The following is a 124,688-nucleotide window of genomic DNA, read 5'->3' as shown; positions in this document are numbered from 1 at the left end:
GTAGCTACAACACCACAGGGAATTGGCAGTGCCTAGAGAGAAGACTTGGCTCCCACAGAGAGGCCTAGAGCCTAACTAGACCAAGCTGTGCCAGGCACTGTAACATACTCATAGTGCAGCCTCTCCTTTTCTGCTATCCCACCCCATTAAACAGCTACCCCCTGCTTCTTTTTCATTTACTAATAACTATTTAGACTTTTCTTATTCTTCACACCTACAACAGGGATCAATAGGTAGCACACCATTAAATCATATTTCTCAAGAAACTTCCTTGGGCTCTGTAACAGATTCCAGGAGCTGAGGAGGGAGGGCCGTGTTCTGTCATGTCTGATCACACGGGCCCCGTCTCACAAAAAACCTGTGAAAAACGACCAAAACACGAACATAAAATATTTATTTTTAGAACCTCATCACTTTAAAATTTATTTAAAGCAAAAAGTGTGACGTGAATACCACATCTAGCACATAGGCAAAGATATTTTATATGGACACTGTTTGAATGTGTGACTTTATGTACCGTAACAGCATATACCAATGTGGAAAACAAAATAACGTGTAGGTAGAAAACAAATAAAGCATAAAAACGACTTTATTAAAATCAAAGGTGCTTCATAAAATCAAAGGTTATTCAGGTTTATGGTTATGTGATTCTTGTCACAGTAGTCAAACTCATGGCTTTTGAAGAATCAGATGTAAACTCAAGGTCAAATCAAACAAGAAGTTTTATTATCAGAGGCTGATTTCACAAATTGCTTATGACTTAAGTTTCTATTTGTGAATGAGTATGAATTCAAAATCATGTTTACTCTTAAAGCATTAGGTGCATTTTATAATTAATGACTATCACTGCTCTGTCTTTCTCCCTTGTATTAGTCACTACAGGGCATATGAGGGAAAGTAACCTGCAGCTCTCATGTTGCCAGTTTATTAGCATATCATTTAAGCTATCCTACATATTAATTTCTTTCGAAAATGAAAATGAACATAAACTGAATAAACAGATTTAGTTCTGAGTGTTTGCATGTTTAACTCAGACTCTGCTGGATTAGCTGCATAATCTTACAGAGCAGATTAAAAGTAAAAGAAAGCACTTTTGAAAAAAATATATGTTGACAAAGTTTACAATCACTGTTCAAATGGTCATGCATAAACTGACGTGAACACATTGGCAGATGTATAAATATATGCATATCCACAGGAAGAGCGAGCAGGCCTGTAATGCCAAGCTGTGGCCAGTACAGAGGGAAAAAAAGAAGTTAGTCTAATTTTGGAGACGGTGCCTAACCATTACAGCAAGTCAAACATCATCATATCTATACCAGAACATTGCGGTTTTTTAGGAATGTTTTAGTTTAAACTTGTATTTATAAGTGGCTCCGAAACGTTACTGTGTCTTAAACCTTTAAAAGTTTAGCTGGATTTCAAATGCTTGATAGATTTCCGATGTGAAACGTTTTAACCCAGATTATTTTATTTAGTTTTTTTTTTTGCTGTCTTTAAGTATGTCATGTGTTATGGCAGCAACAGATATTTACACTTCCCGTGCCTTGTACAGTGCCCTCTTTCACTGTCTCCCTTTGAAGAGTGTTATATAAACAGGCTTTTCTGGCACGGACCCAACTTGACCCAGCCCTGACCACCCCAGAGGCCAGGGTTCGAAACAGGAAAATGCCTTTATGAATGAAATATTTAAACACAAAACAAGGAAAGATGTAAAAAACAGCAATAAAATAAAACAAAACTGGAAGAACTAGAAATTAAGCCACATTAAATGTGTAATATTTCCAGGGAAGAGCAGGAAGCAGTGAGCGCCATGTCAAGCTTTGCCACCTGGAGGCTCCCAACCGTGCAGTTAAGCAAACACCTGCAATCGAAATGTTGCTCTTCCTTACATCTCAGGTTTCCCGCTTTGTTTTACATGATCTAGTATTTTTCATTCACTTCTGCATGGCTACGTGATGAGGCCCAGCCTGTAATTGTGCCAGTTGTGTTATTTTAGGTTAGAAGCACAAAGTAATTACCAACCCTCTGTTCTACTGTACTGTCAAGACAGAGAAAAGAATGAGACTGGAAAGACGGGACGATGCAAAGAAAATTCCACAAATTCTAAACAGAGGATTTTGTGTCCTCTCTGTTGATCCAGTGACCTTCGATTAAATGGGAAGTTACTCAGCAGCTTAGAGATTCTGCAGGATTTAGCAACAACTTTCCTTCTTGACTTCTGCATCCTGTTGATGAACTCTGGAAACACAATGTGACAGTGACATAGGCTCTTTTAGTACCCAGATATATATAAAGACTGGAAGTGCAACTCTGAACATTAAGTTGATTCAGCATATTGAAAGCATTACACAGTGAAAAAGCTACATTATGCAAATGGCCATATCGTGACAAAGCAAAGCACTCAGTGGCTACAGGAAGGCACATGAATAGAGAACAAGAACAAGTTGTGTAAAATTATTTTTGTCAGTTCAAATAAATCTTGTTTTATCATTGATTAAACAAAATAGCAGTTGAGAAACGCAGGAGGTGCAGTTGCTTTTTTTTTTCATTTGCCTCTTCTTTTTCTGTCACTTTTCAAACACAAAAACATGGTGAACTGAAAATGCAATAAACAAAAGAATAGAAAAAAAGAAACAGAATCAGGTCTTGTTTCTGGTAATCCATGAGACAATTTTTGTCTCATCTTCTGCAAAAAGCTCGTAACAAAACCCATATATGAGTCACGTTTTATTTCAGTTCTTTTTGGTCAGGCTAACAGCAAAAACAAATTGTGTTGCGTGTCACTTGTAAGTGAGTTAACTAAAACAAAAGTATCACATTTCTTTTCAAGGCATCACATAGCTAATAATGTAACACTTGTGTTATGCTAGTTGCATCTCACATATTCTCCAGGTGTTGTTTATGTGTTTCTGTAATGTGAGGCAAGTTCTCTCTCAGTCATTAAACCCCTTTTTTACACAAAGTCACAGAGAAGACCAACTGCTGCTTATGTATGATTCAGCCTAAAATCCATGATATTGGGGAGATCTTATTAAAAATAAAATGAAATTACTACAAACTGGAACTGTTGAAACTGAGGTAATGCTTGACCTTTCCAAGACTCCCAGTCAGTCTGGTGCTGAAAGGTGATGTCATCACGTATTTTAGAGCAGCGCACATCGAAGAAACCTATATGTGTTTTGAGATGCTGATTGATAGTTCATTTAGGATCCACACGCAGCTGCAGCAGTGGTGCCGAGGTTCATGCATTACACAAATTACATCACTAAAACTGTTTTTAATAATAAAATAAAAACAAAATGTAAAAAAAAGACAAGGAAGACAACAAGGCAGAGTACATGTAATTTTAGATGAACACATAATTAACTGCAGTACAATATATTCAGTTTATAACCAGGAACTTACATTGTTTGCAGTTTACTAAACTGAGTTTACAATTGGCATTTAATGCCTTAATTCCTAATTGCTTAATTTCTAGTTCAGTGCTTTCCACTGAACAGCACAGTTCTTTTCTTTACATTAGTTTTTGGTAAAATGCATCTCCCACCTGCTCCACTGTCTCTGAGTGACAGTCGAGGACAATAACAATATATCTGATATACGCTGATAATGTTGTTTTTTCTGTTTGTTTTTTTTTGTTTGTTTTTTGTTTTAACAAATGTGGGGACACACAAGTAAGCACAAAGAGTACATAGTTTTTTGTGGGAAATAATGCATCTATGAGTAAGGTCTCTTTTTGTGTTCACATTGTCCATACTTTTGAAAAAGTGTTTTATGGTATCCGATTTTGTCAAAATCTCATCTCCTCCACTAAAAATAGAAACGAACAATTTCTATTTAAATATTTGCATGTTTGTATAATATTTCTCTTTATCTTAACTTCTATTTTAGTTTTTGTGTAGTTTTCTGTTTTTCTATTAAGATTCAAAATATTGGTTAACATGCTATGACACACCGAGCTGTCATTTATCGGAACCGAAAGAGGAGAGGACGATGTCTGTTGCCTCAAGTCGTCTATATTTTTCACCTCTTCCTTATTCTTAACCTGACTCACATCAAGTCGAAGGGCCAATTAGAGAAGCCCTATTATAACATCGAAACTCAACGATGGTGGCCCTCACTAGCGGAGTTTCGGTGGAAAAATTTTAGAGAAATTCACTCAGCACTTTTCTTGCAGTTCTCACAGAACCAAGTGTGCAGTCACGCTGCCAGATCCAGAACAGGAAAGAAGATGTGTGAACTAATGGAAAGAATGACAAAGTGTTAATGGTGTGACGAAAGAAAGAACAGAGGTCAAGCAGAGCAACAGGAAGGGTTAGCAGACTGGACAGATGATACATAAGCAGTAGAAAAGGAGCAAACTGGATCCAGCTAGTTGCCAGAGTAGGTGTTGTTTTCGTATCAGTTCTTATTTTTGCAAAAAAAATAAATAGATTATCCTCTCTCTTGTACTTTTGTTGGTGGCATAAGCAGTAAATCACTACTCAGATTTTTGCTGATGCAAAATTTGCTGTGTAAAAATAGACGAGCAGGGCATCATATCACATCTGGTTGCACATCAGCCAGAATACCAAAAATAGCAGCCAACTGATGAAAAGAGTGAGGTAATGCAAACTAACTTTGCAGTGGTTTGCAAAATTATTCACAGTTTATCATTTTACACAAGTTGCAGTGTGTTTCATTGGGACTTAATGGCATTGATCAATACAAAACTAGCATTTAACTGTGAAGTAGACAAAAAATACCTGCTCTTAACAGATTGAAACATTAAAAAAAGTGCGAACCGGATGATCATGTATTCACACGCTTTTAAAGAGATAAACGTAAATAAAATCTATCACAACATTGCCGATTGTAACTATATAAGATCTGAAGCACTCCATAGCTTAGGGGGAAAAGTCTGGTGAAAGGTCAACAGTCTACAAATCTGTGACTCTGTACATGGATGACTCCAAAATACAAAACAAAAAAATACATCATGGGATCAAAATCCTTAGCAAACTAAATTCAAGTTCTAAAATATGTTCAAAGCAGTATTAAAATTCTAAAAATGACCCAAAATAGCAATCTGTGACTAAGTCAGTGAGTTCATGTTTGTGTGTAAAAAGATTGTCCTTGTATATTTAAAAACATTAAAAACTCTGAGACAGCTTTCGCATGCAAGGCATCTCTTACAGCAAAAACAAAAAAGTCTACAAGGAAGGCGTTCTTTCAGTTCTCTAAAATAAAAGGGTTCGTATAATGTGTGTGTGCGCGCGGGCGTCTGTGTGTGTGTGTTTGTGTTTGCCTGCATACATAAGTCAGCCTATGAGAAGCTATTAGAATGGGTGTGGGTGAACAAAGATGACTGTGGTTTTGAAGGAATTTCAGACTGTGCTTGGCCGCAAATAAATGTGAATGTAGATATATATCTCCAAGAGGCAGAGACAGATAAAAGGCAGACAGACTGAGAGAAAGACGGAGGGAGATGTGCTGTGATTCACAGTTCCTCCTCTTAAACAAAAGGCCTCGGCCGTTGTTGATGTTGCAAGCCCTCGGTTCCTGCCGTATGAGGATTACAGAGGATGGAAGTGGCACTCGGCTCCAGAGTCCGCCAGACAGACCTGATTCCAAGCTGCGACCTCGTGACTGCAAGCAGAAGTCAAGCAAACAGACAAGTTGTTTTAGGGAACCCTGATCCTCTAAATTGCCAATAATGAGGGGGTCAAAATGCTTTACTAGCAGGCTCCAGGCACGTACGCCTTACAGGCTCCATAACGTCGAGGGCCTCAACTTACTCTCCTGCTCACTTACTGTCATTCACTCTGCTCCTTCCTCGCTGGCTTTTAAATACGTTAATCATGTCAGGACACATGATATGGCCTCCCTGACCTCACAGCTGCAAAACATATAAACACAGATCTACTGTAGCTGCTCTGATGAAAGAGTTCTGAGCAACACACAGTCAAGAAATATATATATGTAGATGTACACAAGTTTGGGTTAGAATAAACTCAGTTTCTTGCTAAACTTTATTTGATTCATCATGACTATATTCGCAGGAAAACAATGGTAAAAGACCCAACTGTATGACATAAAATATATGACACAGCTGACATGGGGCAGTGAACAAATAGATAAATCAAAAATCTTCCCCTTTTAAGTTAAAATGAAAAACAGAGATGGACCATTGTGGATGATTTCCAGCTTGGTGCATCAGGAATGATTAGCAGTTGGTCGGAAATACAAAACTAGGAGTTTTTTTTCTATCAGTGGACAGCAAGAAGACTGAAAGTTAACAATTTTCAGTACCAATGAGGCATTTGAAAACAAAGTCACTACAGGGATGGAAGAAGATTTTCAGAAGGAAAGTGTACTTTGATGTCTGCTGTTCATTCAGGATGAGAGAGAGCAACACATTTAGGAGATAACCTTGTATTGCCTTGTATTAAAGGCAATGCTGTTGGATTTGGAGATGTCAAAATTTTGGGAAATGTTATATTTCAGGTAAGGATCTACATTCTGTGCATCATAAACTTACAATTGCTATTTTTGTAATGCCAGCCATTCTAACTACACAAATTATTAAGATGCTTATGATCACTTAAAATGTTTAAACTTCAAAAAATATTTTGGTTTTGTTTTGAAATATTAGTAACACTCAGATTTACATTTACACATATATGCAGCATGGCATTGCATTACTTTCTCATATATTCAACCCTCACAACAAAAATGCTAGAAAAAAATATTTTGTCATTCCTTGGTGTAGATTCTCAGTCATGCAGAAGATTTTCTTCATTAGTGCTTAAACAGGAAGCAACTGGGCTTCTTCTATGGTTTCTTGAATATTTCACCTGTTCAATAGTTTTTTTTTATTCCTACTATTCATTGGAAGTATCAGACTTTTAAGTTCAAACTTTTCATAAGGTCATATGTGTCAATCGTCAAATAACGACGACTGAAACATCAGACCAAATTGAAAGAAAGGCCAGTTATCCTTATGACATGATTGCTTACCAATCACTTAATTGTGTTATTGATCTGACATCATCTTTCAAGACCTGAAATCTCCAAACCATGCTCCGAACTGAAAAAGACTATTTAGATGACGAATGAACTATAATCAATAAACAAGTCCATCTGGTTTCTATTTAGGCATGTAGGATTCATACTTTGTAGTTATTTAAGAAAAATAAATATGATCATATCAAAGCTTTACAAAAAAGAAATGTGGTTAGAAATGTCCACCAGATCCTAATTGGTCCATCTCTAATGAAATAGTGGTAAAAAAAAATTAATAAATAAAAAAGCAACAATGCTAAACTGAACCAAACATTTGCTTCGTGTGCTCATGTCTCTTAGCATCTACACAGTGAGACAAACAGAGTCTCAAAGTCTCCTCTTTTAATCCTGGCATGTGTCGAGTGGAGCAGAAGTGGAGAGGGTCTTGAGCCAAGTTTCCCAGTGAAGAGCTTTTGAGTTTAAGGAGCATGACAAACAGAAGGGATGCAGACAGGAAATGCATGCAGATGGAGAATGTTAAGTGTGTTTAGAAGAGACAGGGCCCTATGTGGCAATAATAAAGCCAGGGGTCAATGTCCCTAAAGATGAGAGGTCACAGAGGACATCTGGGTTGAGGACAAAAAAAAAAAAGTTAATCCTTGCATCTCAAGGATAGCTGAGGGTGAATTGGTCTAAAGATATTTATTACAACAGATTAACTTTACATCACTGATGTGAGAAGGGCAGCAAGTTTCAAAATGTCAGATATGATGGAGCAATTTGTAATCATGTAATAAATAGGGTGTTGAATCTCAAAGTTTGAAGATGAGAATAAAAACTTTAAGATAAAGTGCTAAATCCTAACCTAGATGATTGTGTTGCTTTAAAATTCAGAGTGAAAATGAGCAGTCACGCCGGGAGCGTGTGTCGTGAGATCAACACACGCCTCAGGAGGCAGCGTGTCTGTGTGTGGGTACACTTGGTCATCTCTGCACTGGCTGCCGTTTAGTCAAACAGAACTAGGCATGAGGACGTCTGTCCGAAACCGAAGCATGACATCAGCCAGTTGGCAGGAGGAGGTGTGGGAGCAGGTGCTATTTGGAAACGAGGGAGGGATGGAGACGTGCAGAGAAAGGTGGAACTGGGGAAGGACGGGGAGAGGATGGAAGGAGGATGGAGGCGTGGGACAGCAGAGCAGAGGGAGGCGCTGGAGAATGGGGCTAGAGCCAAGATCTGAGTCCAAGTGAAGCTATTTTTAGCTCTTTATCATGGACCATTCCAGCAGACCCTGATTGCCACCAATATTATCCTTCTATTTCCCCTTTGCTCATATTCAGCTCATCTCCAGGAGGAGGTAGAGCCACATTTAACTCTGAGTGATTTCATATTTCTATTCTTGGACAGAAGCATTTTACACATCTATTATAATATTTCTATCACATATTATGCTTCACGACAGGATGTCACATTTTTAATATGAATGATTCAGAGATATATTTCAACAATAACCATTCCAACTTAAGTACTTTTCTGAACCACAAAGTCTCTTTTTTTGGACTGGAAACATTCAACTCCAAAAATAAAACTGTTATTATTTTTGCTTTTCATGCCCAGCGCTGTGCTGGATAAATTCCCATTTATCAAAACAAGAAATGAGCTAAACAGATTGACTATACCAAATGAAGCATAGGAGGAGTTCAACAAGGCTCTATCCTGGGAACAATACTATTTAATCTCAAGTCTGGAGACAATCTAGCAACCACATTAAAATCCATTATGTTTCTATTCAGAAAGACATTGCAAGTAGTATATTTAAAATTTTAAAGCCCATAAAAATATCATTGAAGTTCATTTGGTTTCTAAATGAGGTCACTCCATGAATTTCACAGAAAACAACTTTCACATAAAAAACACACAACACAATAAAACAAGAGCATAAATCAGATTTCTGCCAGTGCAGGATCTGGTGTGAGGCGTCATTCTGAGCCTGTTACAATCCTACTGGAAAATTCCTGCTCACATATATCAGGCATGTTGAAATAACAACAAGAAACTTTTTTGATAAGGATTAAAAACTGAAAAGTAATAGCTGAGGGTCTTTTAGAGCAAATACATATTTGGAGGCTCTATGTTGTCCACATAGAGCGCAGCACCTCAACAGCTCCATGACACAGATTCTTGCACTATAGTTAAAATTTGCTTTGCAAATAGACAAAAAATATCTATCCGACTGCTCCTGACTCAGCAGACAAAGTCCAGGGTATACATCATCTCTTAGTGAAAATAAAGCCCCTCTGCCACCCTGCTAAGGTTAAGAGCTGTAATAAAAACTTCTTTTTACCAATTTGAATAATTGAATGGAATTAACTGTACTGATAACTTGGATCAACTGGAATATACGTATGGTTGGACTGAACTGACATTTTTTGTAAAGCGCCCTGACAGCGTGTTATGAATTGGTGCTATAGGCTCTAAAAAACCAAATTGAAAACTTAATAACTATACTATACTGTACCATGTCGTACCATTGTCCTATGGACCTACTACTATAAAGAAGGCCCAAGAATGGTGTGGCATGACTGGGTTGTGTTGGTCGCTTTTACAATGGAATCACAATCCAACCGCACTAAATCATATGGTACTGCTCAGAAAACTTGGGTATTAAAGTGAGAATTTATTTTCTTATAAACTGGCCCTAAATAAATATTACACAAACTGAATTGTCAAAAAATGTTTAACTGCAACATCTCATCTTGTCCTATCAGAAAAAGGTTAAGGAAAGTCTTTTCATGCCATCAAAAATTTGAAAAGCAAAGTTAGTGCAGCTAACCTTCCAATGAGAAGATCAAATTTTAGGGCATGCTGAAACACAATATCAATGTCAACCAGGCAGACAGTAAGAACAAAAAGTTGGCCTCCAATGCAGAGAAATAAATCCATAACTCCCTAAGCATTCTCATAAATCACAAAGTGATTTTGGTAATAGATAAAGAAAATTACTGTAAACGGATCTGTAGCTAAACCGTATCCAGGCCCTTTGCAACAGCAGGCAGTGGAAGAAAGTCACTGTGATAAGGTGTAGTGTCTCTGGGCCACATGTTACAGTACAATAGTGTCTTTGTCTTCCACTTATCTAGCTGCTGCTCGGGCTGCAGAGCAGAGTGTTTCAACAGCTACTGTCTGTCAGACCGTAGGACACAATCTAGCTCTCTGTATAAAGGCTTGTTGTCAACCAGTCTGCGTAGACAAAGTAATCTTCTGAGCCAAGGCAGATAAGGAGGTTTTTACAGACCCACACAGATGCCTTCAGAGGAAATTGTAACTGACAGTCCCTACACATTTTTAACATGAGGACTGGATAATAATAAAAAAAAAAAAACACAATTCAAATATTTGATACAATTAAGATAAATTTAGGAAAATAACACAATATCCAAATCTGTTTAAAAAATTAAATAAAAGCACACAAGTTCCAAACAGGATAATAACTGGAGCTCTAAGGTGTGAGCTGCAACTTAGGAAATGTCCTTGGCTTTTTGGTTGTTTTCACGGTGAATCCCAGAGTCCACCCACACAGGCAAGCCCTGCAGAGACCTTCTGTTCTTCAACACAGGACACAAATGTGCACAGCAAAAACACGCATACACACACACACACACACACACACACACACACGCAAACACACATAATGCAGGCTCAGAGAGACTGTCATGGAGAAAAGGAAAACAACAATAGAGAGTTGAATGATGGTTTCAATCTGCCTGGACTTCTCTCACTTCCACAACAAAGCATTTTTATTTGTCATTTCATGGTTTGCTAAAAGTTTGACATTTATGATGGACTGGCTGTATAAGCAATGTGCAGAGGGAGAACCTCTGGAAAGAGGAGGGACAGCAGAGAATAACAGCTAAAATTAAACACTTTAAATGTGATCTCTTGGTCAAATAATATGGTAAGATACAAATCAAATGCAAAAGGCTGTAATAAGTAATTTAAAGATCTATTTCAAAATGCATTTTCAAACAATATTTATAATTCAACACAAAAGTAAGCAAAACTGGGCAAAATAATGTGAAAAATATAAAAGCTGCATGTTTGAACAACAGTGCAAACCCCTAAAGTAACCCTCTGCTATTTAAAAGTGTGTTTTAAATAATTTTTTGTGTTTATATTGTTTTGGTGAGAGTGTGTTACCATGACACATCTTAACTTGGAAAAATTTGCTATTCCACTTTGCAAAAGTCTTCCAAATCTATCAGATTCTGAAGCCATTTCATGTCCTTGATCCTCTTTATGTGACATTAGAGATTTTCCATCAGGCATAGTTCTGGGCTACAACTACCTGCCATTTCAAAATGTGACTTTTTTTCAGGTTAAGTTGTTCTTTGGTTCTCTTTCAGCCTGTTTAACACCCCATTGACAAGTACTAATTTTATTAATTTGTAAAGTACACATTGACAACAGGACAATCCTTTACATTCATGTGTTTAATGGAGCCAGGGGACAGTGGAGAACATTTGAATAGCTCAAATTATGGCACAGCAAGATATAATGTGTGTTAATAGCCATGAAACCGCATGTCACTGTGGATAAAAGAACAAAACCAAGACCGAGAACAGTCCTGTGATTCACCTTCAGCCTCTCTCCACCCCGGTTTTGCTGTCTGTTTATGTCGTCTTTTGATTTTTTTTATTTTCCTTTCCCCGATTCTTTCCCCATTATTTTCCAGTTCCACTCTGCATCTCTCCTTTGCTCTGTCTTCTACATTTTTCCAGACTTGTGCTTTGACCTGAGGGCTGCTGCCTAAGAAGGAAATTATCCTGCAGCACTGGCCAAGGCAATGCTGTGGTTATTCTTTGAAAGAGCCTATTTCATGCCACTCTTTATCATCAAGTATTGGTTAAACAAATGACAATCCCAGTAGTTTGACTACTGCTCAGATTTTTGACTGTATTATGTATCAAATCAGCTTTGCTTCTGTGAAAAGCCTCTTTAAGTGTGCTAGCATGGCTGTTTAATGGCCTACTTCTTATGTTGCTCCTGCATGTAAGCAGCCTGTAAAGGCACACTCTGGTGCCAGAACAACTTGGCTCAGATTCAGTCAACACTGGTTTGATGTGAATAGCTTCATACTATAACGGCAGTCATTTCTTACCACAAGCTTTCTGTACCCTCAATTCACCCTTTACCTCTGAGCAGCAACAGTGGCAGGCCTGCACATGCTACGCCTTTGTCATTTTAATGTTTTTTTTGATGACAGAGTTTAACATGACTTCTTTTTTTTTATGTTTCATCTTATTGTGGAAGTGGGACGGTGCAGTCCACAGATGCGATGCTGAGAGTGGACATTAAAAGGCAAAATGCAGAAATGAAGGGAGGAAGAAGTACAGAAACAAACGCATCCAAACACACTCTTGACTCACAGACAGTTACCGGTATTGTCTTTTTTGCTGCTGTTGTAGGGTAATAAAGTGATCCAGAGAAACTGCAGGAGGAAATGGCTGGGACATAATCATATGGTCCTTACAGCTGCTGGTCTATTCGGATGCATGATTTTAATGCAGCATCTTTCATTTTGATCTTGTTGGAAATTTGTCAATTAGCTGCTGGAAGAAGGCTTAAGGTGGTCATGTACTACTGTGGGTAAACAGCTGCACTGGCTAAATCCATCCATCAGTAGTTCTTGTCAAAATGTAATGGTGTGGCTTGTCAACCTTGGGTGGGCTAGTGCTTATTCTCCACCTTCTGCTGCTGTGGTTTTACCTCTTTGGAAAACTGTGGCACAAAATGGCTACCAGATGTAAGGAGCTGGCATGGGTGAAAGTGAGCCATGGATGGAAAAAACTCTTTTTTAATAAGCTCAAAAGAAAACTCAATAATGAAATGTTAACTATGGCATGAAACAAGGCTTTGGGACTGCATCAATGCATAACATGCAATCATCCCACACAATTACAAGACTTTTATTAACTTTAATTTTTCTTTAACAAATTTTACATTTAAAATTACAAATGACAGCTAAATTATATGCCTATACCTCTTCATCACATAACTCGTCTTTTACAGCAGTCTGAATCATTCGTGTAATGATATCGTACCAGCAGGGGTGCAAAAAGATCCATAATAAGTCTGTTCTACAATATGCTACCCAGTTACCCAGAACGTAACTTAATTTAGTAAAGTTGGACTCATTTACATATTTCTGAGATTTATTTTCAAATAAGAATAGACAGCAACTAAAAGCTATTTAGTTCCTGTTTTGTTCAGTTACTGCTTGTCTACATCCATGTAGAAAAAACGTTTCTTGTGTCCTTTAACTCATGTGACAACACATGAGTTAAAGGAGAAATAGTGAGTGATCCAAACTAATTTATTAACTCTGCACCATGACTGGTTAGCAGTCATGGTGCAGAGTTAATGATGGTAAAGTTGGGATTTGCTTCATGTCTTCCTTCATCCATTCACCATCTTCCACTCATCTCAAATCAGGTTGCGGATTAAACCCAGAAGGGAAACCTAAACATCCCACTTTCCAACAACACAGCGCAGCTCATTGTTGAGGATGTAAATTCAATGTAGTTTTCAATTGCTCTAGGGTTTCCTTTGACTAGGATGTGTCCAGAACACCTCTAAAGGAAGATCTTTATTCAAGGAAAATTAAACTGCACAAATGCTGATCAAGATTTGAAAATTCATCTTCACAGTTGCTACCCAGTCGGTTCTACTGAGCTTGAGTTTATTCCAAGAGGAATGTGTAAATTGTTGTAATGTGGCAAAACATCAAACGGATATACTTTTGCGTGTCATGATATTTATGCCCTTGAGAACATATAAACACACCCTGTGTCTGTCAAAAAAAGATGCAACTTTACCGTTCATTTAAAAAAGCCTCCAAGAGACCTTTTTCAAAAGCAGGCCCCTCTTGTTTTCTATTAAGGTAAAGTTACCAAATCCCATTCATACAGCCACTGTTTTTTGTTGCCTAGTTACAGCAAGGAATGTCAACAAGACCTTTGGTGTTTCCCCCGAGTGACTCCCCCAATCTGTGCTCACCTCAGTAGCCAATACGCCAATTATCTTTCAACATCCATAAACATTCAATGAGGAGGTATGGACACACTCATATGCAGTAAGCACACACTCACACACGCATTTTCATACACACAAGCACACACACCACTTATCTAGAGATCATCTACAGGGAGAGAGAGAGAAAGATGTTATTATAGGTCCCTCCCAGACATGATGTCAGTCAGCTTATAAGAGGGGTCTTTAAACCTGACACACGCTGAGACTTGTGAAATGCAACTTTTTTATTATACAGTGTACAATGTTGTCCTCTTTCTGACTTTATATGAAGAACTGTTGTGTTTTAATTCAGTCCTGATGTCCACTGGTGTTTGTTAGACAACAATCTGTCTCATGTGATTTTTTTTCTGTTCTGACTAGCAGTTAAGTACATACTCTCCAGAAGCAGAGGCTCCTCAAAAAGAGGCAATGGAGCTGGATAATTATAGGTTGTATTTCACTTTGTGTGTGTGTGCGTGTGCGCGTGTGTGTGTGAAATAGAGAGAGAGAGAAAATAAAGAGGGGGAAAAGAGAGAAGAAGAAGAGAGAGAGTGCACAAGACAGACCAAGAGAGAGATAGTTTTGAGGTTAAAGGGGTGTTGGGGGGGGAAGGAGGGATTAAGAAAAAAGATGTTGTAATTTTTACTGTGAATTCCAGCTTGATAACCAGAACCAGCTGGCTTTTGTCTCTCAGACGCACATGTACAAACAGAATTATCAGTCCTCTGAATAAACATTTACTGGAGAAAATCTGATACTGAGATGTGAATGAAATCCTGCTGACTGCACAGTGAGCACAAAGCAACACGAGTGTTTGTCTGCTCAACTTCACTCCATGGGTGACCAGATATTTACATACATTGTAGCAAAAAGACAACATTTTTGTTCTCACTGTCTGACATAAAATCAGACTAAGCAGTTCCTCCGTCAGGTCAGTTAGGGCTACCAAAGTTATTATTTTTTTAATTTTTTTTAATATTCCAAAATAATGCGAGAGATACAGAATGTATTATTTTCACAAATTCAGAAGTTTACACACACTAAAATTACTTTGCCTTTAAACAATTTGTAGAACTCCAGATGTTGATGTCACAATTTGTAAGCTTCTGATAAGTTAATTCTCAACATTTGAGTTTCAAGGATATACACCTGTGGATGTATTTTATGACAGCACCTTAAGAACACTGCTTCTTTTGTGATATTATGGAAAAAAAACATCAAAAGAAAATAAGCAGGAGAATAGCAAGTCTAAATGTTGGCTTCCACCATTCTGAATTCATCTTTCAGTCCAATTTCCAGATGCCTGAAAGAGTCACAGGTTTTCTGTAAAATTACATCTAATCAGATACATGCATGGGGATGACTAGCAATCAAACTGTTCAGGATAAAAACAGGTTCTGTGAGGCAGAGATTAATATGTTCTGGTGTTAAATGTGTCCATCAAACCCAGAACAAAAACAACGTTCTGGAGATGCTGTGTGAAGATGGAAAACAATATCAATTCCCACTCTGGAATAAGATCTGTACTGGTATGGACAGCATGGCCAATGAGCCGTTACTCCAAATAAACATAGAATGCACCAAACTAAAACGTAAGCTTTGTAAAAAGGTCTTCAATACATTTAGAGGAAAAGGGATGGAATCTGAAAACCTTAGAAGTATGGGGGTGGTAGAATCATGTTGGCTGTGTGTTTTAGTGGAAGGGAGGTTTAATGCCAAGAAGTAAAATAGATTATTTTTATACAGTATGTGTGCAAATATGTTGTTTGCTATGTATGTTTGGTGAAATACAATGAATTTTTAAATATTCTTGCACCAATGTCGGTTTGCAGAAGACAATGCAACAAAGCAATAGTCAAGCCTTCCCTGTAACATTATAAGCCATAATATTTCCTCTTTTGTGTTCAGAATTACTCAAAAAATTCTGAACACAAAAGAATTTTGTGTTCAGATTCTTTTGTGTTCTTTTAACATATGCTTAAAAATGACAACATATTTAAGCATATGTTGTCAGGAAACAACATATGCTTAAATAGAACTTATCAATGAAACTAGAGTGTGAGATAGTGATGAGTGCTCTCTATGCAGATGGAGAATAAATTCATAGGGGTACCTCCCACAATCCTTATCAGTGTTAGATTAGCTTCAAGCCCTATGCACTTCAACCTCCACCAGGCACAGAGACGACTTGGCAGTTGACATCTCTACTAAGCTACATCCTTGACCCCAGCAGCCCTAGGCAACCCCTTGTTGTTGCAGTATTTAAAAAGATGTGAGGTACACAAACTCCCACCAGGATAACTCTGGAAGTGAACACAGATTAAAGTCTGCTCCTCTCAGAACGGGAGCCCTGAAGGCTACACACAGGAGAGCACGCATGCATGAATGTGTACATCTGCGTGTGTGTTTGTGTGCTCTGGCTGCTGTAAGTCGAGTGTCTCTGCAAAGGTGTACGTTTACAAGCATATGTTGCTGCACATTCGCATGTCTGCAACTCCTGCCTCAATCTTGCAAGTTCACCATCTACAGGCCTTAATTTTGAGTAGACACAAGTGCTGTGCAAGGCCATAGAGAGGCAATGAAAAGAGCCATTTCTCTCTACCTACAGATCAATGGGTTCCCATTCAATTAGAAAGTCTGAAACCATTAGCACCAAGCTAATGACTCCATTCTGGGGAGCTGGGAAGCATTGGCCTAAGGGTAGGATGGTGGCGGGTGGGGGAGCCAGATAAAGCAGGGAAACTGGGTAGGAGATTTCCTTAACTGCATATATTATGGATGTACCACACTTTTTAGTGTCTCTCAGAACAAGTGGCACAATTCGCCAAGGGCATAATACAGCAGGGTGTTGACACTTCACCCCTTTTGGCCTTGTTTTAGCAAGTGCTAAACTTAAACCACTTGTGTTTCCTACCTATTTTACTTTTCTTTTTGGATTTAGAGGAACTCCTTGTTTACAACAAGCCCCTAATTAGAGCCAGGTAATCAACACTTTTAAGCAATCTATTCTAATGATATACTTAAGTTAAGGAACATCCTGCTACTGCAGTGATTATGGCAGCAATTCATTAGGGTTTTAAGTTGTGCGTTTTTATGTCGCCTTTGCGTTATTTCATTTTTAGCAGCTTCTGACACCATTGCTCATTAACTCTGTTTTCAATTATATGATGTTGTGAAAAATGAAAAATTATTTTTAGTCTTTTTGTCACATTAAATGTTTCAGATCATGCACCCATTGTTGTGACCTGCTTATGCTTGCAGGGTTGCGGTCATGGGGCAAGAGACGGGGCACAACCTGGACAAGTTGCCAGTTCAACACGCCCAAGCACAATTTAGAGAAACCTAACCTAACAGACATGTTTTTGGACTGTGGAAGCAGGCTGGAGAACTAATGCTTCCAGGGGGAGAACATGAAAACTCCATGAAAAAAAGTCTATGTGCTGGGATTCGAACACAAGACCTGCAAGGCAGCAGTGCTACCAACTGTGCCACTCGAACCCCTCAGAGATCACCAAATCTTATTTCAGTTAAAGACAACAAGAATCTGTTTTTAAAACACGATTTATTTTAATAAGGGGATAAAAATGATTCAAACTCAAAAAGTAATTGCCCCTTAATCCTAATGACTGGTTGTACAACAACTTGTATGAGTGCATTGTGATAAATGGCAATGAGGCTTTTACATCACTGTTGAGGAATGTTGACCCACTCATTTTGAAGAATTGTCCTAAGGAGGTTTTCTGAGCATGAAGAACCTGTTTAAGGTCTTGCTACAGAATTTTAATCTGATTCAAGTTTGGATTTTGATCAGGCCACCCCATAACCCACAGTAAGTTAAACTTTTTTTAAGCCAATCAAAAGTGGACATACTGGTATTCTTTGGATCACTTCTGCCATCAAAATCTGACAGCTGAATATTCTTCTTTGAGGATTGTGGTAGACACCAGAATTTATGGTTCTACGAATGACAGCAAATAATGCATGTCCCAACAGTGCAGCAGCTCCACAACATCACAATACCACAGACATGTTATTTTCAGAATTGCCGTTAGTTTTTCTTAGACAGACGAAACATTATGCACACTAGGGATGTGTGATATGGCATAAAATTCATATGTCAATATCTATTGTTGTAAAGATATACAACACCGATGTTTTTGGTACAAAAAACGTCCATCCATCCATCCTTTTTTTTCCGCTTTATCCGGTGTCGGGTCACGGGGGTAGCAGCTTCAGAAGAGAGGCTCAGACTTCCCTCTCCCCAGCCACTTGTTCCAGCTCCTCTGGGGGAATCCCCAGGCGTTCCCAGGCCAGCTGAGAGACATAGTCCCTCCAGCATGTCCTGGGTCTTCCCCGGGGCCTCCTCCTGGTGGGACGTGCCCAGAACACCTCACCAGGGAGGCGTCCAGGAGGCATCCTGACCAGATGCCTGAGCCACCTCAACTGGCTCCTCTCGACGTGAAGGAGCAGCTCTGAGTCCCTCCCGGATGACTGGATGACTGAGCTTCTCACCCTTTCTCTAAGCGCAAACACCCTACGGTGTTCCTCATCCGTGAACAATGCATACCAGACTCTGACACCCCGTATCAAAGGGCCCGGTACCCCATACTCCCGGAGAACCCCCCACAGGGCTCCCTGAGACACACAGTCGAACGCCTTCTCCAAGTCCACAAAACACATGTAGACTAGTTGGGTGAACTCCCACGCATCCTCCAGAACCCTGCTGAGGGTTTAGAGCTGATCCAGTGTTCCACGACCAGGACAAAAACCATACTGCTCTTCCTGAAAAACATATGAATGAAATGAAGCATAATAATTAAATAAAAAGACACATACTATTTGAGTAAAATGTATACATGCTAGTTTTGGAAAGCAAGGCTTTAGATATTTATCTGATTTCTTTTTTGACTTGTTGATTTTGGTGGACAGGTCATGACTAAAAAGGCTCAACATTTTCTTGATTTGTGGAAAATGACTCACTTTTGTTCACTTGAGTCGCAAACTCAGAATACTTTATGATCCTTTACAGATTAATTTAAATGAATAATGCATTTTATTGCCTGTTAATGAAACTCTTTATGCCTGTGCATGTATTGCTAGAGAGAGAAAGAGAGAAAGAAAGTCAGAAAGAGAGAAGGAAAGAAAGTAAGAAAGAAGGAAGGAAAGGAAGAAAGATGGAAAGAAAGGAGGGGAAAAAAAGAAATGGGTGCATACGTTAAGGTTTTACAGGTAGGAACCATGTGGCTATACAGGCAAAGGTAGGACGCCATGGTCAGAGTCCATATCCTGTGTCTTAATGATGTGTGCTGTGGCCTCGGGGGAATGAGAGCTTTATTGGGGAGGCAGCCTGCCTCTGGTAAACACATGCTGAAGCGCAGTGAAAACACTGCTGGCAAAGAACTGGGTCATTTGGGATAGGCATGAGAGCAGCATAGCCATGACATTATGTTAGCTGCAGGATTTTAATTGTGTCTTATGTAGAAACTCTCATAAATATTTGTTTAACTTGACAGCAGTTTGTCTTAAAAGACTGGTAACTTAAACATATCTACAACAGTTCATTGCACACTAAAGCACTTAAATACGTAGTAAACTACATTTGTACAATGCCCTGCAAAGGAGTTGATGTTTTTCAAATGTCACATTACGCCTGCAAAATTATCTTAAAAACTTTAATTAAGTTGTTAAAAGTTTATGTGACCATAATTTCATCAGTTTTTTCTCTCTTAAGATCCTCTCTTGTCTTCTTTCTCCCAGAAAAAGAATTTCTGAACTTAAGTAAAATCATCTTCTTAGATCAGCTGATCCAGATCAATAACACTATCAAGTTCAGACATTCTTAAACATTCAGTTCTGATTCTTTAAGCACAGAGGTGAAATTGCTCCTCACGCCAATGGAAAAATACTTCAAGGCACTATTAGTAGTTTTACTAACAATCTGAACAATCTTTTTAGCTGTGTACTTCACTGTTTTTCATCTGATGAGTCACCCAGACTTGTGATGTGTCAAAATTGGAAGAAAAAATGGATATGAACTGTGACACTGTGTCATCACAAATCATTTTACCTCCATTAGACAGAAAAAGGACAACTAAATCTAAGACCCCTTGTTGCTTATAGTTCAGATTTAAATATTTTCATCAATGTAATAATATTAAATTTAACAACAGTGACTGTTCACAGCGAATGAGCCATGAGGTAAGAAGTTGGTCAGAGGTTTGAAGTTAAGCTAAAAAGCAGAGCATGTGTCATTACTCTGAAAAAATCATTTCTCATGATTCTGTCCCTTCTGAAAGAGGATCGAGTGTTAACTTGATCACTTCTCCAGACCTCAGATACTCATCCTTCTTGGAAGTAGTGCTTCATAGCGATTCAAGAGAAACGCTAAATTGCTTCTTGTTTGATTGCCCCAGCCTAACACAAGAGGAGCCAGGAAAAGTAATTGTACGCTGTCATAATTGACTATTTGGGACTGCTTTACTTTCGGGACTGGGGACTGCCAAGATGGTGGTGTGGGAGCTCATATGGGACAGTAGGAGAGGTGGGAGGTCGGAGGGGGACATTGGTGTGGGTGCAACAGTGAATGAAGAGGAGGGAGTATGGCTCTCCCTAAGAAGTGCTAACTTGGACAGTGGGAGGAATTTTATGTGGTTTATCCAAGAGCTGCTCCATCTGTATAAACTGACGCCTGCCAAAATTTAGCCTCTCTCGCTCCATGCACACATTGCTTCCAGAATGTCGACTCCCTCTGTCAAAAGAGGAAAAATAAAAAAGCTTAACTCCCTCTGTGCTCAATAAAACTTAAAAAAAATATATAAATCAGCTCAATTTATCTACCATGTTAACAATTTGCATCATCTTCATGCGGGATATAGGTTGAAAGTTTGTCCCAAAAAACACCCAGACACATAAACAGCTCCGTCTCACTCCTGGGCAACATCCACCACATGTTATAAAACCCACAAATGAGAACATGCTGAGCAGGAATGACACACATGAGCACACACTGTCCATTGAGAAGGTGAGTCCTGTGGCCGTCCTGGCTGCAGAGTACTTAAACGAATTGTTTTTGCCCGTTCTGCTGAGCTGCTCTAATGACAGTGGTGTGGAGACAGAGGTTATGTAAGTGTGAGCTGCAATCACACTCCACGCCATTTAGACGTGACTCAGCTGGCCCGAAGCCTGTTGGGGTGCGTGCGTGCGTGCGTGTAAGCAGGACAAGGAAAAAGTAAGACAGTGAGATAGGGAATAGACAGTGTGTGCAAAAGAAAAAAAGTCACTGGACAGGGAGCAGGAAAGAAAGAAAGAAAGAAACCAAGAGAGAGAGATAAAGAAAGAATGAAAGAAAGAAAGAAACAGAGTTCAAACAAGATAGAAAGATAGCTTGACTTCTTTTCTTTATACAGTATATGAGTGTGTATGTGGATAGTATAAACTTTTGTTTTATTTTTTGGTTATTTTTAAATAAAAATAAGCAAATATCCACCAGAAGGAGTTGCGTATTTCAGCATTACACTCTGTCCCCTTGGTTTCCTGGTAGGGTTATTGGTTGACTGGCATATTTCCACAGGATACGACAACTCTGTGATCACCTTTTCAAATTCAAAATTCAGCCCAAGAGGGATAAACACCTGCTCTACAGCACCCCCTTACGTGCCTAAAACTGAGTCTCTTTTTGTAGTTTGCTTGTGTCTCTTTAAAACTTTGCTCTTCCTTTGCCAAGGGGGCAGGCTTTGTACTCTGAGTCACTGGGCCGTCCCTGGCATAGACAGACACATGAACATAAATGCAGGCACACACGCGCACACCCACGCCCACACACACTCGAACCTCTTCATGTTTATGAGTGGAGCTGGCCTTCTGCCCAGCTTTAGGGTTGAATGGCCTCAAAGCTGAGCTCCTTAACCCTTCAGGAGCTCACACAATTTCAGTTTTACCCAAGACAGAGGCTTCTCACTATGTTAACATTTTACTGTTCTGGACCAGCTTCACCCAGCCCATTAAGCAAATCTGAAAAAAAGAAGAAAAAAAACACACACATACTGTAAGCCAGCTATAACTGATGGTCAATATTTCAGGCAAGCAGTTACATTCTCATCAGCTGCAGCTGACTCCTTCCAAAGAGGTGTTACAGAAAACAAAGCTAATAATAGTTTCTGCCTCTTTACTTTCAAAGTAAGTTTTCCAACATTTGCTAGATTATAAATAGTGTGTGTTGCTGTTAATGACAGTGCTGGCTCAAATGGTAGCTTCTGAAAAAGAAAAAGAAACATCGCATTTCTTCAGTGACTGAAGCCAACTTCATTGTGGTACTTGGACAAAGCTTTAGAACGAGTTAACTTAATCAACGTGCTGCATCCAGCCAAATGTTGAAATTTCAGATGTCCAATAAAATGGTGGTATTGAATGGAGCAGAACTACTGCTGCACAAATATGGCCTAACTGTTTTCAGCTTAACATGATCCAGCAGGGAGACTTTAAAGCCATCTCCTCCCTCAAACCTTTAGGCTTGGTTTTGTTATACCCAGATCAACAGACATTTTCACAGTGAGACAACATGAGAAAACATAAACCTAGCTTTTGTTGTTTTGTTTTGTTTTTATTTTTTTGCATTTTTTTGCATTTATTTAAAATGTCAAGTAATATAATATTATAATGCATAATAAAAAACAATATTTTTATGCAGCCACTTGAACTGTGCTCCATATTTGTTTTTGCTGTACTAAGAAGAGAAGGAAATTCTCTATATCAGAAAGTGGCTCTTGTAAAGTGTTTCAGTCATTATGGTCATGTGAATATTGTTTCAGTTGTAAGTATTTGTATACAAGTCATGAGTGGATTATATATATATATATATATATATATATATATATATATATATATATTTTTTTTTTTTTTTTTTTTTTTTTTTTTGAGTTCTTTAAAGGAGATTAATCCTAACTCAGTCCAGTTGTGTAACCTCAAGAAGAAATTCTGAGTTAGGGTTAATTTGTGTAGCTCTACATAAACAGTTGGGTAGATTCAGTATCTTTTTCAACTTCAACAATGGAAGAGACTTAACCAGTTCATTATTGTTTTGGTTTACAAAAAGAATAGCATCAAGGAATATGTTTTGAATATGTTCCATTTTATTCCAAATTGTATCTTCATCTTGACATATCCATGCAAACACTGACCTAAGTAAAGAAGTACTTTTTAAGATTTGCTTTTTCGGATGCTAAAAACAGGTCATGGTCTAACAACTTCATTTCAGCCAGCTGACAGGCAGTGCCTGGAACCAGATGAGAAGGTGACACTGCATTTCTCCAAGCATCATACAGCCTCACGTCTCTCTGGTCCTCTCTATGACATCTCATAGAAAGCTGAATGATGTTAGAGTATGTTTTTAAAACATGAGGTAAAACAACGTATTTCTAGCCTCTGTACTTACCGACACCCATCCACCATCACTCCACACATACCAGGTCTAGCACAGTTGAAAGTAACATAATATTGAATGGATGAACATGGGTGGTAAGGGCACCAAGAGATGGTGTTAAGTGTGTTAAGTATGATGAGTTTAGTGACAGATGATTTGATCTCATGTGCATCAGTCGTTGGATCTCAGTGCGAAAGGCCCCGTCGCCTCGCTGCTCCCTGGAAGACGGATGCCTGCAGTGCTATAGTTTCTCCAATAACCATATGAGCTGAAATGGAAGACTGTTGCCCTCCCACCTTTACCAGAGGATAACCTTCTGAGTAATCCCTGGAGGGTTCATACTAATAATAGGCTCCTATTGAAATTATAGTGCAGCACAGAATTAAATGACAGTCAAATGTATGTTAAACAATAAATGCTTCGGTGCAGTATGACTTGTACGGATGTGACATATTTAGGCCTTGCAGCATTGTTTTAGCTTGAACGTACCAGAACGTTCAAGAACGGAGAGTAAAACAACATACATGGGTTGCATGGTAACACATGCACAAATTAAGTATGGTTACTGTAATTCAAGTGTGGGTTAATGACTCTCTCAGTTGTGCTGGTGAAGACGGTGAAAACTCTGGCTGTGATTTACTGTGGAGCGATGCAAGCTGGGACACGACGCTGCAGCACACCGATGCTCTGCATGCAGAAGCTCAGACATGGCAAGGTAGTATTTAGAAATGAAAGTGGACAAATAAAGAGGTGAAGTGCTGTAAATAAAATGTTTCCACAAGAACAGATTTTTATAAAGACTAATTAAAGCAACAAACACTTTCATCATCTTTTCTTTTTAAAGTACATTCATTTTTGGTTTGTTTTATGACCAACTATAGTGTAATGAACACCATGAAATATATTCTTCTTCCCTTTATATGGCCTGTTGAGTGGTATAAAAGCCAGCCATCAATCATGACAGTCACTTAGCAGCCATTAAACTGCAACTATGTTTGTATATACAGTCCGACCAAAAACAAAAACATATGTGCTCATTTACAGGCCGCAATCTTATTACAGTCATGCAAACAACTTGGCTTTTTGTTTTTTCCCTTTGCACCAAATGTAGATGGGGGGAAAAAGGAGGAAGGTATTAGCGATCACAAGTCTGTGGGCAGTGATTGCTGGTAAGAACTCTGCCGCACCGTCGCATGTCGGCAACTTGCAGTTTGTTTGAACTGAAAGTAAAACAGAGGGGATAAGCGCTGATTAGTTTTCCCACAAAAACAGAACAAAAAAAATGCAGTAAGTTTTCTTTTACAGAAAAATATGTAATAGACACTTTTCTGAGTTTTGGAATCACTCCGAATAGATGAACAAGGAGTACAACTCAGCCGATGATACTATAGAAATTTTTTATATCTCTTGAACCTTTCACGTTTTGTCAAGTTACAACTGGACACTTAAAGGTGCTTTATTAGCATTTCAAATGATAGACCAATATAAGCTAGCACATAAATGTGAAGTAAACAGCAGATGCTTTGTTTTAACAAAAAACATCTAAAAACTAATGTGCACATGGTCTCTGCTGTTTAAGAATAGTTCAGTGCATCCAATTACCTTCAGAAATCACTAATTAGCTAACAGACTCCACCTGTGTGTAATTTAATGACAGTATAATAAAACAGCTGCTCTATGAAGGCCTCAGAGGTTTACATAAGAACATTAAAGAACAAATTGCATCACAAAGCCAGCAGAAAGTTCAGGGATACCACTGTAAAGAGGTTTCAAAGTTAAGCTACAAAGAAATATTCCAAACTTTCATTATCTCATGGAGCACTCAACCAGTCATCTGGAAATGGAGTACCACACAACAGCAGCAACACCATAACATTACCATCCACCTAAACTCACAGGAAGCTCAAAGAGAGCATTACTTAGTGAAACAGCCATGGTAACTCTGGGGGAGCTGTAGAGATACACAGCTAAGGTGGTCTAAAATACATCGTTGACAGCAAGCAAAAACAAACCCTTGTTGAATTAAAACCATAAAGTGAGATAAATCAGATGAGAGTAAACCAAAACCTTTTGGTCTCAAAACATGATATGTGGAGGAAAGCTGCAACTCACCTTAAACATGCCCTTCCCATGGTAACACATGGTGACACATTGTGCTGTGGGGAGGGGGTTCTCCTTCAGTGTCAATGGGAAGGTCAGATGGAGGTAAATTATTGGGAGAAAAAGACTTGCAAAGATAGTTGCTGCGAAACATCCACTTTCCATTTCTGTTATGCAGCATTTCATGTTGTTCTATAACAACAAATTCTAATAAAATGTCATTCTTTTGTGGCAAAATATTAACAAATTTCATAACGGTTTATGTACTTTTCCAAGGCATTCCAATTCCCCCATATGTTTTCTTTGGATCATCTGAACTTCTGTACCTTAGTAATGTGATCTTTAAGATACGAAGGAGACATTAGTTGGATAATATCACCTCTGGCTGGGTTAAGAAAAGACTGATGAGGTTTGTTTTAGAGAAATATACTCCCCACCAGAGAGAAGTCCGTTAAGTCCTGTTCACACAGAGCACAGCTCTGTGCCCTACTTCTGTCCTCTACCAAGAATAACATGTACCTGGACAACACTGACCATTTAGACAGCTGCAGGCAGAGTATAGTGAGAGAGGCCAGGAGTGAGGGCTGAGGGCCAAGAAGGAGGAAAAAGAGCAGAGAAGGTAATAATGTGGAGCACAATGAGTGAACTAAAGAGAGAGAAAGGAGAAACAAAGAAAAGAAGAAAAAAAGGACATAAAGTTGCAGCAAATGAAAGCGACAGGCAGATATGCCCCGATCCTTTTAAAAGTTAGTTGAATCTCTGGAGATTTAATTGAATTTGAAATGAGTTGGGAGCCACAAAGTTAGCAGAAGCTCTGGAAGGCTTAGCAACAAAGATGAAGAGCTGGTGAGTGACAGAAGAAAAGAAAGACGGAGGAGGAGAGAACTCGGTAAGAGTTGCGTACATCTCCAGCCTGTGTGAGGGGAAAAAAATAAATAAATAAAAAGTTTCGGCCACGCACAGGTAAATTGATCTCACGGGAGGGTGAGTAATGGTGGAGTAAAAAGCACCAAAGGAAGGCAAGGATTTGAAACACAGAAATACTCTACAAAGTGCGGAAATATGGAGTCGTGCTGGCAGATAAAAGAGACGAGCAGTGAAGTTGCAGAGGAGTGGACAGAGCTCGTGAGGAAATAAGGAAAGAGATTTAGGGAGGGCCAGCACTCCAGAGGGCTCTTTCCAGTGCAAACAGAGCCTAACAGAGGGTCTGTTGTCCAGGTCAGGGTGGGCCAGAGGAGGGACAGAAACACTGGGATGTGAAATGTGACAAATCTATTTAAGGGCCTCAGCTCAAGAGGCCTTCTCCGCTCTAAAGCCGGTTGGAGGGGCAACAGGTCACGGTCAGGACAGTAGAATTTAAAGCACCATTTCAAGTGGATTAGCTTAACTGGAGAAGGTCTTGTAATTAAATTTTTACGACCCACTGTACAGTGATCCATACCTAAACTCCACCAGAGGATCCAAGTGAGGAGAAAAGTCTTTGTGACTTCTGGCAAATTGTTGCATACTCCCTGAATGACAAATCTGATGATCTAGATTTTTTTAAAAATCAGTCAAAACATACAACTGTAATTTGTAATGTAAAAATAATGATTTACAAAGTATTCATATCGGTGAATCTTGATTTTGTATTTTGTCATGAAATAACTATAAACTTCCATGTATATTATTAGGATGTGGTAGACCAAAACAAACATGACATAAGTGGGGAAGAGATTCATTTTGATCTGATCAAAATGTTCAACTTTTGTTTATGTCTGCTGTTGCGGAAACCTTCCATATTTTGTCGCTCCCCGTGTGTCGAGTCCATTACACATTGCCGTGAATAACCCTCTGTGGGAGAAAGACTTTTACACCGTGTTCCAAATTATTATGCAAGTGATATTTTCTTGGATTTTCTTAAATGGTTAATGCAAATGATAATCAGTATAATTTTTAAGTCACAAACTATTACAGTATAAATCAAATTTTACTGAACAAACCTCCCCATGAGAACAGTATTTTTTTGAAAAATAAAAAATCTCAAAATGCACTGTTACAAATAATTATGCACAGCAGATTTTCTAAACATTTTATGGATTATAAAGAACTGCAGTCATTCTTTGAATATGCAGCGTTAAGTGATCACATGTACTCAAATCAAAATCTATTTCAATCAAAAACATCTTAACAGATCGAGTTACATGTTAACATAGGACCTTCTCTGATATCACCTGCACAATTCTTGCATCCATTGAACTTGTGAGTTTGTGGAAAGTTTCTGCTTGAATTTCTTTGCATGATGTCAGAATATCTTCCCAGAGCTGCTGGTTTGATTTGAACTGCATTCCACTCTCAGAGCTTCTGCTTGAGGAAACACCAAAGGTTCTCAATAAGGTTGAGGTCAGAGGAGGATGGTGACCACACCATGAGTTTCTCCCCTTTTACACCCATAGTAGCCAATGACACAGAGGTATTACAGCATGAGATGGTGCATTGTCATGCATGATGATGATTTTACTACGGAAGATACAGCTTGTTTTTGAACCATGAAAGAAAGTGATCAGTCAGAAAGTCCATGTACTTTTCTGAGGTCATTTTCACACCTTCAGGGTCTCTGAAGGGGCCGACCAATGATTCTCTCCCTATGATTTCGGCCCAGAAAATGACTCCACCACCTCATTGCTGATGTCACAGCCGTGTTGGGATGTGGTGGCCATCCACCACCAATCCACTACTGCATCCATCTGGAGCATCCAGGGTTGCACAGCAGTCATCAGTGAACAAGTCTGTTTTAAAATTAATCTTCATGTACGGCTGGGCCCACTGCCACCATTTGTGCTTGTGAGCTCTGGTTAGGGGCCGAATAGTAGGTTCATGCACCACAAGCCTCTGGAGGATCCTCCACCTTGAGGTTCCAGAGGCACCAGCAGCTTCAAATAACTGTTTGCTGCTTTGTAAGGGCATTTTAACAGCTGCTTTCTTTATCCGATGAACAGAAACCTTCCTCATTATGCCTTTATCTGTACAAACCCATCTTTGTTCTGAATCAGCCATAAATCTCTTTACAGTATGATAACGCTTCAGTTTTTGTTAAGTATCTAATGTTTTCATACCTTGTCATACGGCACTACACTATCTGATGATTTTTGTCAGCAGAGAGATCCTTTCTGTTTCCCATATTGCTTGAAACCTGTGGCGTGCTTAATAATGTGGAACATCCTTTTTAAGTAGATTTCCTTTAATTGAGCTCACCAGACAAACTAATCAACCCAGCTCTCTGAAATTAATTCTAGTGATTCAAAGAGCCCTGATACACAATACCATCTATAAATTTAATAGCACAACAAAAAAAATGTAATCTTTATGACACTTAAATCCAATTTGCATAATAATTTGGAACACGGTGTAGGTCAAGGGCTGCACAGTGGCGCAGTTGGTAGAGCTGGTGCCTTGCAGCAAGAAGGTCCTGGGTTCGATTCCCACCGGGGATCTTTCTGCATGGAGTTTGCATGTTCTCCCTGTGCATGCGTGGGTTCTCTCCGGGTTCTCCGGCTTCCTCCCACAGTCCAAAAACATGACTGTCAGGTTAATTAGTTTCTCTAAATTCTCCCTAGTTGTGAGTGTGTGTGTGAATGGTTGTTTGTCCTGTCTGTTTTCTGTGTTGCCCTGCGACAGACAGGCGACCTGTCCAGGGTGAACCCCGCCTCTCGCCCTGGACGCAGCTGGGGATAGGCACCAGCAACCCTCCCGACCCCATTAGGGACAAAGGGTGTATAGAAAATGGATGGATAGATGGATGGATGGATGGTGTAGGTCAAGATCAGTAGCTCAGGTAATCTGCATTGAGTAATATTAACACATTAAAATTTTCAGATTAACTGCGTGTTTTAACACTGACAGCACTAATAAAAATATGTATACATTTACTTTGCATTTTGGGTTGGACTATCAGATCAGAATCTCATTTTAAGATATTGGCAGTTGTGGTTGTAAAATGGCACTTTAAAATATTTTTACAAGCCACTGTAACTAACTACAGTTACAGTCTATATGCTTTGGCCTTGAATTGTTTTTTGCATAACATGTTTGCACAATATAAAAGTACTAACATATTTTTATTTTTTTCACTATTGCTATGTCTCTGTGCTTAATTTTCAATAAAATCTTACTAACTCAAAACTATTGATTGATTTCTAAATGCCTTCCTATTTCTATCCTAAATATGTGGCCAGATTTTTTTTCTCTAACATCGCAAACGTCACATCTTGCTACTAATTGCCCTTGATTCCCACATGCCCCTCTTCACATTACATTTTCCTCTGCACTTTGATTTTATATGTGCAACACCAAGCCTATATTCTTCTATAGCAAAGTCACCCACCGCCTTCCTTCACCCGCTGCTCTGCCTGGATCATGATAGGCCCAGCTATAGCAGCCGATTATGCAGGCAGCTGTCAGCCCTTTCAGGTGAGGCCCCCCAGGCGACAGTTCAACTGCTTCAGTCTGAAGTTGTGCCACCGAGCCTGACAGTATCACGAACAGCACAGAGAAAAGAATGTTAATGGATCAAATGAGATGAGCACCGAGATGAGAGGAGGGAGCACGGAGCGGAGAGGAGGGCGCTGGCAGCCGCTCCTGATCAGCTGTCATTCACACAAGTTCTCATGTGTGCGGCAGTCTGTGTTTATTGTGCGTGTTTGACTGCAAAGCACTGGCCGCCCAGGATTACACCCCCAGTCACTGACATGTTTTACCTCCACGCCGCCTTGAAGTTTAAGACATAAAGGAAGAGTGTGAACAGAAGGAAGGAGGGGTTGATAAAGGGAGAGATGGATAGATGTGGGAGGCTAAATACAGAACCCGGCTCTGTTCCTTTATTCTTGCATCTAACATGCCTTTCCAATCTTCTTTTCACTCGGGTAACTCCACCCTCTCTTTGGATGCCTGTCTGCCTGGAAGCAATACCTTACTGCGGAAAAGGCAACATATCAAAACTTAACGGCATTTCCTTTTCTGAATAATGCTGAGTTCAAGATTATTCTGTTTTGAACTTCATTCGTGCGGTTGCTTCTTCCTCCTTCAGGGCCAGCCTTCGTGAGCGAAGATGAGATGCTTTCGCACTATCACTTACGGGCAGTCAAACAGCCTCCTGTGTGGTTTGTGTTACCGATTGAAACACTGCCTGATAAATTCTTCCATTTCCCCCCTTTTTTTCCTCTCTCCATTTCTAGAAGCCTGATTTCTCTGCAGGACTCAACAGACAAAAAGTTAAAGCCTACACATGTATGTTTTCATGCCATGAATAAAGTGCTCTAACAGCACAGGCAAATGGATATTTGATCACCAGCTAAATAGGATTGGAGTGACACTGAACCAGGAAAAGCCTGTCAAGTCACGTTATGACGCCCAGCAGGAAGCTCACTCTGGATCTCTCTTGGTGTCGCCTAGATTGTCACCCATAATGAGAGTGCAGGAAAGTTTAAAGTTTCAGCAAACCACAAAATTACCTAAAATAATCTAGTGTCATCTTCCCGCACATCACGTTGACTGCCTTCAAACCAAACCGGCTCGTATCAACCCCGCTGCTCTGTTTCCCTTTAACCGACACCTTCACCAATCCCTGGCAGATGGCTTTAATTAATATAGACACGATAACAAGATTTCCTGTGATTAATACCCGCAGCAGTTATAGATTTAAGTGTGAGAGACTCCAGATAATGTGATTACCAGCACTTGGAGGGTGGGCATATGGCAAATGATATGAGGGCAAATCTGCAACGCATGTGGATGTCAGTGTATCTGTGTGTAGATTTGTGTTTGCAAAAGGGCCATCAGAAAGAAAAGCACTGTAAAACACAGAGCCCAAACATAGTTTTATTATTCCCTTTTCATCCTCATAGTCATATCTGTAATAATGCATATAGAGCATTCCAGAAGTTTTCATACTGTTTGAATTTTTGTCACTTTAGAAACACATGCTTCAGTGTAATCCTTCAGAATTGTCTGTAAAGAGGAATTTTTCTCTGTCGTATGTGTCTTGATTTTGGCTGCACTAAATACCACTTTGCATTAGTGGTATCCAGTGCTCACTGGTTTCCAAAAACCCGAAAGCATGATACTGCCACTGGCAGCAGCAGAGATAGTGGTTTTAGAGTGATGCACAGTATAAAAAATGTCAAAGCATGCATAATTTTCCTTTTATCTTATAGTTGTCCACAACTTTTTGTAACTTAAAATATTGATCAAGCAGACTGAAACGTGTGTTCACTGAGGTTAATAAGAAAAACACGTAAAAAACTTATGGAGTGTGAATATTTTTTCAAACCACTGTATTTGTATTAATACACGGTAAATGGCCCGAACTTGTTATGCAGGCCAGAAATATGAAAAAAATGTAATTGCAACAAGGAGATCTGGGCAACTCCCAGGTCCGCTTTCTAAAATAACCACTAAGTTTCTTTTAATTTGAATGTCAGATGTTGACCAGTTCCTGGACACACAACTGAAAATAAAGTAAAAAAAAAAGTACAACTCAATGTGAAGGAGGGTGGAGGAGAGCAGTTTAAGGAAGTTGAGAATGTGTTTTGACAGTTTCTCTGAAGAGTCTTTCTTTTTCCAAATATACAGCTAATTTTGTTTTCAATACTATTTGCAGCATAAGTAATCATTTTTCCATATTCACAATTACATTTTACAACATGTTGCAGAACTAGTTCACTAAACTACATCAATGTAGCATAACAAAAAAAAAAGTCCTCTTCTTTCACCTTTTGTTAACTCGTTTAGATACATGATTGAATGCATAGCAGTGTTGGCACTCAGAAATAGATCCAACTCAAACAAAAAAAAAAACAAAGTACACAACTGCTCTGCCTTTTGGGGTTAAGGGTTAAAGGTTATCATGTCAATCTATGGCTTGTTCCAACTGTGTAGAGGACGTCTCAGCACATCAGTCACACTCCAGAGGATCAGTCTAATCTAAGCGTTATGCACACGAAAAGTGCATCCTACGACACAAGGAACGGGACTCTGTCTTAGAGACTTTCAATGCAGGTTTTTAATGCAACATTTTCTTTCTTTTTGACAACTTTATCTCTAAGTAGGCTCTTCCTTAAAGCAGAAAAGGGAAATGAAACTAAAAGGTCTCCTTCTACATGGTTTAAGACACTGGTTTAGTTTTTGCAGTTTTTTTGTCTCTATTTACTAAACATACACCCAAACATAGCCCGAAACTGCATTTTATTTTGCTTGAGTGAAGATTTTCTAAGTATTCTTTAACCTGATTCAACAACTTGCAGAGTGTGTACCTGTATTTCGTCTCAGTTTAACATTTTAGATTAAAAGATTATGAAATTATCTTTTAATTTCATAAAAGTGTCTAAAGAACACATTCAATAATTACAGTTGACGTTTTAAGGTAAAGTTGATATTTAAAATTGCACAAACCAAACCAGGTAGCACAGTATTTTTTTTTCAATTAGGCTCAAAAATTGATAGTTACATAAAGTTTCAGAAAAACATATTTGCATCAACATTTTATGTAATTATGTTGTAAAAACAACTTACATTATTAGTGCATTTTATTCTGAGAATTGGTGGAAAGGGTAATAAGGTGGTTTCAAAAGAGTGAAGACAGATGAAAGGAGGAGACTGAAACATAATTGTAAATTGAGTATTTTCCTTCTTTCTTTTGTCACAGAGTCAATAAATATGTCAAGGTGATTGAATTCTGCTAGCTGTATGGTAGGGAAGAATTGTTTAACTCCCATTAAACAAATAATGAATTAGATGTATTTAGCAAATTGTATGTCAAATCCTGCTGTACCTGTTTATCAGTTTATCAAAATTTTGCACTTTGTTGAAAGTGGCAGTTTGCATTAGAATGTGGGACCTATTTAGTTTCCTCATGCAAAATGTTACACTATGGAGTCTATGGGGTTCATTTACATTTAACACTAACCCGTGAAATTAGTGTTAACTTCATGGGTTAACACTAACCCGTGAAGTTATAACTAAACCAATAATGTGTTTAGTTAAAATTAATGGTTGTCTTAAAATTTTAAAGATAAGCAGAATGTGACATACTTTTTAGATTTTACAAACAGAAAAATATTAAGAAAACTATAATTATCTTTGTATGATAATATAGCTATAACAGCACTAGCAGTAGATATATTTTGAAGTAAAATATGTGACATTATTTCACTGCTTCTATTATAAACAGTATACAGTATATTGCGTATTTATTGTGATTTTGATGTATATACTGTAGCAGATAAGCTACGTTAAAATGTATGACAATTTTACCATCAGTCCCATAATTTAAAACATGAAGTTGGTTCATTTAAAAAAGGAAGTTGATCTCTGCATATTCTGTATATTTATTTTTAAAAGAATAGTACACCTTGATGCCAGTAACCAGCTCATGGCTACATTTATCAAGTTACTAGTCAAAGGTAGAAGTGAAAGCAATTTCATTTAAAAATTATAACAAAAATGAACACCAGAATAAATGCTTCAGATTCAATTAAGTCCAGTAACAGTTATAGTCCTATATAGCAAAATCAACGTCCTAATTGATTCTCTAGGAACATGTAGGGCCCAAACCAGAATGTCTAACTGCCTATAAAGCAAAATATTCTCTGAACCATTCTGGGCTATTTTGGTTGAAATTTTCCTTCCTCAAGAATGCTAGTTCTTCAACAGGAAATTAAAGCAAAATATGTTTGTTGCTGTACTCTGCTCCAAAAAAGGACAACATCGTGGAAGTTGGTTAGACTCACAGTTGCCATTAGAGTTAAAAGTTAACGTGCTTCCCTGCTTTTCTGCACCAAGACTGTTTTTTGCAGTCAAGCAGACACAGCAAGGAGAATGAGGCAGGGTAATATGACAAAGAAAGGGAAGAAGTTGGCACAGAAAGTGAATCTGGGGAGCAAATGCAAACAGAGGAAGGAAGGAGTGGGATGGGGAGGTAGGAGAAAAATGGAGGAGGAAACTCAGTGGGGGAGGCAAAGTGGACAGAAGAGATGATGAGGGGGGTGAAACTAAAAGCAGAGCAGGGAGAAACTCCAATAAAAACAGAGTGTCAAATGTAACCTGTTCGTGCAGCACTGGGCTAACTTTGTATAAAGCCTCTACATCTTGACCATGAGTGACAGAAGACCTTGATTCTGAACTCCAGACATAGATCTCAGAAAATGTTTTTCTTTAAATGTAGCATGACTAACATCTGAAGCAACATATCAGCAACTGGCTGCAGACGTTTGCAGATGTCAGTGTGATGCAACAAGAAATCTGGCCTGCTGTCATGTGATGCATTTCTCTATGAAGATACACAATCACACATGCATTCAAAGTCCAAATACGCAGTGATTATCGCATACATTGCACACAAATACAACCATGCACATCCAGGGTCACGCTAACTGTAGCCGCTGCAACAGTTAGAGTCCCAGGGGCTACAGAGACAGTGCAAGACAACTGTCTCTGCTTCCTGTTTTTCTGGAAATGAAACTATGTCAAAGGCAATAGCACTGGTAGCAGGAAACTTTGGCTTCTATGCTCTGATTCATGAAGTTTATCCAAATCCAAATCCATGCAATCGCAACGACACAAAGGCAACACTGCCTGATGCACAGCACCTAAAACAAGAGTGAAAAACAATGGGGACTTTGATTAAGATATCCCAGCATCAATCAGAGATTTATAGCAATGGATCCAAGCATGACATGTAAATAGTGTGCTTCAGGTTCAGACAATTCAATTTTGTATAAGGCTCCAAGTTCCTCAAACATAATAATATAGCTGGTGATAAATTCTCTGTTTTAAAGATGAAATAAAAAATAATAAGACGTAAAGTTTCCTTCTTGCAAGCAAAAGAGGTATTTTAGCCCTCACTTCTACTAAATGAAAATTGTATAGAGCCACAAAAGTTAAACAATAATTTTGTAGGTATTTTATGGTTTTAAAACACAAAAAACAATTAAACTTTATTTTATATATATAAGTAGAGAATGGGCAGATTGAGTGCTAACACTGAAAACCTAGGAAGTCAAATCAAACATAAAAATGGACATATTGCTAATCCACCCATCCAGCCCATTGTTATTTTCTTCTGTAGCTCATGTCAGATGGAGGACTTCGTTCTATATTTACATCACTGTTCATTTCTAAAAGGAACTGTTGCAAGTTTTGGCTCCTTGATAGACCTTAGCTCACTGATCCCCTGAGCACGTCACTGTGGTGAAGGATTGTGGACAAGACATGGTGTGAGTGAGGACACGGAAAGAGGGGGGTCAGTAGCAATAGAGAGGAGCACTTATTCAGAAAAAGCATTAAAGAGGCAGGTATTGATTTGGGATTTTAAATGTTTTTCACTTTGATATATCCAATTAGCCTCTGAACCCTGTATGGGTGTATCGCTGGCTCCCCAGGGGCTGAAGAGAGGGCCACCATTACACTTTTCCTCAGGCTGCTTCAAATAATAAGAAATAGATAGTACCTGTTAGAGTCCTCATAATGGTAACTGCCAGAAGGCGTATTCTTGTCTATTTATCTATCTGTCTTTGTATCTCTTCTTTGAATCTCTCCTTTGACATGGTGACTTGTCCAGGCAGTGTGGACAGCACATGGATATAGCTAGGCTTTAATTCTCTCTGCACATCCATGCATTCCTCCTCCTCCTCCTCCTCTAACTCCCCATTCCACCGCACAATCGATGCTAAGTTATTTAGCAGATAAAAGAGTTGGATCAATCCACCGGCACATATGAGAGTGCCAGCAACTTGTGTATTTTATCTGGTGTGTGTATGATTATGAGACAGAAAGAGTGTGGTAGAGCACGAATAAGTCGACCTGCATGTGTGTTGTGGATTTGCAGCCTAAAACAAAAAAGAAAAGAAGTGGATTTATTTATGTGTGTGAGGTAGCATGCATGATCCAGATTGCTGCTGCTGCATCAAAGCAACACATAAAGCCCATCTTTGACAGTTGAACAACATTGACCTTTTTTAAGTATGTAAAGATACTTTTTGTGACATTCTGCTAATTGTAAAGATTTTAATTAATTAATTTTAAAAGCATGTGTATGAGAGTAATCAAATGAATCATAACAAAATGACCCAGAACTGGACAATGAAGCTCTTGTTACTTACAGATAGATAAGGTACTGTTTGAGGGAAGAGAGGAGTTAAATGCTTGCTGTAGCTGAACAGAAAGCTGTTGTGTCTTTGGATATTCTAATAATTCAAAGCAAATTAATAGAGAGCAGAAACAGAACTGAACACAAAACAACAAGAGTTTTGCTGGCCTCCAGAGACCATTAAAAAGGTCACAGGAGAACAACTTTAAATCCCGAAAAGATCAGCCCCTAACCCTAATAACCAATCTAAGCCAGCGTAGCCTCACCACATGCATATACAGACTAAAAATGTTTTTTCAGATCACTTGAACTTAGAAAACAATAAGACCTTATGTCGTGTTTTGCAAAACAATTGGTATATGAAAAGTAAAAATAAATTATGACTTTCAAAATAGTTTACAAGTAAATCTCTGAGAAGTGTGCTCAGTATTTAGCTGTTCTGAGTCATAAATTAATAGATCTATGGTTCATTGAAATTAAAGACTGAATGTTTGGGACTTACCACTCTACTGGCTTTCTTGACTATTAGTCTTTGCTAAATGTTTCAAGCTTAAACTAGACTGATGAAGTACTTTGACAAACATAAATTTTCAGGGTTTGCCTCTTATTCTTAATAGACATGATGTCAAATGGCAATCAGTTTAGCAGGTTTGTCTACAATTGACCGACTGGCGGTCAAAATTTGTTCAAAAGTGAAGCATTGATAATAATCGGAAAAAATTCTAAAACGTGGCCAGTGGGGAAGATGCAATTACAACATGCTTTACTCAGAGCATTTACAAGGTGGAATAGACTTTATCAAATTTCCAAAACCTAAATGGAGTCTGGGAAAATCTAAAAGATGGTTAAATGCCTCCAGCAACCTCATGAGCAGATGACTACTACAGTGATCTACTCCATAAACCACATGTTCACCTGTATGAAGATAACTATCAGCAAGTAAGTTCTTTTATGGACTGGTATGAAACCAATGCATTGTTTGCATATGCAGTTTAGTGCTGTTTGGACTTTAATATCAATTTCTCAGTGGTTTCCTGCAAATAACTTCACAGACCTGATGTATTGCTAATTAGATTTTTTTTTATTGTTGTTGGATCACAAAGCAAAAATGCTTCACCAAATGTTTCAGGTAACACTATAAGAATCATTACTTTCACCAACATAACTGTGTTTGTCTGTCAGAGGTTCACTCAAGCCAAGTTAAATGTCTGTGCATGCGGAGCAATCTTGCGTTGCATTATGTCATCTGAAGTTAATGTCAGAACTTCAACTTGGCTGTTCTAATATTAATATGTTTTGCTCTAAATCAGTGGTCCCCAACCATGGGGCCGCGGACCAATTGGTACCGGGCCACGCAAGAAATAATTAAATATGTCCGTACTATGTGTTGAGTCTGGAGGATTCTGCCTGTTATGTCTTGCACACCAACATGGAGCAGAATGTGTAAGATATCACAACGCGTCCCCACCCCGTCGTAACACACAACGTCATCGGTCTTGATCCTCACAACATGCATCTTCAAGACTAATCAAATGTTTGCTTATGTCCTCATTATCTCTGAAACACAGCATAATAAAAGAAAGAACACCCAAAGAACAACCATATTTTTGCACAAGAACATCAAACTTCCACAGGACATGTACATTATACCTGAAAAAAGTTATTGAAGCAGTCCACAATTACAGTTGGAGAAGCACACAAACCACAACCAGGCAAAGACATGCTTTGAAAAGCAGAGTGAGTCACTGAATCACACAGCAGGGCCCAGAGAGCTGGGGATTTCCACACAGAGAAAACAGGTGACCAGTTCCCATACAAATCTGTGAGCAGGGCAGCTATCTAGAGCTCCTTTTCCCTCCACTAAATATAGGCCAAGGCTCCTAATACCATACATGTGAGTAGGAAACAAAGAAAAAGAAAAGAAATTGGTGTGAGAGAAAGTTTGACCCTATTGCATGGGTCAAAGAGAGCTGACTGGAATCCAAACCAACTTAACAGCTGAGACACACACCTGGTGATGTGATTACACACACATACACACACGCCAACACGCACACAAGCGCACGCAGAGTATCACCTGTGAAGAATCAGCCCTATGCTTACCCATATACATACTCGAGATGGCCATGGATGGCCTGTTTTCACCTCAAATAAAGATTGCACAGACAGTACACAGAACCATAAACAACACCTGAGCTTAGCACCAAACATAGCTTCACCCTCCTTCCTGTAAAACTGCTTCGGTTCTAAACACACAGCCCTTCATTCTTCATTTCAAGTGATGTAAAAAGCTCTCAGGGTGTTATCCTCCTGTGCCTCCATTTTAGCCTGTTTCGTAGTAATTTCATTAAGATATGCTAGATGAATATCACAAGTATTGCTTAGCTACAGTTTTCAAAAACATTGGCCTGTTCACACATCCTGTTCTTTAAACCACAAACATGATGTAACATGTGATTTTGTAGACAGGCTTGTTGTCCAATTTTCCAAATATTTTCACAACAATTTACTCGGTGTTGAACCTGTTCTTGCTGCCAGTTCATTTTGTCTGTTCCTCCTGCACAGGCTTGAAATGTAAGGATCGATTGGATGTCTGTGCTGGGCAGAGAGATGTGCAGAGTTAGAATAGCTGCCAGGGAGTCTTTGACTCAGGCTGATATTATTCATCCTGAACAATATCCTAAAATGACTAATTATATGGGCCAATTAGTGGGCTAATTAGACAATTATCTAAGCAGGCAATTTATTGGCTAGGAAAAAAAATCAATACAGGGAAAACATAGCTGTAGTGATTGAGATTCAGTTTATTTTACGTCACCTGCTCGACCACTCTCTATACAAAGCTGAGACAAGTTTGGTTATAACCTGCAGCTATCCAAGTTCACAACCCAAAAAAAAAGCATATTTTGACATGAGATATTTCCAAAATGTGCTGTTTAAGTTCTTGCAGTAACTGGCGAAGGCATAACTTTACAATAGGACTCTTTCTACAGTCAATAAATAGTTCATAAATTAATGAAGGTGTAAACTCTTATTACTAAGCAGTTAGAGTGGACTAGTTAAGGAAAGAGAGAGCAAAGTCAATAATGCCTTGCCAAACAGTGAGCCACCATGCAGCTCTCTTATGTCCCTATTCAGCTTTTCATATTCAAAATAGGCAGATTTATATGTAAATTAGCACATGATGCAAACAGAGATGATTCTCCATAAGTTTATTATTATTTTTAAAGCTTTCAAAAAAGTTAACAGTCTTTGGTAAAAAGGTTTGTAACAGCAAATTTCCTTAGCCACTGTGCTACAACTGTATATATATTTTAAAGTCTCGTAGGTTCATTTTGTGCAATATTCACTTTCTGTTTATTAGGAGAGCCATTCTATGAGGTGGTCGCCTAAATTGAACTCTGAGCGTTTCCTCCGGGCATGTGAGCATTCAGCACTTTAGAGAAAGGTAACGGCCAAAGTGAAGGAATAAGTCAGATTTGCTGTTTCCACAGGACACACACACACACAGAGTCAGATCCCACTGCAGATCTTATCAGATCACTGTGTCATCACTATGGACCTGTTCTCCTTTCAGTGCCCTCTTTGTCTGTTTATTCTCTCTGCTGTTTTCTACAGCAGACTCACGCAGAGGGCTCATCTTTCTCCGTCAGTTTTGCCTCTCTCACAAATGAGTGGTAATGCATACACACAAAGCTCCTCTTCCTGGTGCTCTACACTGGCAGCAAGTCAAAGTGGCGCTAAATTGTATTAAAATAGTGCAGAGCTCGTTGCAAATTTACATGGGAATTAGGGAGAGTAGAAGTAATTACTCTCCCTAGTAAGGCTAGTGCAGCTAATTGAATAAGGATGCAGCCTTTCTCTCCCATCTCCTCCTTTTCTTCTTTCATTGTGTACACAAGGCTCTGTGATTCCCTTCAATGTCAACGTGCCACTGCTTTACCCTTTCAAGGGACAACTTTGTATATCCAAGCAAAAGATAGCATTGGAGGGTGATTTGCATGTGTGTACATGCCACTGTTTTTTGCATGTGTTCATGTATCCTTTTTTTCTTCCCTCATTTGTTTTAGAACTTTTTGAAGCAATGATGTGTGCATAATGGCTCCATGTATACTGTATGTGGGATCACCAGGGTGTATTTGTTCTCCTGAGCCTTGTGGGAAATTATAGATGGATAAAAATCTATGCACATTAGGATGTAGATGTGCAGTTAGGTGGGTAGAGCCTTTCCTGTGGGAGAAAAATCAGAAGCAGTGTGAGGAATATAAGGAGATAGGCAGATATGACCAGAGCACAAACAGACAGCCCGAGGCTGTGTTTGAAGTAGGCCTCCGAGAGAACACGTTGCCTTTGAGGTGTGGTGAGTATGAGCATAACTGTCACTCTGACACACACACAAAGAGACTTTTCCCATTGGTGCATTTGCATGGCAAAGCGCCTGCTGGCTAATTCCCAGGTCTGTCTAATTCTGTAATTACAGTGACCGTTACAATAGAAAACAGCTAATGCATCAACAGATCCCTGACCAGCAGATTATGAGCAGCTTTGGAAAACATACGAAAAACATTTTCATTCATCCATCCATTTTATTCCGCTTTATCTGGGGTCGGGTCGCGGGGGTAGCAACTTAAGAAGGGAGGCCTAGACTTCACTCTCCCCAGACACTTATTCCCTCTTATGGGGGTATCCCAAGGCATTCCCAAGCCAGCTGAGAAACTTAGTCTCTCCAGCGTGTCCTGGGTCTTCCCCGGGGCCTCCTCCCAGTGGGACATGCCCAGAACACCTCACCAGGGAGGCATCCAGGAGGCATCCTGACCAGATGCCTGACCAGATGCACCAATCTGCCTGTCGATCTCCCGCTCTCTTCTTTCCTCATTCGTGAACAATGCATACCAGACTCTGACAACCCCTATCAAAGGGCCCGGTACCCCATACTCCCAGAGAACCCCCCACAGGGCTTCCCGAGACACACAGTCGAACGCCTTCTCCAAGTCCACAAAACACATGTAGACTGGTTGGGCAAACTCCCACACACCTTCCAGAACCCTGCTGAGGGTGTAGAGCTGGTCCAGTGTTCCACGACCAGGATGAAAACCAAACTGCTCTTCTTCAATCCGAGGTTCGACTATCCAACGGACCTTCCTCTGCCTTGGATGACTCTACCAGGGGCATAAAGCCCCAGACAGCATAGCTCCTAGGATCGTTGGGACACTAAAACCCTTCCACCACGATAAGGTGGCAGCCCAAGGAGAGGTAAAAACATTTCACCTTTCATTTTCTTTCACTTTGCAAAAAGAGACATAAATCTTTTTGTCTTCTCTCTTTGCAGGTCTGTGTGTCAGCCATGCGGTGTGAAGCACAGAGGCTGGCTGCTCTCAGGAATATCAACCTGTGGCTGTCAGCCTTATCAGATCTAACCCGCTCAGGGAGAACTAAACACACTTTCTCTCTGAGCCAGTCTCTTTCTCACACATGCACTCAAAACAGCTTGGAAGAAAACAGAAATGCACAGACTACACATCACACAGATTTTACTACACACCTGAATATTAGGTTTGTTTTCAAATCTATTAACTTTTTACTTAGAAGACTTGTAAAAAGTCTTAGAAGACTTTTTACAAGTCAATACATGCATGTTTTCATCAGAGCCTGAAATAATGCTTGCTGAAGCAGCAATGTGCATAACTCAAAGTATTTCAGTTTACATAAACCTTTATTGAATCTTTGCTTTTAATATGTCCTTAATGAAAGTGCAAAATTAGACACTAATCATCACATCATTTATTTATGAAGCCCCAATTTTCTAAACAATTATAAAACACCCATGTCAAAAGTGACCAAAAATTGGACTTTTTGCCCTAAATGCCAAATGTTTGTATGGCAGTACACATTACTCTAAAAATAGTGTCTGTGAAACATGGTCATGGCTGCATCCTGCTGTAAAGAGGCTTTTTTGCAACACAGGAATGTTGGTCAGACTATAAGGAAAGATGGAGGGAGTACAAACATGTCAGTCCTGGAAGAAAACTTGTTAGTGTCTGAAAAATACTTAATACTTGGGTACAAGTTGATCTTTTAGCAGGATGGAAACTCTAAACAAATGATCTACATTTTTAGATCAAGCATATTAATTTGTGAAAATTGGCATCAAACAAGATTTAACCCTCCTGTTGTCCTAAAATAACATTTAGTGGATCTTTTAGTGAAAGATCCACTAAATGTTAATGGATCTTTGGGGAGTTTTAACACAATGGCGGGTCATTTTGACCCGAGGACAACAGGACGGTTAAGACTTTTATTTAATGGAAGAAAAGCATCTAAAAAAACAACCTATGCTCTTTCACTTCACAATGCAATACTTTGTGTTGGTCTGTCATATAATATCCTATTAAAATTGATAGTTTGTGATTGCAACATTAGAAAAAATGTGTCATGTTGTTTATATTTCTCTTTGTAAATTAAGGCAGGTCCTTCCATTACGTTTTGTCCTATGATTTATGGATCTTTTTGTTCATTATCTAATGAGAGAAGGACCATGAGTTTTGTTATGTTTTATTATTACGTTTGATTGTGGACATTTCACAATCTCTTTTCCATTTTTTTTAAATTAATTTTTGATTTTGCCTTTTGGGACACCTGCTACTTCACAACCCCAACAAGCACACGCATCCACTTACACCTCTGGGCTTGTTTACGCTATTTTGCACAACAATGTATTGACATTTCTAGTCCAAAAGATTTCAAACATGCAAGTTATGACAAAGATAAACATTTTGTTCCATAAAAGCTTTGCAAGTATGAAACAACAAATATATCTTATCTTGATAAATTTACTAACACATTGCATAGAAAGCTAATTTTGTTTGTAGATCCTTGGTCATGATCATTTGTGTATGTTAGCATGTGGGTGTGGGTTCCCTGTGGGTGATATTATGAGTAAAAATATGTGATGACGCAAAACAGTCAGACACGGAGGTCAAAGACTTTATAGTTTGCTTTCATTGATTCATAGCCTCAGGTGCAAAAGTTGCCTTGCAACTGTGTGCGTGTGAGACAAAGAAACGGAGATTAAGACAGAAGGTGCATGTGTCTACATCCTAATGTTTCTATGTCTAAGTGTGTCTGTCTGCATTTACTGTTGTGGACCTAGACACAGCTTCAAGCCAGTCTGTGTTTCCTGGCTATAAGCAAGAGTCCTACCAGTTAGTGGAGTAACACAACGTGATCCAGAACAGGAGATTTGGCCCTGGAGGTGATTCTGAAACATTTTTGAGAAAGAGGAGAAAATCTCCCTAGGATTAAGGAGGGCTGAGGTAGTGTGAGACATGAGAAGAGGGAGTTAAAGAGGCAGTTTAACAAGCAGCAAGCAGCTTTTAGAGACTTCTCTTGAAACATGATGAGTTTTTCCCCTGATTTCTTCCTTCACCAACACACAAGAGAAAAGGGAAGATGTGGCCCAAATGTGTTTTAGGGTAAATAGAGACCTCTCAGCTCTCCTATCTGTCTAATCCTCTTCAACCAACAAATGAGGGGGAGAAAGATAAAGGGATGAAAGGAGAAAAACTACAAAGATGAACGAAGAGGGGGGCATGTTTAAAGATACAAGTGTGATTCATTCTTAATGTTACGGTTGCTGAAACTGAGGGATTTGTTGAATACAAGCGAGATTGTTTGTGGTTTAAACCTCTGTGTTTGACATGGGTTGTTCAAGATCATGAAAGATCCTGTAAAAGCTTCTTATGTTGACTCTTCTGCCTACTTAAGATATGCAATAATATAACATATGTTCTGTCTCTTGGAGGACATTTAAGCCCCTTCTCTATCAGTGTGGCTTTAACCGGTTCTTCCATAGTCTGCCATTTGCAGATTCTGCAAGGTTTCTCTCAAACAATTTTTATAACCACCTCAGTACGAGCCTGGCCATATAGATTGACAACAGGCTGCATTTGTTGACCTTACAAACTCCAAACAACAACATCACAACCACCAAAGCAGATTTGCACTCGTGAAAAACTATTTCTCTAATCTGAATTGATTTTATTATGTTTGGGGCAGCAATGAATTTATCTCAGACAAAATAAAATAATGATATTTAAGTCAGTTATGACAAGACATATATGGAGGATGAAATTTAGGATCATTTTAAGTTTTAATCTTAACTTCTTGACACTTTTGGTTGTTTGTCTATTTCAAAATGAAATATCTGGGAGTATTTAAGTTACAAAGCCAAAGTCATCTACTGCTTAGTGTCGCTGCAAATGACATCATCAGAGTGTCGACAACAGCTCCTGGATGCTCAAGGCCCACTTGTCTTCCCACGTTCCTGCCCATATTCACACCCACAATTGTGAGAAACACACTGCCAACGGAGACACGCCCAACTTGGACAGAACTGATCCAGCTATTAACTGGAGTACGACTCGACAATGGAGAAGGAGCATTGCTCAGTCATACATACACACCTTTCCAAATATAAAAACTGCAATATTATCAAATATTAACATGAATAGTAAGAAGCAAGCCATACACCTGAATCAATTGTTTTTTTCTTTCTTTCATGAGCACACGAGACGCCACTGTTCAATATTCCACCTATCTGTTTAGAACGAAGCCAGATATTTTTCGCTGAAATGTAAAAGTAAACACTGCTGTGGAAGTCCCTCCATTTCCTGCTGACATCCTGTCATGGGTATTTATGCGCACGCACACACACACACACACACACGCACATAGTGCAAGGAGGGGAGTGCACTTTCTCCATTTCCCAGCAAAGCCATGCCTGTCAGCACTAGTTTTTCTACACTGACCTGTCATAACCGCTACACAAACAGGTGGATAGGGGTGAAGCTGGAGTCAAATAAAAATAAGGCAGGAGCATTTCACTCGACAACAGCTGCAACTGGCGAACTGTAAGAAGTATTAATTCAAAACTGATCAGCTAAATATTGCTTTGGATAATAAGGTTAAACATGCCATTTAGCAATTCATGTTCCATCAGTGGTGAGAAGCCAAACCCTAAATAGACTGCACATGCTTCCCATTAAAAATCTTTTCAAACTTTTGCCAGCCTTTGCAATGATGACAGACACTTGTTTGATTTATAACAGTTATAGTATTATGGATTCCAACCACAAAGTCTTACGATTTAACTGAAATTAAGGCATCTGAAAGAAGATAATACCGACACAGATGTTGCGCTTTCCAGGCTTTGAATTTCAAAAACTCAGAATCATACTCTTTAAGCGTTTTTAAGTGGTGAATACAACTTGCAGTTAATAAAAACACAAAATTCAGTTCTCCGGGAAATTAAAATGTTTCACGAGAACAATAAAAATTATTATAAGTACAGAAATAGAATGCTATGGCCAACACAATCATTGGCAAGATTGCTTTGATGTCATCCAGAAGTAATGTAAGCCAAAACAAGCAAAAAAAAAACCCAGGTAATTCATAATTCTTTTTAGAATGCTGTATAAGGTTAGGTGAAAGGAAAAACTGAGGTACAAAATGGTGTATAGACAACATGTATAACCACAGCCCTAAGAGGATTGAGAAGTACAGCTAGCTCGTTCAAGAGTTATTTGGATATTAAAAAATCCTGAACTCTGCCTGAAATCAAGGGCCACCTCACATCAGGAAATGCAGCACATGGACTACAAATATTGCAATGCATGTGTTGGAATGACATCCGAGGTCTCTTCCCTGGGCTAAGGACAAAAAGCATCAGACTGTAACTCACTTGCCTAAAATCCTCAAGTCTTGCTTCCATTGTGGTAACAACATGATTCGGAATGCCAAACACACAAATATCTAGTTTAATAATTACTGCATCATTGTGCTTGACCAGCAAACACTTCTGATCTAAACCCCACAGCACATCTATGGAGTACTGTGAAGAACAAGATGCCACAATGCTAACATTATTGTTTTAATGTCAGTATTAAAACAATAATGTTGACACCCTGTTATGGGTAAAACAATATTTTATTTTACTTAAATAAGGAAGGCTAGATTCAGAGCATCCTATAGCACATGCATATTTTTCAGCAATCGGACATTTTAGTATAAAGATCATTGCATTTTAACTCATCTTTTGACAAAAATCTTCTTTTTGGGAAATATTTTTGGGGGTTTCATTAGCTATAAGTCATGATCATAAATTTAATAAATAAAAATAAATGGTTAGAAGGTATGTGGCATGTTGCTCAGAGTTTGCGGACTGACGTTTTAAAATAAGATTATCCATAAGAATATTAAGGGTGGCAGACCTTTAGCTACCACATCTTGGCATCCACGTTTGTGTTAAGAAACACTCTCTTGGATCTCTTTAAAATAGCCAGTGCATTTAAACCTGTGGCTCCATTGTACCTGGCTTTATCTTCATACTGTAAACCAGACCAGGCCTTAAAGCATTTACACTTGCAGTAATTCATAATAACTTTAGAATTTATAAAGTTAGTGATAAAGAGCTCATCAATACCAATGTTAGGATAAAAGAAGAGAGGACCCATAAAACTTTTAACCACAGACACAGAAAGATGATCCATGACTATTTAAAGTAATTAACAGATGATTATATTATTGAAAATTTGTGCAATTTTCAGCTAAAAAAGTAAACCTCTACAAGATGGCTGCAATATAGATGAATATAGACATGTTATCTTCTACATGGATCTGATTGGCCAATTCCTGGTTGAAGATGCTCATAATGTGATGTACTTGGGAAATAAAAGCTGGAAATGGAGCACCTATCTAAGGATGGTTTAGTGTACGAACAACAACACCACTGATAACTTTTTCCAACTTGTTACACCTGTAAATGCACACAAATTTGTTGTATAATTGTTTTATGTTGTTGGCAATAAAAAAAGACCTTCATTTGCTTAATGGCTAAAAAAAATTGCATCATAAACTTTGATGCTAAAAAAGAAATGTGCTGCTCATAAATAGCAGACTAAAGCAATGTAGATGTCAAATCTAGTAAGTACTTCCACAGGGGAGAGACTGCACCATCAACAACATTTCATTTCAACAACAAGATTCATTTTGACATTTATCTATTCACACTGCCAATTTGCACTTGAAAACGATTGAACAACAAGAAACACAAGTTTTTTTCTGATGCTTTAAATTATGACTATATCACAGTTGATATGAAATATTCATCTGTGGTCTCCTACAGGGATGGCATGCTGTTAAAAAGGCATTGATTTGACAAGGCAAACAAATGCTGATGAGCCCTGATAATCAATGGCGGCATTGATGACAGTGTGTGGTGGCCCAGGGCTCTGAGCTATTCGATGGGCTCGGAGTGAATAATGAATGAGGAGTTTCCTGATTGATCAGACACTCGACTGGCATTTCAATGGGGCCCCGAGCACGAAAAGACAACACACCGACAACGCAACTGTCACCGCCGTCCTGCAGGACTGGTCGCATTGCTGCTTCCCAACAAGGCGAAGGACACGGCGTGAATCAATACTGCCCACTCACGATGAAAAAAGTGGCTTTTAAACATATGAATGAGTGAGACCAGAGACTACAAGAAGGTCTGAAAGAGGCGAAAAACCTGAGTTTGTCCTTGAGAAGTAAATGTTTGGCCTGTTTGTCTGGTACGCAAGGGTGCACAAACACACACAAACAAACGGAGGCATAAAAATCCTACAAAGACCGGTGACAGCACTGGTAGGCTGCGTTAAGTCTGTCATCTGCCTGGCTTCTTCACACCACTGCTGAATGTCAACTCTTCCCTTTTGTACCTGAAGGAGGTGGAAGAACGATGAGGGAATAAAAACACTAAACAATAATAAAAGGTCCCCAACAATGCCGCTATCTTTATGGCATCTACTGCCGCTGTCTCCTTCTCTTCACTCGTCCTGTTCTTCTCCCATTTCCTTTGTGCAATCCGCTCCACCCCACCCCCCACATTCCCTCACAGAATATCACTTAGCACTGCCCTTGAATCCTCCTCCGTAAATGCACACACCGAGGTGCACTCTGAAAAGATTTGAAGAAACAAAGTGGGAACGATGTCACCACCAGTTATGACACTGGGTGACTGTAGTTTGTTGCTGTTTAAAGGTAGCGGCAGGTTTTGGTGTGGACGTTTGTTACAGTATATGATGTAATTATAACACACTAATTATGATAAATTGTCAACATAGTTAACTGGTACTTAAATCATTTGCTTTGCATAACTTCCACTGTTCTGTCTCTCTCTGTGAACTCTGAGTTACTCTCCCAGTGTGAGCATTTATTTTCAAGGATGGGAATGATTATGCAAACGAGTGAAAAGTGCATCAATCTGCCCAGCCAATAAGAAACACTTCCATAATTTGGTCCAACTAATTAGCCAATTCATCTCCTTTATTTTCTTGGATAGATAAATACCTTAGCTACTCCCCATTTCCTTGTCCCATTTCTTTTTACGCTAAAATATAAACATATTAGCCTCAAACCCTATAATTTCATTGATGTTATTTCAGTTTAATCGTTTATGCCTAAAGTGTACAAGATCAACAACAATCCTTACATTATGTTCAAGAATATGTATCACCATCTGGCCTCTACCACCTGTATAAAATCTAGACTAGAAACATTTTTTAGTGAACCTTATAAACTGTAATTTCAGATTCCATTTTTTCTTTTCAGACCATTCTCTGTAAATTTCAGAGAATGTTGGAGGTGAAAATCTCAGTGTTTCTGAATAAAAATGTCACCGGTTTGTCCTGGTACAGTAGTTGTTCATTGTTTTTCTACTGGTGTAGTCCCAATAATTACACCAGTCCACAATTTTTTTTTTTAGACAATCAAATTCTCTCTCCAGTGCTCCTGAAAAACTCAGCAGTTTCCAGTGTCAGACAGAGTCCAGAAGAGCAATGGCGGGTGAGAATAGCTAATACCAATGTTTGTTCCTCTCAATTACAGTTTTAAATGGAAATCAATGTTGCAGAGGGAATGAGCACAGCCCTTAACATTGGGGTGATAATCACATTAAGACGGTGCTTAAATCAACACCAGACCCCGGCCTCTGGAGGGGGGAAAAGCAACAGAGAAAGAGTGGAGACTATTCAATTTCCTCGCTCTCTCTTAATCTCTCCATCACTCTTGTACAACAGTCTTCTCCAGCACACAAAACCGCTGTCTGGTTGCCAGGATACCACCCATAAGTTTCACCATGGTAACATCTGGAATAAAGGTGGGTTGGCACAATGCCAGGACAGGCCTGGAGTTTCACTGCAGCCATAAAAGTAACAAAAATAAATCTTTTATTCAACGGCTCTCCTTTATGCACGCACGTACACCCCTACACAGTCAAACACACCTATGCCAGTTTAATCTAACTTAATAGTTTCTCAGTTACAACTATAAATGTACAGAGCTGTCTCTTAATTCCTCACTCTTTAAGGGACCTAAACAAAGCAATAAATGCCAAGCAATAATGGCATTTTGCATAGTAATGCTGTAACAGCAGACTCTCACTGTGCTGGGACCAGAGAGGGGTGGAGGTATTAAGTACAGTTAGATGATTCACAGCTGTCTCAGTGGGACAGGAAGTGGAGATGGAGAAGTGGTACTGACAAAACTGAGAGACAGTCCTTTCGCAGAGCCACCATGAACACGAAATGATGTCAGAGTTGAATTGCATCTGCTAAACTTTGTGCAACAAATAGGAGTATTACTCTAAGTGGCATAACTTTAGATCAAACTTTATGGGTCTCTCATTTATAGGCAGTTAAGTTGAATCTTTGTAGATGTGATTTAGCATGAAGAATGTACTTTCTAAATTACTTTACTTGTGCTGCCATTTCTGCCATTTAGCTGTATTTCCTTTTTAAGAGGGAAACACCATGCTTGATGCATTTTAAGTACATCAAATCCGGCCTGTTGTCAACAAAACCTGTTGGTACTATGACCAATGGTACCAACAGAGAAGAAAAGAGAGCCACAAGCAAACGAATACGTAATTTTCCTAAAAGAAAGTAATTACAAGGACCATAACACTTACACCAAGAAAGAATAAATATAACCAAAGATTTTGGTTATAAGATTTTGTACACACTGATGATGAAAACATTATGGGTCTCTTGTGCCGGAAAACTCACTTCAAATAGTGTTCAAATGATGCATGCCTTTTACACTGCTGGGCAAAAACAAAAAAATTTAATTAAAAATCAATTATTGGCACACAGGCTAATGTTTTTGTCTTTTGTTAATTACAAATTTCCACTTGCAGAAATGTGGGATTAACAAAAATAATGTTGAATACCTGCTTAAAGCTTGTTACCTTAAAGAGAGTGAGCATCCATCCATCCATCCATCCATCCATCCATTTTCTGTTCACCCTTGTCCCTAATGGGGTCGGGAGCGTTGCTGGTGTCAATCTCCAGCTACGTTCCGGGCGAGAGGCGAGGTTCACCTTGGACAGGTCGCCAGTCTGTCGCAGGGCTAAAGAGAGCCTCATATTGTTATTTTATCAGTTTCACTATTAAAGGGAAAATCAATATTATTTAATAATAAGAATGAAATCACCCAATTCTATTTGAAATATTTTTATTTTGATATTATAAAATATTCAGACAAGCTACAGTGAAATTTATGCTTCAATTTCAATTAGTATCGAATGTTTGACAGTTTGTATGTATGGATTTTAATTAACTCCCTGCAACACTAAATGAAGGTGTTAAAGCAGGATGTGCTCTAATTAGGATGATCCATAGCATTTATGCATTTAATCATGTTTAAATTTAGTTTACCATATTGTTTTATATCAAAGGATAAAAAAAAATGACAAGAAAGATAAAGAATGAAGGTAAACATAGGAACTTCTCTTGATCTCCAGAAAATCAATTGAGTAATCCTGAGTTATGCAGGGCAAAAAGGATTTTACAATCCAGAGGTTTGTCCACAGTTACTTCACTGTAATAATATCAGAAACAATATCAAAACTAATTCAACTTCTGAAAGAAATACACCAAACAGAACCATCATCTCAAAGGATAAACCCGTCTTGAAGCATTTCTTCACATTTCGACTGGTTTCATTTGACTTTTACCATGATGTCACCTAAGGAGTGTGTTTCCAGTTAACTCAGAAATTTTGAGTCATCATATTGCCATCTGAACTTTCCTACAATTATTCAGAAGTGTAGTAATCCTGTGTGTAAAAAAAGTACCACATTATTTTACACACAGTCACCACTAAATACTAGTGTTAGTGTCCCTAACACTAGTATTTAAAATGTTTTATGTCTAAAAATGCAACATCTACAATTTATTTATTATTACTTTAAACTTAAACATCTTAAAAATTTGTAAAGATGAGATTAAGTTGAAGAAGTGCTTCTAGACAGTTTAACCATTTCAGCAGTTTTAACCTGTTTGGTTGCTTCGCCAGGTACTACTTTGCTAAATCCTACTTCTTCTCTTTCTCTTTCCCCATATATTTTGTACCAGCCCCAATACACAACTGCAAACACAGGTCCCCCTCCTGTGCACATCCTCTATGCTTGGAGGGTGAAGATATGCAAAGCGTCACCATCATCAAAACAAAAACTGCAACAGAATATAGGGCAATTGAGTGAATTAAAATGCATCCCGGGAGACATGTCTTTCTTTCTTTTCTTCTTGCTCTTTTCCCTGCTGCTCAGACACATGAAATGCACTTCTTCTTTTCTATTTAGTTCTGGCTACACAGCCCTGTTCTGACCAGATGCCGATACAAGTCTCAATAACACCAAAGAGCATCTGTTTATACTTAGATTTTAAATGTGAAACACTGTGGAAGGTTCAAAGTTGTATTTTTACATTCCTTTAACCTTCACAACTATTTTGACACGCTTTCAGTTGAAATGAGGACACAATCTGTAAGCTATATCATCAATAAAATCTACATAAAAGTACAAAAGGGGGGAATAGTAAAATTAATTTTGCCTGGAAATATGAAAATAAAGTCAACAATAAAATCAACAACTCAAAGTATGAAAAATGCACTGGCTGATCAAAGTTCTGCTAAATGCTTTAGTGTTCTTTAAAAGCAAAAAGGAGGTTTTTCTTTTGTCTTTAGTTTAAGAAATCACATCATTTTTCAACAGTGTCACTGAAGAGAAGGATGATTTGAAATTATGAGTTGCAGCGTCACCTGAAGAGACATCAAATCTGAACCTTGCATGTGGAGAAAAGTTGAAAATGGAAAATAACTTTTCACCCCTCATTACCATTATAATCACTTGCAGGTTCTGGAAAAAATCTGACTCCTGTTTGAAAGTAGCAACGTTATTATCTGGGGTTGGGCAGGATTTCAGAATCCTTTTATTATAGAATTTCCACAAATAAAAATACAACAGATGACTTGGGGTGCTATTCAAGCTGAACATACTGGAGCCAGGCCACATATTTAGAAATAACTTATATTTGGGGCGTGCTCCGGTGGCGTAGAGGGTAGCGCGCCCCACATTTGGAGGCCTACAGTCCTCGACGCGGCTGTCGCGGGTTCGATTCCCGGGTCCGACGACATTTGCCGCATGTCTTCCCCCCTCTGACACTTTCCTGTCAGCCTACTGTGGTATAAGGGACACTAGAGCCCACAAAAAGGACCCCCTGGTGGGAAAAAAAATAAATAAAAAAAGAAATAACTTATATTCAATAAGGCACTGTGCAATATGTTTTGAATTATTCATATTTATGTACTCTGAAAAAAAGTATTTATCCACTAGTCATCACAAAGAGATTAGGGATTGCCACTGGCCAGCTAAAACAAATTTGCATCAACACGTAAGCTCATAAGTATTTTTATCTGGTATTCCCTAAATAAAAGCTATTTAGTCACAGAATTGACAGAGTGATCAACATAACTACAACTAGATGGACGATAGATGAAGAGAGGAATGTGATGTGGGGAATCAAAGGGACATTCAGAGGTGTATGTCTAGCCAATGTAAAGACATTGGCTGAATGCAATGTAAAGACAGCTGCTGGTCAATAAACCAATGCAGAGGTCAAACAAGCATGTGGTTGGAGAGTAACCACTGAGAGCTACACTTCTTCTGATCAGCTAGTTAAACTGTGGGTTCAAAGAGCAGGCTTACCATGTTTTCTTTTCAAATTGCTTCCTTTCTACTTAACTGCTGTTAAAGTATCTGTGTTTTGCAGGACAAACTAAGACAGGATTAAAGAAGAATAATGTTCAGAAAGCTTACTTTTTTCTACAGTACTTGGATAAAAATAGAAAAAGGGTTCCCCAAAACACTTGAGATTGAGAAGTAAATCACCACAGTTAATGTTTGTGTTTGAGTTATGATAGGCCTTGATTCATCTCCACCAGTGAGGGGGAAAAGCAACCACCCGCATGTTCTGCTTTAATCCACAGTACTTAATCTTTTGTGGAAAAACCTCCGCTTATCGTGTTTCCACGCATGTAAGTCTTTTTTCTTCTTCTCCTCAGACACACACTCGCGACATTTGCCGATGCACAAAGGGCCACAAAGTGTGTAGAGCAAACGCATGTAATTACCTTCAGAACAACGGTGCTACAAAATGCCAGACAGTGTTTGCATCAGCGTGTATGTGTTTAGAGTTTTGTAATTAGCAGAATACATTTAAATACATTTGGCTAAAACACTCCTGGGAGAGTTCCTGTTTGCTGTGTCTGCCTCAATCTCTTGCTCGCTTTCTTCTCCCTGCTTGTGTCTCACAATGCCTGCAGTGCTCTTTTTCTTTCAAATTTACAGATCAAACTCTTCCCTTCATGCACCGGTGTGCTGTTCTTTCTTTTATGTTGCACCTCACCAAATCCGGACCGATCAATAGGCCTTCAGTTTACATAATGGCGACGCATTGGCAGAACATCACCAGGCTCGTGGGCCCATCTTTGTGCACTACTTTTAAGTAGCTCAATGTCTGTGAGGTCAAATCATTTCACGTCTTGATTTTTTCAATTTAAAATCAGAATACTGTCTGAAAGCAACAGTGAGCGTGATTTGAAAGAACAAATTTATTTACTTCATAAGGTACATGCTATATCACCGGACAAGCTTAAATATTATGAAGTTACAGTCAACCTTTCCCTGAAGCTGCTGCTTGCTCATCAAACCGCTCTTAATTATTCAGCAGGCAGCCCGGTGTCTTTCATCTCTCTGTTAATTGCTGCGGTCGACTCCTCACTGGGACCATTGCTCCCAATGAAACCCCCCACTCCCAATTCTGCACTGTGCTACCACACAGGATGCGTGTTGAATTGAGGGATCAGTGTGGAAATATATTTATCACATTTTATTTAATTTAATAACAGGTAGTCATTTAAAAATATATGCAACTATTCAGATGCGAAGATCTGCTAAGGTTTGGATTTTTTCCGGGTATTTTTATTTATTTATTTTCATGCAAAACTGATTTTTTAACAAAATGTATTTTCTTATTTTATTTTGTTACAAACCACTCAACATAGTTGAGGCTTTTCATTCCATTGATTTCACAAAAATTATTTTTAGGTAGATATGTTTGCCTTGAAAAAACATCTGATAGTTATACAACATAATATGCACAGCATTATGCACATATCTAGATCCATCATAATCAAGCAGCATACAATCAGATTTCTTAAGGTAACACTTTTTAACATTTCTGAAACAGTTGGCTTGAAGTGTGGAGGGGAGGGAGGGGTGCTCTAAACTGGTAATTGGAGGCTAAAAGCTAATTTTGGCATGTGGATTGGAACTACATTTTTGTGAAGTAAAACTGGTTGGCATTATAGTCAGATAAATTGCAGTTAGACAGTCAGGTCCATAATCAGAAGGCAGACTTATTGGCGCAGGAGTTTACTGAGTAAGAGTGGGAGTAATGGGGTGAAATGTGATGGATAAAGAGTGAGAAATACTGGAAAGACAGAGATGACAGTAAAAGGGATGAAAGTGTTCTACATTATGTCTAAGATATACTGTTTGAAAGAAGACAGACACAAGAAAGACGGCTCAAAGCAGGACATGCACAATGGAAACTGTGAGAAAAAGATGAAACTAGGACCAAGTGGTTCAATAATGAAGGTCTGAAAGATGAGACGAAAAGGAAAAATAACAGTAAAAACAAATAACTATATTATTATATGACGTCCTTACAGTGAAGCAGACTGCTGGCAGCCACTTCAGGCAGCTTCTGTGGGGAATGTTGCAGCATTACACACAGAGACAGTGCATGTACACGCAAGCACACACGCATTTACTGCGACATACATCAGCGGGCTGGAAACAGCACATGATAAATTCTGAACACAATACATTTTGTCGAAAAGATTTAACATCTAATTCAGGTCTGACAGCTTCCTCCATCTCAGCCCGTTACATTTATCCCCAAGCCACACAGAGACGGCCTTGGACTTCACAGATGGAGAAAACACACACACACGCACGCGCTGAGGAAGAAGGGATTCACAAACAGCCTGTTTTGTAAACCTGGTCAACCATCAGGCGCTGCTGTGAAGCTCACTGAAAAGAATATGAAGAAGCACTTTCAGGTAGAGACTAATGAGAATAAGCTGGGCCTTAAACATTAGTGGCATTTGCAACGAGGCTTAGTTTCCTCCATTTTACTGTTGTCTTCTTTGACTACTTTAAGCCTTTCTTTTCCTCCCTCTGGAGTCCTAGGGTCCCCTCTGCTGGTTAGACCATTTTTAAAAAGTAATACAAATAATTGGTGTAATGTGGGTGTTTGTGCACCGAAACTTCATAGTGCAGAGTTGCTGGGATGGCAAGATGAAAGTGTGCAACAAGTGTAGATATGAGAATACATGCTAAAGGAAACATAAGATAACATGAGAATATAAAGAAAAAGACAGTTAAAGGAAAAATTGGCTGATGAGTTAAAGCCAATTAGTTAATCTAGTTGTGTACAGTTTTGATTTTTTTTCACTAATTGCAATGAAGAGAAGACAGCTAGTATAAAAAAAACTGGTGAAACTCATTTTGCAAGTTCAACATGCACCAAATTTCTGTTGTCATGGTGCTCTGGTCAAGTTAATGGACTGCAATCTCAAATTATGAGTTGGCTGAGTGCCAGGTGACCAGCAGAGCTGGAGCCTCAAGAGCCATTGCAGGGAACTCACTGGAGCTTTAGCTTTCTGGACAGCCAAACGGTGGAAAGACCAGGGCAGACTTCAGATAAGTGAGTGGGACCAGAAAAGAAGTGTGACTGCTTATACAGCAAACACAAATGAGCAACTGCTGCAGGTCAAGTTGATAAAGACGTTAATGAAAGTTCTGATAAAATGTGTCACAATATGCAGCACGTTTCAGATCGTTGTGCGTATGGCTACATCACTGCAGACCAATCAGGGTTCTCATGCAGAACCGTGTCCATTTCTGAAGGCGCCAAATACGGGGATGTGACCGTCAGAACTGGACTCTGGACCAGTGGGAGGAGGCATCCAGCTCCATTTTAATGTAGCCTGCTTGAAACATCAAATATTATTTCCAGAAACAATTTCATTTTAAAAACATTTTACTGCACCGAATGACATTTACATTTGCAAGAGTGAACTATTTTATGACAATCCATGACTTAAACATAACAAGGAATATGGAAAATTTGAACATTAGAGGAGAAAGCATTTAGGAATTGGAAACTACCTTTTTTTTTTTTATTAAACTTAAGCCCTGAGCTGGATCATATATTTTAATGTACAACTAAATACATAAAATTGCCAACTGTGTTAGCAATAAATAAAGATAAATAATGAATCTTCATAGACACGGCACTTCAAAAATTGCTACTGAAAAGCTCCTGAAATGTGTATCACACATGCGATAAGAAGCAGAGACACACACATACACACAAGTCTCCTCAGGTCTTGAGGGAGCATGTCAGAACATATTAGTGACACCACCCCACACTCAACTAAAGCAGGGTAACGCCAGCCCAATTTGTTTTCCTAATAGCTGGTATATTTTTCACTCAGTCATTCATTCATTCACCCACCTGCAAACACACACAGATACACTCTGCGCTTATTATTATACAAATATACCCTTGAACAGGCCTCAAGTTCATCCGCTGGGGGTGCACAGAGAGCCTGGCTGATATTGGGAGAGAGGTCACATTGCACTGTAAACACGCTTTGTCTGCTTATTCATTTATTTACTATGCTCTCCCATCACCACTCAGCTTGTCAGCAATAGGGGTTGGGGTGTGTGTGTGGTGGAGGTGGACAAGGTTTAGGTAGTGTTTATGTTGTCAGTTCAGAAACATTCTGGATGATGGATATGACTGCATTTATTTTTCAGGAAACTATTCATTAGAAAAGTCAATTACTTTGTTTGAAGACCAGTTAGAATTTTATGTATAAATTTATTTATTTTGCATTCACCCATGCTCCCGATGAACACAGAGTTTCCCTGTTGACTATAGCATCTCTGTCCCTGGTATCGACCCTGCATGCTGCTTAATATTCATAAAGTCTATTTCAACATTTTCAGTCGCTATAGAGCTGCAGCCCACACACACTCCCCGCTAAATCTATTCTCATTGATCACCATTGGCTTTCTTGAACGTCTATTGATCCAGTTCAAACTCACGCTCAAGGTCCCTTCAACACACAATCGCTTCACAGTGCACTTTTAAAGAAAGGTCTCTTCCCCCTTTGGCATCTTATCCAAGAAATTACTGTATTTTCTTTTATCATTTTATCAGTGTGCAATCACAATTCTCACTCCAACAGAAGGTAGAGCTAGAAGTGATATATGTGTTGCTCTTTGATATTAGTTTAAACATCACAAGTCAAAGAGGATGTTGCACGGGACAATTTTGAGGCAGACATTTTGTTTATTAATAAAAAACAAATATTGTAGTTTAGAATAAAAAAGCCTAAAAAAAACTAAAGCAAGAAACAAAAACAAAAATCCAAATCAGGCTTTATATGGTTTTTAAAGCAGATAAGTTAAGTTTAAAACAAGCTTTTCTAAAACATAAAGAGCCTTTGGAGCCTCTCAAGAACAGAAACACTATTACCATAAATGGATGATGAAAAGTCAGCAGAGCACTGCTTTCAAGCATTTCAAGCAGAAAACGGATTGTTTTTGACAAAGCAACCTAATTTATTGGGGATATGTCAAATGGATGTGTAGCTACTTATTGGCATAGCATCAATCAGGTGGACAAAAGTGACTTTCAGCTGGTTCCATTCGCATTAAACACCACTCAAAGGCTAATATTAGGATTATGGTGACATAGTTGGTAACAGAGTAACGATGCTAGCCACAAGCAGAAATGACATTATGTGAACACTGTCTATCTTAGTTTTCTGTATTATACCTTTTGTGAAATGCTGACATTATCAAGAATGGCAAACGTCAGACTTGCCACAGCGCTCTTAAATATCTGGGTAGAATTCCTGTCTGCTAGGTATCCACGCTCATGTTTTAAGATTTCCTCTTCCTCTTTTATAACTGGAATTAGCCATAAGCCCAAACGGAAAAGTTGTAAACCAGTTTCTCTTTCATTTTTGTAATAAGCAAAAGAGCATACACTTGATTCTATATTTTGCAGTTCTTATCGAGTAGACCATATTTTTGGTCTCAATAGTAAAATTCCCTGCATGTATTTTGTTTAAGCAAAACAAGACTGGTGTATGTACCAAAGGTTGTGACAGTGAGCTTCCTTAACGCAGCTCCAAACTGATTTAAAGTAGTACTTTAAAATCATCTGATGAATGCTGAGGAACACCATCCAAGCACAGCAGCTGAGATAAATAGAATGAAATTATATTTTCCCTTTAAATTTTTCATCCCTTCACTCCTCCCCTGCCTCTTCACGGAGCCTGTGGCCACTGGTCTGCATAGCTAATCATAGTATTGTGCTAATTAGCCCTTCGCAGCTAGTCCCAGAGAAAGAGATACCGTCTTCATGTGTACACATACGTACAACCTGCTCTGCCATTTGTGCTGGCTAAACAACCTCAAAATCATTTTGTCAACGGCGTAGAAAAATCTCTTTGTTAAGCTCAAAAACACACTTGTATCCAACTTTTAAGAGCAAGCAGCATACACCTGAACCTGACATTATGAAGTCTCACACAAACTCACAGACACGCAGGCCCGGGGCTGCATTATTCATTCCTCTAAATTGGGAACACCAGTTGTGTGCTCACACACAATAAACTGAGATGAATTTATCAGAAATCTCCCAAGTGCACGAAATATGAAAAATTTAATCATTCCACAGAATAAAAATTCATAAGGAAATGTACAAAATCAATATTTTATGCTACTTACTGTACCTATTCTTTATTACAAACCTATTCAGGAACAAGCATTAAAAATTTAAGAAGGCAGAAAAGACAGGATGAAGGAGAAGCGACGACTTGAGAGGGGAGGAGGGTACTGCCAGCGACCTGCGAGTTCAAAAGCAATACCGTTTCATTCATGTTTAAAGGCACTTTTTTGTTTCTGTAAGAGCCACTGAGACAGGTTTGAAACAAGCAGAAAGGCTTTGATAGATTGAGCGTCTTAAGCAGTCAAGGTGCTGTCAACATAAATACCAATGAAAAAGTGGAGAGAATGTTTCCAACTCTTTTCAAGGTTATGGTCCTAGGCAATGATTGGAAGACAAAATTTAGAAGTACTGAGTATTCATGGAGGGTTATGTATTCATCCATTCATTCATTTATCTATTTAAACACCCATCCAAAGCTGTTTTGTCTTGATTGTAGTTGGGGAAAGGGAGGGGGGCGGAGCCAACACCAGAACTTAATGTGTTTGGGGGTGGGGCACATCATGGACAGATCACAAGTCAATCATAGAGACAGAAACTCAATCATTCATTAAAGCACTAAATCGCAAAGACAATTTAAAGTGGGCAAAAACAAATGCTTTCTGCTCTGGAGATAAGTGGAATATATTGAGTCCTGGAAAGACAAAAGCAAAGATTCAGTAGGTAGTCAATGATTGCTGAGCAGCCCTGAGTTTTGTATCCAATACAGATGTTGTGTATACAGATTACAGTGAAAACTGCCAGGTGTAAGCTATTTACTACTTCTGACACTTTGCATCTCAGTGAACCATTGGCATACACAACGCTGCAAGCTATATGTTTGACAACGTCTGCTCTGTGGTTTAATGCATGAAATAGAAAGACAGAATCTAGCATCTTCTACTGATTAAATAGTTTGCACAACAATGAAGAAATCCCCATTTTTTGCATCCTGATTTGCAACAAGAACAATCTTAACTTGTTTGTGACATCATTGCCAGCTCTGCCTGCCAATAAACTGAATGCAGCATAAAGTCTAATTGAGATCACTCTAGTTGTATAATGGTGCTATAGACAAACTGAACTAAATTAAATTTTTAAAAAATAATCTAAAGTGTGTGCTTCAACTTGCTTTGAGGGGATTGTCCCTTTTTATGCTCTCTGCCTGTAAATCCACAATACTGGTTTAATATAATCAATTTCTATTGGCTACACATATATAATTTAACTTAATGAAAGTTACATTCATATTGGGTAGCAAAGCTTTATTACAGTAGTAGCTGATTAAAACTTCTAAAATCATTCACTCTTGAAAAGAAGTCAGTGTAATGATCAATAAAGTTGTCAAGACTAAAGTAACCTGAATTACATAATGAAGAAAAAAAAACGTTTTTCTTTAGCTAATTCACCTCAAACTGAAAAACACTCATACAGATAAACTAAAACTCATTCATACCCCTGAAGAGTTATGCTTAAGTATTTTTTCTAAATTGAACAAACAAGTTGAATGCAATTAATATTAATGTTTTGGAGAGGTCTAGCTAGAGACCTCTCCAAAAATAAATCTAAAAGAATCTGTGGAGGATGCTAAATATTAGGGTAATGGAGAGGATGCCGTTCAACATCAGTTTTTTTAATGAAATCTAAATAAAAATAGATTTCTTTTTTCTTTTTTAATTAATTCTCCTTGTAAGCAGGTTTGTAATCTGTTTTGAGGACTGTCTCAATCACTATCAGAAACAAACTCGTTGGTTGAATGAAAATAATTTTAAATCCAAGTCTTCCAGGGTTAAGGATAATTTTTTTGTTCAGCTCTATAGTATACACATGCATGAAGGGTATTTCTCTTTCTTAAAACCATTCCTATATTATTTAGTTGTAATTAAGTGTACTTAGTCCACGTTTTGTTTCTAACTTACTATGCACCTCATTCACCCTTTGTTGCGGTCCTACCTAAAGAGCAAGGCAAGAAAAATTTTACAAGTTACTAAAATGTAAATATTTTTAAAGCAAAAGAGGTTGCTGATGTTTACGTTTGGTGCTATTAATGTTTTACATGATTATTCACCATGGGTCACGTCAACTCTCACAGCTGCTGTGGCCATTCAGAAACCAAACTGCACACAAATAAAATAACAGTAACAAAAGAAATGACAGACACTGACACTGAGATGAATCCTGTCCCTAAGTGCACTTTAATGAAAGAAAGATGTTGCATTCAGCAGAGATCACCTCCAGGCTGTGAAAGCACAACTATGATTTTGTCCAAATGTGTTTCTCTGTAAGCCCTCTGCCTGGATAAAGATCAGTCTACATTTATGAATGACATTAATCACTCATTAAAACTGAAGCTACAGAACAAACCGACCCCAGACAGAAAGACAGAGATCCAAAGCTTCTGTTGGCATTGTTTTCTCTGAAGCAGCAAGTTTCAGCTTTGCTTTGTCTTGCCAGATAATCCAGTCTAAGTTAGCCAAAGTTTAATTATACAAATCACGGTGTCATAAAAAGGTCATCTCTACTGGTCTGTGTGTGGAAAATGACTGCATCTGAAAACCATACGAATAAAGCAATGGTGGCCAAGCTGAGGTTGGAAGACACAAATCAGATCAGGTGCTTGATCACGGTTAGCAGCAGTTTCTGTTCACACAGGTTAAGATTGAATAATTTATGTCAGCAAGACAAAGAAACACTGGTCTGAGCTACTCTATAGTAGCTCTGGCTGTTCCTCCAGAGTTACCATGAGTCTTTTGGCTGCTTTTCATTGCTCATTTTAGGTGGACAGCCATGGTTTATGGTCAAGCCTTGCTCTGTTTGGACGTCTAATCAGGTTTATTGCTCGGTTTTCTGCTGTGTTCCTTAACCCTTCACAATGTTTGTTCATTAAGGCCTCAACAGAGTAGCTTTAGTTATGCTGAGATTAAATTAAACACACTTTAGCGCCTTTTGAAGGCAGCACATTTTTCTGGCTTTCGTTTAGGTTTAAACTAGTAAAAGGGGCAGAATATAAATGGTACATAAAATATGTACCATTTCCCTTCTGCTTCTCAATTGTGTTCATTTATCACATAAAATCCAAATAAAACATATTAAAGTTTCTGTTTATGTGATAATAATAAAAACATATTTCATTGTCCCTGATATTGAGAATATTTCTACTCTATACTCTATAGTATAAACTGTTTCAAGAGGTAGCAATATCTCTGAAATTGACTTTTTCAAACCTAGGTAATATCTGAATGCAGTTCATCGGCGACATGCATTTGACAGTTTACAGTCATTCCTTCATTCATCTCTTATTCCATAAGAACGATGCAAGTGTCTGAGAGCTGTGCCCCTCCTCTTGTCCCTCTGGTAGCCTCATCTCTGCCTCCTCTCCTCCCCTCCTTTGTCTCCCCCTCTCCCAATGGAAGCATAGTGCCAGGCCCAGGGCCCCTGCCTCTAATTGCTGGTGAATGGAGTGTTTTCATGGAGTGTTAGGCAGGGCCCTCCCTTGGATTAGCATGCTTACATACACACGCAGACGCACACACAACATGTACTCAGATACACAAATGGATTAGTGTGTTCACTCATGGGAAGAGGACATTGATTTGAGCCGACAGCAGCATCCCTTTGGAGAAAGCCAGAGCAAGCCTGGTGGATTTTCAAACATGCACGCACACGTGCATGCCCCTACACACACACACACACACACACACATATATATATATATATATATAATTATGGTGCACATGCATGCACAGATACGTTATAATAGAGCTAGAATAGAAGACACGTTAAGTTAAACACATTCACGTAGACACACACATCCACACGCCCACGCACACACACACACACACACACACACACACACAATCTTAGCTCCCCAGTTGAGGCCTGGTGCTGTGGAAGACATATGGGGTGAATCATGTGTTAACAGGGAGTACTGATTAACACATCTGGAGGGAGGCGGTGGGGAGTGAGTGGGGGCAAGATGGGTGGGAGGGGAAAAAAGGAGAGGAAGCCAATGAAACAAGACAAAGTGAGAGCAGCAAAATATTCACAAACTGTTTTAAAAAAAAAAAAAAGAAAAAAGTCCCAACAATAAAAGAACAAAGCTGGAGCCCATAAACTGTGAAGGAATGAGGGACTCTCCACGCAGTTCTCTCATGCAACGTTCTTCATGTCATGTCAGACGTGGTCAGCTGTTCCACAAACCCTCTCACCCTTTACTTTGCTAAGTTCTACTGCTTAGGTCAAATTTAAAGCACTCAGGAGAATATCAGGTGGTTGTGAATTATTCTTCTCTGTTGTGGTCAAATAAACAGAAGAAAAAAATTTACCTTTTCACAAGAGTGATACGGAGAAGTAAAAGTTTCAGACTGGAGAGTTTTTAGAGCAACAGTTGTTTATCAAAATAAAGAAATACATCAAAAATATGGATACTATTTTTTTTTTCATTAAAATATAACATCAGAATTTTAATCTATCAAAACTCCTGCACTGTTAGGTGATTTACATGTATCATTCTGTGTATAGCAAGTTTTAATAACAGGAGTTTTACATTTTGATATTAGGTTAATATGTATTATTTAATATAGTTTTAATGATTTTTCTTGTTTTTTAACATATTACTATGTTTTGGGTTGTTTAATCAGTTTATTGCAAAGCACATTGTGATTGCTATTTCTTGAAAGCTGCAATGTAAATAAAGCAGCTTACTTCTTCTAATATATTGAGTTGCACCTTAACTGGAGATCTGACTTTTTGTTCTTTTATGGAAGGGAATAATCAGTTTTGCAGTCCGTCATGCAAAATCTGAAAGAACCAATTTCACCAAAATATTTTTTTATAAGTAACCACTTGTATTGCAAATTAAGGAAATTATGGAAAACCGAATTCTTAGACTTAGACTTAGACTGACTTTATTGTCATTTTGTATGCACAGGGGCGTATACAGAACGAAATTTCATTGCATACGGCTCAGGACAATGTTTTGAGGTTCCAATGTTATGAGGTTACTCCAGAATAACCTCTTTCTGGCCTCTTTCTGGTTCAGAAACTGAATGAAGTATGTTATCATCACCCTCTGTTGGGGTCAAGCAGGCAGTTATGCTGCTCCATGCTGATTCCTATCTGTCCCCTCTGCATGGCAGCAGGTTTTAAAATCAAGCTGTTTCTTCTAAGAAACCCAAATTAACCAGCAACCCATATCCAATGTCGTTGCCTCTTTTCATGACTTAAAAATTGGCACCTATCTCACAATAACTGCACTGGTTTCACTTACATCCATAAACAGATATATTTGTGGTCATGGTCACTTTAGCACAAGATCAGACAGCCACACTGGAGCACAGCCAAGAGCTCAGGTACACATTTAGCACTGCCAACTCGAACACAAAGGAACACATGTGCAATATGTATTTAGCACATGTTTAGGGCAATATGTTAGTGTTGTGGGCTGATGCTGTTGTTATTTTACACTTAGATAATTAAGGCTACAAAAGGCAAGGTTAGGTGAAAAGGTTCACATAAACAGCTGTCACTGTGTGCCAAAAACAAAAGCCCTTCACCAAGTTGAAGAAATGTTTTTACATCTGATCTTGAATTAATTATACCTCTTTAACAGTCACAATCCGCATGTATTTGTACAGCTTTTGTATAAATATTGAACGTATGTGTGAGCAAACAAATCCTAACGCAAACAAAAACATGAAGGACTGTGGAACATTTTTCCTGATGATGGGAAGGCAGCAGACATTCTCTCGGCTTTTAAAGGATGGCGACTGTCAAAGTCCAGCCCTGATTTTAATTAAGAGTCTTTTGTGAGATTTGAGAATTGATCTTCGTGCTCTTCCAATCTGACTGAGCAAAGAACTAACAGTTTTTGTTTACAGATGTGCAGAACTGCTAGAGGTATTCCTTAAAGGACTTTCAGCTGTAAATCAAAGAATTGAGAATAATTGCAGACACTTTTGTGATTTTTATTCATGATTAAAAAAAAAAAAACAAAAGCAGTGAAATCTATCATGTCTCATTTTGCTCCCTCTTCACAATTGTGTACTTCTTGTAGTGGTCAAACATTTTCCACCCCAATATATGTAGTGAAACCTGTGGCTGTAATGTGAGAAAGTGTTTTGGTAAGACAAGCATTGAAAAGTGCTGGAGCAGCTGTTATTATTGTGGACAGATTGTTATAACATCAAAAGTTTACTTTTACAGTTTTTGATCACAAACTAAATCCTGACATATCTGCTTCAAGTCAAGTAGTCTGAGTATTTTTTTCTACTTTAGCCATGGATATAGTTGTTATGTGCTTCTACAGATACAGTATGGTTAAGATCAGCCTCCTGTCTAGTTTAAAAACAGCCATCATCCCTCCCTCCCACCCAGCCAAACCAATCAATACCTCTACATTATTTAAATTCCTCCCTACTACATTAGATATTTAATTGACTACCTGTAGACAGATGACTGACCCGCCTGCTGGCATAAATTAATGCAAATGACATCCCACATGACCTCCCCGCGAGATAGATTTAATGGTCCGGTCTGCTCAGGACAGAGTTCAACGAGGGGCTGCGGGGGTCAAGCCGAGTCTCTGATCGGTGAATCAGCGCAGAACATGTTTTTGTTCTCTATTATTTTAAAATTTAGCTTTCAAGATAATAATTGAATAAGAGAAAATTAACCTTCTAATACTTTGAATGAGAGCAACATGTGAAAAGAAAGAGAAAAGCCACCAGTCAGAGAATCTTGAATGGAAAGACTTCCAGTTCTGCTCCGTGGATGAAAGCAGGCAACAGAAATCCCATTGCAGGTGTCTGGGCCCACTGTATGCTAATGGAGAGGATCAGATGCTCTTCTCACATAAAGAGGTTTGACAAAGTGAAAATTAGCACAACCCCACTCCTGCTGTTACTGTTGGAAGAGGCGGCTGATACGGCTTTGTCTCAGACTGCATGACACACACACCCATACACACACCTTCCGACAGATCCCACACCAGTTGTCGTTCTCATTCTCACCCAGACAGTTACGTTGTAGGTCCCCTCCCACATCGCCATCTCCTCTCCTCCCCCATCTCCATACCTCCACATCCCTTCCTCTCACTACCCCTCCTCCTGCACCGTTAAAACCCTATCTAGGTGTTTGTGTCCTCGGCATAAACATCCCTCCATCCCTCCACCTTCTCTCTTCCCTCTTCTTCTCCAGCGACTGTTTGCTTCAATGGACTTTCATGACAACTCATTCTGTAAGGGTCCTTTTTTCTCTCCCTCTCGCTCTCTTTCTCCTTCACTCTCCCCAGGTGAAATATTGATGGATTTTTTATGAATAGCTATGAAAAATTCATTCAAATTCCAAAATGAAAAAGCGTAAACATTCCACATCTGCCTATGCCTCCCGCATTCATTATCCTTCACAACATCCTCGGTCTCTCACTCTCCCGCTTTTTCCCTATTTGTATCTACCCCCCACCTTCGCTCACCACCTCACCCCTTGTCTACCTGAAAAAGACATGCTCTTTCTCTTTTTCCACCACTTGGCCTAATTGCTTAATTTGACCTGCTCTCCCATCAATTAAAAGTCTGTCAGTAGTAGACAGATGGAGGATGGATCAGAGGGCCAGTCGATGGACGGATCAATGACAGAACGGCTCAATAGGTAAATGGAGATGGCCACTGATGGAAAAAGGAAATGAGGGAGGGGAAGAAGCAGAAGAAGAAGAGACAGCAAATTGAACGAGCTGTCATGACATAAAGGTGCAGCGCCTCAGTTTAAATTTTCTGAATCTTTTTTTTTTTTAGCTCTCACTCTTTCGTTCTCGTATTGTTCCTTTCTGCAGTCAATTTAGCAACTTAAAACTTTTTTCTATCCAAAATGCATCCATGAAGAACTAAACACAATTAATGTAAAAGCAAATAATAATGATATATGAATCATAGCTTTTATGCTTGTATGTCTCTAGAAATAAGCTTTCAACTTAGTCCTCTTTTGTCATCCAGGTCCAAAAACAACTCTACCAAAAACATGAGCAATTCTTGGACATTTTAGGGAAGATGTTTCAGTGGACATTGTGCAGAGCTCATCTCCATGGATGTTGGCCAAGAGGGACTGAATAACTCTGACAGCCACACAAAAGCTTGCTTGTCTTGTTTAAAAATCTCCCTGCACAGATTTTTTCAGTAAAATGAGTTCAAACAAAGTTGCCTGGACACAAGGTTTTTGCGTTCAGTATTAAAAGAAACAACATGCTTTAGTGACTGCGATTATAATTTAAGGGTAAGGTTTCTTTAGCATGTAAGAGTTACTTCTAGTTTGAGAAAATGGTTGTCAAGACAGGAGTTAAATGCTGTTCAAGCAAAGAACTTGAAGCACCTTGGTGTTTTCTTTTATGAGTGATGACATGACATGATGGAGCAAGAGATGGACAGATCGAGGTTTCATCTTCAGTAATGCATGTGTGTGGTAGTTAAACAAAGAGCTGGTCCATTTAGATTCTGACTCCCACCTCCACACACATTCAATAAATTAGACTAATAGATCAACTAAATACAGATGGATCTTTGCCTTTATTTATCCTTATGATGGTTTTCTGCTTACAGTTAATGAAAACATAGCATTAAAACCTAGAATATTACAGCAAAAATAAAAACATTTTTTGGTAACTGCTTAAAGATTATTTTAAAAAAACAAGAATGTTCAAAAAGTACTTTTAATCTGACAAATGAGCCTCATCTGAATGCATAGTCTAATTTTTTGAATATGACTGTATAGTCAATGGTGGTTTCTTGGTTTGCTGGGTTGAGTAAGCCTCTCCTGCAGCGGTGAATGTAAAAAGACAATTGCATTTTTTGCATAAACATGTGTTCCTTTTGCATTTTTACAAACTCAAAAAATGTTTTGAGGAATTTGGGATCTGTCATTCATCTGATAAGTGGAGTGTGTATGTCCCTGACAGTTTCCTACCTTAGAAACTGTGATCATTGTACACTAATCGAGTTTTGGATTGAGCTGCCCGTATATTGCAGTTTTCATACTTGCCCAGTTGTAAGCTTGTCTTTTTGCCAAAAAAGCAGAAAATATTTTACAGTCTGTTTTGACAAGAATCCTTTATGGATGTTTTAACTGTTGATGTTAAAATTCAGTCCAGAGTCTTTAACAACAGTGAAGCTGCACTATAATGTAATGTAATTCAGAATTTTAATTTAATGTGGAAACTTGAATCAGATACCAAATTCATCATCATTAGCCATGTGTTGTGCTTTCAGAGTTTTTTTGTTTTTTGCACACATACACTATGTACCCGTTACACTTTGACTGACTGGAAATACCAATAAGCCATAACAAGCTTTTTTGGGGTACAATTTTTATCTCTTATGGTGTTTCCTAATGTCCATAGGTAAAGAGCTATTTCCCCTATATCAGAAACTACAACAATCTCAGTGTAGAAAACTTTTTGCTTTAGTTGTGATGAAATCTGCATGCAAATTTATAAAAGCTTTTCATCAAACCTACAAAAAGAGGAACAGAAAAACTACACTTAATGTAAAATGGAAGAAATGAGATTCGAGACGTAGATTTAAACAAAACTACTTGCCGAGTCACAGAAAATCAGCCAGTCATGCTTTTACAACCACAGGGAAAGACATTCCTTTAAACAGTAACTATCATGAGTACATACACATAAAATTATACAAGTACAACCACAGTTATTTTGTTGTTTTGCCCTTCAATACTTTGTTTTAATTAGCTTTCTCAAGAGACTGTGCCTCAGACCAATTAAAGAAGATTATCAAAGAGGGTTTGGAGCAAGTTGCATGCCCACTAAGACTTCTATCTCCAGGGATGCGAGAGGATGAAAGAGACCTTACGGCGCAAAAACACAAACCTAAAGACATGCAGGCACCTTTTTCTGAGACAAAACGAGGAACCCTGGGTAGCATCCGAGATGATGGAGTCTTGCTGTACATTTTAATACGTGCCAAAACAGAGGTACACCGATGGAAACATTTATGTACACACAGAGATGGTCAATCATTCTGTATTGACGAGTTCTAGATGGATTGCTGAGGAGAAACAAAATGGAGTCCTTCCTCTCTGACCCTCAAGGGGAACTAAAACCAGTTCAGTGAATGCAATCATTAATGGAGACACCTCCAGAACACCAGAAGAGATTACCGACTCAGAAATAGGCAATAAAAACACACATTAGGTGTTTAGGATCAACACTATGAAGGGAAAATATCTGTGGGGGCAACCCTTACGCTTGCTTGATCCTAAGACAAATCAATGAAAGTCTTTTTAGATTCAGGTGGAAGAGCTTGAATCTAAGAAAAGCTTTTTAAGTATAACTCTTTATCTCTCTCAGATCTGAATCCAAAACCTTAAAAAATACATCTGCCCAACTGGAGCAGTAAAAATTTATTCGTAATATGCTAATACAAGACTGTGTATGAACACAACAAACAAGCGATACTCTGATGGTAAGTTAATAGCACTCAGTGGTATTATGCGTAACTGTGATTAGATTGAGAGAGGCTGATGACACAGTTTGGTTTGGTCCCTTGGGAAGCAGTTGGAAGAGTCAGAGATCAGGGGTCAATCACCATGGGAACAATGTCACTCAAAGAGGTGTGCTGCATTCAAAGACATGCTTTATGGCATACATTAAACTCATGTTATACACAATATATGAGCTTGTATGAAGCTTCCGTTCAAGTCCCAATCACCTTTCAGCCCCTCTCATTGGTGGTGGAGCACCCAGGATATGCTTGGAAAATAAGGAGAGTTGAGGTGTGGAGCAGAGAGATATGGAAAGGGAAGTGACTTCCCTGGGACTTCATTAAGCTAATCTGGCTACCGATACTAACAAAGTTTAAAGGAAGAGGTGAGGAGAAAGCTCAAAAATGGAATGAACATTTATTAGATCAGACCGATGCAATTGTCTTTGGTTCTCATAACACAATTCATGCTCAGACACACACCCTCGTCCATCTACGAGAAGCAGAGACAAAGACACACACTGTGGGACCAGCAAAAACTCTATGAACATGCACAATATACATATAGTCTACAAATGAAAAGCATTGATAAACATCAAGAAACAGAACCGACAAGTCTCTGGGTAATGGTAACATGTTTTCCTCTGAGACGCATCCTAACTCAAAGAGTTAGTGCCAAAACTAGAAGACGCATTTGAGCTTATTTTATAATGATTTCTGATATTTGCTTGGCGGTCACCAGGTACTGTTTTGTCATCACAATCATAGGTTACTGGACAGGATTAGAATCAAGAACATTAAGTGATTGCCTGGGTTTTGTGAAATGTATTCCTCGAGAGGCTTTTGTTGCGAGACTGGCAGACCTTTCCTGTTGCATAGGCTGCGGTGAAATAAAATCCCAGTGAATGTCAAGGTGCTAATTTTCTGAGGTGATTGTTTTCTAAAGTCTTCCCAAGGTTTCTGAGAACACCACTTCTGGAACATTTCTCCAAGGGTTCTAAGAAAACCATTCTGCTGTTCAAAAATTAATCTTTATTGTATAATGTAAATTGCAAGAGACTGTAAACATAAAAAAAATATAAAGACATACAGTATGGCTTTATACTGTGAGGTTGGTCCCTGTCTGTCTGGCCAAGATATAGATTTACATATATCCTGTATCGCTCACTATAGAGGAATATAGAGAAACAATATGTTATTACCCACAATCCATTTTTTATTATATGGAAGGGAAAATATGACACAACAGCAATTTTCTGTTTGTTATCCTTGAATTTCACCCATCAGCAGCCACCAACAGGTGGTACTTCCAATATCCCAACACAAATGCTGAGTGTGACACACATCCATATATCACACACGCATAATTTTTTCAAAGAAAAATATCAAAAAGAGGATGTGTGTATTTAAGAGCCAGCCTGGGTTTTTGAGATGACTGTCTAAACTCTATAATATCTTGCAAAGTATATATGCCATAAACTAACATTTATTTTGCCAATATTTTTATGTGGTATACCAAAGCAGGGCATGACTGTAATCAAAAGGAAAAAGGTCAAATGGTTTTAGAATCTAACAGATGAAAATCTGAAAAATGTGGCACAGATTTAAATTCAGGCTCTCAGAATCAATGCCTTGTAGAACCATGTTTCTCTGCAAGTGCAGCTGCAATTCTTTTGAGGCATTTCTCTACCAGCTTTACACATCTATAGAGGAACATTTTTACCCACTCTTTGCAAAACCACTTAAGTCAAATTTAAAAAAGGGGCACATTGAACAAAAACACCATACAGAAACATGGCAACAACCCATATTAATCAAGAATCTAATTGGATCCTACTATATCATTTCCATCATGCGGGGAAATGCAAAGCAAATGTAGTCTATATTTTCCCCAACAGATATAAAGTTGTTTCTGCTGCTGACAGTCCTGGAGGACTGAGTTGATCTGAGACTGTAGCTGTTAAACAGACCAGAGGAGAGAAAGTCGCTGGTTATAAAGTTATGAAATAAGCTAATTTGCTGCCATTTTACTAATTAAGCCTTAATAATATCTATTTAACCTCTAGAACAACCTGGCTGCTGACTGATTTATAGATCAAAACATATAATAGTTTGATGTTAGCACCTCTGAGATGTAGAATTATAAGACTAGAATATCAAGGCCAAGAAAACTCAGTAGCTGCTGGCAGGGGCCATTCAGGGGCCTCCAGACACTCAGACATTCAGGGGCCCCTAGAAATGGTTTAATTGTAACACAGACCATAGATCTAAACCTGTAGCATCATTTATAGAGAATAACATTGTTATTGCATTTTATTTAATGCATTCAGTTGAGAAAAATAAATAGTACATTTAGTATTTAATTAGGAAGTTTACTTTGTAAAAGTTTAAAGAATCATCTTGATAGTTTGATTGTTGTGTTAGCACAGGTGTGGGCAATCCTGGTCCTCGAGGGCCGGTGTCCCGCAACTCTTAGATGTCTCCCTGGTCCAAAACGCTTGAATCCAACAGCTGAATCACCTCCTAAGTGCAGTCAGGTTCTCCAGAGTCCTGCTAATGACCTCATTATTTGACGCAGGTGTGTTAAAGTAGAGACACATCTAAAAGTTGCAGGACACCGGCCCTCGAGGCCTGGAGTTGCCCACCCCTGTGTTAGCATGACTACAATATGGTGTAATCTTTGTGTTTGAATTGGGTTTCTTCACAAATACATCACAGCAAATAACCAATAATCAGTGATTGATTTTAAACTCGGCCAATAAATCTGGTCTCCCTCTCACAGATTCACCTTATCAATATTTAAACATGTTAGTGATGCTGAGGTTCTTACTAGGACGGGTTCCAGGGGAAGCGAGGGTTTTGTCTAAGGCCCCATATTACCTTGGGCCGGCCCTGCATGAACAGCTGCTGCGATGCTCATTTCTGGAATCTTCCCGGTGGCCCCGGTGGCCCCTGTCAGGCCCCGATGCTTTGGAGAAATTTTGATTCATTTCATTGTGGAATGTTTGGCTTTTTGCTGCGGTTCTAATTATTGCTACAATATTTTCTCTGATGTTTATTTTGTGAACTCTAAATGCTCTGGGCCGAGTCTTCCTTTAAGACTTGAGGTTCTGCAGTAACTTCTATTTACAGCCGCTCACCTCCAGTCCAGATCCCATCAGCAGCGGCTTTAACCTGCCTGGTAGAAACGTTAAGGAGAAGCAGAGGGAACAGTCAGTACAGAACAGTACTACCACCTGCCAGTACCAACCGGCAGGTGGTACCGGGTGGTACTGGGGCTTTGAGCTGCGTTGCAACCCGCGGTGACAGTCGGTACCGTGTCTTATATCAGGATGTCTGATATAAAGACAAACATTCTTTATATCTGTCGGAGGGACCGACTCAGACTGCCTGTAGCAAACCGGGTATTTAGCAGAATGATTAAGTTAAAGTCAGAAGTTTTCTCTGCAGCTGAAGCATTTCTGTGTTTAGGGGTGAGGCAGGTTTTGTCCAGCTATTACAAGGACAATTATGAACAAATAAATAGAAACAGTTTTTCTAAAGTCAACATCAGGCCTACGTTTTTATTTACAAACCAGTGTATGAAAAAATATTACTTGATAGTTGGAGGGGTGAGATTTAAGAAGACTGCTTCCTGAGAAAATGCTGGTGGTGGCCAGAACTCTCTTTGTAACTCTGGATGTTTGTGCTTTTATTATGTCAACTACTCCAAAGCAAATTCTAGAAATCTGTCAGTCTTTTTATTTAAGTCTTTTAATCATATCATCACTGGGAGAAAGGGGATGTAATAGTGGCAGTAAAACAAAAGAGAAACACCTGAGCAAAGATGAGCCACAGATACTTTGTCATAAGAGGGCAAAGTCTTTGAGAAAACTAAGGCAGTACACAAGGGGCATCAGTGGCCAAGAGGAATGAAAAAGGGGAATAAGGTAGACGGATAGGAGGAGAAGGTAGACGAAGGAAGGCTGGGAGTGCCACGTCGTTCTTAATCTAGTTTGTCTGTCGTAATCGTGTCAATGTCACTCTCAATCAGGCAGCCACAACTAGGGCTATACAACTTCAGCTTGATTGGCCCAAACCTTGTCTTTAAAATGACCTCTAAGGGAAGGATGTGCATGCATCGCAAAAGGCACAAAGAGACTGGGGGGAGAGAAAAGGAAGAGAGACGGGTGTGTGTTATTAAAGGGAGGACAGTCTTCTAGAGACAATATGAGAAAGAGGGAGAGAGAGGGAGCTCAAATTAACTTTAAACCTGTTACTCCCCCACCAGTCTGTCAATTTCACTTTGGTCGCTTTCTTTGTTCTGAGTTTTCAGTGTGACAGTATTGATTGCCCTCTCTTATTACACAAGAGAATACAGATATATCTGTGTGACTGACTGCTGTACAGGTGCTTTTATAAAGTTCAGCCATATTCCTGCCAACATTCAAGGCAGGCTTTGTCCTCAAGGCACTATGATAGAGACTATTATTTTACAAAGTTATGAATGTGCTCGGTTGTTTTTAGTGTTATGTTAACTTCTACTATTGCACAGAAGCACTACTATTGCACTACTGTTGCACAGAAGCAAATACTGTGGTTATAAACAGGATACCGTAAGCACAATTTCAATGTGTCATCAAATTAAGTTCCCTAAAAACATTTAACTGTGCAAACAAACCTCAGAAATCACTGGTTATGAAATACAGCCGTTTACCTAATATTCTCTTATTCATGTTGCAAATATTGAAGAACACTGATGTATTTTTTTCTCTATAGTGCAAAAAAACTTTTGGTTCAGATACAATTTTCATTATCAAACCATTGCTGAGTAACTAATGTGTCTTTCATTGTGTAGGTGCATGTCAATGAATTAGGATATAATTGAAAAGGTTATTTATTTCAGTAATTTAACTTGAAATTTTGAACTCATTGTGTGGATTCATAACACAGAAAGGGTCGCATTTAAGGAATTTATTTCTGTTAGTTTAGACTAATATGGCTAAGGGCTAATTAAAACCAATAATCTCTTTTAGATTATTTTTTTCCAAATACATTCTCTAAATTTTAACAAAAGGTTCTTTAAAAAGGCTAAATCAGTTAAAAGCATAATATTTGGTCCATTCTTCTTTATACATTTACGGATTTTACGTCTAACATAAGGAATGGAAATAACAGTTCTGGTCTGGAGTATGTTTGTTTTATAGGGCTGAAATCAGTATTAAAGCACTTTAGCTCGTTTTATGGCTGCGGACCGACTTTCAAAGAATCTTTAAAATTAAAGGCTGCATTCATGTTTTTTATTGTTTGTGGAGAAACTGGGTTATAATTTGCATTGGTCTGTGAGTGGAAAGATTTAGTATCAGTGCTTGTATACCCTATTATCAGTATGATTCATTCTTATAAAGTTGATCTGCAACTGATGCACCAGAAAATAAAACCCAGGAAAGTACTTTAAATTCTCAGCTAGATATCCAATTGTATTTTACTACATTTGTGCATGTAGCTTTGTTTTTTTTTTTGTCACACAGTGACAAAGGAAGAGGACTTGTTTGAAGCCATCATTGTTTTAGCACATTGGCAGTCAAACATTACTACACTGTCATAAAGGCTAGTAGCTATTTTCTGTGCAATAAATAGAAACAACTTACTTGGAAACAAATAAATTTTTTACTCTGCTGACATTTTTTTTCTACAACTACTTAACTTATGATCATCTTAGAGCAAATCTAATCTATCTAGATCAAAATAGTTTGATTATTTTCTTTGTAACATCGACTGGACACATAACTATGAAAGCAAATTAAAGACAAGCGCGCTTTAAGTGCTAGAATTAAATTGATTAGAGCGTATAGAACTTTTTACAAAAACGGCCAAAATTCCATGACTGAATGAATTTTGCATAAATGTTGATTACATTGGATAAATTTATTAACAAAGACCAGAAGAAAACTGGAGATCCAATTTGTCACACCACTTTTTCCGCCATGCCCAAGAGGTTACTGAGCCTGCTAAGAGATTGTCAAATTCTCTAATTACAAGACAAGCACCTCCAGGGTTTGTGTTTTTAATATTGTGAAGAAAATTAGTTTTTCTTATGTTATTTGCCATCAATAAGGAGCAGGATTTGTTCTTCTAAATGTCTGGAAAAAACGTGAAACTGGAAAAGAGTAAAACAAAACAAATGGGTCAAATTAATGCTAGATTATAAGGAATTCAAGCCAATTTATTGCAATACAGACATGCATTTAAAGTCTGAGTCGATCAAATATCAATATGTGAATAACAAAGCATTTGAAGAACAAGACTAACACTTTGTCATTTTAAGGCCCATATATCTAAATTTATTTACTTCTCAGGAGTAAATTTATATATTACAATAAACTCTTACTAGCAGAAGACCTGGGTGCAGAGGAATAAAAAAAATAAAGAGAAAACAGAAGGGAACCAAACTCTTGTTCTCATGGTAATCGGCAAATTAATAAATTTATTTATTATTTATTTATCATACTTCTCATACAGAGAAGTATGATGTGATGCTACAGAGATAACACCTCTGTCCTGGAGTCCAGTGGAGATATTTAGACCACTGCATTCCATGCAAGTTGCATCACACATTGTGATGTCAGTTTTGTATGCAGCTGCAGCCATAAAAATCATTTCATTAAGTTCTCAACTGCTCTTTAGCTAATCTGAAGGCTACAGAAATTTAGGAGTCCTCTGGCTATTCACTCTCTAGACAGCTACTAAATTGCACATCTCATGTACCGTCCTCTATCTATTATTTTCATGGTTTATCACTGAATGACTGAGTTCCAGTTGCTCCGACCTGCTTTCACTTTGTGTTAATACTATTTACAAATGTTTAATATATTAATAAGGATTTTTTTTACAAAGTGAATAAAACCTGGATGACTGACATTCTTTGGAGATGGAAGTTGGCGAAATTGTTGAAATCAATGATTTTGGAGGGCAATCCCAAGCTTTCTGTCAATGTTGTGTTTTTATCTACAGTGATCCAAATCCATGAGCATTTTCAAAAGGAAAATTTGTGGAATAATAAGCAGCTTTTTTAACTGGTGCTCAAATGACATTGTGAAATGTTTTGATTGTTGTTGTTTTTTCTGGGAGTTTAAAAACAGAACATTTAATAAATGGAAGGCCTGTTTCATAACATTCTGGAAAACCAATAACTGTGATATAGTAGGCTCAAGGGTACACACTGTGAACATCCCTGTCTTCAAAGAAAAAGCTCTTGATTGATTTAAGCAGATCTCGGGACTGTGTAGGCAAACATACAGTCCTTAGATATTACATAGGCAAAAATAAAAGCTTAAGGCTTGTGAGAATCAGAAAGGCAAAAAACTTTTTCAGGCATGCGGCCAGGTTGGCAAATCACTAATCATGCAACTGGTCCAAGTAAACCTCCAACTGGCCTTCAGCCACCGGGCAATCCTTATTGTTGAACTCTGCAACTGCGCTGTCTGTTGTGGCCTACTGCTGCATAACATATGGTCCTTGGCTTTTCATCTCTCCAGGGAGGAAACACCCACACAAACACATGCAAAAAGTCGTCTGCACACTACACAGAGAGAGAGGGACATGAAAATGCAGAAAGAGACACCAGAATAGTAACTAAACACACAAAACTCACATGCTAGTTTTCAGAAGAAACATTACAGAATGACCAAAACAAGTAAGCCCCAAGTGACAGGACATATGAATAAAACATGGAAACAGGGCAACCCCTCTTTGTTGAGCACCATCAGAGAAATTATGCAGCAGGATATAATCCCAGGAGCCAGCTGCAGCAAGGTGGGGTTGAACGATGACCAGCTTCAGATTTGGTCGAGTTTTGTGTCTGATGTGAGGCTGTGCGGGTTTGACCAGGGTTGAAGGAGAAAGAATAAGAGCCTAACCCTAAGTTCATCTTCAAATATTTCATGCAGTATCAGAATGAACATATGGATGCACATTTTAAGTATGCCGACAATAAAACTGCATAAAACTTTAAAACAGATCACCAGGATACATACAGAGAAGGACTAACACGAACAAAACCTCGCATGCGGGCACAGGCAGAGTCATAGCCACGCTCAATTCCACTTTGCCTTAAATCACGGCTCAGCCAGGCCAATGCACCAATCTATACTGCTCTGGGTGAATTAACGTTAGTAATAAGATATCATGGCTCTGATTGATCCTCTATTTCCATGTCCACACCATAAAATGACCCAAGCACAGCCACAGCACACCATCACTCTAATGCTGCATTGATTCCACTCTGAAGTTGGGCCGTAGATGAGGGTATGTATGAAAGTGGGCATGCAGGTACAGATGAGTGCAGAAAAGGTTCACATATGGAGCTGTCCTGTTGTTATATAGGCATGCTTTAGATGGATGTTAATATTAAAAAGACAATTTCTATGTTTTGTCGGCTTCACTGTGTCTAAATCAGAGCCAGAAAGCAATTTAATTATTTATCAAATTGAAGCTGTTTAGTTGTTTCACTGAGTTCAGTTTATGATAAGATATTGCATAGCAGTATTCATCAATGCTGCTATGCAACATGTATAGCTTTTTCCTGCCACAAAGAGGCAAAACAGAAAATAAGCAAAATAATAATAATAATAATAATAATAATAATAATAATAATAATAATAATAATAATAATAATAATAATAATAATAATAATAATAATAATAATAATAATTACTTAGAAAAGTATCCATAATCCTTGAAGGTCTTCATGGTATTTTATGACATTACCATAATCCTCAGCATTTTGGATTGTGATTTTATGTGAAACAAACACATGTGAAACTGAACAAAAATAATAAATGGTGTTCACTCTGAAGAATGCTCTGGTTCCGTGCATTTGTTTTCACAGTCTTTCAATTCCAAAGGCAGTGCAACCAAGTATTTTCAGAAATTAAATAAATAGTAAACAGTCGAGGAGTATATCATTTAATTTAAGCTCATTATAAATGTAACTGTTCTGTATAGGACTCAGAACAATATGGAACAAATAGCATTGAAAATACCAAATAAGACCATACATGTCAGATCAGTTTGTGTAAAGAGAATGGCACAAAATAGCCTGGAAAAAACCAGCCCCTTGTCCTATGCTATTTGCTTCGTAAAGAGGTTATGGGCTCTTGGCTGTTGTTTTTCTCTGATCACAACCACATTTCTATTTATCCAAAGGGTCCATGAACGCAGCAAGGCAGCAAGAGCAAATTGTTTAGTGTGCATACTTACCAGTTGGAGGCGGTAACTCTTTTGACTGAACCAATTTCAGCTGAAATCTGGTAACAGCGTCCTCCTTTTCTGCTTTTTGAATCAACATTATGTTTTGCTTCTATTAGACCATATCCAATGCTGACTGTCACTGGAATTTTGTATATCTTTATTATCACAACTTTCTGATTGGGAAAACACACATAAACAACCAACTGGAATAATTGTTTTTGTAATGTTTTTGTTTTTCTACACACTGACCATTAATGGGACTTAGAATCTTATTGGAAAACAAAACAAGTAGCTCAAAAGAAAAATGAAGACCCCCAAATGACCCATTTTATTTTGTCCAAGCTTTATTGTGCTGGCAGATTCACCGGATACAGTCACACGCCAGCTTCGATGACAAACAAGAATTCATTGAAAACATGTGGGGTTACTGCAGGGAATCTTATTATTCCAGGAAGCTAGAAGTCATAGTCAGAACTTTGGTCAAAATTTGAAATTTAAGTTGATTACCTAACCCACCAGAGGGACAGTCAGAGTCACTTCAGCGTCCATGGAACAACAACGCTGTCAAGCTTGTCTGGATAGAGTGAAGCTTTAATAAAAAAAAAAAACCTTCTCACACACAGATGTACATGGGGACTCATCCAAACTCAAGCTTGCCTGTCTGAATTAAAAGCTGGACAACATCCCACGGTCATTAAAACCAGATTGCTTTGAAGACACAGACACCACGCAAACACATGGGATCTAACTCACACACACTCACACACACACGCAGACAGACATGTGCAAAACGCACCTACTGCATCAAGGCAAACAGTTTGTTTCCACTGTATAGTCTCGCTGTCTGTTCACAAAGGAACACAGATTATCATATGCTGAACTGGCTGCAGTAAGCGTTCAGGAAAAAACAAACCAATTGGCAGATGTGACAGACAGAGATACATAAAGACAGACACAAACACTCGCATGGCAGCAAACATGAAGTGAGTAATGTGATATAATATCAAACAGGTGAAAAACTGAATCATGAGTGGTGGGAACAGTGCTGTATAAGCAACTCCATTGGCCAGACAAAGCCTAAGAGAAACTCACAGAAAAATTCTGCCTATAGCTACAGACAATAGCAGACAGAACAAAAGCCATCACCATGTTCACATTAGTGAGCCAACAAGACTATTTTTACATTTTACTGAGTCACAAAGAGTCTTCTCACAGCAGCGTGTCACTATTCTCATATCAAAGCTGCATTTATAGCAGACAAAGCTTTGAAAGTGGGCCATGGCTCATAAAATGTCTTTATGTTCCTCCCCGGTACACTAAAAAAACCCCAGAAACAATGCATTTTAAGTCTGCAAATGGGCAAGTGTGTGTTTGGGTGTGCATATGTGCATGTGTTGGCGATCAAATTATAATTGTGTAGCGAGTGTGAGCATCATGTGTATTTGTTTACTCTGCGTCTGTGCATCTGTGCATGTGCGGATACACCCCACTTCCCCCACAGTGTTTAGATTTGAGTAGGTGTTGTTGATTTAATTCTCTCGACTGACATTGTTCTTTTCCGATCTTTTTTAATGGCTGACAGAATGTGCAGCCTTAACACTCGGCTAACAACCCTGGCTTCCTGAATCGCGTGTAACCTAATCACCAACACCATCTGTTAATTATGTTAATACAAAAATGCTTTGGCTGTTGTTCCCATCCATTCTCTGAATTAGCAGACCCACCTCCCCAATGAGCACCCTTCTCTTTCTCATGTCCAATTCTTTCCATCATTTTTTGAGCTTCTGTTTTTCTTTATTTCAAATCTTGTTGTCATTATCCTTTCTAATTCTATCTCCCCACTTTCCCGATTTGCGTTTGGTTTTTTTTGTTTTTCCCATTCCTGCTAATCCTTAACATCCTAGCTTTGTTCCTAATTCTAGTTACCAACCTCTTTCTGAATGGTTTTGTCTTTTTTCCAACTCTCACATGTACAGAACGTGTCAAAAATCTCAAACTCTTTATTCCTCCTCCTCAAAATCCCTTTGCTTACACCCCTCAGCTTGCTATCCCCTGTAGAACTGAGTCAGAGGCTAAGCTGCTTGGAAATCCCTTGAGGGATTGTCTAAATCCAACTTATTTTGAGTGATATCGATCCACTCTTCTTCTTAATTGTTATTCGCAATGCTAATCTGTATTTATAAATCTAAGTTTCTATTGATCTGTTGCAAACATAATAAACTTTGTCTTGCATTCATGCATAAAATAAGCATTATTGTAATGCAGAGAAAACATCATTTAATAGTCATATATAGCACTGGTCATTATATTAACCCAATCGAACAGCAATCCCAGCAAAGCACATTCCCCAGGGAGGACATGTTCGAGCCAAGGGATGAAGTGGGCACTATGCCCAGAAGAAACAATGCTCACAGAGGCAAAAAGATCAGAGTTAAGAAGAAATGGAAACTACGGAATACAAAGTAAAATAAAGTGGTAGAGGAATGTTTATCACATCCTTATGAGTGGCATGGCTCAAAGGATTTTAAGTGCTAGAAATATATATTTGGGTGTTAAAGTTTTTATGTGATTTTTATATGAAAAAGACAAAAGTTCACAGAGTTATAAGTTTGCCTGAAGTGTATTGCCTTAAGCTCTTAAAGACATAAAAAAAAGTTTTTCCTAAATTAACCTTTTATCAAATACACTTGACAATATGTCAATAATATATTGATATTGTTGCATTATTAAATTCATAAATGTTTTCACAATTTCCAAAGTACGTAAAATATCAAACTTATCACTCCATCTATACTCTTCAGATTACCCCAGATCATATCAGGAGGCAATGCAATTTTGTCCCTTATTGGCTCTGTCTGAGGAATCCCAACACTTGTTGAGGACAAAAAGCATATACATCCCCTGTACTATAAAAAGGCCTCTTCAGTTGCCTTCTTTGGATCGTCATGTCCTTGATGACTAAGAATCTACACCAGAATACTTGAGGACAAAATACCATAAATACTGGAACGTCTTTGCTTGTAGCAAAGACTGATCCCCAAATCAAAAGAAGCCATTCATCTTCTTTTCACAGTTGACAACTCAGCCAACTCACATCCGGTCTGCTTCTGGAAACCGCTGCAGTCATGGTCTGAAGGTGCCAACAGAAACACATCTTCAGCAAAAAGCAAAGATTAGGTCTTAATGTTCCCAAATCCAACACCATTCTCTCCCCATACAAGAAGATCCAGTTAAAAAACACAATAAGCAGCATTGGTGACAAGGAACAGGCATGGCAGACTCTGTTTGTACAAGGAGCAGCAATGACTAAGTCTCCAAAACACACAAAGATAATTCTTTTGAATTCCCATGAGACCCTCAGCAATTCTGCAAGGGTGAAGATTTGATCCACAGTTCCACAGCTAAGATGAAATCTACATAACTCCTGAATATAAGAACTGGTAAGAACTTCTCTTCTATCTTCCCTTTGTAATTTTCCTCAGGGAAGGTGAGAATGATTACAAGGCCTTCATTGGATTATTTTCATCCATTTTTAGTGCCCCGCATTTGGGAGCTCTGCCTCCTCCAAGATGACAAGATCCTTCCTACTCCCGTCGCCTAACAACATCCTCAGTCCAAGTCTGAAATCTCTTCCTGCAAACCAACAATAGTCTGAGATGATCCTTGAATCAATTTCCTAAGTTAGCCAGTGCTTTTCCATGGCTTGCTTCAAATTCCTCCATTACCAGATTTTTCACTTACAAAACCAAATAGTCCGAGAACTAATAAAAATATTTCATTCAGCATATTCAAAGCCTGAAATAAGTTAGAAAATGCATTGCCAATGTATTCTTAATTGAAGGACAAAGTGAAGTAGGAAATCAAAGAAATATATCTGAGCCTGTAAGGTATGATAAATGATACATGTTCAATACAGTTTTTCCATAAAACATTTAATGATATTTAAGTTATAAGTTACTCTATAACTCTGACAAAGACTTTCATTGTTTTACTTGGTCTAATCATTCCAAAAAAGGACTTTCCACTCTGAAAAGTTTCCTAAAAGTCTGTACAACAATCTTGGTGTTTTGAATAAACCCTGTCCTCTCCACCTGCTATACTTATTCTGAATCAGAATTTTTTGAGCTTGTGAGCACCAACAAGGTGCTCATAAGCACCTTGTTGGTGCTAACTTTGGTGTGACATGCTCAGTGTACAGAAGTTAAACATAAATATATAAAACTTTAGATGGAAAGGAAAGATAAAATAAACAGAATGTATACATATGTCTATCCAATGTTTCTTTCTAAAAGGACAGATTAGAATAGTGCAAACATGCTTATATCAGGTGTGTATTGTGTACATCAGAGACACAGCCCAGGTGAAGAAGATGCCTCTGTGGCAGCTAGATTTTGCAAAGTGCTCTGAAACAGTGACCTGAAAAAATGTCAAAGAAGTTTGTGTCCAGGATATGTGGTGTCTGCAGAATCTTGTAACTACCCTTTCCCTGGCCTTAGGTCTGTACACGTTCTGGATGGAGGGAAGGTCAGCCCTGATAATCCTCTCTGTTGACCTAATTCATCATTGCAGTTTGGACCCGACCTGTTTTGTAGATAAGCCAAACTCCGCAATGATGGACCAACACAGGAGCAATTGTAGTGATGGAGAGTGGTTCTCATTTGTCTTGAACGAGAAAGCTCCAGGTAGCTCTGACTACACCAGCAGTCCACCTTCTGTCTGTATGCATACTCATTACTGTCCTGGATCAATCCCATAACTGTGGTGTCATCTACAATCCTCGGATGTTTCACAGATGGTTTTGCAGAGGTGCAGTCATTTGTACAGAGAGAGAAATTAAGTGAGGAGAGAACATCTCCCTGAGGGACACAAATACTGATTCTTGTGCTGGAGCCTGGGTTATTGGTGTTGAAGGCTGAGCTAAAGTCTCCAAACAGGATCCTGTAGGTCTGCAAACAGTCTAGATGGTGCAGGATGAAGCGTAGCCCCAAGCAAACTGCAGCATCTCTTAACCTGTCAGGAGTGGTACTGTGTTGTCCCTCAAATGTTTCAACACCAGTCGCTTAAAGGATTTTTTGACCATAGAGGTCAGGGCAACAGGACCAATCCTTTAATCCCACAATTGGGGAATGGGTTGCCTATGAAGTGCTGGAAGCAGGGGGAACCTTACACAGTTCCAAAGATTTGAAAATCTCAGTGAAGATGGGATTTTCTGGCCAGCACAAGTTCTTAGGTAAAAGAAAGAAACACCATCAGTCTGATGGGGGTTCTGGTGATGGCATCAGGTCCCAAGAGCTTCCCTGATCTTCTGTCGCTCAAAGGGCCTATTTAGATCTCCGTCTGAGAGCTTCAGTGCAGGCAAGGAGTCAGAAAGGGGAGAGTAAAGAGTTCTGTTGGTTGGGGTTCTAGGTAGTTCATTAGTGTAGGAGGGAAGTGTGAATGGCTGTTTTTCAAACCTGCAGAAGCAGCTGTTGAGACCATCAGTCAGTCATGGGTCAGCACAGTGTGAGGAGATATTGGCACCTGGCTAAACAAGGGGAGGGAGTATACAGTTCCTATGCTTCTCAGGTCTGGAACCAAAGCCTAAAATGCCTGAAATCTGCTGAAACTGGTGACCATTTTAAATCAGTATTGAAAATATTCCAGTTTACTGCATTTTATTCATAAATGCTTAATATCATATCCATTGTTCTACAAATTGTTAGTTTATTTGCTTACACTTTAACAGTTATTTTATGTAATTATGTCTCATGTTTTTATGTGATTGTTCATCCTGATTTAAAATTGGTCAGAGAATGGCTGTAGTCGCTTGAGACCAAATTTGAGTTATTTGGCAAAATATCAAGTCATGTTTGGATCAAGTTGGCCCATGGGTGGAGGATTGCTAGGTATCTTTTGTCAAAAATCCAACATTTTTTGTGTGTTTTAACGTAGAACAAATTTGCCAAGGGACATACATCATTTGTTAAATTGCTCAATTCAGATCAGTTAACACTAGAAACCAAAGGAAGTAACAGTCACAACAATCCAGTAAAAAAAAAAATCTCACACTGGTATTCCAGCTGTAATGAAACATTGATACTCTTACTGTCAATATTTGGTTTGCAGTCGCAGATCCAGTCTTGCTAAAAAAAAAAAAAAAGCACACACACACCATGAATCATTTGTATTGTTTTCACACACCCACATATACAATCAGTCACCACTCAAATGCACTTGCAAACCACACATGCAAACACTTACCATCACACACCATGCTGCCCTGTCCTCCCTCAGCTGTGGAGAAAGGCCACAGTTTGGGTGCAGCCCAGAGTTTGTGACACTGAAAAGTGAATGGTATTTATTTAGAGTACCATGCAGCGAGAGATTCACAGTGGGGGGTCAGACTATTGATACTGACATGGGAGAAAGTTAAATCTGCATCTTGACTCTGCTCTTGCACCTCCAGCATTCTCCATGTCCTTTATTATTAATACTAAAGTGCTTCCTCTGCACAGCACAAGCATGTCCTTGTTGCATCACTGTTTAATATATCCTGGAGGCAATGAAAAGCAGTTCAACACAGGAGTTTGATCCTTGTGCTCCTCTCTCGGGAGTGAGGTGAGAAAGGGTTGGGTTAAGAAAGGGACGGCTCCCAAAAACAGCTGCTGGCCTGCTGGATGCCGCAGTTGGTCCTCTGGGCGTCAAAATGCAGGTAGGAGATTGGCTGAGAGGGGACTGAGGTTGTGCCCAGACGAAGAGACTCTCGAGGAGGCAGAGTCACCTTCACAACTGGTTCTCCATCTGTCTTCGACTCTTGTCCTGACTGTCTTTACTTACAGGTGAATTTATATAAAACAGGGGTGCCCATAGTCGGTCCTCGAGGGCCGGCATCCTGCATGTTTTAGTTCTCTCCCTGGTTTTCACGCACCTGGATCCAATGATGGCTTGTTAGAAGGCCTAAGAAGAACACTGACATGCTGAAAAGGTTGTTACTTCCACCAGGGAGAGAATTAAAACATGCAGGATGCTGGCCTTCAAGGACTGACCTTGGATAAACTGTGCATAGCAGCAATAAGTTGTTACTAGTAGTACTTGACATAAAAATGTACATTTTAGAGATGATTCCAGTAGTGGTAGAATCTTCATGGCATGGTCTTGAAGCCATGGAGTAAAAGTGACCTCTGGCAAGTACAAACAACACAGTGGGATCATGGCTGTTTTCAAAGTGAAGGAAAATTGTCCAAGTTATGAAGATCCAACTTGGACAATTTGATCTTGACTTTGCTTTTGCACCTCCAGTAAAAAGGAAACCTCATAGAGAAGGTCCTTTGTAAAAAAAAATTAAAAAAAAATAAAAATCTAAACACTAAGTTATTCTCATGTATGTATTTTTTTTTTGTATTTGATTCTCCAAATCCATGTGACAGACACAACTGACAACATTAGGAGATTAGAGACCAACTCATAATACCTGTTATTGGTGTAGTGTCTGATTTCATGCAAGCCCACTCACAATGTGTCTGACTGTTTTGTTTTTTTTAAGTTTCCTTATTTTTGTATGTACAGTTTACTTAAACATGGGTCTTAAGTAAAGATGCCACAACGATTCAAAATCACACAATTACTTTAGTGTTTGACAACTTGTTGATGTACAAGGAGATGTTTTTTTTTCACTGAGCGGAAATACTATAGACAGTATGGAGACTTTTAAAACAGAAGGATATATGATAACTTGTGGCTCATGCGGCTCTGGAAACAGTAGTTACCCTTGCTAGAGGTGAACATATGTTACAGGTAGTCTGGAAAGCTGAAGAGTGTTGGCAGAAATAGTGTGTGAAATCTGCTGCCAGGGTGAGAGCACTAGTGCCAAGGTGAAACCTGAGTGGGCCATACAGCTGAGCTTTGCAGCTCAACATGTTCAATGTTAGCAAAATTACTATAAAATGGTGGAAAACATCTGCAAATAAATTGGAGGAAAAAAATCCCTAAGTATGAATGAGACTGATCTGAGTAACTCACTACAGCAGTGTTGCTGGAAAAAAAGATTAAATAAATAAAAAGCAGATTCACTTAGAGTTTCACAGTAATTCTCTGTTTTGTAACAAAATATCTATTAAGCTATAAATATCCATCAAGCTGTGTTCACAGAGGGGGCTAATGTGGACCATGATGAGTGTGAGTGTGTGTGATGTGGCTAGATGGCAGCTGTAGTTCCTATTTGGGTGTGGGTGGTTGCATGTGGATGTGTGTAGGTTTTCATGTCTGTATGATAAATGACAGCTAGATATTGGGTTAAGAGGCAGGGCAGCCCAGATGGACTTGTGTTCTGTGCCCATTTAGAAACACATTGCCTTACAGATAAACAGGCCATCTTACTTGGGATTACACCAAGAGCACATTCTAAACTTCACAGCATTCAGTCTCATTTTCACTCACAGCATACCCAGTAAATCCAAAAAAAAACTTTTCTTTTTTTTTTTAAAAACAAACTAACCAATGGAAATTACCTGTCATTGCCTACTTTTCAAATACGTTCTATGTCCTCACCTGCTTCCCCCCCCCCTTAATTTCATCCCATTTCCCCTTTGCGTGTTGCCTTGAATGAGTGGCTTTACTGGAAGGGTAATTTTCTCCATCTTTTTACCTCTTTTGGCTGATTGTGGGGTGAGGTAGTGCGTGGATGTGGGTGGTTGGGGGTGATGGAGATTTTTTTTAAAAGGCAGAGCTGAGGGGTGTCTTCTGACTACCACATCCTCCTTCCTGATCCAGGAAAACATGCACAATTCCAGGACTCCAACACCCCCACATCCCACCCCATCCCCCAAACTCCCCACACCCACCCAGCCTGCCAGCCTCATCCTCAGCCAGGGACTTTCCAGAACTGCCCAGCCCGTCTACAGAGAGCAATAGTCAGCCTTGGTCAGACCTCTGAGTTGTGTGGCTCAAAGCATCATACAGTGGGGCTAAGTCAGGTGGCCATATGATCAAATAATTTTACTCTTTAATCATGTTTATCAAAGAAATTCAACTTCACCCACAATTGTATGTGAGTCAACAAATAATCGCACAATGCACCACCTAGATAGATCAAAAGTGCTTTTTGAATCTGTTCTCTCATAAAACTCCTTCAAACATTGGATGCAGCTCAGCAGGTATAATCACAGATTTTCAGCACAGCATGTGAAACCTATTATTCTTGATCATCTTATTAATAAACATTGTAAATCAAAATAACACATGTGACTTTCTTCACCCTGTATTTTGGGAGGCCTGCTCACACAGCTGAAAAAAAGTATCTTTAGTGGCAAAATACGAAAGGAGAGAAAGAGGTGTGCATTTTTTCCAGCTTGCAGTGCGACCGGTCAATTTGAATCAAATTGATGTAGTTCCATTGAACTGCAGGAAGGTGAGGATTCTAGGTGTGTTTGCTGGCAAAAACAACTTTGATAAGAGGACAATTTTAATAAAGTACAAATTCCTAACTTGTAATTTCAAGAGATTGAAACAAGAAAATATGTAAATAAGATCAAGATTTCAGAGAAGCAGGTTCAATTTAAAGTACTGTCCACACCTTTCTCCTGCTGTTAAGTGATGCTGAGGTAAACACGTTACCTTTATTTAATTCATTTGTAAAATGTTAAACAACTGAACTTGCATATCAAAAGTTCCAAACTAAAAAAAGAAATTATAATTTAATATCTTTAATATATTTTAAGAGTGAACTCAGTGATACAATAAGAAAACAATCTGTCAAAAGTATAACAAAATAGAAAAAAGAAAAAAAATAAGTTAAAAAATGGATAGAACAAGTAGAGTGGAGATTTTTTTTACAGGAATAAACTGCACCAAAAAAAATAAATCAACAAAAACATTACATTTAAGACTAGCAGTAACTTTTTAACCTTTAAATTATAACACTTCATTGGACCCACCACACATAAACCACCCTGTTATACATTGTCAGATGCTGAAAAAAGCTTCATGGGAAAGTACCTATTTCTTAAGAGAGCCGTGACTAAAATGAAGTTGGCCACAATGTAAACAATTGTCAAAACGATGACTGACCATTTCCTTTTATAACTCTTTGTCCACTCATCCTGGTAGTGCTAATTCTCATTCCTTACATCTTCCTAAAATAAGCGAAATCAGTTCGTCTGAAAATAGCAACGCTTAGCCCAAACAAAACTCCTCTGACCATGGGCTTTCCGCTAAGGAGCAGGTGAAGGGGGTTGGCCTGCATTTCCCAGCCCTGAAAAGGGGGCCTGAGGCTTGGGGAGGATGTGGAGGCAGCCTCCCCTTGCAATGCTCCAACCAAACAAGGACATTAGGGAGAATTTGTTTAGAGTTAAAAGTTGAGAACACTCAGCCTCCAGGGAGCAAAAACACATCAAACTTATCTATGAAGTTCCCAGCACAGACAGAAAAACACCTGACAATCAGACAAACTAGAGAAACATCGAAAACCTGTAGGAACAGAGCAAGTACACTGAGTATTTATTAAAGACCAGAGCGATTTCATCACTGTGTGAGGAGATAATGTAGGGGAAAACTGCACACAAAACTGCACACACTGTGTGATCCCAGCAGTTCCAGTAGTGTGTGGCAGGACGGAGAGGAGGTCAGCATGATAGCAGCATCCAGGAAGAACTCAACCAGAGAAACCACAAAGAAGGACACGATCTGCAAACAACACACACCCAATACTGAATATGAGCTTCGAGTGAGTCAGTAATCTGCACACACAGACACCTTGCTTCTTTCCCCCACTGTCTCACACACATACACACAAGCCACATTATACAATTGACTATGAAAGGACATCAGGCTCATAACTCTGTTCCCTTGGGGCAGAAGAGACCCAGTCACTGTCAGCCGAAAAACAAAACAAAGAGATGGAAAAACAGAGCAAAATAAAGGCAGAAAAGGAGACAGGCTCTGTGTGATTAGAATAAACGGCAGAGAGATGAAGGGAAGCTGGGACAGAGGCTGCTGCCTCTGCTTTAATATAGTGGGGAAATCTTCCCCTTTTCTTGCATGACTGAGAGGTCAACAGGTTTGGGTGATTTTCCAATATTCAGCAGCCTGCGGTTATTGTGTTCTGGCGGCTTGTGTATGTGCTTATATGTGCTTTATGTGAGTCTGAGCCTTTGTGCTGTCTGGACATGAAGTCTACAGTGCAGGGTGATGGCAAGAGGGTATTGTAACAGGGAGACAGAAGAAGACACAGACTAGGAGACACTTGTTTGTGTTGAAAAGATAGAAAGAGAAGACAGATAACGGAGAAAGAGAACAAGACTTTGTCTGCTCATGTAAATACAACTGGCCATCTAGAGATCAAGCTGGCCAGCCAAATACTTTCTATAACAAGCCTACATAAATCACTACTAATTTTAGGATTCAATACATCATTCAATAATTGGTTTCCTCCATGGTTTACCTATAATATATTGAATTAACATATTCAGACATGCTGGGCTTTCAGAGGAGACAATCCGAAGTTGGAACTGGGACTGGAACTAAAAATACAAAAAAGCAATATTTATCTTACATCCATTGTTATGATCACCACATAAAATATGAAACCCAGTCAAATGAGCATCACAGCCAATAATATTGACCTCTGTCACATTTTCCAGCCACTACCATTCAACTTATGCAGCAATAAGACAAAGGTGTAAAGCCTTCAACTAGATATTATCCCATTTTAAATCAATGGAACTGGTCATGGACAAGGGTCCTCTGTGGTGACCTCTGGGTGTCTGAAAGTTACTGACTGACTCTCTCTGCAATGTGTGCTCAGACAGAAAAGAATGGCTTCTACTTACTGGAGATTTTACCCCATCATTTAGTGAAAAATTAGACAGGGCAAAAACCTTAACCAAAGCACTGGTATATTTCATATTTAAGGATTTTATGATGCTATGTGTCATGATGAAGGATGTAGGATTTTAAAATGTTTAAAATAAACCACCTGAGCAAAAACTATGTTTCTGCTCAACAATACTTCAGCAACTCAGTCATTTACAGAACTTTACATACACAAACTGCCCTTGTGCAAAACTATGAATAAATAATACTAATTATTTATACTGTGAGCTAGTTTTTAAAAAAGACAGGTTTGAGGGGTGTGCGGAGGGGGGTTATTATTTTGCTAAGTGAATAAAAATATTTTATCATCAATAATTATTCCCCACATCACTACATTATACTCTGATATTCTAAAGAACAGTAAATATGGATTATCTAATGCTCACTGTGGTCTTTATGGATTGGTGAACATTTTTGAAAAGCCAAACTGTAAACCAAACCCTCAAAACTGTAGACCACACCTAGATTATGGATCTTGGGTACTGTTTCACCTCCAGTGCTAATATCAATTAAACTAAACTATAAAACTAAAGAGTCCCAAGGGCTCATTCTTAATTTACAACGGCTCTGATTAAACATTTCAAGTAGACTCTGAAATAGTCGTATTGATTTCTTTCTGCCGTAAAAGGATTGGATATAAAGGTGCTATTAAAAGAGTTTATAGTAATTAATATTACTTTCAGAACCAACAAAAGATCTTACTTTGGTTAAGCTATATATTAAGTACTTTGGCTAATTTATAGTTGGAGTTATTCTTAATATCATATCTCAGCCTTGGCTGGAGGCATCAGGTGTGTCAGAAGCAGGTCTGGATTGCTCATGTTTGTAGATATTCACACAAACTTTCCGGTTTCTGGTTCTAAGAAGCTTTCGAGTGTTGAGGTCAAGTCAGTGCATTTAAATTTTAAACACATACACATGAAACACAATGTATACTGTACAATATGTACTTTTAGGACAGATAGACAAACAGTGGGCAGCCATATGTTCCCATTATGAGGATAATGAGAAACATGTCCAAGGGATTGAGACGGTGAGATCAACAAACCAGAGAGGGAGCATATTACTAAGTTATGTGTAAGTACTGGGGGGGAGTTGTCATTACTCAAACACCAAACCTGAACAAACTAACCCCAGAGAGCATCCAGTTTCACTTACGGTACTTCAGCTTGGATTCACGTTAAAAAACGACCAGCCTGTGACTTATCTCAGTGTTAGAGACCAAAACATGATATCAGGATTTAGCATTATTGAACAAAAGTCTCATCACAGAATAGTACTTTTAAGAAAAAAATGAAATAAAGTGGTTATGATCATCTATGAAGTAAATCAACTCTTGCATCGCATTACATCATCTTTCCTTCAGTCAAGATGATTAACAAGCTGTAAGTACTCCAAAACCAACAGTGCAACATCAGACTGAAGTCAATGTTCTTGATGTTCTGAGACAAAGGACAGACAACTCTGTTCTTGAGGAAAATGTTTAGGCCTTCAGACTTAGGACTAGACACTGACTGTGCTATTTGACAAATGAAACATCTGAAGTCATTACAATGTGGTCGTTTTCCTGCTGGAAGGTGAACCAACATCTCAGTCTGTAAAACTTTTTTCTTCAGGATTATCCTGTATCCACCTCCAAAAAACTTCTCATCAACTCTGATGCAGCTTCACTGCCCCTCAGCAAGAAAAGCATCAATACTGCTTTATGTTGTACTCACCATGCTTCACAACAGATATGGGGCGTTCAGATGGATGTGCAGAGTTAGTTTTCTACTATAGATAGTATTTTGCGTATACGGCTAAAATTTAAAGTTGAATGTCGGATTGTTTAACTAATGGCTATCCCGTCAGGGGAAATATGGAATGCTCTATAAATCATGGTAGATGTTTTGTCTACACACTGAAAAATAAAGTTTGTTCATGGAAACGGCCACAGACAAGGGGAAATTTGGAGTGATGTAATGTGTCCCTACCCACATATAGCGGTAAATAAAACAAAAACCCATCAATACACACACTCCTCCCCATTTCTCCACCTTTACCAGCTTTGTGCCTGTTTCTTGTCTCTCAATATGTGTCAACACAAACACTCTAACAGCAGTGTTTATGCAAGAGGATTACAACATCACTACCACAGCTCTTGCACTTGTTTACTGGTATGTGCACTCGGAAAGACCCCACAAAAGAGAATAACAAAAGCAACATTTATCTTAGGTTACGTCACTTGCATATAATTAGTTATACACCAGCAGCATGCAAAGTGACAAATGTGTTTTAGGTACAGTGAAAGTAAAATTAAGATGTGCTCACTGAGAGCAGAAAGTGCAAATGTGAAGGTTACAGCTGTGGTCACATGAAACGGCTCCAGAACTTGTCATGAACCAAGAACGCCAGCTCAGCTACTCACTGCAACACTCACCTGTTGACTCACGGCAGTGATATCATTGTGTCTTTTTTCGTAACATTGAACGGGACATTGGTGTTCAAAAGAGTATAAACAGGGGACAGAGGGACAGGGAGTCAGATGAACATTAGGTCATCGCCTGTAGGTCCATGGGGACGCGGGACATAGCTGGGTCGGCAGATCTCACACCTGCATGAGGCATAGTGCTGAGTAGGACTGATGATTCCATCATGGTCCCTGAGAAAGAAACTCACTGGCATGGAGAGCCGAGGCTTTGTGGAGTAGGAGCAACATCAAAGACCAGAGAAAAGAGAGGAGAAGAGCGGTGGAGAGTGTGTAACTGCGCATGAACAGAGAATACATCTGCATATGAGTAAACCAATACAGTACGCTGTGCAACCAAGACAGAATGGAGTGTACGCATGTGTGCAACGATCTTGAGCAGAACTAAGTGCTGCTGAGTCAGATCTATCTGTTCATTTCCTCAGCAAGCCCTGTGAGCAGCACTGATGTGGTCACACCAAGCTGGTATGGCCCAAACCAAGCCAAACCATACAAAATGAGAGGAGAAAAAAAACAACATGCAGCTCACCAGCTGCCTCCCGCCAACTCACACGAGGTTGCATGAGTCTGTCGCTCCAATCAAAGCTCCCACTTAGGGGAAGGCGGCCGTTTTCCAGGCAGAGCCACAGCCCAGTCCAGGAAGCCGCTCTCTGCACCTGGATTAAAATACAAGGGTCAACAAGAATTTATGGTTACAATTACAACTAAATACTGGCAAGCAGACAGTGAGTCTGTATCTACCTACCCCATTGTGTGCATTCAAATTAAAAAAACACTGTTTTCAAAAGACAAGGATGAGTCCAAGAAGGATACTGTAAACACAACATGAGTAAATGCTTAGTGGTCCCACAAGTGCATGTGACTGTTCTTAATGAATCACCTTTTTAGGGTTGAATCCTTGTCTTAAACTGATGATTCACATTTGTTTTTGAATCGGGAAGGAACTGCAAGTTTTGCATTTTAAAGCAAAAACAGCCACATGTTTCTAATTTCAACCAAAGAGTTTTATCCAGCTGCTGTCTTTAAGCTACACCCCCATATTCCCATTTCGCCCAAATAATTAACTCCCACACAGACACTCACACAGGACTTATAAAACACTGAACACTGCTTTATCTAGCATTCTGCACAAAATGTTTACATTTGTTGTGTTTTCCTATTGCTTTAAAGCAGTGGTTCCCAAAGATTTTCTTCTGGACTACAATAAAATCCCCCCCAAAAAGGAAAAAAAAAACAACTGGGCACACACATCGTTCATAAACCTATACACATATTTTGTTTTCAAACTCCACTCAAGTTTATCTCACACTTCAGGTTGCAACAAAACACACCATAAACCATCTTTACAGTGAAACACTTTTGTGTAACTTTTTGTTTTTATTCTATACTGTAGAAGAGTATTCTTTGCTGTCAGTGTTGTTTCAAACATATTTCTTTTTTTTTATTTGTAACAATATTCAACTTTACTATCATCAATACATTTTATTTTTAAAAAGCCTCTGTGCAAAATGAGCTTAAGAAATGGGCAGCTCCCTGAGAGTTTTTTTGTTGTTGTTTTTTTTACATTCATTGTGCCCCTTTTTAGGGAGCGCGCCCCACATATTGGGAACCACTGCTTTAAAGCATCAGGTGTTTGTCACTGCCTTATGCCTGTATAGCCAGATATAATCTCACACACGTGTTTGACTTTACATAATTTTGCTTCCAGTCAAAAAGTCACATCCTGATACAAAAATTTTGGTGTCTGTTAGTTTCCCTGGCAAGCCACAGAAACTCCATAGCAACCAAACACAACAAAGGGAAAGAGAAGTGGTTCAGCGAGCTAGTTTGTGTTAAAATGTGTTTACCTGGTTATGTCTTTCCATGAAAATACACTAAACTAAAATAAAAAATAAAAAACACACACTACATCGCCAAAAGTTTTTGAAATGTCTGCCTTTACACACATGGACACACTTTAATGACATCTCATTTCTAATACAAAGACTCTAATATGGAGTTGGCACATCCATTGCTGCTATAACAGCTTCAGCTGCACTGGGAAGGCTGCCCACTGGGTTTAGGAGTGTGTTTATAGGGATATTTTACAAATTTTATAGGATTGGTCCAATATTCTTTGTTGGTACTTTAAAAAATAATGTTTGGACAGTGACACTGGTATTCCAACAGGTTCTAGTAGCACAATAGGTGTGTACACTGAAGTGCCATAGTTGTTTCTACATATTCTGACCAATTCCCTTGTGTCCATGATGACCATTTGAGTCAAATGTGTGAAACATGGACATGACTGGGTCTTTAAGGAGTACAATTAACTCAAACTCACTTTAAAATTAGTTTTCTCTCCTCACAGTGGAAGATGGTTGTTTAGAGTGCAGGCAATTTTGGGTAAGTGCCACAGCTTCGAACTGGCTCCTCCAGCAAGCAATCAATTGTAAAAAGCCAAGAGCCCAGAGCTTCTGTGTGAGGCAAAGTGTAGAACAAAAGCCAGGATTTTACCAGGCTAACTCCTTTTGAAGTGTCCCCAAATTCTTGAACTGATTTTGCTTAGCACTCTTTTCAAGGTTGTGGCTATTCCCATTGTTGGTGCAGCTTTTACCTTCCACTTAACTTTCTATAAATTTGCTTATAGACAGCAATTTGAACAACCATCTTCTTGCCAATGGCTTCTTATGACTTTCCCGCTTTGGGTAGAGAGTCAATTACTGCCTTCTTGACATCTGACAAGCCAACAGTCTTCCCCAAGATTATGTCTTACTTATGCCGACTGAAAGACCATGTAGAGGCTCAGGAAACCTTTGTCAGTGTTTTGAGTTAATAAGCTAATTAGCAGGTGAGATGTAAATAAGCACAGACTCTCTATACTGTCCTCAATTATATCTCACCATATTTTCTTTTTCCATCTCACCATATTTTCTTTTTCCATCTACTTGTTCATGATTAAAGACTAAACCCTGACAATTCTCACTGTTGTCCCACTCTTCTTTCTCCCCGTCTGTCTCGCTTTCTCTAATTGCCTTCTTTTACCCTCAAGGTTGCCCCTGTCCTACACCATTCTGGATTCCAGAGCTCTGTACAGATCACTGAAAATTTACGGGCCGAGAATAAGAATCAGATTCTGAACCCATCCACTACGCTTTACAGCCAGGGGGCCACTTTTCCTTGATGCCAGATTCCCTGTGGAACAACAGAAACCTCTGAATTGAGTATATTAATCCTAGTGGAAAAGAAAGCTTGAACTAAGACACTCACAGATTTTTATGAAATTCTTTAGGGACCAATGTGTATTACACTGCGACCAATTTTCAGTTGTGCGCTGATAACAGTGTAGAAGACTACCAGAAATAATTATCCTAGTACAGCTTGTAATATTTAAGACCCAAAAGACTAAAACATGCCCATAAGTGTAAAAAAAAAAAAAAAAACTTTTGCAGGACACCAACATTTACACCAGGATGAAATGACAAAGTTTTGCACTATTTATTAATTTGATGAATTCTGAAGAGTCCGTTGGTTGGACCAGCAGGCACACTGGACTTTTCAGATGTTTGACTTTGTAAAGATTAAAAATTCCCCAGCACAAACAAAATATTTGAGGATGTGTTCATGGACACAAACAATTAGGCCATACATTCCCAACTAGAGGGTCTTTAAATGTGCACAGCGACCGACACACACTCTTTCCATACCCTTCATTTTAGAGGCAACTCTTTCCAGCAGCAAGCAAAACATCATCATTAATTACATATGTGCCACTGATGCGAGTACCTGGGTTTTTATTTTGTCTTTGTGCTCGTGGTAGAGCGATGGAGCACACCTCAGTGTGATCCTTAATAAGTGCCCTCAGTGTACGATACAAATTCCTACAAGGTGGAGATAAATACACAGCGGTCCACGCCCTCCCTCCACATCCCGCGTTGGTTCTTTCTTTCTCCTGTCCTCCTACACATACTGGCTCTTTCATGTGCAAAGCAGATGGAGTCAATTGACATGCTAATGAGACAGCGGCTGCTTCACAGCAGTTCTGCAGCCACAACACCGTGCATTCAGATGCATACAGTGGCTTGAATATCCTATGTTCTTTTGACTAGGTCCTCCTCACAAATACACATGCACACACCCTTACATGGCCTTTATTAAACAAAAAGCGCATGGCATGTTTCTTAAAAGCCGTAAACAGGACTTTAAAAAATTATGCGGTAATGTTTGATTGTATGCTTATTGTAGAGATTCCACTGAGTAAAGCGTCCATATAGAAAAGTGCACATTGATAAGAGTTTCCCCTATGTGCACGATTACAGTATGAATGCCATTTCTGAATTTAAGCTTTCATATTTTCATAAGATATAGCTATAGTGCTTTCTAAAATGTGGCTAGCTGAATTTGATTATTAATGAAGGAATATTTTGAAATGGGTTTTATTTTTTGGTTTCCCCCATTTATATGGGTCACGTTCAAAAGCAATAGTCCAAGATTTTAACATCTCATGGAGAACTGTTCAGTCCTTCGTTTAGCCTAAGGTGCTTGGTGGCTTTTATTTTACCTAGGTAAAAATTTAAGAAAAATCTCAGGCTTCCAGAAATTATTACAATTTCTTTAAAATTATTTCTAAAACTAACTCTTGGTCTTAGGATTTTTTTGGAAAATAGGAGTCACGTCTTTAACAGAAATGTCCTGTGGGGATGCATTTCTTCAACAGGGAAAGAGAAGCTGATCAGGGTTGATGGAGGGTGAATGGACCTGAATACTGGGAAACCCTTATATTTCTGTTTATTGATACTTAGCGTAAAATCTGAATGAGCTTCAGTCAGGAATGGGCCTAGCTTTACAAAACCGGACAACAATGTTCAGATTTCTATAAACCTTTGAAAACCAATAACCCCAAAAATAAAGGTTTTATAGATGTAATGTGACATACCAAAGTAAGTTCAAGGGATGTGAATATTTTCAAGAAGATCTGAGTGTTTTGGACTGTGCTCTTCTAATTTCATTTATTCATTCCTAAAAATAAATCTGAGATAAACTCATTCCTAACCGTCTACCTATTTGCTAATGTGACTGCAACAGATCAGCGTTTTCTGCAGCTCAGCTTTTTATGGAAAAGCACTAAGGTGCTCGTTCCGGCCAACATGTTCAGTTGCCATCAAATTAATGGAAAGAAGTGAACGTCTGAAAGAGGCTTTACAGTTATAGAGCAAGCTGCATCGGTTTGGCATCAGTCAGAAATGCAGCCCTTTGTGATTCTATGTGGCCCTCGTATATTTCATCTGTCTTCTCCCACTGCTGCATTCAGTTTAGTCTCACTGTTCCATGTTGTTTCTTGTTCTTTATTATTGTTCGGAGCTCTCAGGGAATTATCTTTTCAGAACAAGTTCAAATGTTTAAACTCGTAACCATGTCAAAGTTTGTTTTGTTTTTTCATAGTAATGGGTCTGTTATACTAGATCCTTCTGGGAAATGCTTATCACCTCAGTGGTGTTCCCTTCATTTTCTGTGGACAGAACTGTGTTATCAGCCTAAAGATGAAGGGAGGATTCCTGATAGCCGAGCTAACTGTGGCTAAGAGCATATGGAATACATATAAATCCTTACCTTCACATAGCGTTTTGGACTTGTTACTGATAAAAGTCTGGATGGTTCTTTTTATCTTTGCTCTGGAGAAAGAACACAGTGTTCATTTCTTTGAAAAGTGTTGTGGGAATGTCCATTCCAAATATCTTTGAACTAATCCATTTAATGCCTCCTTAAACCATGTTTACAAAACACTTCTATTTTTTAAAAAGGAATCACTTTAAGAGGCATGTGTGAATAAAACCAAATATTATAGGGCTTGACACACATTTTAAAACTAATCTTTTGTCAATGTGGTTGTGTCTCCATGGATGTTTGATAGCTAATGACAATGTGTCCATTTGTAGGCTTGCAAGACCCCTAAAATGTTCAGTTTTAGTAACACAATGTACCATAAATATTATTTGCATTTTCTTTTTCCAAACATCTTGATAAACTCTAGATCCCTTGTTTGCTAATATCTGCCACTATTCCACATGTTTTATCAAAACAAGATTCTCAAGTAAATACCTCATTCAAAACCCTAGACATGAGTTTGAACATAAGAGTGGTGCCATTTTGAAGTTTTTGTAGATTATGTCATATTTTTCCTGAATGTTGCAAACATAATGCAAATACACATTTGGAATTCAAAACCTGTTTGCTAATATATTCACATGTGTCATGAATTCACATTTTGCATTTTACAAACCTTTTGGACAACTTTTTTCTGCAGTGGATTTCTTTGCAGAAATGTAAATGGTCTCAAAAAAACGTAGAAATGGGGGTGGATTAAAATTTGGATTTCTTCTAAATGACTTCTCCTTGGGAATGTAGACATTGTATGATTTTTGCCATATTTACACCTACCATAGGTATTCTTAATCCTTGAGCCTTATGCCAATATTTATGATAGGCCTATATGACAATTTACACCACCCTGCCTAACAGGAGTTGTTTCATAGTTTCTTCTGCACCATATAGATCACGAGGCCTACAACATTGTAAAATAATTGCCCCATGAGATTTTATGAGCTGTTTCTTTACTGAAATTACTATTTCAATCAAGTGTTCAAGACTTTATAATACATATATTCCTTTTGCAAAGAGACAACATGCATTTAAGCACTAAATTATTTGTACTGCTGGAATATTTAGTTTAATAGCTTTTTCATTCCATCAAGAAAGTTTTTCTGATAAAAATGAGTGCAACTGTTATTAAAAGGTAAAAAATATATATATATATTCAAAATTAAGTTCATGGAAAAAAATAATTTACTCGTTTTTAGAAAAATATTCAAAAAATGTCATGCTGAAAATTATGCAATTTTTTTTTAATAATTAGGGGAAATACTGCATGACAGCAATCATTGCAGCTGGCAGGATTTTTTAATGTTTCATTGAAATTTTGACAATTTATGTTAAGTTATGGGCTTCTTTTAAGTTAGAAGGCTTCCTTCTTATTACTCTAATAATTAGCTCTTTCCATAGATTCTCGAATAAATTCACTTTGGGACTTTTATCTCTAGTCAGAAGAAATATTATGGTAAAATTAATGATTACAGTAAGCCTAAATCTGCCAGGAGAATGGGTAATTTTGGGATCAACTGTTTTTGAGAAAACTAAATGCAGAGGCATGTCAGCATGTTTATATCTTTGTGAGGAGGACGACACCAACTTGAGTAAAGATTTCAGAAAAGAAACCCACAGCGGAGTCTGTGTCTTGAACAGGGCATGTTATGGCTACGTTACCGAGTGAGTGAACTGAGGAGCACTTGGGGCCAGATTAACAGGTGACATTTACGAGGGTCTGAGTGTGCGTGTGATGCTGGCAGGGTGGGGACCTGAGTGATTTAGAGTTCCTATCAGCAGACAGGAGTCAACTACTCCCACTACTCCCCACACGAAAAGGGCAGGCTTTATGGCCTGATCCTGATATATGCCCTTCCACGTAGCAACTTTTATTTAGGAGGCCCCTGTTGAACTGCCATCTTCTCTGGCTCACTATTTATGAACTTATTAAAAGACTGATTTGGTGTTATTCACTGGTTGGGTAAATTTTACTGACAATGTAATGAACCAACTAAACCTGACTTGTTTCAATAGCTCTGTCTTAGGCTTTTAGTTCAATTTGTTTTGTTGATTTGAAATTTTAACTGCATAACAGAAAATCAAATTATAGGTTTAAATGACTATTACACAAACTACATGATAGTATATAGAAAACCATCTACAGTTTCTGCTCTGATCCAAATCAGATAATATAGTAAGGGTTATTTGATTAGTTGCTCAAAGGTTCTACCGACTGTGCCACCAGGGGATTGGTAGAACTTTTCAGGAAGTGTAGTTGGTAGCAAGGTATGAAGCCTGCCTGGGTTTTTCTACATAAAGTTTGCATGTTCTTCTCATGCAATATAAAGTTTGCACAGTCCAAAAAAGTTTTTTTTTTGCAAACATTGTTAGGGGTTATTCTAAATTATCCTTCAGTATGAATATATGGTTGGTTGTCCTTCTGGCGACCTGACCGGAGTGTGTACCCTGTCTCCTGCCTAATGATCACTAAAAATGTTCACCCTCACAAGGATAGGATGGCATGGGCAATGAGCAGATAGTTAATTATATTTAAAATCTATTAGATATTAAAATTTCTGTTTCTCTCACAAAAATTAGACAATCATGAAAACAGTGTGTGAATGTAATTTAAAGTGCTTTGGGGTCATCTGGACCTAAATACGCAGTTCTTTGGTGATTGTTATTATATGTAACACACAAGAATAATAGTTATATATCCTTGTCTCCTCGTACCCTTTGGCATACAGATATTTACCTTAGGCTGAACATTGCTTTTTATATGCTGCACCCAACCCAAAGCAGCTGTAAAACTGGATCACAGCACTGTTGTTTTTGTTGAATTTTAAAGTCAGAATGACCTTTTTTTTTTTTAAAGCATAGAAATTATATGATGGCCACCAGAGATGAGTAGCAACTAGTTGCCTTCACTCAATTATATATACACTGAAGCAACTTTTTTTGGAGAAAAAAAATAACTTTTAGTAGTTTTACAGCACTATACTTTTAATATTGCTTGAGTAATATTATGATTAACTATTTTACTCTTATTTGAGGAACATTTCTGGATTAATTATAGTTTTTTAACATAACAAAACGTAATGTACCTTTTCTGCATTTACAGTTTTCTTTTTATTCGAGTCTTTAAGATGCTAGAATTTGCTAATAGCATCTTTTTGATTACATCAGTTTAAAATATTGCATCAGATTGTGACGAGTTACTCAATACCTTAGAAGCTTTTTTACTAAACATTTTTTATTCTTACTGGAGGGATTACTTGGAAAGCTTCTTTTTACTTTTACTTGAGTAAAATATTTTAAAGTAGTGCTCTTCTTATTTGAGTAAAATTTTTCAGTACTCTAATCACATCTGATGGCCACAACCCCAAAGCTGTGGCTTTGTTTAGCCGCTCTCTCAATGTCATAATCATCATTACCAGCGTCATCAGTCAGCAAAGTTTTACTGCCAATGTAACAACATCACAGATTAAGTACAGGTCATAAACTTTGTGAGAGTACAGCTGAGTGACTACATGAGTCCAATGATTCAAACAAGTGTATTTCTGACGGACACAGGATGTGGAGAAGATTTTAGTACAGGCAGAAATGGGCTGAAATTCTTTAAAACTACCTCATCCTATTAACTAAACGCTACTGTGGAAAAATATAAACAAATTGTGCAAACTATTAACACTCTTTAAAGCAGAGGTGGTTTTAACAAGACAAGTAGAAATTTGGTTTTCCAATCCTTCATACTAGCGATAATCAATGTGTGTACACATGGTGAGCTCAACATATCGTGTGGGTCAAAAGTAAACAAAGAGCACTTTGAAACTTTCAAGTCCAAATTGATCTTATAATGAATTTAATTCATGCCTGTAGCACTTTTTATTAGAATCTGGAGTACAAATGAACACAAATACATATTGAGTGGATAGACAATAAAATATGCCTGTTGTGTTTCAGCATGTTGTGTCCCTTAACTGCAGGCACTCGTCATGTCTAAAGACATACACCCCTAGTAAAAAAGTTTATTCCATCTCTCCGTCTGTTGCACACAGAAGAGCACTACCACATACACACAAAAATACTTAATTATGGTACTTTCAGAAATTGCAGCAATGTAGAGCAATCACATTACAGGTACTCAGAGTTATGGAATATGGTGATAATATTCTAATAGTCCCAGTATGAATAGTCTTGGGGCTGACAAAGTGGTTCAGATCATATAAATTTCAGTGTACAGATGTATGTTTGTTTGTTTTTTCAATTCCATTTATGTGTATAGTAGCATTGAATCATTTCATAGCCAAAGTTTTGCAGAACAGCACAAAAAAATCCCACATCCATGCAATCCAATTCAGTTCAGGTTTAATATAATACATCTAAAAATCTATGTAATTCAATAAAGTCACACCAATTTCTATTAAGTGATTTTATTTCATTGCTACATTATTTTATGAAATAATATTTCTCTATACTTCAAACTACCTAGTCTCAGTTCCAGGTGCATAGGAGATGAGTGGGGAGATAAGTAGTATTCCAGAATATCTGGGCGTTAACTTCAGGGCATGTGACTACAGCTGACGGTGCCCATTACATCACTGAAGGATGGTGTCCAATGATTCCTAACTGGGCTAAGCCACAATTAGTTCTTCTGGAAGTAGAATGCTTTTATTTGGGAGCATAATTTCAGATCCCACAAAGGTAACTTTTTTTATCCAATCACATTGCATCCAAACTTCAGCTCGTCTTACCTTTAATTAAAAAAAAAACTCTCACCAAAAAAGTGCCCTTTTGGTGAAAGGTACAGAGTACAATACTTTAAACATAGAAATCCAAACAAGCACACAGCAACACTCCAAGTCACGTCTCTACGTTCCCTTTCACAAAACCTTTTCAAAACATGTATTGTACACTTTTTGCCACCTAGATGTGATTTATGTAACGACCAAGGAAGTCTGGGGGAGGTTAATGTTGACACACCGTTATTAGACCTCTGAGCTGCCAACCCAGGGGGTTGTAGAGCCAAAATGGTTCCAGTGTCTAAAGGTAAGCTGGCATGGTGAGACCAGTGAGCCATAAGACTTAAAACTGTAAAAAAAAATAAAAATAAAAAAACACTAAAACATACAGTTTCTAACAGAAAAAGAAGCAAATGTAGATTGTTTTCCAAACTGCAAAAAACTGCCTGTATTTGAATCATTCAATGTTTTTGAATGACTAACAAGAATATTGTGACACTAAGTCCTTTCTTTACCAAGGAGGATAAGGGGTAAAGGTCAGATAAGCATTTTTGTTTAGTGTTGCAGATAAACAGCATAAAGTTACATACCAGGCCTCCTAAGGTGAACAAAATACTGAAAAAAAGAGGGTTCATCTCATGCCATAATATAGAACAAATTCAATAAGCCAATTAGACTCGATATGAATCCATTTTAAAGTTAGTTCAAATTATTAGAATTATTTTTGTCTGTAATAGCTTTGGATTCTGTACAACCAAAGCAAAGTTGTATCCGCATGATCATCACCAAGTCAAACTTGGTCCTGGTTTGGGTTGGACTCTGTCAGCATGGCTTCATCACCAGTCCTGTTCTAAAGGTGCAGTCCTGCAGAGGATGGTGTCTGGTTTGGGAATCTTAAGTGAATCAGCCTTGCTTTTTGGAGATGATGTAGTTCTGATCGCATTTTCTACACCTCAATGCAAGAGTGAGTACCTTTAATTCTGAGGCCAAAGGTTTTTAAAAAGAAAAAGTTGATGGAGGTCAGTGTCTTGGGTAACAGGTAATGGTACAGGTACAATGGAGCAGAGGATAGCCAAAAACCAAATCTCTCCATTTGTCAGAGACATTCACCTATGGTCGAGAAATGGACACTGTGACTGAGGATGAGATGCAAGACACAAGCTACTTCAATTAGCTTCCTCCAGAGGATGGCTGAGCTCAGCTTTAGATATAAGATGAGGAGCTTGAAGGATAGCTGCTGCTCATCCATATCAAAAGGAGGCAGGTGAGATGTTTGGGGCATCTGCTCAAGATGATTCTTGGGCAGCTCCTTTTGGAATATTTCTGAACACCTCATTATGAAGAGGAACCAGGTCAGACCCAGCACATGAATGAGTGACTGTCTTGCATTGGGATTCTCTAGGGACATAGATGTCAATGGATGGAGGCAGAAGCACAGCGCTTTTCTCCAGTGATAAATATATATTACTGTGATATCACAGTGATACTATATATACACTGAAGAAGTCAGTAAAAAAATGTTTTGTAAGTGTAAAAAAAAATATTTTCCTAGACAACAGCAGCAAAACTTCTCCAGTCTGAGCTAATAAGTTTAGCATTTGCCTGGGAAAATGCCATTTTCATCTCCCCGGGGCCCTGTGAGAACTCAGAGCCACTCCAAACCATACAAACTGGAGATTGTAAATGCTGGCAGTCATGATCATGGGTGTGTGTACAGAGGTATTTCTGAATGTTCACGTGATTCTCTGAGGGGTGGAGGTCAGTGTTTTTACAGTATTAGGTGTGCAGACTTTAATCTTGCCTCACTTAAACTCTCAGACTTTTGCCTTCAAATGAAAACAGAAAATAAGAAAGGTATCCTGTGAATTCAATTGAAGCCCATTCCTTAAATCTTTCTCCAGTATGTTATTTCTTAATGTAAACATCAATGTGTACAATTGTACAGTGAGCAGCACGAGACTCAAGGGACTCACAATAGAGTACTGGGCAGTAGGGCCACAGGAGAGTAAATCAAGCCAGAACAAACAGAAAATCTTCTTTGTTGGTGAAAAATGTAAGATTTTGAGACTTGTGTTCACAGCCATGGTGCACAGGCTGTACAGAAATCCCGAAACCATTTGACCCTGCATGGTGTGTGCCACGGTGGACAGGTTGTGCAGGTTGTGTGTCTGGTACTGTAAGGCTTGATAAAGATTAACCTGACTGGGCCAACAGTATCTAGCCACCCCCACATGGGAGATGGAGTTGATTTTGCAGACTGAGAAACAAATCATAAAAATGGTAAAATCCCAAATTGTCATGTTAATAGGTTGTTGGGGACCTAAATGCAGAGATGAGGTAGGGAAACTCATGACGAGCACCACTTTAATGATGACCACAACTAAAGGAATGTGAATATGATACCAGTGAGTAAATGAAAAGATGAAGAGCAGCTGTGGGATGGTATCAAACAAAAAACTGAGGAAAAGTGCTGAGTAAGCCTGGGAACGCAGAAAACCGTCCCTAGTCTTATCAAAGAATGGAACAAATTCACAAAAAACAATCAGTAAAATAAACTGAAAATCCAAAAGACTGACAAAAGTGCACCTTGACTATCAGAGTTCATAGAATGTATAGTGAAAGTATCATTATACCACAGAATACTTACAAAACTGGATGATCTATTTACTAATTAGGCAACATCTGAAAGCAGTTCATCGCACTAAAATTTATGGGTCCAACAGTAAAGAAACAATAAGGGGACTAAATATGGCAGTCCCATTTTGATAACCATCTATTACTTTCCATCTACTTAAAAATTAGATGCAACTTTACGTTGGTTTATACACAGATTTAGAGTAAAATATATGAATATTTGTGATGTAAAATTATTAAACTTTCTCATCTATCAGAAAAAATTTTGTGAGTGATGAACATTTACAACTTTGCCGGCTGTATATACATCCTATTACCATTGAGTTCATTCTCAGACATGTTTGCATTAGTACGACTCTCCTAAGTGGAAAAAAATAACATCCATCTTAGATCATTAACTTGTGTAACTATAGTATGATTTCAGGAGTCACCTGTGGAGGTAAAGGGAGAAACATTTTGACATTTTAAAAAGAAAACACATTCTGAATCAAACTGGAGGAAAAAAATTACAAAAAAAACAAGCTGAAAAAACAACCTTCTTATATGTACTCGGAGTACATTTGCATTATTTAAAATTTTAAAATATTGAATTTAAAAAAAATCTAAAATATTTATGTCAGATTAGAATTAAGCAGTCAGTCTTGCCCAGTGGCCACCTCTGACCTGGGGTCAAGAATCTCAGAATTTTGACTTGTTCTTCCCTTCCAGGCTACCATTCTCAAGTCCCACCTCCCTTTCTCCTTCCACTACGCAGCCCACCAATAATCCTCGCCAATCAATAGTAACTGTTCTCTCGATAATTCATAACATTAACATACACTCAATGGCCTAGCGGATGGATGGGCAAGACATAGGAGGGCCATCATTCCTGTATCGATCCCCCTTGGAGGGAGTCAATAGGCGGGAAGGTGATGGAGTTATAGCCTCCTGCCTCCGGGAGGCAGAGCCACAGCTGAAGCACAGGCCTCAAATAAACTGACAGCACACATCAAGTGTTACTCTCACATGCCCACAGACATACATACCAACACAAGCTTCCAGAGGGTTGGATATATGTCCTTTATACATGGAGTGCTGTGCCAGTATGTCACTAGCAGAGATAAGAAGCAACCCGTTTAATTAACCCCCTGAGCCCGGACCTGCTTTTATCACCACCATGGCTCTGTTAGTGCATTTATTTGACTCCCTTCTTCAGCAGTCTGAACATGTTTCCATCTTTTTTGCCCATATTCCCTTTACTCCTGTTTGCTGCTCCTCTGGGGTCCTTATCCCCTCAGATTATGTGTCCCCATTGGGTCGTCAGCTCTCAAACGCCACATATGGTCCTGTTTTTAGCTTTGCTACACACCAATCTACAGCTGGCAGCGAGTCTTAAAATCATTTTCTTCAAGATGCAACAAAGTCATTTTAAATTAATTAAAAATACCACTATGGGATCAACTTTCCCTGGATTTTTCCCCCTCCTCTTTGAATCAGTGAACATCACAGATATTAATGTTCACTGTCTGTCTTGGTTTCTGGGTCACAATTTGGCATGGGTACAGTATGACACCAAAACAAAATAATAATAATACAAATACCAACTGGTGGACGCCTTCAATAGAAAATGTCTAAACAGAAACAAAAAATTAGCCACCCTGCTAGTTCAGCCTCTTAGGCAGCAGGCCTTGAATGGTGAGACAGGATTGGTCTACTGGTAAATACAACTTTTAAAAAACCTAACAGTCCAAATACAACTGAATAACCTTAATAAAAGACATACTAATCATCAACTGCCTCATCTGGTGCCAAACTCAGATGTTGCTCAATTGTTTAGTTGATGACCTGTTTGATGGAGTTTAGCAAACTATCAGGTGTTGCACAATTATGCCTGATAAGAAGGCTATAAATAAACTGTCCATTACAAATTTTTGCAAATCTTTCTCTGTATTCTGCTAATGTAAAAAAATTAAATAAAATTTTGCAATTGTGGTGTTTCCATTAAAAAGGAAATAAAATTAAAATAAAGTGTGAATAAGCCATTAAGCTATGCTGTACATGAAAGGTTTGTGTCAATACAGAAATCCCAAAACCATTTGACCCTGCAAGATCTGGCTTAAGATGAAGAATATTGCAGCTTCTACACACAAGAGCTAATTAGTCATTTTCTGAGATGGTCAACAGGAAACAGAAAATCGCATGAATAGGTCCTTTTTTGATAGAGAATTTGACTTGACTTATTCTTCATCTTACTGCACACGTGGCAGTGCAGCCGGCACAAACGCACGTGTCTTTACACCACTTTTAATCATTCAGACTCCTATTAAAAGCATTTTTTTCATCTGCTTATTGGTTTCATTAGTTACAACCAGGACATGGAGAAAACCCCATCTGAATGCTGAGCAGTTGAAGCGGACGAGATAAAACACCAGAAGACTATATCAGGATCCACTCCCCTCAGCTCTGAACAAAATTGAGGTTTAAGTTCACACAGGCTCAACAGAATGGGGCAACAACAGATTGGAAGAATGGATGTGCTATTCAGCTGACATATTCAGATGGAATGGAGAGAATTTTGCAAAAACAACTTGAACGGAGCAAACATGAATGCTTGTGGATGGTGACAGGTACATTTTCATTGCACACTTTTAGCCCCTTAGTACAAAATGAACTTTATGTAAATGCCACAATGAATTCCTAATTTTACAACGTGCATTTAGCTGTTTCACAGTTTGCCCTGAAAATATTTGTCTTCTTCTACAAGCCGAGTTCTGCAGACAGGAACACACAGTCTCCTGCCACACTGACAGTGACTACCATAAAGGCTAGAAAAGTGATGCACCTTAAAATCCATTATTATAATTATTAAAAGAAATCCATATAATTATTTTAGGGGTGGCCACACCTCCCTCCAGTGACGCTATTGCACAAGTGATATAATTAATATTTTTATAGACTAAATATGCTTATTTTTAGTTATTGATTCAAAACTCCCTACAAAAGAAAGAAAACTGTCAACATTACTCTTTGTCTGGCTGAACGTTTAGCTCAAAGGTGTCATACAAGCTTGCCCAGAAGACCTGCGACATCCACCTTTTATTCTTTCTGCTATAAAGGACTCTTCACTCATTTCCTCCGCCTCTTCATCCTCGCCTACACAGCTTCAAAAAAGTCCCACAAGGGTTTTTCACACAGCACCCTGAAATATAGACCAGAGTAATGGCGCACTAAATTAACTCCTTGTAAGCATAGTTTAAGAATGGCTGTAATTAGCATATAATAGGTGTCGGAGAGGAGGTAAAGGGCCCAACCTGCCCTGGGGGCCCAAAGGTTGAGCTGAGGCCCTCGCTTCTCTTTTTCTCTAATGGCAGCGGAAAGTTCAGCCTTATAAACATGTCAGTGAGCCACATGATTAAACGGCATTAGATAATAGATACTAGCACTGTAGGCTACCTGTCACTCTTCTGCCAGTCCTGCTCATTACTACCTTGGTGTAGTCTGTCGCACACACACCCACATCATTTCAAGCTACTCTGTTTTATTGTGCTATCAACTCGCCAAAATACCACTTGCAGTATAGAATAAGTAAGAGTGAGATGAAGGGGGAGAGATAGAGAAAGAGAGCGGCCCCAGTGCAGAGCAGCCTGACTGATGTAGTTCCAATAATTGCAAGGCCCTGCTTCCTCGTCCAAGTGCCTTTTACTTATTTAAACTGTTTGCTTTAAGCGCCACTGAAGCCAATTAGGAAAGGCATAATTCAATAAGGCAGGGAATGAGGTGAGTAGGAGGGCTGGGAGAAAGAGAAGGGGGAGAAGTGGGAGGACGCAACCCGGCTTTTCAGTAGACCCTTCATCATTTTCCTGCCCTTTTATATCTCCTACTTTTTCACAATGACAACAAGGTTAATAAGAAGGTTTGAATCTCAGCCCTGATCATTCTCTAGATAATTCTGCGCTTCTTTTTTTTTTTTTTTTTTTTACAAGGTGGAAACCTCAAGTTTGGTGTAGAAGCCTTTTATGTAAGTAATAGTGGGTGTCACTCAGTTAATTCAAGAACAGATGTAGTGCATGTACACATGAAATACAGAAAAAATGCTAAATGTTAGATCTTATCTGTTTTATGTGAATTTAGCAAAGTCTTTGAGGTTTCTAAGTCAATTAGAGTTGGCATGTGGCACAAAAATCTAACTACATAGGTATTTTTATTACAAGATATTTGCTATCAGGCCAGGGCGACTCCCTCCTTCAGCTGCCCAGCAAACAGTTAAAATGAGTAAGAAAGAGATTCTAGGGCTGGATAAAATGCAGCAAACTTGTAGACTAGTTTCAATAGTTGCCAGCAGCCAGAAAAGGAATGCCTCCTCAACATGTGGGAACGCTTCTTACCACTGACATAACTAACAAAAACCAAAACTGTGACTATTAGAAACAGGTTTGGGTCATTTCACAGTTTCATACATATTTGTTTGCTTGTATCCACATCTTTCAGGCACTAAGGGAATCAAGTAAATTCATACCAGACTTGGGAACAATTTTTTTACCTAGTATGATAGAGATTTCAAGTAGTTTTCTATTTTAACCTATAGTTTGCTGTAAGAGGAAGAGAAGATAGATGACTCCAATAAGTATTATCTGTCAGCAAGAGGGCACTCCTTTATTTTTGGCTTGATCGGGAGTCAGTTTGAACAACTTACAATTAAATTATGCCAGCGATTTGAGCACATATATTATGATATCCTGATTTGTTAAAATACCGTAATAAATAGATAAACATCCCAGTGGGCGATAGTTAAATGAACAAAATGTAAGCAGTAGTTTTGTTTACGGGTACAAAATGTAAGTAGCAGGAGAACAAATAGCACAGTAACAAAAAGGTGCACGAAAATGGCCAAGAGGTGAGATGACCCATAGCCAAAAAAATAGAGGGGCTTTAAGGTTAAAGCCCTTAATAAATAGGTATTTAGTAAAAAGCTGGTCCTCAATACTGAGCAGAAAGGGAGACTGAGAAATAACAAATCATTCCACCCTATACAACTTTATGCTTATGCACTTGAGAAATTCACTTATTTTCAAGAGGTTTCAAGCTTAATAACTACTGAAACTGGTAGTGGGACACATGCTGGCCCAGACCTTTACTCATTTTAACAGCTGTTTAATAAATGTGATTGCAAATGGAACTTGTCACTTGCACTGGGGAGAGCCGGCCAGTCGATACCTTAGCTGGCAGGTGCCTGGGGTCACATATAAGTCAGGGAGTGATGGATATGTATCCAATAATTGATGTAGGGCAGCAGTTATTGTCAGTTTGGCTCCTGCCTCTATTGCTTATTAAAAGCTGTTGGCCTTAAGTACCAGCCAGCCAATTACTGAGGAAGCACAGCGACTGTTTAGGAGCCTGAACCCTCAGGCTTTCTGCAGGAAAAAAAAAAAAAAAAAAAAAAAAAGAAAGACCAGACTTATCCTATTGTTTTAGTACATGAATGCCTCTTTTTTTACATTAACATGTATGTGTGTCTCTGAAATCCTCGTGTTTATTTTTTTTTTCGGTGGATTTCCGCTCTGGCTCATTGTTCTTCTCAAGTGTTTTCCTCAAATGTGAAGTTACTGTAATACAGTGAGCATTAATCTGATGTATGAACTACTGCCTCGTATCAGGTCAGAGTAGAGCCAATGTTCCTCTTCTATTGTTGTTGTTGACCTTGCAGGTTATGAGAGAACCTGAGAAAAGTAGAATGAAGCAAACAGATCTGCTCCGTGCCGACCCGCTGGCCTTGCCTTGCACTGTTTAGTTATTAATGAACTGGCAAAATTCGCCACTTCCTCCACCTTAGTTCAAGGTTAGCTCATCCAAAGAATTTTTTTGTACTGTTGGCAATATCTCAAAGCGGGGCAGGAATTTCCACTATTATGCGCTGTGGGAGACGTGAATAGGGGACTACGTCCTGACTACAGCAGCATCAGTGGTTCTGCAGCCATTTTACCACAGCAGCCCAATCTCCTTAACAGAATCTCTTCCGTTAAATGCACAGAAGGGAGAAAGCTGAATGAGCTGTAATAACGCTCCCTGCCGAGGGCTATAACCCTAAGACTGTGGGGAGAGAGGAAAGGAGGAAACTTTGGATGTGACCATGGTGTGTAGTAATTGTAAAACTCGGAAAGAGCTGCTGAAGCAGAATTCTGACATGTAGCGCAGCTTTTCAGTTCTGATCAAAGGGTCCACCAGAGCAGCGGCTGATAACCCAATCAATTCACTTCTTTTGTTTTTCGCTGAATGATGCACGTTTAGCGCTAACCTCCAGGCAAAGAATGAAAAAAAAGAGAGAAAGGTTTGGGGGGAGGGAATGAGAAAAGCAAAAGAAAAAAGGGGGGAGAAGTAAAATCTGAGTTTAAAACCCAGAAGAAATATGTAAAATTCAAAGATGAAGAAGTTAAGATTAAATAATTTTAGTTTCTTGGTTAAATATATGGCTCTGTGGGACAATGTTATGCGGCGCTACAAGGGATGTGACGTATACACAAGCTGATTTGAATATGAAATGTTTTTGAAAAGAATAGAGGAAAAAAAACGAAGCTGGAGATGGATTATAAGATTACCTGTCTGCTGCTCCTTTCGCTTAGCGCAGTGAATGAGAGCCCAGTCTCTTTAGAGGACAATTAGAGAGAAGACAGCAAAAGTATTGAAGTAGGAAATAAGATGTTTTCCTGATTAATGTTTTACAAAATGAAAGCGGGTTTTTTTATTATAATTGACTAAAGCAGTAAAAAAAAAAAAAAGATCAGCAAAGTTTCACAATTAAGAGAGGCTTTTACACACCAATCAGTGAACTGGTTAATGAGTCCCTTGTTAGTACTCACCATGACAGAGGGGAGAGTTATACATGTGGTCATTTATGTTTAAGTGTATAACCAGCTTCTGAGAAACTGATTTACTATGTGGTGGCAGATAAAGAGCACAACGCCTCAAATATAAGCCTGAATGCATGGAGGTGTTAAAAACCGAATCAGGAATACAAACTAAAACTATTAAAGAAGTATCTTCATCTGGACAAGCTGATTAGTTTCTAAAAGTTATTTTTCAGAACTTCTCCATAGAAAGGAATTTTGGGAGGTAGTAAATATTATCAATTACAATATTTAAATAATAAAGCATAGTTTATAATTGTCATTTTTAATATTGGTTAAATTCTAGTTAGTTTAATTTGGTGATAAATCTGTCCAAAAACATGTTGTTAGAATTTAACTGAAGGCTTTTCAACTATTGATAATCTATTTCAGTGGTAAAGGTGTAGAGCAGCAAACAGTAAAATAGATAAAAGTTGTTAAAGGCTTTATGCTTTACGACAAAGATGTGCAGCCTTTGTTTATTAATTTATACTGCATCCCACAATGCACAATGGATCGTATAAAGTTGAACATGTTCTTTACACTTCTAAAGGCTTTAAAGGTCATTAGAAGAATGGAAGAATCTTCCAAGATCTTAAAATTAAACACATTTGGAACTGCTAAACAGATTGCTGTGATCTATTAGCTGCCCAGAAATATTGAGTAATTAGAGACAGGAGGCTTTTGTTAATCAAGGAACCATAAAAAATAAAAAAGTGGTCATTATGACTGAGATTTTAAGTTCATTTGAGAGAGAAAAAGCTTAGAAACAGAATTTATCTGAACAGTCCTCCAGCAATCGGGCCTTCAAGCAGACAGAACATTCCTCGCTTTGAGACTCATGACAGGATGCTGGAAATTTTCCAAAAGGCATCTGAGGCAACGCTCAGACTACAGAGCGCAAATTCTACTGATCTGATTACAGTGTTTTTTACAAAAACATATCAGCTTCTTGTCATTGACATAGTCTGTCCCATCAAAAATTACCATACTTGTATTGTTTTATGGCATTTATAGGGGAGAAACTGGAAAAGACAGATACTATCATGCTGAAAAAAAAACAACTATTGTTGTAAAGTAGGCTGCTATTAGAGAAACCTATTGTACAAGACTAGAGAAAAGTGAATTTTAGATTTGCTCAAATATATAAAATATATAAAATTGTAGAAAGCAAGAAATTAATTAAATCGCCCCCTTACGTGCAACAAGATACTTTGTAATATCTGCAAAATGTACACAAAAGTAAAAAGATTCAAATTATTTATTACAAATCGCAGAAGTGCGAAGTATTTGTTCAACCTTCTTTCTTCTGATGTCTCAATAATTGTCCTCTATAATCATATAATCATATAATGTATTTGACAGGAACATAGGGATATTTTATTGCACAATCAAGTAACATTGTCACTTTCAGCTGTTTAAAAAATACTGTACATGGAAAACATGACATTTTGACTTCACAGTTTGGAGCCTTGAAATTGGACTTCTGTCTTTTTAAGAAGCTCCTGCTCTTTGTGACATGCCACCTTAGAGGGGGTGGTATGATGTATTTGACAGGAACATGTGATCACATGTCATCACAGCATGTCATCACAACAATGCTCCTATATTATGCCACTTATAACCGTTTTTTAGGAGCAGAAGCTCAACTGGAGACTGCAGCTCTAAGAAGGAGCTTAGGGGAGATAGGCAGCCTTTAGTGTTTAAGCACCCTCAAATGGCTGCCATGAAAAATTCAAGGATTTCTCAAACATGCATGAAGGAATCAAAGTAACACTCTGGGAATAACATTTTAACATGTTATAAAGCTCAAAAAGTCAATATTAGTTCATCCCCTTCCCACTTTTTTAAATAAGAACAAGAGGCCACCTGAGTGTGACTTTTTGCAAGTATACACAAAACTGTTCTATAAAGTCCTCAGATGTTTGTTATGAACAAACAGCATCATGAAGATCAAGGAACACAACAGCAAAGTCAATAATTATTTGTGGAGAAATCTGAAACAGTAGTTCCTTTCCAGTTTCTACAAGTCATGTATAGGAGTAAAAGAAAACAAATGGAAGCTGATACTATATATATATATATATATATATATTGTATATATATATATATATATATATATATATATATATATATATATATATCAGGATAGTATTTACAATCTCAGAATCGGAAGTCCTTCACCATGACCCACAATTCAGGTTAGAATTTCAAATGGTGGGATTTCTCTGGGTCAAAACAGTGTCCAGGTACTTAAAAGTAACAATTTCCCAAATTACTTTAAATTCATCTTGTGGCTTTTGAACAAGATATTTGAGTGGACAACTGTACAACGGCTGATTTGACATAAATAAGTAAACAAAGAGGAAGTGTTTTTTACCCACGTCACTTTTCTTGGCAGAACAATGTCACCCATGAACTCCAGTTGCAGCCTATGTGGGGCTGGCCTGCCCTGACGGATGGGAATCAAAAGACACTAATGTGGGTGTAGGGTTGAGTGACCTTCTATGCAGATTGACTTTACACCGGTGGAAATAGAAGCCGGTAAATCAGAGGACTGCCGTGAAGCTCATCGGAAAGCATCACTCCCTCTGACACCGTCAGCCCAGAACATCAATCACAGGTATGAATACTAAGCTTTAGGTATAAGAAGTTTCCCATCCACTTAACTATTTAGCAACAACTTTAACACAGAGCAAATAAATGAGCTGGAACACAACTTTACATGTGGAAGTAAAACAAGAAAACACAATTAAAATTTTTTTCTACAATTAAAAGTTTTATTCAATCCTAATTGTATCCTGAAATTGAGCTTTTCTTCGCAAATCTGTAAGGATCAGCTTTTTTTTTGGCTTTTTTTTTTTTTGGGATCTTGCTCTAACATTTGTTCTGAGACAAGTCTTTTGTTAGCTGTCTCTGGCAGCCAGGCCTGTTTAGGGAAGGGGGAACATCTGTGATAAATTTCACCTCAAATCAAATGAGCTCCGGCACAGCAGTGGGTCCATGACAAACTTCCTGCATGTGCTAATATGAGGATGGATATTGGAGCCAGTCAGTCGCACGCTGCCACACATCTATGCACATGTAGACACCTGACAGACACGCAGCAAAACACCACCGTGCTCACTGTTATCGAGAGAGAAATGCAAGTATACATTGCATTTAATGAACTTAACTTCATTAAGTTCCTCCACAACTTAATGAAGGTTGTGGAGGAAATTCAAATTGATATAATTTCAGTGGTGTTTATAGAGATTTGCAACAGTATTCATATTCTTTCAAATATGCTACAATCATAATTTCAACAAATTTTGTTGGAATTTCACAAAGTAAAAAAAGCAAGGCACTGTGACATTAAACAAAAAGGTACAGGGCTTCAAAATGATCTTATAAAAGACATTTCATTCCTCCAATCTACTAATCAACTTGTCCACCTCACAGTGTTGGTTTTTTGTCACAAATACTGTTTTGCATGAAGGCAAAAACGTTAAATTAAGATCTCACCTGAACAGGGGAGGCCTTGTGGTGAACTTTAAAATGGACTTCTTAAAACTTTCTTTCTTCAATAATGTTGTTTTCTCACCACACTTCCATAAGACCAGATTTGAGAAGTGCAAGAATAATTTTCATGTTGCCATACTGTCTTAACTAAGTTGCGGATGTCCACAGCTCATTTAGAGTAACCACGGGTCTCTTGGGTTAGATTTGAAGTTGTACCATAACTTAAATTGGATAGACAGGATGACCTCTGAGCTCTGATGTGCTAAAAACCGCTGATTATTGTTTTGACTACAAAACTAAATGTGGCTTAAACGAGGTAAGTCACAGCTAGAATGATCAAAGTTTGGGATACTCACTCCTTTAACAAATTTATGACCTTTCTGGCATGCACCTTGACGTTCATGAGGTCACACAGCAAACAAAGGCCAATAATAGGATTAAATTATACACCTTACCACTTTGGAAGTGGACTGGTTGTGATAGCTGCAATGTTTTTTGAAAACTATGAATCGGTTATTTTTGCTAAATAGTTATGCACTACTTTGTGTTGGTCTTTCATAAAATCCCAATAAAATGCATTGAAGTTTGTGGTTGTCCAAGTCCAAGAGGTATGAATATTTTTAAGGTACTTTAAAAAGGTGGGGAGAGAAAGGCAATGAAAGCAGTATTTATCTTTAAAATAAAAATGTCTCCTATAAATACCTACAGGAGAAGTAAAATGCATTTTTTATGATTCTTCAGAGCATAGTAGAGTAATATCAGCACTGAAGCGGTTTCAGTGTGGTACCTGGTAGAGGTCACTCAGTCTTATTGACCAATAAATGGCACCAAAGAGACCCCTTTATAGAGTGGCCCCCAACATTTCAGGATACACTGACCAGAGGCTAGAGAGGGTCAGGAGGGCATTAACCCTCCCATAGGTCAGGGATTTAACCCACTGTCTTTCCAAGCCCAAGTGTGGCCCACTCCACTCAATACCCTTTTAATTGCACTAGGATGGTTTGCGACCTATCGATTAATACGTGTATTTATGTCATCCAAAGTCTGGAGGCTACGTTGTATTTCTGTGTGGCATATTCATTTATTTACCTATCTGTCCCGCCCCTCATGCATCATCCATATATCTGTCCATCTCTCCTCGGAGAGCACTTCAATTCAAGGGCTCCCATAATTACTGCAGCCCTATAATTGAGTGCTTTGATTTAGGATTTTTCTGTTCCTTTCCCCCCCTCCCCCAAACGACCGCAGCCATCATTCGCTCCACGCCTCTTCCAATGAAAAAGACAGAAGGATGAGATATGGAAATAGAAAAATGGGTGATAGAGAGTAGAATATACACCCACCCTTACAGACACACGCATTCTCTTACTGTCTTATCAGAATCTACTGTTTCAGTCATCCAGGAGGGGGGGGGAGGGGGCGAGTTGATAATTACTGAGGGAGATTCATGCAAATCGATGCCAAATTAAAGCATTATAAAAGCTTTTATCAGCTTTTCTTTTCCAAATTGAAGGCGATAAAACCCCATTTGAGAGACGGGAGAAATGGCCCTAGTTCCTTAGTTTAAAAAAGAGAGAGAGAGAGAATGGTAATTATGTTAACACCAATAGAATCCAGAATCCCCTTTTCTTAACTCGCTTACTCATTCATAATTAATTAATTTTTCCAAAAAGTGGGCAAGAAGAACAATGTAGTCCTGTGTCTCCTCTCCCCTTTTGGGGCTTTCAGGACAAAAAGATGGAGCGTAGGAGATACTGTTGGGTTTTGTGACAGAGGGCTCATTTACATACCTACCCCTTACACTAGGATTCAGTTACCGTAGCTTAGCTCTGTATGCCTCAGGGTGGCAATAAAAGTGGCTCTGCTTTCGAAACAAAGGTGGGCGGACCAAAATAGGACAGCAACTCTGAGGCCAAAAATGATCAAGCCTGAAAGAAAGATGGCAAAGCACAGGCCCTTAAACAGATATTTCTATTAAAGTAGGTTTAATTTACCACTTGATGGCAACAGACCTAAACTTTAACTCGCAGCTAAAGTAAGGAGTTCCCTCCATGTATGTCATGGTTGGTTTACTCTTATAGCTCAAGGCTTCAGAGGAACAACAAGCAACAGAAAAAGAAACACAACAGAGAGTATAATGTCCGCCTGACGGACAGTGACCTCAGGGTTTTCTTGTCTGATCTATTAGAAACTCAACGCTGCAGTTGCAGTACGTTTAATAGCAAATCCTTGACTCACCTGCGGTGGATCTGAACGCGGCAACAGGAAAGACCAAACACGTCTGAAGGTGTTAAAGGGGAGAGAGGTGGAGTGTTTCACAGAGAGAAAACCTGTCACTCTAAGAAAACACATGGCTGGCACATTCACAGAAATCAGCCTAATGCCCGTAGTTTGACGTAGTTTGAGACTTTTTATTGCCAAACCCTGTAACACATACTAAACAGAAAATTTTAATTCTACTGAGATAACATTGCTATATTTTAACAATAATCATATATCAATGCCTGGTGTCTCCCGCAGGGACAAGTAAGCAAGCAAATACTTTTGCATGGCGCTGTATTTGATATATATTTGGAGAGGTCAGCACCAGCAGCCAGAAGTCACTTTGCCGCTAATCCAAGCTAATGTGCTGTTGACAACAGCCCAATTACACAGAGCTCCAGCTGAGTGGAGAGAAGTGGAAGAAAGAGGGGTTCACTGCAAGGAGATGTGAGCAGAAATAGTAGAGTACACTGAAAAAAGAAACGCAGCAGATGCCTGCAGAGCACATGAGACCAGGGGTGGACATGAGAAACAAAAAATAAACAACATCTAAGAAGATTGCTACTAAAGATCACATATGTGCGTGTGTCTGTGTTTCGGCAGCAGAGCACAGTGCTGTGCAAACACAGGCGTGCTGGGTGGAAAGGCCGAGGAAGCCGGGGTGAGACAGTGTGGAGAAGCTGTGGGGAGCCTCATTACACCCAGCAGGAGCCTTACACTGCCTCATCACTTCCGGCTGAATTGGGAACAACCACTGCTTACTACCATACCCTTGCACACCACAGCACCAGATGCTGCAAGCACAGGCAGGCTGACCTTCCCACAGTTCAGAATCAGTCATCCAAACTGCTTCAGTGACAGAATTCCTGCTTTCTGCAGGAATTATCTTCATTGATTCATTTATTAAATGAAAGTTTTTCATTCATGTCCAGTCCTCGAGGGTTACTAATCTGCAACTTTCGGATGGAAGAATGAATGTGTTTAGCTACAACATACTGTTAATTTACTCTGTCAAACATAAAGGTACAACTTTCTGAACTTACATGAACACAAAAATGGCTTATTCGCTTCCCTCTAATTGTAACACCATAAACCCACCATCATTATCATTTCTTTCAATAACTGATGCATTGTTAATAATACTTAACAGCTTTAATTACGAACCCCGTCGAGGGATCAAGTTGCACAAGGCTGGACTGATTTTTCATTTTGAATAATTTTTCCTGCTTAAAAATGAGAAAGAGATTAAATGCTTCTTCAGATTTGAGTTTGAACCTTGGTACAGAGGAGAATTTGTCTCTATTTTCTTTTTTACAAAGTGACGACGGGTTGGAGCGAAACATGGTTGACCATTAGGGAGCTGCACCAATATGTTGTGTTTGAGAAAGGAGGAGAGCCATAAAGGATAAGCTGCAGGTTCTCTGGTCCATCTGTGTTCAAGCCCTCACACAATCATGACAAATAAATTATGACTGAAAGAGTGAGACCATCAAACAAGCGGCTAGAATGATTTTTAATGAGAAGGTAAATAGACGCCATTCTCTAAGGAGAAAGGGTAAGGAGTTCAGTCTTATAAATGGCCACAAAAAAAAGTTGCTGATCCTCTGCCATGAAAGAAATAAGCAGAGGAGGTTTTTTGCGCAAGACCTGCTATGAGTAGACTGGAGTAGAAACTAGTGGGGTTACTGCAAGTTAGCAATTTATTTCCTTCTTTGAACTCACAATCCCTTTAAAACCATCTAATTAGTTTAGGTTATGTTTGCAGTCCAGCCTTTATTTACATCTGGCATAGAAAAGTAGAAATTAACAGATGCGTATAAAATCCAAATCACATACAGTCTCTTGACGTAAAAATCTTCTGAAGATTTTTTTCCCAAGACAGTTTTATTGTATCCATTACTGAAATTTGAAGAAATTCCACTGCCATTTTCAGGCAGTTGAGGGAAATAATGTCTGAGTCAAACACTTTTTATGCCTTACCTTGCACCTGCGTTGGTAAGAAATGAGAGTTTTTAAGTCACACATAATCTAAAACTCACTGAAACACAAAGTTCAACCCAAAACGACTCTTCCTAAAACCAGACTCAGAAGGTTAAATCCAAATAGATTTTGAAAGCTTTTGCAAAATTGACCGGATAAAAGGGAGAGCAGAGAGAATAGAAAGACAATACAAAGAAGAGGTAACACACAGGAACTCCAAAGAGGAAGTAAGAAAAACATCAGGAAGGAAAAAAGAAATGAAAGGATGGAGCAGTGAAACCAGAGTAAGGGCAAGGAGGAGCAAGTGAGCGTCTGAATGAGAGAAAGAATTAAATAAAAATGCAATAAAGCAGCCGGTGTGAAATCAATCTGCTTAGAGTTTTGTTTAATAAAAATTCATGAAGGGCTGGTGGCCGAGAGCTCATGAGAAATATTGGTGGCAATGCTGGGGGACGCCGTTCTTCCGAGGGGAGGGGAGGAGAGGGTGGTGCATGTCTCTGTTGATAGTGTGTGTGAGTGTGTTTGCTTTTGGCTGTTTATCAGTGTGTTTGTTTTGACATCAGTGTGAGTTACAGGGCTGCAGTGAGTCCATGAGAGAAGGGACAAAGAAGAAAATATTGAAGGTCTTCATAACAACTGCATTCCTACAGTGCAGAGAAAGAATGGAAGCAAGCTGTAAGTCATGGCGTCTGCCTCCATGTTTGTGTGCGTTTGTTTATCTGCACACATCTTAGTCTTGCTGGCTGTCATAGTCGGCCCTCTTCTGTTTTCTCATCAAGGCCTCGGAGTTTGAGCTATAGCATGGCTTTACCAACTTTGTGTAAATCTCTTTCTTTAACAGCAAACGGGACGGATGGGATGGGGGGATCAGTAGTTTCTGTTCTGTCCTGAAGGCTGAGGATGAGATTCAAGCAGCATACATTTGGCTGCAGATTTAAAAGACTGCTACAGCTTCAGTTTCAATGGCTTACACTTTAAGTTCAAAATAACATTTTTATAATTTAACTAATTTGGGTAATAAATGCTAATAAACATTCTCTGTAAAGGCCAAAAAATAAATAGTCATCCCAAATGGCCAGCTTTGATCTACAAAGCAAATATGTTTAAGCAATATCTCCATTAAATTCAACATTTTAGCTAAAAGATATTTCAATTAATCTTTCAAATGCCTTTTTATGATTTATTTTTGTTTTATTTGTAAAACACTTACTATAGTTTTACATGAGTTCATTTAAAAACTACTAGAATGTATTACACAATTAGTTTTTGGGGTTTTTTCATTAGTTTTGATTCAATACAGTGAGACAGTTATGTCATTGTTCTGACAGTGATATTACCACTAATGATCTGCTGAGCTTTAGCCAAATATATCAAAAGTTTAGAAATTTAATCCTAAGCTTCTTAATGTGCTTATAAATATTTCCTTTACTTGCCAAATATTGTAGCAAAATAAATACAATTTATGTTGGTAATGTGAAATTTTTTTTAGTTGGGTCCAAATGTGGAGAGAGGAAGCCAACGTTGTAAAACATCCAGTCCTGCTGATATATGGAGTATGTGTATGAATCACCATTTAACTATTGTGCTTGTATGGGGATGAGTGACGTAAAATGGAACCACATTATGTTATCACCACAGAATGTTACTTTCAGTCACTATGGTATTATGTTGGTTTTTGGGGGAGGACTCCAAGTTTTGACCATCTTGCATTGAAAGTGCAATGCTGTATGTACACAGGCTATAAGTGCACCAAGTCTGCCAGTCATTGTGCTGATGTTTATGTAAAATCATTTTCAAGCAACATATTTCTAAGCGTCTTCCTAAAGTTCCAGAAACTTGTGCAAATGAAACCATGTTCCAAATATCTACAATGTAAATATGTTGATAAAACTACTACAATAAAAAGTTACAAGATGATTGAGATAATAGGCATTATTATCAAAGTGAGTAAATCTCCATAACATGCCCTTTAAATGTTGAGCAAGTTCATTGTTCAGCTATCAACGTATATAAAATAACTTAGAAGGAGGACAGAATACTATTTCTGTAAAACTGTTCTGAGATATTGCTGCCACTTTTATCCTTCCATAAAGAGATTTGGGTTTTAATTATGGCTCAAAGGGTGCTTAAATCAGTGCAGAGCAAACTGCAAGACTACAGAACACCCACCCAGCATGACGATATGTTGGATAAGCTCAGCAATTTCAGGACTGCAAACTTCTACATCAGCCAGAAATAATGCATAACTACAAAAAAAAATTAACTCACCCATATAAATATGTCGTGATGCGATATATGTGATCGCCCACCAGTCAAGTCTCTTTTTTTGGCCTCTCTTTAATGGTGGCCCTATTCTGCAACTTAGAGGACCCATGCATCAAGTGTTACCTCCGAATGATCAGTTTTTAATTCCACAGACTTGATCAAATAAAAAAGAATTATAATGAAAACACTCACTTCAACTAAGATCCAAAAAAAACAATTCATCTTTGTCTGTTGTTTTCATTCGGAGGATCTGAACTTTGCAGTTGTATTATGAAATACCTCAATAGCCCAGCTATCTGTGCCAAAGGTCAGAAGAGAGGATTCTTCTGCAAAGTTAGACAGGATCCAGCTGCAGGGAAGCCCTTGATGGCCTCATCCTTTAAGGGTCTAAAATACAGGCACACAAATATGCAGAGGTTAGGCAATGCTGCACATTCACTCAAATCATTTTTTTAAACTAGATGCAACTTTAATGACACTATTTTGAGTGATCGCTTAAAAAATAAGCTCCACACCTGTCAAAGTTTAGACTAATGTGCTCATTTGTCAGAATGCCCCGCTTTTTATAAGCAGAGGTTCAGGAGCTTCCAGGTCAGAGGTCATGACATTGTTTTTGATTTATCATCTGATGTCGTAGGACATGTAGGTCAGGGCCAAGACAATTTAGATAAGAACTCTATCTGGAGTCCCCTCCTTCCTTTCTTTTCTTTTGCTTTCTCTTTTCAAAGCCAAAGGTTACAGAGTGAAATCTGTTTCCTGAACTTTCTGTTTATAACTATTCCTTCTGGGGCAGGACTTTCAAGAACAGAGCCTTGAAGAACAGCAATAAAATAAGCACGTTGGTAAATTGTGATTTTCTTTTAA

The 124,688-nt window shown here is 38.6% G+C and overlaps 1 long non-coding RNA gene across 1 annotated transcript; it reads right to left on the bottom strand.

The window, feature by feature from the left end:
- Positions 1-24,389: 24,389 nt before the first annotated feature.
- LOC122829735 lies at positions 24,390-124,184 on the bottom strand. The gene is made up of 3 exons (XR_006370416.1): positions 124,104-124,184; positions 94,513-94,617; positions 24,390-24,693 (listed from the first exon to the last, which is right to left on the bottom strand). It is a non-coding gene; the product is annotated as an uncharacterized LOC122829735 (long non-coding RNA).
- Positions 124,185-124,688: the final 504 nt, after the last annotated feature.

The sequence above is a fragment of the Gambusia affinis genome, linkage group LG01, assembly GCF_019740435.1.
Source record: "Gambusia affinis linkage group LG01, SWU_Gaff_1.0, whole genome shotgun sequence".
NCBI classification, from domain to species: Eukaryota; Metazoa; Chordata; class Actinopteri; order Cyprinodontiformes; family Poeciliidae; genus Gambusia; species Gambusia affinis.
This window is presented reverse-complemented; position numbering and strand designations above follow the sequence as displayed.